We start from the raw sequence: 120,528 nt of genomic DNA, 5'->3' as shown, positions 1-120,528 counted from the left end.
CAGAATATTAGTCCTTTCACTAGCAGAGGTAATAAATTTCAAATAGCTGACAATCCACTTGCAGTAGTTACATAGTGCTTTACCTTAAATTACTATCTTTTGGAAGAAAGATACTCTGCAAAGCATAATTTAAAGATCACCTTTCAACAGCATGCCTACCTCAACTTAGTAACACTTATAATGTCTGTGTCAGGGGTGAGCTATGACCTCTCTCAGCGTCTCAGGCATCACTGTGGTGCTGGGTAACACCACAAAACAAGAGGTGGAGTTGCACTGGTCTGAGAGCTGCCACGATGGGAAGTGGTGAAATGTGCCCGCAGAGAGGTTGGGAAAACTCAGGGACCCACTTGCAGACCCTGCTGTCTTCTCCTCTGAGAGCAGAGTAGTGGCACTCCTGAGGAGCTACACTCATCTCTGCTCATCATCTTCTCAAGGCCTTTTTCTCCTGTCAGAGAGAGCATTTGGAGGCATGGGGGGGATCTAATGACTCTTTTCCTTACGTTGTCAGATGAGGCTGAAAAGAGGCAGGGAAGCTGACCACCCCTATCACAGCCAAAGCAAATCAAAGTGCTTCTAAGCAGCAGGATAAAACCAAATGCAGCACAGTTTGCTCTGTGGCAGTAGTGGCTTGAGGCAAAAAGGACTATATGTAGCCCTGCTCCCACTTTTACCTGGGACCATAACACCTCTCCAGGACATACCCTACCCACTTTTTACCAGGTTCTGAATCCCACCATAATCTGCTCTGAGGCACTAGAAACTTCTGGTAGAGGTTAAGTTATTACAATGGTCAATTTTTAATGACATTCAGAGCCAAAAATCACTTCAGTACCAGTGACCCTGGGGATGGAAATGGCTCTCTCTCTTATGCTGTCATCTCTTTTTGTTATTACTGCTATAAAAGCCATTTTGTAGTGCAGCTGTGGCCAATCCACACTTCATGGCTCATGCCTGACTCCTGGGCAGTTAAAACTTAGCTCCCATTCTCTGTCAGCACCTGAGCACTGGTAAAAACACTGACCCCAATGCTGCAAACAGAGAGGTTTTGAAATTTGTCTCTTTCAAATTAGTCAAAATTATTTTAATATGTTTTATAGTTTGAGTTGATCTTTAAGGATGTAAACTCAAACACCAGCTTTCTGCAACAAGGTTCATATACAGATCAGATCTGCCTCAGTCATATTCATGTCCAGTTGTTCAGTAATCTAATGATCACCCTCTTGTTTTACAGGTTACACAAGTTATTTTTAAATAGAAAAATATGACAGACAGGAGAAGAAATGAACCTATGAATTACCTAAGTTATTCTTTTCCTATCTTGACATTGTTTATTTTGTCAGAGATAACAGAGTTGCAGGAGTCATTCTTAATTACTTTTTGCTAGAAATATCAGGCTGCATAGCTGAGAAATGTGTGCAGTTTGAAGGAAGATTAAGAGAAGTAAGTAATACCTGGATACCATGGTGGTAAGAGAATGATGGTCTTACACTGCTCCTCACCAAAAGTATTGCCCCAGCTGCAACCAGGGCAGGATGCAAGGTTTTGTTTCCATAGTCACATAATTAAGTTTTAGATTAACAAGATGAAAAAATATCACTTTTTTCTAAAGTAAAAATAATTCTCTAAATTCTGGAGAGGCTCTACCGCTCTGTGCCTGTGTAAGTTTGCATATATTGGCCCTGGGTTTATGTCACTATAATGGTGATAAAATCCTGGTCCTTCCCAGAAGAAATGTAAATTTCATGTTAAAATGAGATGTGAAAGATTGAAACTCTCCTGATGATAAAAGATGCTTATAGCAGGATAAGTCTTACAAGGTTACCAAGGTATTAAGAGACCTCCGCAAAGGCTGCCCTTAGGCCTGGGGCTGCCTGCTTACTGCCTGCTACCCAAACTGCTTCCCTTGACTATAGGGCAGCCAAGAAGATGAGCCCCACAAGGGTAAAGTGAACCTTTTGTTTCTCAGACTGCCTCGCAATATGATATGTGCAGTAAGTGTGGGTACTTCTACAGCTGAAGAGGTAGAGCTCCTTTTCATGGATTTGCATTGAAATGAATACTGGTGTCAAAGATCAGACATACACAGACCAACTGATTATTGCTCCCTAGATCTCACATGAGCTTCAGCCATTCCCATTCTTGAACAGACCATATAGAAGCTCCTGTACCATCCCAATCCAAGCAGGAGCTTTAACCATGATCTGACAGCTCCAGCCCAGCCATAGTGAGATGAGTTGGGATGCACATTTCCAGACTCCCCTCTGGTGGTCCAGGAGACCCAAGGCAGAGCCAGGGGGTGGATTTGGAGGCACAAGAGCTGTACAGAGCACAGCAAAAGATTTTGCTGTCACAAATTGTCAGCAGTGCAGATTATCAGAATGCCTTTCATAAATATGTCTGTACTATTTTATATTCCATGCAGAAGCAAGATACTGTATCTTTAGTGCATTACTGCTCTACAGGCAGCTAACCAAAGCTTCATTTTCAAGCATAGCTAGTAGTGTGAAAGCAAAGCCTTTACTCCATTTTCCCCTTTGCAATTTACTTTAATTAGTACTTGTTTCATGGCTGGAGATGTTGCGCAAATGCTATTACTGCTATTCATAGCATACAACCAATTTACATACATGGTTTCTTCTGATAGTAATGTACAAATAGCACGTCTTATGTTTTGAAAATCACTTTACTTAATTTGCACAATGTTTGCAGATCCTTCCAGTCAGAAAAGATGGCATAAATATAAATTATTGTTTCCATGTGCTGTTTTCTTCAAATAAATATAGACTTTATCTAGACTTCAGTTCTTTTTCTTCCTGGATCTTTCTGTTGATTCTTCATCATAATCAATCTCTGTTGATTCTGTCAAAAGCAGACACTAAAGTGTAATGGTAATTATTGCAGTTGGAAGCACAGATAAGCAGTGAACAGGTTTTGTGCTTTTTAGATAAAAAATCACTCCTTCTACTTATGAAATCTATCTGAATGTGTTTTTGAAATAATTTGGCAATGGAATAATTAGTATTGTTTTTTCAGCTGGCAAGATCAATTTTCTGTTTATCACTGTGATTTTCAGTGAGCACCAACAAATAAGAATAAAAGAAGTAAAATATTTTAATGTGATGGGTTAGAATACCGGACATGCCTAGCTAACAGAGTGGAAATCTGTGGGACCAGGCCCTGGGAATCTTTGCACAATCCTTTTTCCTTCCCCCTTCTATCACCAGAAAATTAAGTTTTTTTTCTAATAATTTCTTCAAAGTTAAAAAAAATAATCTTTAATCTATTTTAAGATTATAAAACCAGAATAAAAGATAGTATCTTATTGTAGAAGTCATTGCAAAGCTGTCTTATTTGCAAATGCTGTCAGCTGTTGACCATGTCTTGGGCTTCAGCTGCAGAGGACCAGGTGCACTATTTGTAAATAGTTTATCTGGGAGAACAGGAGTGGCAGAAGCTGTTTGTTTTACTGGTATTCTTGGGAGTAAATCAGTTTACTTAATAGTCCTGTCCCCTATTTATATCCACGCACCACCACAGCAGACTCTGTGCCCCTGGTCCTGAATGTGCTCCTATGGTCGTGCAAAGCCAGCATTCAAGTATTGCAGAGCTAGAGCCTTTTTAAAAACTAAGGTATGCATTGGATTAATGTACACACAGGCTCTGAACCACCTGGAATAAACTGACATCTCTCCATTTCCCAGCTACTTCAGATGCAATAGCCAGGTATCTGGAACTGATTTAATCGTAACATTATGGCTGCCCGAGAAAAATGTATTTTTCTATCATTTTATAGCATGTAACCAGTGTGTATTAAGTTCCACAATTTCTTACCTACAAAGGCCTAAATTCAACTCCCAGAGCACACACTATTACTACATAATGTGGCACAAGTCATTTCTGGAATCATTCCCCTGTCCTTTATGATTAAATTCAATGTTAGTACATTCCCCACATGCTTCAAAACAAAAACTGTAAAAGATGGTAAATGCTCCAATTATGCCCAAGACTACTATAAAATAATAAACTAAAGCAAAATTTATGGTGTGTTGGAAACTACCTTTCAAATCACTCTAGAGAGGATATGAGTCTGTTGTGCCAGCAAAGGAGATAAATGTCTCCCTTACTGTATATCTCTCTTTTCACTCTAGCAGAGTAGCAGGTTATAGTTAAACTCTAGAGGACACCATCACCTTGCCCCTCTTTTTAGCCACTAAATTTACCCTTAAACAAGTCACTATTTATTAGGCTCTCGCCCTAAGCCTCACATCCATGAAGCCCTGCACGCAAGTTCTGTTTGACTCTATAATTTGCACCCTTATTGCAGAGCCAGAATTTGTACTTTAATTGAAATTCTAATAGGTGATGTTTGTACCAGCTGCCTAGTCTCCAGTGGAAACCTTTTCATCACAGCAAACTGGCAACTCCTCCGTATGGTTTCATATTATTGCTTCTGGTGAAACCAAGGAGCAACTATGTCAGCTCCCTCTGCCACTGCTGCCTGTATTCCTGGTCCGTGGTGGGGAAGCCACTAGCTGCACAGCCCGCAGGCACATATCATGGAGCAAACAGCCATGTGCTGCTGTCAAAGATGCTCCCCCTGCAAATCCCACATGGGTCAGGGGGCCAGAGGTGGCAACAGAGGAATTGGCACCTGTCTCCATGAGACCAGATCATCTGAAAAATAATAATAACTCCTTATGGCCTCTGGTGGTTAAATCTGAGCCTATAAATCAAAATGGAACATGCCTGGGCACTCTACCGTTACAGTTGCCTATTGCGCTAAATCACTATAGGGGTGCCTTGGCTCGGTTTTGTCCCATGCCAACTGGCAGCCTCCCAGAAACTTCCCAGGCAGAGTCTGGGATTTGGGACAAGCCAACTACTGCTCCTGAAGAGCAGTTTCTCATTCTCTGTCATTTCTTACTGCAGAGCACTGTGATAAGTTCATACATCTTGGTAATAGGTCAAATTCCCCCAGTTTTTGGAGACAGTGCTTTTGTGTGGCATCACTATCTCTCAGTAAAATTTTAAGCAAAACTTTCTGGTTACGGTGTTTTGACACAGGGAGTAGGGGAACAGAGGGAAAATAAGTTTCCGGTTCCCACTTGTCAATGTTTTCCCATTTGCTGGCCCCTAAAAGCTTTCCACTGGCTACACAGATTTCTGTGTGAGACAAAGCCCACTGACAATAAAATGACTTTTCTTAGACAATCCATATGTCTCGCAAAATCACAGACAATATCCCAGTGACCAGCCACAGGGCAAAGACATTTGTCCAAGCACAGTGCTGTGCTTTTATGCTGAGAAGAGCCCCCTTTGGTTCACCATGGTTTCATATTGTACTCCAGCTCCCTAAAAGAAAATAGCCACCTTAAATCTTCGTAATCATCAAATGGCAGCAGATGACTCATTTTGAACTAGCAAAAACCTATGAGGGAAAGAAAATGCCAAAGATCCTAAGTTCAGCACTCCAAAAATTACTTTCAATTTGATGAGCATGAGCAGATAGAGCTCTTCACCAGACTCTGAACTACAGCTCTATAGCTCAGGAGCTGCAAAGCACAGGTCAGGCCAGTGAGATATGTAATGAAGAGCAAAACAGAGAGCACCGAGAAAGCATTTGGCTTCACAGAAGAGAAGGAGACAAATCATTCTGACATCAGCCTAAAAAGCCTGATGAGTATTTTGATCTTAACTGGAATAGTAGAGGGGTGGATATAATTCTGAAAAAGGGTGTAAAGCCCTAGGAGGAACCTGGAAGACTCTCATAGGACCTGTACATGGAAACACAAAACACTAAAACAACTATAATATTATTGAAGAAGTTCCATAGGGATTTCACAGGTACATAATTCAGGAATAAAGCTGTTGCTGTTCTCCAGAGAATCTATAATGGGGCCCAAATCAAAAGCCTGAAAGCAAAAGGAGATGATTCATCTCTGAGACAGGCACCCATCTTGCTGAGAGCAAAAGAGAGGAACCAGTTTAACCACCAAAGAAGGTGACTGGAGGAAATGGATTGCTGAGTAACCTGTCACCAGCTAAAGATACTGTCTTATGACAATAAAGTTTTCTACAGCTTGTCAGATTGCTCAAGCCCTTAACCAAATTATTACATTCAGATATTTCTGAACGGCAGAATGACACAGACTCATCACGCTTCTCAGAACATTTTGATTTCAAGACCTTAGTAAAGAAAACACATCTTTTCTAGAAAGGTCATCTAGTTTGCAATGTTGGGGAGGGGCTGCATTACTGCTGTGTAGTAAGAAAAGCAGTCACATCAATTTTGGCAGAAGCAACCACAGCTTTAGAGCAGAAATGCAACGCAGCAGCATTCAGCTTAGCTGCATACAGCAGGCATGCACCTTCTGTACTACAAGAAGCTCAAAAGAACAAGATGTGGAAGAGTTTAGAGAGTTCTCTGTCATATCTTAAAAGAAGCTAACAGCATGCAGGCAAAAATCTGTAACTAGAATTATATCATAAATAGAGCTTACTTGCTCTGTGGGCATTTTCACCTTCACTTCCTAATCTATCTTCCAATGGGACCCTTACTAGCTTTCCAAATACGCCAGCAGCTTTCAAAGAACCATTGTGTCTTTTATAGTGAATAGCTTCAAAAACGAAATATATTCCCCAAAGGTCATTAGTAATGTTCTTCTCTTGCAGCAGCTCATCCTTCATACTGATAAGGTGGTGACTTTTTCAACTAGTGTATTGTAATTGCATTTTACATCAGAGGAACCCTCTCACAGAGGCTCACTGCATGTTAAGGGTGGCTGCCCAGGCTAGCAAAATCAAGCCGAGGGACTTCCTTTCCTGTTGCAGCTGCAGGGGTGAATAAGAGACTATGGCCAGAGAATCTGCAGAGCTAATGTCCATTAAAGTTAATGAAAGTTTTGCATGAATGAGAAAAAGCTCCAGAGGAAATGAATGAATGGCATGATGACAACTAGATACACAGATGTACTTTTTCCCCAAATACCATCAAATCCCTGTGATATAGGGAGGAGTAGCAAAACACACACGAGCAGGAATCTAGAGAGCTTTTCTTTTAGCTTCTACCACAGTCCCAAGCTCGGAATTCAAGCCAAGAGGTATTTTGCAAAACAGAGTGGAAAAAAGAGACCTATTAACCTCCCTGTGTCTATGGGGTCCACATTTCCAGCTGTTTGCCTGTTACAGAGCTGGTAAGGTAATGGAGCTGTGTTTTCCTAAGGCTTGATAGAGCATTCTGCACTGCAAGGTCACTAGCATGTTCTGTGGTAGCTTGAAAGAGAACATGGAAGATTTGACTGAGGAACATAAATGTGGGATGTTCCTTTCACCTCCCTGCCCTTTCCAAACAATGCAGGGCTCCAACTCAGCAGCATATTCCACGTCTCTCAGCCATGGTTTGCTTCATGCTAAGAACCAAAACTCCTAAACATAGCTGAAAAGATCTGCATCATACAAAGATTGTCCTAATGGCCAGCACTGGATATAAAATATCCAGGCCAGCCAGAAGTGAGCACCCATGCAAGAGAGCCACACCTGAGCTGCGGTAGTCTAAAGGCCACTGAAGGACCTCAGAGCCCACAGGTGAGGGGACACAGCCTGGCCTTCTTAAAGAAAAGTGTCCAGCTTCCATATTGTGCAAGGACTCCTCAGAAGGGCTACCCAAAAAGCCCCCAGCACACTGGAGACGGTTGTCTAGAGCCAGTGTCAAACACAAGGTCTTGGAGCAGAGCTTGGTTCTCAACTCAGGACTGTAAAATGGGTGGATGAGCTTTCAACCCTTGGGATCTAGAGACTGAGATCTGCTGGGAAGGTGTCAAAGAGCTCTGAATTTCGTTTCTTTCTCTATTGCTCACCTGACATGCAGTAACCTGGTGGTTAAGACACAGCAAGGAACAGAACTGGATTTATTGCTTCATTTTGTCTGGGATGAGATGTTCAAACTTCAGCTTCCTAGAACAAACTTAGACAGATCAGCTAAACTTTTCTACAGCATTGCTTAAGCTTCTGCAGACATGCCCCAGGTGTCTTTGTGATCTTTACCTCTTCAGATTAAAGGAAAAATTGTCTGTCTTTCTAGCTAGCCCTAACTAGGAATTGCTGTGTTGCCAGCTCTGCAGTTCAGATCATGACTCAAACCTGACAATCATGACACAGAGAAATCATCTCCTAGTCTAGGGGGAGCCAGGAGGGGAAAAAAAAGAAACCAAATTTAATCACTAGTCTTTATAGCTTCCTACTTCACCTCCCTTTCCAACACAACTGTGATAACTGTTAACATATTTCTTGCTAATTGCACTGAGGAAGAGTTTACTTTTATTCTTTTCAAAGGAAAATAATACTAATGTTTGATTTCTCACTTGGTTTGTTTCTTCCTTAGGTTCTTCCAATGCTCAAACATCCCCCCCAGATACCCCCTTTCTTCCTCCAGACTCTTCCTTGCCTGCAAGTGCCCTTCACTCAACATCAGTCCAATGGCAAATCCTACGGCTGGGCCTCTGCTCCTCTCCCACTCCTTTCTCCTGCTTCTGATGCTACTTCTCCAGTCCTCACTGTCTGTGGGTACGTCACTAGTTTACATTGAAAATACGTTAGGGAAGAAGAATCATACTGATCTCTCGAGCCACAGAGAGTCCTTTGCTGTCCCAAACAGCAGCTGTGCCTACAGCCACAGGACCAAGTTCAGTGTGATGGTCTTCATGTAAAGTGACCAAGTTCACAAGTGTTCGCAAACCTCAAGTTTAAGGCAATATCCTGCAATCACTTCAATTTTTAGAAGTTCCTGATATGTAACGTGGTCTTTTTGTTTTTTTCTGTAAAATCCTGAAAAAATCTATATAAATGAAAAACTGATGGGTTCTGCTTCTCAGTGCTTTGTTGAGAAATGGGGTGGGATTTACCAGATATATGTAGGGGACATGTAGGCTGCCCCCTGCTTGTACTTCACTGTGAAGATGAGTGATTGCATAGGATGCCCAACTCTGCTCACACCACGTCACTCTGCACCTGGTGCTGCTCTAAAACACATATGCTTTACCTCCTATATGGTTCTGTAAATCACCCACAGTGATAACTACAGAGTGACCAACAGGCAGGGGAGCAACACTGGTATCATCAGGGGACTGGTAAAAATAAAAAGACAAATATTACCTGGAAATTTGGATGCTCTTATCAGCTTGTGTCATTTTTAGCCGAATTGGATAGAAAATTGTGAACAGAGGTTTTAGCTTGGATTGAAAGTGGACATCTGAAAAATGGCTTCTAAATAAGAACAAATGTAGCTTAACAGAGTGGTGAGTCAAGTTTCTAGAAGAAAAAGAGAAAAGATTTCTTTTTCTAATGGTAATGATAATTCCACTGGTATAACTATCTCTGAATGCGTGATTGAAGGTAATACTCAGACAAATGTCCGCATCATTTTAGAGACATCATAATCAACCATGAATTTGGGGCATATTCAAAAAATTGCATTTCATCAGATCATCCATGCAAACAGCAAATTCTTCAAGTCAGACTACTTTAGTCTACCTTCACCTTTCTGTTTCCACCTACAGAAAGCACCAGGCAGCCATCAGCAACTCCCCTTCTTTTTTTCTGCTTTCTCTTTTTAAGGCAGGTCTGGCGGGTCACTGAGATAACATTTCATACACCATGGTATGAGCAGAAAAGTGGTGGAGGCCATTATTGCCCACAAATAACTCACAGGGAACAAGTCCCAGAAGCTCATGGTAAGAGACCCTGTGCCCTGCCTGCCCTCCCACCCGGCTGCCCGTGCCTGGGGGTTGGGATGGGAGGTCCTGAAAGCCTCACCGATATCACAGAGCTCCCTGGGCTTGGGACCATCCCACCCAGCTGCAATTGCACCTCAAATCCAGCCCTAATAGAGATCTTCAGCTCTCTCCCTTGATTTATAACAGACTGTCAGCAAAGATATGCTGTAACTGCCTTCTATCGCTGTTGCTTTCCTTGTAACTTTTTCCATTTTAAAAGCAAGAACTTCATATTTTCCTCTGCTAGGGTAATTTCCCCCTTGTACTTACAAACATCCATAGTAAAAGGTTATGCTAGCCAACACTGTGAAATAACAAGGTCTTTGAGCATGGTGTTGCTTTTGTTGACCTTATGCTGATGTGGATGAAGCACTAGGATGATTTTACACTGACAGGTCAGACACAGATCTAGAAGCAGAACTGTCCTCCAGTGGGATAGGGAAAGAGAAAAGGAAAAGCAACAGTGAGAATAGTTGTGGGTCAAGATATAAAATAGTTTAAAAATTGAAGAATGGAAGGGAAAAAATACAAAACAAGTGATGCAAAGACAACCACTCACCATCTCCTTTGTGTTGACTGATGTCCAGCCAGTTCCTGACCAAAGATGACTAACCTGCCTAACCTTACTCCTGCCTGCTTTATTACGGAGCATGACATTCTGTGGCGTGTAGTGCCATTATATGTCATTGTGCTGGTCACAAACCTGAAACACAGGACCTGTTTTTAGCAGCCCATAAGGGTTGCTGTGAAGAAAATTAACTCCATCTTAGTCAGACCCAATAGAGATGAGCTGATTTTCAGATGAGATGTGCAGCTCAGGCTGTAAATCACTACATTAATAATACAGAATTCAGAGCCTGAAGCAAATCATATTTTTGTTATAGTTATCAAAATTGCCTCTGCACCTTCAAAGACAGAATTAATGTGTTTGGATGAGCTGGCCACTGAAAATCTTATGCAAACAATACTAATTTCATGTCAGAATTGTTTATGTAGCACAATTTGCAGAGTTTTACTGTAGATGTGGATTTGTTTGCTTTCTACAGAGAACGCAATGATAATTCTTTTATATTGCACCTAGCAGCCTTGTCTTTAGCTTAGATGTGTTTTTTTCTGTGGGAGAGAAAAAGAGCTAGGGGGAATAAAATATTGCTGACAGATCTTGCTATAACAATTTGGCAATCAGTTGAAGAAATACATATTACTTTAGATGCATCTCAGTGAAATATTTTGACTCAAATCCACACATTTCAGACTCTCGTTTGTAGTCTGAATTACTATCTTCTAGGTTGAGAGGGGAGAGAATCAAACTTTGTGAATTTCTGGACTCATCAGATCTTGGCTGTCAGATGCATCTCAAAATCTGTCAATGCATGACAAGTCTTTCGTTATAGGTCATCAGCTTTAAAATCAGATTTGTCCTAAGAAGGATATAAAAAGGACAAACCCACTCAGTTACAAAACTACTCAGTTACTGCTATTAGTGCAGGATGCTGCAGTTACTCTTCTGCTGTGTACCTCCAAATTTTAACACTGAAATAAATAGGCTTCCACATTTTAATTCTGGGAAGGAAAACAACAGTTGGACTTTGCATGTAGCCCCTCTTCTTCGCTCTTGCCATACCCATATGGCTTCTGCCATTACTGCCACTCACACACCCACAAAGGCAGGACTGGGACTCCCGTACCACACTGTCTACAACATGTTCTGTCATTTAAAAGAAGTGACAGGATTTGCTTCCTCAATCTAATACTTTTTTTTCCTACTAAACCCCTCATATGAAAGTAGCTATAAACCTCCAGACAAGGAAAGAACACTGATTGAAGGTTTTTTTAATGCCATGTTATCTGCACAGCATTGACTCAAATGGTTAATGATGTATGGGAATATTAAGTAAAACTTGAGTCATTTTCTGTTATCAGGCCTGCTGCTTCTTAGATGTATAATCTAAAAAAATAACTTCAGTATCTTCCCAGATCTGCATAAGGGTAAGTAAGCTACTCTCAAAACTTGTCCATAAGATTGAAAATACATGGAATAAAAGACAATTATCTGTCAAATCATAGAATCATAGAATAGTTAGGGTTGGAAAGGACTTTAAGATCATCTTGTTCCAACCCCTCTGTCATGGGCAAGGACGCATCACATTAGACCATATAGCCCAAGGCTCTGTCCAACTTGGCCTTGAACACTACCAGGGTTGGAACATTACCATTTCTTTGGGCAACCTGTTCCAGTTCCTCACGACCCTCACAGTAAAGGATTTCTTCCTTATATCTAACCTGAACTTCCCCTGTTCCATTTAAAACCCATTACCCCTCATCCTATCACTACAGTCTCTGATGAAGAGTTCCTCTCCAGCATCTTTGTAGGCCCCCTTCAGATACTGGAAGGCTGCTATGAGGTCTCATTGAGTTGCACTAGTGAGTCAAACTCTTTATCTGAACCACACTCCCTGCTTCTATTTTTTTTGGCTTCTTCTTACAGCTGCTTTGTTATCAAATAATAATGATTCTTACCAATCTATTGCAAAATAAACCCATGCTGTTATGAAGACGACACACTAAGATGGTGTAAAAGTACCATAATTTATCTCTGGATCGGGCCTACTGTAGTTACAGGGTACTTAACCTAAACTAAGGAGGCTGAACTGCAGCAGGGCAGATGTTTTGTACAAGAACAGTAAGGGTCATAAACAAGTCCTCTTGTTTATGTCCTTCAGTAAAATGTAACTGAAAAATTTGGAACGTGTTACCTTAAAAGTATATGTGCTCACAAACAAACCAGACTGGGAGTTTTTGTTCTCTTTGCCATGCAACAGGAGAGCTAAGGAGGCATTAGATGAAAGAGAGAGACAGTAAATCAAAAGCTGATCATAGCAATCAATTTTTCAAGCAGTGTTCAACATCTGCAGATTTGAAAGTGAAACTGTAATGAACATCTAGGTCCGAATTGGAAATATGTAAAATTAGTCAAAATGGTAGAGGAATCACTGCTCATCAAGGCTGCAAGGACAGCACTCTTTTGTAGCAGATAGTAGTATCTGTTATTAGCCTTTATGGCAAAGAGGCTTCCAATCACATGCACTTTGCTTCATCAGATACAGAGGCAAAGTGTTGCAGACATGAAGAAGAGCTTTTGTTCCCAGAAATGTGACTGTTTATTGTGTTAGTTACATATAAGATATTATAGCCTCCTCAGAATTTATAATAGTCAATGACAACAAAAATCATGGGCATATAATATAAGACACCACACCTCAGACATCAGTATTTTAAGCACAATTTGAGCTACAGAATGGGAAATTACTTCTTTTTGAGCTGCAGTATTCAAAAGCGTTAGACAAACCACACACACATCTTACCAAGTGTGACTTCCTTTCTTCTGCAGTTTCAGTGCAAGATCTTCCTGAAGACCAGCAACCTCCTTCCCTGCTCCAGGAAACAGTTATTTGCTCATTTTCAAATACCTTCAATACCAGATCAATAAGTAAGACATAAACTTATAGAAGTATAAATAACACTTTGCCATACCCACATTAAGGCTTATTCAAAGTTTGACAAGAGACATTCAAGTCTTTTCGGTGCCTTTCCTCCACTACTTCCTGCGGGAAAAAATTCACCCTGGGGGACTACAATGGTTTATCTTGCACTCAATGGAATTCATTCATCCTATAATTACTAACCACATCTGGATTCCAACCAGAGCCTAAATACAGTGACACTTTGAGTAATCCATTTTCTAGGTCTCTTCTGCTGCTGTACAAAATATTTGCTGAAGTGGAAGTGAGAGGAAGCAACTGAGACTGCAATGAAGCCAGAAAGCAGTCCAAGTACTGTTTGTTAATCCTAGAAAGTTTCTTGGTTTTTTTTGTTTTTTTTTTTTAATTTAACTTCTCAAATGTAATTTTGTCAGGCTGAAATTCTCATCTATCCTTCTAATCAAATTCAGAGGTTTACCAGTGGGGAGCAAATTAAACCAGTGGTGTGGCACAATATGAGCTACAGAAGCCAAGGGTAGAAAAGCATTTCCAACTTCCTTTTAGCTCTCAGTTTTGGAAAATCTAAAATGAGTAAAAACTGTGAGATGGGAATACCAGCAATTTATTTTATCAAGGACTTTTGACCTGGACTGGGCTTTTGAACAGATGGGAACCATACCCAGGCTAAGTTTTCAAAGCACATTGCTTACATCAGGACCAGACCTTATGAGCTCTGCCAGCTGGGAGAAGAGAACTGAATGGAGAAATGGTGCCAATGTGAGCCTGGGTGTGAGCTGCCTCTAAATCTGTTCTTGCTGGCTGAAGGAGATATACAAGGGTAGTCAGTTCATGAAGACCCAGCCTTGGATGAGGTGCTGGGACCATGTAAATCTTTGTGTAGCTATTCACTTTTTTCTAATATCTGAGTCTTCTTTCCTGTATTATCTTCTTGTGTATGGATATTCTAACTCATAAAGATGGAGAATGGTCATAATATGTTGTTCATCCTGCAGACGAGGCAAGAAGACAGCACATAAGAAGACCATACACACCGTTCAAAGCCTCAATAGATGTGATATCAGTCCAAAGTGCTGGCAGCCAAGGTTTGTGCAGATCCCACCTCTTTCCACAAAGTCAGAGACATAACTGAATAGTTGAGAGTAGCAGAACTTCAAAACCTGACACAAGCAACAAATAAGACCTCCAAGAACTTAGGAAACTCTGCATCTCCTTTCTCAAGGAGAACAGGTTCTCAAGGGGAAATAGTTTGTCTTCAGTGCTGGACAAACCTGAAGTCAATACACCATGCTGGTGGACCTAGAATTGTTCACTCTCACTTCAGTCATAGGCCAGTTGCAAGTAAACTAGAAGCCCAATTCCAGTCTGCCCTGAGACCATCACTGCTTGCCAAGTAGGAAGAATACATAAAACCAAAGTGATATTATGATGTGACCTGAGGGCCATTGACTTGAACACAGATCTAGACATGAGTCTCTTCTGAATTAGAAATCCAGAATATGAATTTCACAGGGAAAAATAAAAGAGAGTTTGTGGAGGATAATTTCTATAATATAATCTTTCTAGCTTTTGTAGGTGAAAGAAAGACCTTAATGTGAACATTTACAGGCTGCAGATAACTGGTAGGGAAGAGCAGGATCTGAAATCAGAACTTCTGAACTCTCAAACAGAAGCCTCCTACTGCAACCAATACAGACTGGTAAATTTTGGTAAAACCTGAACTGAACTAAAATGACACATCCTGATTCCTCCAGTAATAAGGAGATGTCCGACAGTCATCAATTAGGAGGCTGATCATGCAAAGTGCTTCTGCACACAGACTGTGGTTCTTGGGGTCCTGGAAAGCAGAGGCGGTTCAGAAAAGCAGGGTTCCCAAAAAGAAGCAGTCATCTTGGAAAGAAGAAGGGAGCCTGGAAAGAAGAAAGTTGAGATCTTAGCTAGAGGGAAGATCTGAAAAGTAGGTTTCCTCCAGCTATTGATTAGCAGCTCCCTAAGGAGGCTTTAAGACACTTTTAGGACAATTTATGCTATCTAACAAAATAGAAAATAACTTTCTTCCTGCACCAAACAACTTTCTCTAGGGTTCCAACTAATATGCTAGGAAATTAAAGAGAGAAGAGGACAGATAACAAAAAGACAACTTTAGAATGGCAAAGTCATTTCTTTTAAACCATCTTCACCACTGAACAATCTGTCCTGTTAGATTAAAGCTATAAAGATTGTATTGCTGCCATCACTGAATTCATCACATTTGCTTGTATCACAAGGCACTGAAGCATACCAGCTTTTAAAAAAGCAACTGAAAGTTGGCTGTGCCTCTTTGAGCCACAAAATAAAGCTCTCAGCCCAGAAACATTAAATTAAGGACATGTTTTAGCCTCCTAAAGGAGGCTGCCTGAATGTGCAAAGAGGCACAGATGTAACACAAGCTATTCTCCAGCCAGCCCAAGCTGGTGCAAATGTCACATAGGATGGTCCTCATTTTACATCTATTGCTCCCAGTGCTGCAAAATCCTGCTCCAGGGTCTTTTAATAGCCCCTGTACATGAATGGAGGAAGTAGTATGTCTGTGTCAGTGATCTGCTTCAGTTCACAGTGAAAGAATACGAAGCAGACACTGAACCAAGTGACGCTTACAAGCGAGAAGGGATGATCCTGCTTAATCTGTGCTTGCAGAGCCATTCATTTTCCACACTTTCATGTTGCAAAATCTGTCCAGCTGGGATCCAGATTCACCTGCAACATGTACAGGCATGTTGCAAATGGACTGAGTAAATGCATCTGTAATCTGGAAGATATTAAAATGATCACATTTACACTTATGTGGAATTTAGGACAACAGTCTTGAAAAAAAATCCCACTTCCACACCCAGTAGATTTTCAAGGCAATATTGTCTCCAAGTGCCTAAAGCTATGCTATCACATGTACCACGCTGGTCTTCATTTTTGCTGAGAAACCTTCCCACCATCTATGGAGGGCTGGCACCTGAGGACTAGGTATTCCTGCATTGCTGGCACTTGCTTGATTTAGCAAACACACTCAGAGGCTGCTGTTTAGTGTGACTCAGAAATACAGCCAGTAAAGTCAGTATTTGCAATGTGTATTGTACTCTAGTGGCTAGAGACCCTGCTGAAAACAGGGATTCTGCCACCTCCGAGGACAGCTGCTGAGCTGCAGTGTGGTTAGGGGCCCTCTCTCCCTTTCTCAAGCCTGGGGCACTACTAGGCCACTACTGTGGTGTGCACAGATCCAGAGGGAGTACCAGTATGAGATGCTGAGACCTGGTGCAGGTCTTTGTGCTAACACAGTGAATACATGCAAGCATTGTTATTTTCACTTTTCATCAATAGTGTATCAGAAAAGCATTTAGATTTTGGAGTTTGCTCTGCCGGTCTCTGCAGGCTGTCACCATCATCTGGGTATCCTGAGAAATACCACTAAAAAGCTAAGAAAAAAAGACAGAAACATTCTTCAAAAATGTAAACCAGTGTGAGTCTTGTACAGTATGGAACTGAAAATATGACATGATATCTAAGTATTTATTTATGAAGTTAAGCTATCTCTTAAGTTCATTTCCAACCATCCCATCACTGTACAAAAGAATCTCTACTCAATAGGCAAACTGATAAGAGAAGTTGGTACCTTTGTATTTGAAAAAAAAAAAATAGCACTAATATTTGTATTTAGCAGAAAGCAGAACCCCCACATCTTTTGTACTTGCACATTGGCAGATTTGGTCTTGAGTCACTAAAAGTCAGTTTCGTAATGTAATTTACAAGGCACCACAGGAGATCAGCTTTTCACAATGAGTATGTCATAGCAGCAGATTTTTACTATTTTCAATACCTTATTTGAAGAGATGATTAAAAAAATCATAATACTGACACACTCAGCACCATTCTACCAGAGATTTCAAATGGGACTAAGCACCTTCAGAAAGTTTCCAGAAGACAGACTTGCTGCAGAACTAGGACAAACCTCTCAAATTCTCTACCATCAAGCAGTACAACCAGCACTATAAAGCACAGTGGGAAGATGATCTCAAAGCCCTCGTTGCTCTCCATACCTTGACTAAGTATTCCTTGCAGGATGATGTAAGGTGTCGCCGTGGAAGTTATTTTCCAAGCTTTAACACGATGGGATAAATATTACAGCTCTTCATCTGCTGTCCAGCAGGCTCACACTTGAGTTGTACCTGTTCAATGATAAAATGAAGTGTGAGGAGGGGATAGCACAGGGCAAGAGACTCTGTGAATCCTGGGAGGAGAACACATGGTTGTCTACTCTCAGTCTTCTGTCATCTTCCCCTCAGGAACCTCACCCACCTCTGTACAGCCTCCCAGAGCCCACAAGCCCTCAGGGGTGCTCACTGCCCAGACCCCATTCTGACCCCTTCCAGTTCATTTCACCCACTTGCCCCAAAACATACTGACCTCTGTTATCACCCCTGCCTCAGCCATCTGGAACAGTATCTGTTCCTCCTGGTCCCCTGCCTTCTTCAGCTGCCACCAAATTTCTAGCTTGCTGGACCCTCAGCTGATTTATCTCATTCCTCCATAAAATTGTCTCCTTACCTCTCACCAGGCTATTTTCTTCCCTGTGCTCAGACATGGATTTGCTGTTACCAGGATGTTCAGTCTTGCTTACTTTGGTCACTGCTGCTGAGCTGGTCCTCAAATTTGCGCTTTTCTATCCCATTTGACTTATGAAACCTTGATCCTTTGCAAATATTGTTTTTAAAAGAAAGGCATTGTTTGAATTATCAAAGTAGTTTTTTAATACCAAAAATGCTTCTACCTAAGATGCCAATTAAAATTCAGACATTGTGTTACCTAAACAGGATGTTTTGAAGGGTCATGCAATACATTTTATTCTATGAGGAGGCAGAAACTCTTTGCACACTGTCAAAAAGTTTGCACTTTTGTTTCACTGAATATTAAACAAAGCATTGTTTGATATCCATCGCTAAGAGAAATCTAAGAGGTACTTCTAAATCATCGCCTTTTCTTACTTTTCTCCAAATGCTTAGAGACAAAGATCAATTAGAAAATCATTATGAAACTGCTTTGAATATAAAACAGTTGAGAGAAAGAATTTTGTACACTCCCTCTCCCTGAACAATTCAAGTTTGGGTTGTCAAAGATTCTCAACTCTAAATATATGGGAGACTGCGTAATTGTATTTGATTGTTGTGATGAAAGAGTAGTAAAATGGTAAGATCTGACTTGCTTCCTTCTGGATGGTTTTGCACATTTTGTATTTAGAGTGAGAGAAACATTTAATTATCCTGTAAACATAATGAAATATGCTTTTGTCTACATATATATAAAAGAACATATGCATGCATGTAGGTGTATAATATCAAACGCATATACTCTTCACAATGAAAACATGCAGTCTTTATTTCTATAAAAAGCTAAAAATTCAACCTCTGTAGAAAAAACTTCTGTTCATCTCTATGCCTAGTACTGATTCATTCTCATTTTGTATTATCAAGCAAACTCCCTAAGAGCTTTAAAAAAAATTCTATTTACACTTGTCCAGTAAATTGTGTTTCTGTTGAATATTCTTGTGTTCAGGAGGGAAATGTTATTTGGGAAAAATACAACCAACCAAACAAACAACATTAAAAGATCTGAAAGATGCCCTTTGGGCTGGAGACATAACGTAATTTAAGTGTAGCTTGAGGTAGTTCCAGATTTGGTGACAATGAGGTACCCAAGCAGCTAACTCCATGCCAGGAGCTTCTGCTCACTGAAGGAGACTAATTATATGAAGAAAGCAAAAGGTCAAGGCCAAAGGCTAGAGATGTGGATTTTTAATCTTACTAAAAACCTTTCCGATTGGAAAAATGAGGCCAAAGGGTAAAAGAGGGCACACTGAACTTCCTGGTTAATATTTCACTCATGGGACATTTTCAAAAGTGCAGCAGGTCAGCTCCAGACAGGAGTTCTCCAATGTCCTCCAAAGCAACCAAGCTCACGCTGCAGCTCAGGCTCGTCTCTGCTCTGCAGCCACCAGACTCCTCAGCAGCTCTGGAAAAAATATAGGAATTTAGGATTTCTTCCACTCAGTATTAGGCCCCTAAACAATGGCATACGTGCAGTTCAGAAACCAAAACCCTGAGCAGCTATTGTAGCCACACACATTCAAGCACTAACCAGGAAGCAGATAAACCAGAGAGGTTACACCAACCAGACGTCATTTACAACTGCTTTTTTCAGGGTATAACCTCACAAAAGAAAAATGTGGTTTCTCTTTTATGTAGTAAATGCAGGTCAAAGCAGTTGTTGAAGAATTCAGATTTCCTATTACATGCAGATTTTGAGCATCGCCCTTGGAAGCAACAGGTTTACCATGCAGCCAAAGTCCAGGAAGCTGGCATTTGTGGTCAAGTCCAAGGTGCTTGCGTGTTAGGAATGACTCACTGCTGTGCAGCCCCCTGCACAGGCTGACTCTCACTGATCCCATTTCATGTGAACTGAACTTATCTGCACATGTTGCTGCTGTTTCCTTCCATATTTTTCGGATCTTCCTGCTAATGTGAATCAGCATATTAGTAGCAGGATCAGAGCATTCCAGCTTCTGGTAGCAATGAGTGCAGTACAAGATATGAACAAGTATTTCCTATTAACAGCAGGGAGTAATTCATGGGAAGAGTTCTTAATATTTTTTTATGATTACTGCAATGTATTTTTCAAACCCCACAAATGTGACTGTGATGTCTGTGATATAAATGATTAAGCCCATAAAAATGTTTATCCTCCTTAAACAGCTATCTGTCCATTATAAATACAATTGAAAGTTATCTCCACTCACAACTGAGAATGGATTTAGACAGAAAACAAGATAAAATCATCCTGTAAGTTTTCTATTAAGCTTAAGTTCCCTGTGGCTGCCCAGCAAGCTCCCCGAAAGAAACCAATCTATCACCCGCTTCAGATTACAATATTATTTCCACTCTTTATACCTTTAATCTCATTATTGTTCAATGCAATCTTACCACTGCTACAATAAACAAAAAGTTGAAGAAAGAGGCATATCTTTGGTGCCCTACTCCTAATGGAAATGTCCTCATCTATAGGTGTGTTTGTGCACATCAGTGCTTTTAGACCAAAAGTATACCCTTATCTTTGAAACATCAGCTCAAACTTAGGGACACATTGTTCTGTTCATAAAGCATAGTGCACTATACAGGTACCAGGGCACTAAAAATGCAACCAGTTGTGGCAGATCTCAGATATGATTAAAGTGGAGTTTCTCTATGTGAAATTTGTGAAGCTCCTGGAAAGACTGAAAAGTCTTCCAAAGTTTAAAAACAAATAAGTAAATCTGAATAAAAGAATTATTTCTCCATATCAGCTGCTCAGTGTGCCAACTTCTTTAACTTGTCATCACCCACTCACAGAGAATAACAATAGTAATGTTCTTAAGAAGTAACAGTAGTAATATTTATAAGAAGCCATGAGAAATAATTTAATTGCTCTGTGACCAAAGCCCACATCCATCACAGAGGTCTTCTAATGATTTAAATAGGCACTAAATAATTTTAAAGGTCTGATGAATCCAATTAAACAGTAGCAAAGGTGGCCTCAGAGGAGAAAAAGGAATCTCTGCATCATTATTAGCACCAACGTAGGTGCATATCCTGCCTTCTGTGTGACGGTGATAAAAATGCCCTCTCTTAGGAGTGGTGATTTTGGCACACACTAACAGCTGAGGGACTTGTGACCTCTCATGCCTCCCTGTCTGATGTATGTTCTGAACACTGCCTCCAGTCTTGTCAGTCTCTTCAAAGCCGAGTTTACACATGATTGGCTCCTAAGTAATGTAAGACTGCTTAGTGTTATTTCTACAAGAATCCTTCCTAATTCTGAAGCCTTTTTTTTTGTTACATGTTACAAAAATACAGGAGTTCTCAGTAGGGAGCCTCCCTGCAGGTACACACCAGATGTGGCTGGCAAAGGCAAAAAACTCAATGAAAACAAAGGGATGAAGTACCTAACTTACAAAAAATATTGCAGCAATTTCTCTCCCTGTGGAAAGTGTTTTGTTTGTGCTCATCTCTGAGAAGTTCATCTACATTTCTTTAGCTTAGGGAGAAATAACAAACACTGCACAACCCACCATCCCTTGTTAAAGCCAGAGCTTTAACAAGACCTGCTCTAGGGGGCTGAATAATGAAAGTCTTCATGATGTTTGCAGCATTTTACACAAAACACTCTTCTTTCATGTACTCCATGTCCCAGCTTCTTAAAAATGAACTGACATACCTTCATTTGTTCTGTTCTTTCACTGAAATGAACTCCTCTGTCATTAGTTAACTCAGGCAGAAAACATATGGGCTACTGATACACTGACTCTCCTTTGATGTGGAGTTATCCAGGAGTAACAAAGTAAGCTGTAAGTAAGCTGTAACACAAGATTTGGCTGGCCAAGAGGTAATTTAACAGTGACACATATTGCAAGGTAAGATTTCTAAACAGTAACATGAAATAGAAACTGGAAATAATCTGGGACCTTGAAGGTCAACCATCACTCAGGACTAGACTAAGTAATGATGACTCAAATCCAAACTGCACTGTACATTCAAATCATTAAAGTACAAAGGACAAAAAAGAAAACAAACCTAAAATAGAGCTAGCAAAAAGTGATCATGCTTAGTTAGGAAGTAAAATGCATGACAGGAGCAAGGTGACTTTAACAGAAGAAAACATGTTGATGGGAGGCACAAAACCATTGGCACAGATGAGTTCCAGAGTGACACCACAAGGATATGAGGATTATAAAAATCTGCTTGCACTTTCAGTGAACTCTGCTCTAAGGCTAGGCAGATGCATTAGTCCTTAAGAGAGAAACCATTAAAAAAGTAGGGCAGCAGTTTCATCTGAGAGAAACAAGTTAAAACAATCCTTTTGGGGGGTGTTTTCTTTAAAACTGTCAGCCCCTTTTCATAGTTCTTTTAAAAAGATTATTTTACTAATTCTGAATACTCTAGCTTTGCCAGTGGTAGGTAATTAGGACACATTAGAAAGCAACAAATTTTCTCTATGTTTTGAGTCAAGGAAATGGTTTTCTTTCAGCTACGTAAGGTCAAGCTGTGCTTCCAGCAACAAAAAGTACCTTCTGTCTATCTTTTGAAGCAGAAATGTTCCCTTTCAGATGCTCCTGGACTCCAAGGGATAAAACCCTGTGACAGGTACACTTTCCAAGGACAAAGTTTCTATGATAAAGCCACAACCAGAAATCATTTACCATCTGGAGTCATAAACTAAAAATTAGTAATACAGTTTTCTTTGTTGTCTTAATCATGCTCCCAAATTCTGGGGGCATGTTAACAATTGCCTTCTTTCAGATCTAAGATAATAGTGATTGTAATACTCTGCAAAGCTGTTACATAAACCCACTAATGGAGCTGTCATCTTCCTGCATCCCACCATTAGCCCACCCACTTATTCCAGACACCCAGGCAGGTAAAGCCTCAATGAGGAGAAAAACACCTGTCAGGGTAATGCACTGGCATCTTCTTGTACACATCTACCTCTCCACCACACCTGCAGGGAATGAGGTCCAAAGGAACTATCACACCACCAGCACAGGGATTATTCGAAAGACAAAAAGCTTCTTGTGGAGGTGGGGGGCCACCCTTTTCACTCTTACTAAGACTGAAACTGTTTGGCTGCTCTGTTCTGCTGCTGGAGCAAGATGTAACACGCACCATCAGACTGTGAAGCCTGTTAGCATGCAGATGCTCAGAAACAGATCATGTTTTTCCTTTCCCCACGTCCCTGGGCTGCTTCTCATTCAATACCAACAAAATTGGATGAAATACTGGTGTTGCCCTGGGAGCTGCAGTCAGTGCCAGGTGTCTGCATCTCTTGCACCTGGTTATGATAAGCTTTTTGCACAGATGCAGAAAGTTTAGCATGCTCTGCCAGCCTTAAAATGTGAGTAGTAACTAGAAAATGAAAAAAATATAAATTCTGTTTGGGATAATTCATCATGGCACCACAAGAAGCAGTTTCCTTCATTTTTATTTGGGAAAAATGATTTTATTCTATGCAAGTTTATCTAACCAGCACAGGTAGAACTATGGTTAACTTCTGGCAACATATGATTGCTTTAGTAGAGGAGCAGTAACATACTTCCCCTCAATGTCAAGCCATTAGTAGATTGAACCTGGTTATGAGCATTAGACTTGTTTTTCAAGCTTCCCTAAGCCACAGTCACAATACACTTTTCTGAGGTCAGCTGTAGAAAGGTATTACACCAAGATTTCATGTCAACAGCCAAAAAAACACTCAGGTAGATGTCAGTCTTCAGTGACAAGCAGTTGAAAAGATAATCCAAAACAATAATATAACCAGTTAATACCAAAGACTACACACAAAAAAGTGTTGCTTGCAGACAAAACCAGACCACAGCAGAGGAAACCACAACAGGATTTCAATCACGTGCTTTCTGAACTTCTCCCATCCCATACCCTAAGGGGAAGTAAGACAATCCCCAAACAAGCATTAAGAACTTGACTTCAAAGAGGCTCAATAGTAAGTCTGTAACATTCACAATTCCCAGCACCTGATTTAATGACTTCCCCTGAACTGAGCTGCCTAGTGCAGGTCCTACTTCTACACCCTACATTACATGGGGGCCTTCAGTTCCCAGTTAGGCAGGATGGGGGAAGCTCCAGGTCAGGGCTGGGAGTGCTACTGAAGCTGCATTTACAATCCAATTTAAATCTGCGCAGCTCATGGCACGAGTATTTTTAAAAGGTAAATGGATTCAAAAGTTGTTGACTTTGTGAGCCAGAGCTTGAAATAAATACAGGTAATACTATTACTACCTTCAATCATTTGTCTTGGAACTAAGATGACTTTTGATTTCTGAGCTGAAAGCTTACAAATGTTTCTAAATATTCCATTTGATGTAAATCATTCAATAAAAACAGATTTTAAAATACCCTTTTTCACTTTTTAAAGACTGCTTTAAAATGTTTGTAGAATCAAAGCACTTAAAGTATATTTGGGTTCTGGTTAATAAGTAAACGACTAAAAATAATACAACACCTGCATTTTTTTTCTTCTTGTGGTTCGAGTGATTGGTTTAAGTTCTCTAATGTATACACTGGAAAATTATTATTATATGATTATCAACATCATTTTCAAACATAATTGTTGGGTTTTGACACATTGAGCTCCTAATTCTGTCACCAAATTCTTCTCATTAATAGCATCTTTAAAAACGTTGAAGTATAGAATTAAGTGGAAAGTTTTCATAGCTTGTGGATATGTATAGTTGATATTCTTGGCTGCAGAGAGGGATAGCATCAGTTATAATACCAAGGAAAAACAAGCAATAAACTAGCTGTAAGTAGAGCCATATGAAAAAAGTTCATTTAAGTCAATCATTCCTGAGCCTTGCTTTTATTTCAAAACTGTATTTTCTATACAGACTATTTTGCTTTCCAAATAATAAAGTTTAGCTGTCAGTTATTCTAACCATCCAAATAGAAACATGGAAGTTTGAATACTTGTTGTAAACCTTTCCGAGTGAAAAATGAAAGATAATAACCCTTTGATCAATGTAGCTTTTATTTATTCATCTGGGAACACGACAAGGATATCATAGGCAACCACGCCGCCTAGGAGAACATGGATTTCACATAAACTGTTTTGGCAGAAACACGCATTTAAATAATCATCCTAATCACCACCTTATAGTTCTATCTTAAAAATAAAAAATAGAAAAATAAATAGAGGAAGAAAATCAAACCCAAACCAACAGAGAAAATAAACACAAGATCTAAACAAATGAACAGCCTAGAAGTTTTCTCTGTTTAACATCTCTGCCAGCCACATCTGTCCCTGACTTTAGAAGTTGCAATACTTAGCACTGACAATGGCATCTTTCATTTGCAAACATGTTATAAACAGGAACTGACTGTAATTATACCACAGTACCTCACCCCAGCAATCAATGTGACTGCATGGTCCTCTCTCAGCCTGGGGAAGTGCTGAATTAAGCCTGCGCTGCCAGCTCCCTGCATGACAGTGTCTACATCCTGCAAGTGCTACACGTAGAACTGAGTTTAGCATGAAGTGACTGACCAAACTATAGCGTAAAACCAAGCAGGTTTTTCCACTCAGTGCTAATATTTAGTTTTATAATCCAAGACGAACTGACCAGGGCAGGATGCAATTTAATGTAAACCATTTGAAGTGAAAGGTGTTATTTTGCCTAATGAAATCTCCCTCTCACAGTCCAGCTCACAGGCAGAGTCAGTGGCAGCCTCATGGTCAGGGGAGATCTGAGACATCCTATCAAAAGGGTCCTCACGATTTTCCTCACAGTCAACCACATTTGGGATCATGTTAACATAAGCTGTCACTATCTCCTTGTGGAAAAGGGTGTCCTGGTTGTAAGACATAAGCTCGTTGCTTATATTAACAGTTTCCACTGGAGTACCAGAGCAAAACTGACCGCATCCCAGGAGGTTGGAGAATACCTTTCTAAAGTCAGCATTAAAGGCATAGATGATGGGATTGAGGGAGGAGTTGGCCCAACCAAACCAGACAAAGATATTAAAGGTGGTCTCACTGACACAGGGAAGACCAGCATGGGGGTCACTGGGTGGGCTCTCACAGAAGGGAACCATGCAGTTCAAGATGAAGAACGGCAACCAGCAGCAGACAAAGACACCCATGATGACAGAGAGTGTCTTCAACACCTTGGTTTCTTTCCTGATGGAGGATTTGAGGCTCGTGTGATGGTGGCAGTCAAGGTGGCTGCTCCGGCAGCTCTGTGCATGCTCAACTGCCCTCTCTAGGGAAGAGATACGACGAATCTGCACCTGGGCAATGCGGTAGATTCGAGTGTAGGTAACTATCATGATAGCCACTGGGATATAAAAACTGATCAAGGAGGATGAAATAGCATAAGTCCTGTTGAGGCTGGAATCGCAGCTCTCTGTTGGTCCAGTGAGGGTATCATTGCCTCCAGAGGTCCCGTCAGAGGGTCTCATTGCTGCTAATGCCACCCATGTGGTGCTCATATCTTCTGCCCAGGTGGTAACAGCACCTGCTGCTGCCCAGCCAGTGCCAAACCCATCTCCAATATCACCAGCATCCACAAGATCCCCACCTTTGTGCCAGTTGAGCTGGACAGGGATGAAGGAGATGAGCACAGACAAAGCCCACGCCACACTGATCATCACCAGTGCCAACCGCTGGGTCATCTTCCTCTCATAGCGGAAAGGGCTGGAAATAGCCCAGTACCTGTCCAAGCTGATCACACACAGGTTCAGGATGGAGGCCGTGGAGCACATGATATCAAAAGCCACCCAGATGTTGCAGAAAGCCCCAAAGGGCCAGTACCCAGCCACCTCTGCCACCGCCTTCCAGGGCATGACTAGCACAGCAACCAGCAGGTCCGAGACAGCCAGGGACACGATGAAGATGTTGGTGACCTTGCTCCTCAGGTGCCGGTAGCGGACGATGGCCGCGCACACCAGCACGTTCCCGAAGAGGGTCCAGAGGATGAGCAGAGCCAGCAGGCTGCCCGCCGCCACCTGCGCCGCCCCGGGGGCGCCCACCGGCTCCCGCGCCCCGCCGGGGGGTCCCGTCGCCGGCGGCAGCGGGCTCCGGCCGCCCCGCAGCATGGCTGGCGGCTCCCGCCGGCGGCGAGGCGGCGGCGGCCGGGACGCGCCGAGCAGCCAGTGCCGCCCGGCCCCATGGGCCCACTGCCCCCCCGCCCCGGTGCCACCCCTGCCAGATGAGCTCTGATCGGCGGCTCAGCGCGTACCGGGCTCCGGACTCCGCCGCTCAGCGCGCCCCGCGCGCGGGGTCCCCGTCCCGCGGATCAGCGCGCCTCCCTGCGCGGGGTCTGCGCCCCGCGGCCCCTGATCGGCCTTCCCACCCAGCTGCTCGGCTCGGGTTCCCTTGTGCGGGGTCTCTGCTCCGCGATCCGCGGCTCCCGGCGGGGATCCCCGCTCCTCAGTTCGGTGCGTTCCCAGTGCGTTCCCTGTCCCCGCTGTGGGTACCCGCCTCTCGTCCTCCCGCTTGCGCTCCCCGCTGCGCGGCTCAACGCGCACCCTGCTCAGGGTACCCTCTCCGCGCCCGCTCCTCGAGGTGGCCGCTCCGCGCTGCGCGGCTCCTCGCCCCCGCGGCTCCCGGTGCCGCCCGCTCGGGCTGACAGCTCCGCCCGCTCGGCACCCGCTTGCGCTCCCAGCGCAGCAGAGCGGAACCCCCGTGGCAGCCTCCCCTTGCCTGCTCCCTGCTGCCCGACACCCGCTCCCCGGGCAGGCTCTTCCGCCCCCGCCGATCCTATGAGCATGCTCCTCTGCCGGGCGCCCCGTCCGGGCCGGCCGCCCTGCGGTGCTCCTCTCCTCCTGCCAGAAACCCTCGCAATTGTTTTGCAGCCGTTACCAGCTTTGCGCGGTGGTTTTGCGCCGCTGGAGGCAAGAGCACGGTCCCACAGCGGGGAATGGGGAATGCCCCTCCAGCATCTCAGAGGGAACGAGCGGGGCTGCCCAGGACAGGCACGGCTTCTCCCTGGGAACAATCGGGGCTGAAAGTTGTGTGGGGGGTGGAAAGTGCTAGGCTACTTCTATCGGGGAGGAGAAGGTAACCTACATTGGTAACTGTTTCAAAGAGTTCTGTTGGATGGAAGGAATGTGCTACAGGCAAGAAACCTGGCAAAGGAAATCCAGTTCCCTCTCTTCAGCTTTCATGGGATGAATCCATCTCCTTGGTAGGGCTCCAGCAAAGAGAGAAAACTAAGCAGTACAGATGTGAATGCTGCATGGTTGGACTCGCCATGCACTGATGTCATGCCTGTGTTTTAAAAAACATAGAATCACAGAGTGGTTTGGGTTGTAAGGGACCTTAAAGGCCAGATAGCTCCAAGCCCCCTGCCATGGGCAGGGACACCTTCCACTAGACCAGGTTGCTCAGAGTCCAATCCAGCCTGGCCTTGAACACTGCCAGGGATGGGGCAGCCACAGTTTCTCTGAGCACCCTGTGCCAGTGCCTCACCACCCTCATAGTAAAGAACTTCTTCCTTGAATCTAATCTAAATCAACACTTTTTCAGTTTTAAGTCATTCCCCCTTGTCCTACCACTACATGCCCTTGTAACAAGCTCCTCTCCAGATTTTTGTAGGCCCCCTTTAGGCACTGGCAGCTGCTTTAAGGTCTCCCCAGAGCCTTCTCTTCTTCAGCCTGAACAGCCCCAGCTCTTCCAGCCTGTCTCCATAGCAGAGTTGCTCCTTTAAACATGTTTCAGCTATTTTTATTAAAAATATTATAGATTTAGTTTCTCCAAAACTTAATTTTGTTTTAAAACTGTGGCGAGATCAAACCCATTCTTGACTCAACAGCCTGTTTTGTCACCACGAAGGCTGAGAAAGCCATTCTTCAGGAGCCTGCCAGCTATTTCTCCAGGCAGATGAAGGACAATACTCACTCTACCTTGCTGGATCTGCAGTGACACGAAGGAAGATTTAAATGTTAGAGTTACTAAATACAGAGTAAGAAAAATAAACTCTGCAACCTTTTAGGTAATTTTCTAAAATTCTCACAAGAAAAACTGGAGCTTCACTTTAGCTCTTGCTTAAGAAATTGGCACTTTTCCATGTTTAGGCAGAGTTATATATAATATTGGAGGGAGAATTTAGCTTTTGTCACCACTGAATTCTAAACAGCACGACTAAAGATGTGATGCTGAGGCAATGTGTTGCTTGCACAAACTCTGCTTTCCTAGGCAATGCCTCCTACAATTCCTATAAACGAAGAACCACATTGTACAGGTAGCTCTGCCCATGCCTTGTTGAAGCTGCTGGTCCAGAAATGTGGGTATTTTATGTGAAAAAGCAATGATCTGATTTGATTGTTTAGCTTATATTTATTGTTTCACCAATGTAAGGGTGTGTGCATATACATGTGAATCCATCAGCACAGATGATGTATGTAATATGGTACATGTAGTCAGTATGCAGTAGCTATTTAAATAACCATATGTGTAGGTATCTGTCTGCTTAGTAATAATAGCAGCCCAGTAATAAGATAGCCTGCCCACAGCTCAGCAGCACCACGCATGCTGGTGGCTCAGGACAACCCTGGTCTGGCAGTGAAGATGTTGGGCTGTGGTTGGGAGCAGCAGAAGCACAGGCACATGTTGTCTCCCAACAGCTCTGTGGTATGTGATGGAGTCGGGTGGAGAGGGGGTGCAAGCAGCTGGGAAAGACGCCTTAAGCCATTGAAACTAAAATTGTTAGGATTCACTTGCCAGACTTCTAAAGAATGAAGTTTTACTATGTTTCCTACAGAAGCATCTGCACTAGGCAGACCGAAAGTAGAGAGGAGTTTCCAAACTATTTTATCAGCTAAGCATTTCATTTGACTCTCTGGCTCCTGCATAACTCACAATTTAAAAGATATAATTCTTCTACCACCTATTTCATCTTCAGCAAATGTTCTGGAATTTCAGTTGGTGTGGACCGAAGTTACTCACCAGAGATCCCAATGGAAAAAGATCTATCATTTAGTTGGAGGGAGTTTTATCAGCTGAAGAGTCGCTTCTACCTATACATACACTGGTAGTACAGTCTTCAGTATTGATCCAACATTTCATGAACACTCAAAACTTCCTTTCAAATCAAAGATATGCACCAGGAAATCCTGAGTATTTTCAGTTGTAGCAGAAACAAATATTGGTATCTGATGGGGTGGCTCATGTTTGGTTCATATTTCATATAAGATTAAAACCCACAAGCTAATAGACTGTGATGAGCTGGGAAGAGGTGGAGTAGGAGTGGGCGACAGGACAGCTGCTTGTACCAGATCATTCACAGCAGCACTAGGTCAGAGCAGCAAATGTATAATGGGGATGTTTGTGGTGTGTTCTAATATTCCACCCATTGTCATCAACACTTTTGAGCTTGAGATAAAAAACCTTTAACAGTTATAGGTTATTAGTATCTTTTCTTTTTTTTTTCACTTTCCGTAGGCAGTTTGCTTATAAATCTTATTTTAAGAATGCTCCATTAAAACCGCAGCTGTCACTTGCTGAGAGATTTGAGGTGGGGTTTTTTTCCATCCTGAAATTATCTTTGCAGTGGCTTTTGTGCTTTTCCTTCAGAGCTTTGTCTCATTTTTTCCATTTTTTTATTCACCTGTTAAAATTACACTTTGCTCTCACAGCTGGCAGATTGGAAGTAATGGAATTTAACTGCTGCTGCAGTGGTTTTGAGCAGCAAAAAGAATCTTTGTAGTTCCTCATTTTAAAAACCTATGTATTGCTTGCTCTTTCCCTCCATTGCTACTCTATTTCCATTTCAAAATACACAGACCCACTGTTCTGCCAAATGATATTTATTTGAAAATAGACAACACTCAGAAATTCACACATTCTCTCAAGCTGAAAGATACTTGATGCAAAGAGAGAAAAAATAAGTAATGCCAAAAGGAAGTTAAAATATATCTACATAGATGTACCGCTGAGGTTTAGGTTGTAAAGGCATCCCATCAAAAACCTCCCATTAGTTAGGCTCTGTAACAGGCAAGAAGAGGTAAAAGTAGAGGTGGGGGAAGCTAGAAATCATAGGTTTGCTGTACATGAGGCCAATTTAACCAAGTAGCCAGACATACTCTTAACTGTAGAAGTATGCTGGAGAGAAGCTTTACTTAGGACCACAGTTGAATGTAGGCTTAAGGTCTATCAGTTTTACTCACTGAAACTGAAATGCTTTGCTGCACAGGGGTGAACAAAGGTGTGGGTGTATATATAACCATGCAAAAATATTGAGGAAGGAAGGGAAAGAACTAGTATCACCAATTTATTCAGCACAGAAAAATCCTCACAGACTAGGTCAGGTCCTGCTGTTCATGTTTCAATTAAAAATAAATATGTGCAATTGGAATATGGTCAGAAAGCCATAACAGGAATTATGTCTGGGAAACTTTCTTAGCTGAGCAGAGGGCACCAGGAGGGTTAGAAACAGTTGGTGATGCCTTATGGGGGAAATGTTTTCCGATAACAGATAACTTTTAATCCCTCAGGTACAGTTCTAAAAACTGCAGTGGCTACAAACTGAATCTGCGAGAAATCAGGGTGGAGGTGAGGTGCACGTTTTAACAGCGAGGATGTTTAATGGCAGATGTGATTTACTTTGGCTTGTAAAGGATTTGCCATCACTTGCAACTTGAAAGCTGAGGCAGAATGCATTTCTTCGAGGCTGCGACTCAGCTCATTCCCCAGCTCTGTCTTGACTCAAATGGTATCAAACAGCGTTATGTAGTCTGCGCTGTGGGAAAAGTAATTTTAGACAGTTACAGTTATCCCTGCTGGCCTTAAAACCCATTCAAGTTTTTGTTGACTTGGAACAGTGATGGATAGTATTAATTAACCACATGTAACAGAATAACAGTTCTCCCAGTATCTCTGTTGCTTTTTTCTCTGTAATGAGTGCAATGTGGTTCCTACATCAGCCATAGATCACTCTCTGGGTGAAATCATGAAGTAATTGGTGCTGCCAGAAGAGATTTCCACAAATTTGTCATTTCTTTTTTTTCTGACCCTGACTTCATTTAGAGCAGTGGTAAAAGATGAATGGTGGCCAAGACCAAAAGCAAAGGGAACAGAATTTTTGTAAATGTGATTTCCTGGTGGACTTAGTCACTTTTGTCTTATAAAAATGCTGTCCTGTATTTGTGGATATTTATAATTTTATAGTAAAAATTAACATTGTTATTTTTAACATAGCAAGAGCTTACCTGATGGAAAAGTACTGAAGATCAGTGATGTTTGAAGCAAGATAAAGATACAAACACCCTGATTTGTACAGTGGTACATTTTGGGTATATTATTTGCATTTTCTGGCTGTGCATGGCTATATCTGTCCTGAGAAAATGATCAAGATGAAAAAAGTTATTTTAATTTTTTAATATTGAACATTTCAAGAATTTTATTTTTTCTTTTGTCAACTATATTACCAAACTGCAAATAAAAGTCAGATGGGCTTAATTCCTAAAGAAGCCACTGTAATTTTGTCTCTGGTTTAAACACTACAACAGTTGGACTTACAGAGCTATTTCAAAACAAATGTCACAGTTCTGATTTCTCTGTTACTCTAACCTACTATATATTCACAGGACCTATGAATTTTATATTGAATGTGTAAATTAGAGGCTTTTTTAGCTAATAATTTTTATTGGAACATTTGCAATCAGCATAATTTATCTTAGGATTTTACCCTGCCCATTAACTTGGTGTGAGATTGTCTTCCACAGAATGAGTAGGAAAAGCTGATCCTTTATGGAATCAAACAATCAGTAATTTCCATAATGAAAACAGATGTTATTTTGAAGACTTTTAAGTCTGATAGAAAAAGGGAATCCAGAAGACAGAAGTCAGCAGCTGGGTTTTGTCCTCTTGAGGAACACAGATGATGTCTCGTAAGGCCAGACAGTATCTCATCACTGGGCTTCAAGGATGGAAAGGAATGAGGTTTGGAAGCAGGACCCCCAAACTTAGTCTGCTTTGCTGGCTCTGTGGGACAGCTGTGTCTCACAGAATAGCCTGTTGAGAGTGCTAAACAGAAAACTACAATGCAAGGTAATTTTACAAGTGTGTCAGCAGTTAGAGCTGATATAGGCTTTGATCTGTATGTTTAAGAGTTGTATAGGACCTGGGCTTGATTTTGTAGTTCAGGATTTATATGGGAAAAGAATTCAGTTTCAAATTTTAAATGGTAGTGGTAAGAACAAGCAACTTTGTCACTTTGAGATAAAGAGCATTAAATTACTGCCTTTACTTAGTTCTGCTCTTTTTTTTTTTTTTGCCTCAAGTAAGACTTAAAATAAAATACTTCTTTAGAATCAACAAGTCTAGTTCATCTCCGTAGCGGAATTTCAGCAGTAGGGGTCAGAAAGTTCTCTGTTAAACACCTATTGCAATAATGCTTAGGACTATTAGTGCTATTACGGAACACAGAAGAACATCTGGTAAAGACATCATTAGTCTGCTGACACAAGAGCTGTACTGGAATTGACAAAGAAAAAGTAAAGGGTATTCTTCTGTCTATCTGTGAGAGAGCAATAGCTATTTATTCTGAATTGTGAATAGCCTTCTGCATGCTGATCAGTGGCATTCTACAGTGTGTCTAGGTTTTTTTATCCTCGTGGTTTCTCCTCCAACACACATAAGAAAGGTTAAAGAAGAAATGCACACTTTTTCAGGTGCAGAGTATCCAGCACCCCTGTAATGGACCTTATGACTCCCATTTTTCTGTCTCACACACTGCACATCACAGGAGGGAATATACAGGCCAAAAAACATATGCTTTTTGCTCCAATAAATCAAGAAAAATATCCAAATTCCACAAAAAGGCACAGCCACAGGGAACTGGTGCAGCATGCAACCTTGGAACAAAAATCACCTTTGGAAAGGAAGGAGACAGGACTGTGGCAGCGCCCTGTGGGGCAGACCCAGGATATGATCAGTTGTGGTGAATTAGTCAGTCTCATGTTCATTTGGAAAATGGCATGTATCTGCACTCCTCTCAGGGAAGCCTTCTGTTAAAACTCACAGTGAGACCTAGGTGGTGGCTGTGACACTGGGAGCCAGCAGTTTGTCATCCTTGTGTTGGTAAACCAATAACTCTACCCAGTGAGATTTTCTATATTTTACCTTGGCATTGTTGGTCAATCAGAACATTTACATATACCAACTTTCAAGATACATTAAAAGACTGTGCCTTGGGGATTCAGCAGAGATAACTGTACACAGGCCAGTCTTCATGAGACATAAAATGTGCATTGATCTGTGATAAAAATTGTTGCCACAGGGAGCAGTGGATTCCTGAATGTCGGAGCAGAAAACAAAGCTGAAGACTGAAACCATCAATTGAAATACTGTCTAACCGCTTTCATCAAAGAAAATATTGCATATCAAATTATCATTTCCTTGTGAACTGTTTGTTGCACATAGGCTGTACTGATTGGTCTTGCTACCTGCAATAACAATACCTAGCTCTGGAGCTGAATTTTAGTCTTAGAACAATTTGCAACTACTTATTTTTGCTTTGGTGGCCTTTACAGTTAAAAAAACCCTGCTAGATAAGGCAATACCTTTAGTGCTATTGACTGAGATTTGTGGCCTGAAGAGGGATAGGCTATTTTGTTTTAGCTATATCTTCATCCTTTCTCTTATGTTTGCTCTCTTAATTGAGCTCCACTAATTTATGTTGTCCTAGTGTCAGGTCCCCACCTAGGAGTATGTGTGCTGGCTTGCCCCTGTCAGGTCTTACCCATACCTGATGGCCATATCTTGCTGTTTCAGTGTTGGTGTCACATTTACACACAGACCTGATGTCAAATGCAGGCACAGTCACGTCTCCTTGATACACTGAAGTTTGGGTTCTTGACTCTTACTGCACTGGGTTTTCCAAATTGGTGAGCAAAGAAAATTAAAGGTTTGGAGAGAAAAAAAAGACAGTCAGATGCTTCAAAACCAACTCAAGAATACTTTCAAAGGTACATTTGGCTAGTGTTCTGTCTTATTAAAGTATTTCTTTGTAAGGAACCAAACACCAAGTGTAGATTTTGCCCTGGGTATGTTAATTGTTTCCATGCATCTTTAAAAGCATTCTGATCTTCAGTGAAGCCTGGTAGATATTTTGTTGCAGAATAAATTAGAATAAAAAAGTTACTGTGTTCTTGATAATCCTGACTGTGTGTTGGTGTGGTTTAACCCCAGCTGACAACTCAGTCCCACACAGCCGCTAACTCACACACACTCCCCCAGGGGGATGAGGGGGAGAATCAGAAGGGTAAGAGTGAGAAAACTTATGAGTTGAGGTACAGACAGTGTAATAGGTAAAGCAAAAGTCACACATGTAAGCAGAGCAAACCAAAGAATTCATTCCCCACTTTCCACAGTCAGGTAGGGCTCCATCATGGGTAATTATTGCTTGGGAAGACAAATGTCATCTCTCCAAATGTCCTCCCTTTTCCTTCTTCTTCCTCCAGCTTTATATGCTGAGCATGGGATGGGATATCCCTTGGCTGAGTTGGGGTCAGCTGTCCCAGCTGTGTCCCCTCCCAATCTCTTGTGCCTCCCCAGCCTGCTCGCTAGTGGGGTGGTGTGAGGAGCTGACTCCGTGTAAGCACTGCTCAGCTGTAGCAAATACAGCACTGTGTTATCAACACTGTTTCCAGCACAAATCCAAAATCTTGTGTGAAGATAATAAATTGTGTTTTTCCAAGTGAAGGAGGAAGATGGCAACTGGCTTTCCTGACATCCCTGTTCTTTCACAAATTTCCACCTACTACATTCATCTTTATTTCATAGCATGTTCATAGGCCTGAATTGTGCTCCATTTTTTTCTGACGAGAACTAAAAAATGTGTTGGTAAAGATTTTACCAAAGGACATATTTAGAGGGTTGAAATTCAGGTCTCTTTTAGGTAAAAATAGCAGCAGAACTACAGAACTGCAAGTTTTGCTTTAAATCTCAGCCAAAAAAAACCCTAACAAACTTTAGTGATTGACTATTGACATCAAAGTGAAACTTCAAGATCAAATTCATCCTTCAAACCTAATAAAGCCAACCCTGTTTTTTACGGTTCCCATTACCAATTGAAGCTGCTTCTATTCTGTTTAAATACAGATTTCATTTTATTCATGTATGCACAGAATGAGGCCAAATCCCTGGGGACAAGAGCTCCCAAGGAATCCAATGAGCTATACATATATCATCTCTAATCAGAGCCAGGTAGAAAATTTTAAAAATGAGTATTCGTATTAAAATCATTAACTTTTTTGTTTCATAGGTTCTAGGTGAAATTTAATAAGTGCATGCTTGGTTTTCATAATATATCATATATAAGATGTGGTCAATGGTGTCCAGAAACTCACTTTGCAGGATGCAGAAATGAATCATTCAAGGGTATTTGCACATGACTGCACATAGACCATCAAATCTCCATTCAACTTGCGTTTTGCATACTGTCAGGTCACATAGAGAATAAATAATATTCCATTAGCATTCACTGATTTTGCCAGGCTGCCTTTTGTCCTGCCTTACTACAACTTCAACAGGGCAATGACAGGGCTACTCTGATACAAGTAAAGACATAGCATTACCTGTTAAAATGAAGCATCGTTTGTAAAAGCAGAGCCAAGTAGAGTCCAGAAATGTCACCTTAGAGAATGAACAAACCTTTTAAAAAGCCTTTTTCTCTTTATTCTTGCAGATGTGATTTATAAGCATTTCTCAATCTTATTAAGTCACAAATTACATTAAAACTCTTGTTGGCTACACAAAATATTATCTTCAAGGTGACAAGTAAATTACCCTTGTCACATCATTATGATTGAAATTTGCACTTCATTTTCAGCTAGAAACAAGTCCATCAAGCAACAAAGCCTTCACCTTAACTAAAATACTATATCTTTTATTTGCTTTTTAACCAAATCCTGATTCGTTCAGAGCTCTTGCAGGAAAAGGCAGAATAACACAAGCAAGATATAATACTGTGTGCTCCTACAGGGAAGAGCAGTTTAGATCTTGAGAGATGCTGCTCAATAGAAGAAACAGTCAGCTTTTTTCTTTTTTACTGCAGTAGTCTCACCAGGACCTTACATTCCCTAGTCAATGGAAAGAAGCATGTATTTAAATTACCTGGATAATTGCCCTCTTTGCTGTTCTCTGGAGCCATCTACTTCTTTGCACTAGTATAGTCCACTCAAAGTCTATGGACCACAAGTGGGCCATACAACAACACAGGAATATTTCCAAAATTATGAAAATGCTTGGAAATTTTTTGAAATTATTAAAACAGGAAATTCCAAGAAATGCCAGTGAAAGGAATTTGTTTCTTTTAGAAAAACTTGAGCATGGCCTTCTTCCACCTTACAATTAGTGTCACTGACACTAAAAAAAAATTGGAAAAATGTATGACTATGCAAATATGACTCTTTAGGCAAATGCTTGAGGACTGTAGGTATCTTTTTGCACCTTAACAGCCTTTATTCCTGCATATGCATGAATTTAAAAGCTACCGAAGAATATATTATTGAATAAATGAAATTATCTAGGGTTGAAGGGAGGGAGTGGAAGAGTCTAACCAAAGGATATGATGAACATCAGAGAACAGCTTTCTGATTAAGATTATGTAGCAAAAATTCAGGATTCTTTACATTCCAAGTGCACTTTGGAATTGACTAAAGAAATTACCTTAAAAATAAAAAATCTCTTTCTAAACAATATTAAATTGGTCTCAAAGGCATTCCCTAAAGGTCTCAAAGTAGACCAACTGTCCCCTAGAGGTACCTCAGGAACACAGCAAGGAGCAGCTGTTAACAGCTCTCTCCTGGGTAAGCCAGCCCTCCTGCCTTCTGTCACAAGCTTGAGCAGATAGGTAGGCAGAAATTGCGTATATCTTCGTGTTATTTCTTATATTTTAAAACCTGTGATAAATTAGTATTGTGATATATGCTAGAGAAAAACAAAACTGAGAAGTTTGAAAGCAGCTGTTTGAGCCAGTCAGGTCTAGCATTGATCAGCAAGCTAGAGCTCACGCTACAGCAATCTGATTACTGTTCTGGTCTGAAAATCTATGATTCTAAAATGTTCAGAGCTTCATACTCACAGTTGCTTCCAGAGGAGTTAAAATAAGACCCGATTCCAGAAAATATTCTGCATTCAGATTAAACAATATTTTTTTTAGAGAAATCCTGTTGTAGAAACCTCTGAAGTTTCTCAGGCTGTCATGGTTTAGACAAGTCTCTGGTCCTGAAACAGCACCATTTAAGTCAGCAGGGTTTCATCAATGCAGCTGGCAATAGCTGCCAAAATAGAATCTGACAATTTGGATGTTCAGAACATCTGTTTACTTCTAAGTAAACAGACCAGACTTCTGCCTTAATTCACTTTTCTGAATAAACTTCCATTTCGGCATTCAAAATTAATTTAATATTGCGGACAAATTAAAGTATTTTCATAGGAATGTTAAGAAACAGAAAGGGCTAAGGAACTGCAGATGAAATGTAACTAAATAAGCATGTTACTAATTTTTGAAACTTCAAAATGTGTGCTTATTGTTTGTAATAGAGCATAAGGCCCTTTCTTGCTACTAGGGATTAGGTAGCTCTGCTTTGGTTGAACACAAATGTTGGGAATCAGCTAAAGAGCACCAGTTCTAACTGAAGAATGACATGTGACCCATCCCACAGAAGCAGAGGAAGAAGATACAGACTTCCCCTAGCCATCTTCATCAGCACTTAAAAGATGAAGTGGAATTTATGAGCCGCCCTAATTAAACGATTTTTCTTTTTCTGATACCAGAATTAGTTGGAGTGTTGGTCCAACAGTTGATCTGGAAGGAAGATTAAAGCTTTATATAATTATCTGCGTGGCTCTATTTACTGTATTTAACGTGGAATCAAGCTGAGAGGCAACCAAGGGAATTGGCTAGAGCTGGTGTTTGCATGAACATAGGTGAGATCAAGCTACTGTGCTCAAGGGGAAAGAGAGAAAATACTACTGTCTCGAATGAATATATGAACCAATGGAGATGTGACAAATGAGCATGAAAAACAGCCCTAGAGAAAGGCAGAGTTTACAGCAATGTGATCAGGTAGTGACTCTTAAAAACTGCTTCAAATTGAACTGAAATTGCTTTGCTTAAGGAGTTCTCATGCTCAGGTTGATTCATTTAATTCAGGCTTCACCTGAGACTTCAGATTAAAGTTGCTTTACTTGATCTGGCTTTTGCAAAAGGTAAAGGTGGTAGCAAAAATTCCCGTGTGTACCACCAATCAGAAAGGAAGATTAATTACAATGTGAAGCGAGTCCTAGCGGCGATCAGGTAATTTATCGAATGGTCTGCGGTTGCCATCTAGTGGTACAAAGCCAAAGCTTTTGTTTTGCTGCTTAAGCGCAGACAAGGCTGCTGAAACCTATCTCAGAAGCAGACCTCTCCCATTCAGACATATGACTGCTGACAGGCAGATGGTGTGACAACTGTTTTACCATCCTTTTAGGAGCTAGGTGGGGGCAGAAATTTTGCAGCCTTTCACCCACCAGGCTTAGGACTAGATCATCAATGTGTTAGCAAGGGTTATCCAGGAACTGATCTACCTCTCCCTGTCAGTATTCTGATCGTTGTTCCAGTCTTTCAGTATCACAAGTACCTATTCTAAAATTATTCAGGCACCCAACTTTTCAATGCTTCCTGTGAGAAGTCAGGCAACTAAATATCCTAGGGATTTGAGGTTATGTTCTAACAGCTTGTAAACCACACTTGCAAGTCCCGCTTATAAAACCCTTGGCCAAGGGCCCTCCAAATTTCTAGAGGCATTAGCTATGTTTTACAGCATCCCTGTATGAAGATATATTATTATCTTCCAACCAGGACATTGAACTACAAAGCCATTAGCCACTCATAAAAAAATTGTAAAGGGCATATTACACCATTCCGGCAATGGAACATATATAACCAAACATAAACCTTAAGACTACTGTTTGTTCTCTCCTAAAGCATTTAAAAATGTGTGAATAAAGAATTGAAAGGATTAACTTTATTTCTCAGTTATGTTGCATAGTAAACACAAGACAAGGGAGATGCATTAATAGAAATATATTTTATCAGAAGAAATTATATACAGCATGATACGTAACCATATGTGTTACTTCACCTAGATTTCTTGCTTACAGTTAAGAAAATAGTAACTATATATTGATTTTTTTTTATCAGTATTCGGGAGGTTTAAACCAATTCCCACATCCCATCTAAACAGCAAATTTTTTCAGGTTTTACTATAAAAGCACTGCGAGGAATTAAGAGTTTTAGTTTTCATAATATCTCTGTGATCCAGGAGCAGCACTCAGTTTAGCTGTTCCTGGGACTTTTCCCTCCTAAATAATACAGACTTTTTTTTAAAGCCCTTTCACAAGCCACAGTGATTGAAAACAAAGCAATACAAATCATATAGAGGAGAAATCCCAGATGATTAAAACAAAGATTAATGAGACTGAATTAACTTTACTACATAGAGTTAACCATATTAACACTAATATGATTCTGAAAAGTGTACCTATACAATAACACCACATACATAACAAAATATATGGAAGGAAAAAATAATTACATGCTGTTAGCTACGGTCCCTTCTTTTGAAAGGAATTATTGAATCTTCCATGTGTTGAGCAGCTGTTGCTATGTTTACGCATTCATTCATCCACTCATTCAGCTGCTACTTATTTAATTAATTATTCAATCAATTGTTCACCAAGGGACCCTATATGATCTATGTCTTACAATTGACCTCAAAGAGTGAGGCAGCTGAATGCATCCGATAGAAAATAGAGAAAGGCATTGCAAGGTTCACAACAATTATCCAGGGTTCAAAGCCAAAAACTATTTCTTCTAGTCCATTGTCATATTCCGGGCGGCACCCAAAAGCCGGTGGTATCCACAGCTGCAAGGAAAGAACGCGAGGCCAATATTAATCACCAGCAATACAAATCAATAGCCCATAATGACTGTGACCCCATCGAACTGCAAATTGGTTTCAGAAATGCCTAAGAAAATCCTCCCTGTTGCTTTGGGGGTACACTGAAGAGGTTTCAGCCTCTGCTGCTGCTACAGTTTTTGTACTACAACTAGAGCAAGCCTAGGCTCCCAGATTCCATGTTTAAATAAACAGTTCCCCAAAGGCGAAGTCACTTATTCTTCCAGAAGAAGAAGTAAAATTTACTTGCTATGAACTATAGAGCTTCATAATCTTAATATACTTATCAGACTTGAAAGGTTGGGAAGCTTTTGGCTATTAACTTGTGAATGATGTTCAAAATGTCTTACCGAAAGGTTGCAGAGGAATAAAAATGCAGCAATGTTCTTCAGAATTCTCTTGTAGTTAGTAACTGAGTTTCTACTGCAAAATGAGAAATCTGAGCCTGAATGCATGACTGAAATATTTTCCTGACTTGCTTCTTCCTTGGCTCCACCACCACCAATTTCTCTCCCACAGATGCTGCTTTTAAACAAGCAGGGTACCTCTCCATCATCACGAGTGGCTCTGTCATTGTAAATCTCTTTGTATGAGGGGGTAAGCGATAAAGTGTTTCCCCTAGATATAGTCACTATTCGAAGAGTTTTAATATCATCATTCACCTTGTCCTGCTCACGATGTATGGATTCAATGATGAAGAGGTTCTGAATATATTTCTCAATAATAACCAGGATGGAGTAGGGCAGGTTATACCAAGTGTATTTTGGATGCGCTTGGGCACAGATAATGGCGAGGATCGAGCCCCAGGAGAGGAGCCAGGACCCCGCAGCTGTGCCCACCAGCAGCTCTGCATCAAGTTTTCGAGCAGGGTTTTTTGAATTATCCAGTGATCTGTCTTCCAGTCTGTAGATGAAAAGGGCGACAATTCCAGCTGTGCACATGAGAGCCAGCACAAAGATAGCATGCAAGTAAAACATAGTAAGTGCCAACTCACTTTTGATTTTCGAACGTCCAATTTGGATTAAATACACTACAACTACGGCTATCGTGCTAGTTAAGATGATTAGTCCAAAAATCATTCCAACAGTTATGCCATGGAATTTGAATAGAGTTTTGTGTTGCTGGTGGTGCTCGACTTTGCGGCCGATGTTCTTCCACAGGACATAGAGCATTGTGGATGCTAGGATGTGATACTCTATATTAAAGGGGTACAGGTAATATATTCCTTGAGAAAATATAGAGCAGAGAGTTGTTGTTGTGCAATTGCATTGAGGTGCATGATCATCTAAAACTAAAGGAGAGGAAGAGATTAGTTACATCCATTATAAAGATTTATCACTTGAAGTGAATAGATACAATATAAATAAAATAACAAAACATAAAAAGGTAAGATTTCAGTCAAACAACACATTAGATGACCAAGTTAGCTAGCTAAGAAAAGGTCTTGCCATTAAATTCATTAATCTAACAAAGCCTTTGCAAGTTCACTGTAGTTTTCTACTTCACTGCTCAGGCCCTGAGCAATAATCACATCATGAACAAATGCTGCATCAAAGTGCACCAAACTTCAGCAGGGTCTTGGTAAAAAAGCTTTTTTATGACACAAAAAAACAGACCCCAAGGGCTTTGAGTTCTCAGTCCTTCAGCTTAGAAGGCTTTTATAGAAGCCCAAAGATCTGCGGATCAGATCAAGGACAAACTCAACAAGGAAAGGGCTTGGTTCTACTCTGATTTTTTATCAGTTATTTACGTAGTGTGGTTTCTAATACCAAGCCCACTTTATTAAAATGTTGTTTCTGTCTAGAAAAGAGGTCAAGTAAGCCACAGATACTTTTAGTCCATGCCCCAGTATAGTTTTAAGGTTAAAAAAAACCCAAAAAATTAAAAATCAGCCTTCTCCTTTTGAGAAAAACTAGAGGAATTATGAAATCCTGATCTCTCTGCTGTGCAGTCACTCACATTGCGAACCCCTAAGGCATCTCAATGAGCAATTGCTCATATTTGCAAAATATATGTCTTTAATGTGCATTTTCACAATGTATGTATTTATAAATGTGTAAACATACATGCTGAAGAATATATTTTTAGGCACTGATCTCAGATGTGCACCTGGAAGTTTTTCATTTGTTTTCTATAATTTTAGAAGAGAAGAGGAAATTAGAAAGTTGGAATTGGTTTGTCTCAAGCACACAGTGTTAAGAGATGACAAAAACCTGCTTTTGCAGTGGATGGTATGTTAATGCCAGACTTGTCTTGAAGACCACTACTTTGCTCCCCCTTCTTTCAGATGCTATTTCTGAGAGTTCATAACTGTATAATGATTCTGGTAGCAGAATAATGAGATGTAATATAAGGAAACTGCTTCTATTTAACTAGTAGAAATATCAGTAAGAGCCGCTAACTTCTGATTTACCTGCTCTCACCTAATGCACCAAGATTATGGCCACAGACTTAAACACAAGAAGTTTCACCTCAGCATGAGGAAGAGCTTTACATTGAGGGTGAAGAGCACTGGAACAGGCTGACCAGAGGGGTTGTGGAGTCTCCCTCTGTGGAGACATTAGAAGCCCCCCCTGGACATGTTCCTGTGTAACCTGTTCTGGGTGACACTCCCCTGGCAAAGGGTTGGACTAGATTATCTCCAGAGGTCCCTTCCAACCTGGCATATACACCATTCCATATGGATCACATACATGATAATGATATTGATCATATAACATTTCATTATGATCTGAACTATCAGCACACTACCATTTGTCCAGGAATGACTATGCTGACATAGTCATGAATGACCCAGCTCCATCCTACAGTGACAAAGTATTTTGTACATGAGTGTGTTAGAGCAGGGATACCAAAATGTACCAACCTTTTCACTTACCTATTGTTATGTTCCCAAAACCAAGCGTGATTAGTCTTTCCTTATGTTCATTCAGTTGATGTTTTGACTCTGTTAACACTCCATTTGTCCACAGGAGCAAATTTGTGAACACAGAATGGATAACTCCAAACCTACAAAATAAGGTGATTACTGGAGGAATCTGCACAGAGTATATCTCCATATAGGTTAAATTAAATGGATTAACTTTCTGTAGACAAGCTACATGGCACTATTTATTTGTCAGTGCAGAAGAAAAAGAAATCATAACTGATTTCTAAACATGTTCTGTAATGGAGCACAATGTTAGACTTCCAAAATTTACAGAAATACAATGGCCTAATGTATTAAAACATTCATAGGATGCTGTTATTAATTGCTATGCTCTCTTATGTTATAGGTTTTACTCTTTGGGCTGGACAAGCTCATGTTAATGACAGGGATTGAACAGTCTAAACAGGGTTAATATTTTGCAAGCCATATCTCAAAGCCTTCTGCAGTGCTTCTTCATACTCACTGTGGCTGGTCTTTCTTCACAGATACCTCCTTCTCTAACTTCTGGGCTATGCATTTTTGCCTCCTGGAGAGAGTAAAAGCTGACAGAGGGCTTTATTCCATCCAAAGTATTGGTACAGTGAGGTAGGTCTCCATGCATTTTGGAGACTCTTGGTCTCTGACAAGCCATTTCAGGCTTTGTGAAACAAAATAGCATTGGTGAAAGAACTGGTTAATGGTTCTGAACTTCCTAACAAAATCCACACGATAGTTCTCTGTTGCCCAGCACTCATCACTCTACTTTTGTAGAAGGTCTTCGTACCTCTTTCCTAGGCACAATTCTATCACCCACCATTCTGCCAGGCATGGTTCTCCTGCACCTGAAGCTGATACTGTTTCTTCACCAAGAACAGTTCCTTATTACTGCACTGTTTTCAGTGATAAACTTGCAGTTAGGTATTTTTAAAACCTACTTATTAACCAAGCTGATTTCACCAGCTGACATTACGAAGCCTTCTGTGATCAGTCTCCTCTTTGGCATGGGGCTTGAACACTTACCCAGGAGAGCAGAACAAATGGAAAACCTTCACCACAGATGATATTTCTAAGTAAATTTATTTTACTTCCTATAGAAACTGGTCAGCTCATGGACAATTTGAGGTAAGTATGTTTAGTGACTGTGTTTGCTTATTTATGTTCTATGTACAGATAAACTACATTAATCCACCTTCTCACAAAACCAAAAAACACATCAGAGCTGGCTCTGCTGCCTCCAGCACTAGTCCTCAGTTCTATAAGAAATGTGTGTATTCAGCTGTTTCAGGTTTAAGCTGTATTAAGCTGTTTCTTACCCTGCAAGAACCAAATTCTGGTGTCAGAAACATGCACAACCCTTACTGATTTGGGTACATAAGATACCACCAGGGAAGTTGTGTTTCCCAGTGCATTTGCACAGTTGCATCTACCACAGCTGACTGGTGTGCTTGACATGCTTGAGGGATGGGATCCCATCCAGAGGGACCTGAGCTTGAGAAGCGGGCTCATGTGAACTTCATGAGGTTCAACAAGGCCAAGTGCAAGGTCCTGCACTGGGTCAGGTCAACCCCCAGTATCAATACAGGCTGAGGGATGAAGGGGTTGAAAGCAGCCCTATGGAGGAGGACTTGGGGATACTGGTGAATGAAAAGCTGAACATAAGACAACAATGTGCACTCATAGCCCAGAAAGCCAACTGTGTACTGGGCTGCATCTAGAAAAGGATGGCCAGCAGGTCAAGGGAGGTGATTCCGACCTTCTGTTCTGCTCTGGTGAAACCTCACCTGGAGCATCATGTCTATCTCTGGGGTTTTGAGCATAGGAAAGACATGGATGTGTTGGAGTGGGTCCACAGGAAGTGCACAAAAATAACCAAAGTAATCAAATACCTCTGCTAGGAGGAAAGGCAGACAGAGTTGGGCTTGCTGAGCATGGAGAAGGCTCCAGGGAGATCTTATAGAAGCCTTCCAGTATCTAAAGTGGGCTTAGAAGAAAGACAGGGACAAAGTTTTTAGCAGGCCATGCTGCAACAGGACAAGGGGCAATGGATTTAAACTAAAAGAAGGGAGATTTGGACTAGATACAAGGAATATTTTTTTTACAATGAGGGTGATGAAACACTGGCACATGTTGCCCAGAGAAGTGGTAGATGTCCCACCCCTGATAATATTCAAGGTCAGGTTGTATGGGACTCTGAGCAACCTGCTCTAGTTGAAGATTTTCCTGCTTATTGCAAGGAGGTTGCTCTACGTGACTTTTAAAGGTCCCTTCCAACCCAAACTTTTCTATGTTTCTTTGTTCTAGTTCCAAATAGCGATTTCCATAAAAATCAATAAAAATACTTCTGATATATTTTACTGACTGCAGGTTGCTGATGCAGATTCCCTTTCAGTAGCTAAATACAGAGCACATAATATAGAGCATTGTCTCAAGAGATATACATAATGCTTCCTTCCTTCAAAAAAATCCAAATGATACTGTGGTATCATACATTGCCCATTTCCCTCTCTCATGAGAAAAAAAATTTATTCTGTGACTATTTTATATTATAAGATATAAATACAGATTATAAGGGTAAATGGATTTGCTTTCTATTTAACTGCTCTATTACTTTCTAGTTAACACAGTCAAGAGGAGAATCAATCTCTGTAAACTTTTACTGTTCCTCATACCGTAAAACTGTAGGTGTTGAAGCACACCTACAACTATTAGCATTCCATGTACGGACTGGATCCCCTTTACCTTTCAAGTGTTTTGAAAGACTGGATAATATCCTTTGCATGGCACCACAGAAAGTAGACCTAAATGAAATGAATACAGAGAAATGTCATTACACCAATGAGCATGTGTGACACTCAAAAAGGCAAGTGCATCTGCAGACAGAAACGCTAATGTTTAAATCCTCTGATGACTTAAATTGAGGTAGCTCCATCACCTGGCATGTGAAATAACCCATATTTTCCTGTGACATTTACTCAGAACCTCTCTGGCATGAAGAGCCTGAGATTTCTTGTATGCAAAGTCAGTGGCTCAGTATGACTTCCCAAAACATATTTTGTTTCTGTATCTGGATAGGGTTTTGCTTCAATGACAAAGGAAATTAAGCTGCCAGAGGTGGACATCAATATGATTACTGCAGGGCAAGGCTTGAATAATTTATTGAATATATAAACTTTTATTGAGGGAGAGAGATAAGTGAAAGGATGCCAGACTCGATTAATAAAACAGTGGACACCCAAGAAGCAAGAGAAAAGTTTGTACTATCAGTCTGAGACAAACACATTAAGAACCCAGCAGCTGCACTCAAGGATAGTGCAGAAAACTCATCTGGGGAATAAAAAAGTGAGATAACAGTACTGAGTTAGCAAGTAAAGGAGAAAGAAGCATAAAACTGGGACAGTCTTTTTGTGGGAACATAATGGAGACCTCAGGATAGAGATTGTTGCTGACACAAACCCAGTCTCAAGTGCTGATAAATGCAAGGAGAATGATATCAATATTATTCAGGGATGTTAGGGCACAGTTGGGACTCCTATTTACTCAGAATAGCTCCTACGATACTGAGCTTGACAGTAGGTGAGCTACTGGGAGAGAAATGGTCCAAAAGGTTTCTCTTAGAAATCTGTCTGGTTTGGTTTTCCAGAAATGGTCTGGAAAGTGTGAAGAACTTTGGGTTCTTTTTCAGTAGTGAGAGTAACTGGAAGTCCATTTTATCACTAAATATGCCAATTAATGTAGGGTGCCTATGCCACCCAGCACTGAAATGTTCATTCACTCCCCTACTGATGTGTTTATCAAAAGGAGGTGTGAGGACTGTAAAACCCCAGATGTAAAGACTAGAAGATATAATGGAAAATTCAACTTAAACAAATTGAAATTAGCACCTTACTTTCATCTAATGCCGTGTTCAATTTCCTATTCTGGGATAGATGCAGTAAAATCTAACAGCAGAGGTGGAAGTATCCTTCAAAACTTAAAAAACAACAAAAGTTTTGAAGACCTGTTCAGTTGTTAGAGTCAAGAAGACAAAAGTCAGTAAGGTAAAGAAATAGCATAAAATCCAATATTTGTTCACAGAGTAGTCATTGCCCCAAAGGGACATCTGCCCAAAGGGACAAAGGCTGTGCATTATGTGAAAGAGCTTAATACACAGCATAAAGCACAGCCTGCCTTGGAAGGCCAGGTATGTTCATTGCTTGCACAGGTGCAGTATGTAAAACAGTCCCAGTTTTGTGCTTCTTTCTCCTTTACTTGCTAACTCAGTACTGTTATCTCTTTATTATTTTTTAATTTAACAGCAGGTATCAGGATGCCTCATTTAGTGTAAAACACAAACATATTCTGTAGAAAACACATCTTTCAGTGTTTAGATGACACATAATTAGGGATGTTCTTTGCTGTTATTTCATCCTGCATTTCAAAGACATGATTAGATCTGTCTGAGGTAAGAGGTAGCTGTTAAATCACTTTTTGACTTTTTCTTTGATTGCTCAGGCAAACATTCGAGCTTTCATTGTTTTAAGCTAAGCAGATGATAAATTCAACAACATTGGGTGATGTAAAATTTAAATTAGAATTCAATTTAAATTAGTTCCCTTTGTTCAGCATTGTTAATACACTGTTTCTTCTACACTCGAGTTCACAGTAGCTGGAAACCTTGTGAGCCCAGGGTCACTGAATGCAATGAAGAATGCTGCATGCAGATCAGCAGGGAAAAAAAGTCTTAATTTCTTTGGTTTGTTTTCATAGCTAAAGCAAAGAAAGTGCAATACACAGAGAACAGATATTACAAGAATGTGAAATTAAGATTATTTTAACCGAAACAGAATTTTACCCTCAGAGAAAAAAATACAAAAGATCATAGTTACTGCTTAAATTTCAATGCTTTTTTTTTTCTTAGAGAAAGCAGAAAAATTAAGGTTGTTCAAATGCTCTTTTCTGTGTAACTACAACTGCTCAGAAAAACTTTCTGTTCTTTCTGACTGACTTACTGATTGCGGAGAGTGCATTAAATGACCTGGCTACAAGCAAGTATCTTAGTTGAGTGGCTTTTTCTTTCTTTTTTTCCTACAAATCTACTGACAGGGACTCGAAGAAATTCAAGTCATAAGCAATCAGCTATGAAGTATACAATATAGACCTAAAACCTTACAACAAACAAGCAGCTAGAATATTTTACAGGAGTCATGTTTGCTACTGTATAGCCACACATAAGCATACCCGAATGCTTCTAGAAGGAAAATCCACATTTGTTTGTTATAGGAAAGGTGAGCAAGTATTTTATAACCAGCCAGGAAAGGTTTTTTTTCCTTTTGAACTATCAGGCCTCCCCCCCCTAAACCACAAAGGGGCATCAGGATAAATTGAACTGAACTTGTCTGGCAAGTCCTACCTATAGAAACAAGTGAATTGTCTTTAGCCAAGCTGGTCATTTCAGCCTGAAATTTCTGAAAGTTAAATATTTATTTGAACTGGAATTAAACCCATGTAACTTCAGTTCCAAAAGAGCATTTTTTTTATTATTTCTTTTTTGAACCCATGTGAATGGTACAGCTGAGCAATTTCAGGTTCTAAAGCCTGAATTTACACATAGAAAGGATATACGTGAACAAGAATTTAGCCCTCAGAAGTATCCTGTGATATGCTTAGAAATGAAATAAGCGTGAAATCCATTGATGACAAGAAGATAAAATACATTTTTGGTAAGAAATACATTTTTTGTAAGAAATAATATAAAACTGCAACCAGTAACTTTTACCTGTAAGATGGTGTGCACAGCATGTGTAACAGGAAAAATGCCCTCAGTTGGTGATAAACAGTTTGAAAAATCAATATAATATCCAATTTTAAAAGAGTCCAGAACTAAAGTAATCGCTGCAAATAGTGTAATCCCACCTGCAAATGAAAAAGATATTAGAAAACATTAATATACAGTTACAGTGTCTAGAGACAACTTGTACAATATACTAAAATCTGTTTAGGGAAATAAAAGTCAATCAATATCCGTGTTCTTGCTTAGGGAAATACAAGTAGACCAATGTTCATTCAGATAATTGTCTCAATGTAGAAAGTCCCTCTAATTTGTGAAAGCCTCTGCCCAATATGTTACAAAAGTACATCACAGTACACAACTTGCATAGTCAGTGTAGAGGAGCCAGCCCAGCAATGGCCAGGACCTGGAGACACTCAGCACCTCACAGATGGCTCCTGGCTCCCTGCAAGGTCAGCCTCTCAGGTAACGGTCGCATTGAAGCAACTATACAGCACATGAATTAATGCTCTATACAGCCCCATTGCAAACTAGACAGTTCCAGGGAGCTGAACAATCATGTTACAGTCTCCTGGCCCAAGAGCTCGACAGTAAGAAGTAACACAATCACTTGGTATGCCTTCCCCATGGTTCCGGAGGTTACGCTGTAAGTCAGAGACCAGAACTACAATGAGCTGTAGGGTTTGTTCTCCTAGAAAGGAACCAAAGATTTCATTTCACTATTTTTTCTACACATACACAAAAGAAACCCTAATAAGTTCCTCTATGTATTTTGTATCCTAAAGAACTTTCAGAATACATGTTTCCCTTTGTTTATTTTGTCTTTTTCTTTTCAGGAATGTAAATGTGACAAACTTATTCTAGGAAGCTATACGATAATACAACATATATTACTAAATTACTGGGTTTGTACCTGTATGGCCAAGCACTACTGGCAATAAAATTACTGAATCAAACTCCGGAGACTTCATCTGTTTTTTGCTTTTTTTTTTTCCCCTATTTAAGCTTTCGCTTGATTTAACTTGGGCTAATTTAAATTAAGACTATATAAAAATCTATCAACAGACCTTAAGTAGATCCTAAGATCTAGATCAGCATCATTGTCTTCGTATTTCTTTGTAATTCTGCATAGAATAAATAATATTACTTGTGTTGATTTTAATGAATATTTAGCATTTAAAAAGGACCATAACTTAATTTCCTTATATGCACCATGTTCCACCTGAGTTGTGTTAATAAAACATAACACCACTTTAATAATTTATTTAGTTAATAATACATTTATTGTTAAAGTGGCATTGATAAAAATTAAGCATAAATGTTAAAATATAATGTATTTTTTGTTAGTATTTCATTCAACCTTTAAAATTAAACAAAAATAAACTTCATTTATTTTAACCACAAGGTTATGAATTCCAGTAGGATTTTATGTTTCTGTTTTACAATTCCTTTATAATAAAAAGAATGTCAAATTACTGACAGTGTAATTTCTACCAAGAGATAGAAACCTTTGTTCTCATATTTCAAAATCTAAACCCCCTGCTCTGTACTTCAGGAATGTGTATAAGCCCATGCATATTGTTTATATATGCTTATTTTGTATTATGTCTAACACATGTAACAGGACCGGAGCCCACATGTAAATAGATGTGCCATTTTCATTATGTATATATAGCAAACGGCATTATAAAATGCAAAATTCTAGGCTACTCTTGAGATCAAATCATACATTCACTTTCTTATTTAAATAATTTTAATTATTCTAAAATAAATCAGAGTTGGTTCTTCTGAAAGAGCTTTACCTGAGGTTATTGGACCTGTTCTGGGCAAAATGTTGAACCAGATGACCTTAAGAAGCCCCTTCCTACTTAAATCTTTCTATGATTGATTCTATGAGCCATGGTTTGTGTAGAAAGTATGCAGGAAACAGATTGTTTTGTGGGAACTGCAAGCTGTCCTGTTCCCACTATGTAGATAATTAAAGAAGAAGAATTGCTGATAGTGCACCTTGGTCTTGAGTAAACCAAGGAGTGTCTGGGTGCAAGGTCGGGCTGGGAAACAGCCTGGGGAGTGATTGTTTATAGAATGGAATTTATAGTGACTGAAAATAGTCACTGGAAATGATGTAGTTGCTGTTTGGTTTTATGGCTCAGACCCATATCTATACGATATATATTACCATGCTTGAGTGAATAAAGTGGAACTAGTTGGGAAAGCAGTGTGTGTGTGTGTGTGTTTAGCATCTTTCTTTACAGATGCTGCACTGTTTCACTTTTCTCTGAAAGATGTGTGTAAGAGGGACTCAATTTGTATTATAATTGTTTCAATAAGAAGGTAAATGCTGTCATCTGAAGCAAAAAGATTATAAAAATCTTTCACAATTACTCTACAGGTAATTGTGCATATGTTGTCTTTACTGAGTATTTTAGAAAGGAATTTAATTCCTTAGTCACGACACTAGTAAGTTAATTTCCCAATGAATTCATGGTGTGGGATCAAGCCCTGATGAAGTGCTATACTGAAGTAGCAATGTCAGAGCAAAATGGGTGGAAAACGTGTTTTATAATGTAAAATTTCTGCATCCTTGCTTACATTACTCTTGAGAGAGGCTCAGCAGAATAGGATCACATGGGACTTGTTAACTAAAAGGAGCAGGAGGAGGGAAGGCAAGACAAGGTACACATTTGGGTTTAAATTCATAAAAATAAAGAGCAAACTCGTATTAGTGATGTCTCGTGCACTGTACACACATCTTGTCTTTACAAGGATGTCTTGTATTGTAGTTCTACTCTGTCTTGTTTCCTTTCCACAAGATCAGTATTTCAGTTGAATAGTTTTACACCCCTTTCCAGCAAACCATTGGGGGGTGGGAGAGGGGGGAAAGAAACCACCACACCAACAGCAATAGCAAAAAACAACAACAAAACAGCCCCATAGTTTCTTTCACATTGAGTACTTTGATTTATGTCTTAGTATCTCTCTTCATGTTTCCTTTACATCCATCAGAGATTAGTGGGGTTCAGTCAGTTCCCATTAAAATCTATAGCTTTGCCATTGTCCTCTAAGGATTAGAAGGCTTTATATGACTCATTTCTTTTAATATTTGTTTATTTCATTTATTCAAATGATATCTTGATGTTTCTGGCAATCACACAGGTGGTCACTCTGTAAGCATATGCTAAGTATCCAACATGAATATTTAAGGAGCTTCAATCATACTAATTTGCTTAGTCAAAAATCAAAGCATAACATATAATGACCATACATATGGTATGCTAATGGTTTCCTTGTTAACTTTGTCTGATGGGAACTTCAGGTTTATATACTAATATCAAATACTGGACAAATACGAGTATTTATAAATAAGGGAGTTAATTCCACTGGTTTGCTATTTCTATTTGAAAGTTAAAGAAACATGAAATGATTGCTATTGAGCACTGTATTATTAAAAAAAAAGAGCTATTTTTCAGAATATTCATTGAAACCTGTATATTTGAGGAGATAAAAGAATAGGATTTTCAGTATGGCTAAGTGCTGCTTAATTCTATTAACCGTCAAGACAAAAAAGAAAAAAGCCATAATGATACAGTTGCAAAAATGCCATTCTAAACTTGAAATATTGTTCAAAGAATGGATGATCCAATGCAAGCAGTAAATAGATACAAGTTGAAGTCTGCCAAAAGCTTTGTAATTTATTGTTGACTTGCTGCTTATGTGTTAAACAGATGCTGTGCTGCTGGAGAAAAAGTAAAGCCATTGGTGAAGCCAATTGATTTTCATTTTGCCCTCTTTGGCTCACTTGGCTGAACTTCCAAATAATGATCAGAGAGGTTTTCCTGACAGGGGATGAACTCAAGGGAGTAAGTCAAGGAAAGGACTTCCTAACCTTCCCTGTGATTATAGGATCAGGAAAATTGTACCTTGTTAAAGACAAAACTCACACTGAAACTTTTCCCGCACTCAGACTGTAAGAGTGGCTCCTGACTACCACACAAGCAGGAAGGCAACTGTGCTCTAGGGTTCACGCAGTTGATGTGTTGGTACAAAAGGCTCGAGGAAATCTTCCTGTGGGCAATTCTTGTAAATTGACCATCCATCCTTCTAGTGTTGTTAAGCATGTTGTTAACTCCTTTTTTTGTTAAATCATAGAATCATAGAATAGTTAGGGTTGGAAAGGACCATGCTATTTCAACATGTGTCATAGCAAACCGCTCTACTGCTACTGCTTTTACTAAAGTTATATTCACAGTTTGAATTGAATCATGGAAATACACTCATTTTAATCTGTTTAACACATTTGCCCTCAAAACTAGAGCAAGGAGATAGACACTTCAAATGGAGCTGATAGACCTAGTCAAAAAATGCAGCAAGCTTTCTGTGGAAAGACTTGAAGAAAATTTTCCCTGTCCTTCTCCAATTTGGAATTTTAGTCTTTCAGATAAAAGATCTCTATGACAAAACCATTGATATAGAGGAAAGTAAAGGAGATCTTGGCAGAGGAATTGCTACCTGAGTTTTTCCTTAGCTCAAATAAGTTTTCTTTTACCAACAGAGGATAAAGGAGTTGTACAGGCTTCTTGTAACTACAAGAAACTTCCAAGAATAGGAAAGTGTAGGTCTCTCCCTAAGGGCGAATTTGTTGAATTGCAGCCTAGACATCCAAGAGAAGCCATGGAAGCCGCACCACTTGAGAAGCTAGTACAAAGAGCCATCCTGTGCTGGGAAAAGAAATGGATAAGGTAACCTAGTAGTTCAATCCAGTATCTTATTTCTAAGTTTCTGTGACTCCTTATATCCTGTAGGACAAATGAAATGCTGTGAATGCCATGCCAAAAGAAAAAGGGCAGGGGTCCTGTTGTAGGAGAGGAAAGGCACCCTCTAAATAACAAAAGCATAGCTTGGTCCAAAATAGGATCAAGTTAAGCCTTACATTAATGAATTTCAGGAGGTTGTAAGCCACATGAGCCAATAAATGAAAAATGACTGAGAAGTAATTATTGTTTTGGAAAACAGTGAATAATCAAGGAGAACAATTTAGCAGCTGTTACATGAATTCCATACATCTCAGGAGAGAGTCTACAGACCATGGCTATATGCTAGACATTAAGAAAAGAAAGTAAGGTTTTCCCTGTGCAATTCATACAACACAATTGTTAACAGTTGCAAAAAAAATGAAAGACACACAAGCACTGAGACCAAGAACAAATGACATTTCTACAACACAATCTTACTTCTCAAAATATCCAGGTTTTAGACAATTCTGGGATTTTCATTTAGATACATCATTAGCTGTTGTGATAATTAACTTGTTTCATTGCTAGTAGGTAGGAAATATTTTGTGGAAAAGATGTCTTACACCACTCCACTTAAAATACCTATTTTCCAACCTAGCATTTAGAGTGCTGAGACTGGAAAAGAGATTGGTAAAACAGGTCTTGGCTATTACTCTACATGGTGCTGATGTAGGTTGTTTCTTTTTCTTGGGATCAAGAAACACATCATTGCTGTCACTATTACCCTGTAAGGTTTCCTCATCTACCTTCTCTCAATACACCTACATATCCTCACCTTAGTACACACCAGACTCTGCACAGAAGGGCCATTGCATCCCACCACTACCCTTGAGGACTTGTACACTTTCCCTACAAGCTAATGCTAGCTTTAGATTCCTTGTTTGGATGTTTTATGCATTAATCTACAAACTGATCTGGCTAGGAAATTTTGTCCTCTTCTAACTCTAGGTGTTTCCAAGGCATTGTTGTGCACATATAAATGGGAATCTCTATATACATTAGTATAGAGAGCACTTGAGGACTTTTCTGAATAAAGTAGCCTAAAGTAAGTTGGATTACATTGTCTGGAAAAGGTGATAATTCCAAAAGGATTGCATGACACCAATAAAACTGCCTCCTCCACTACTTGCGTTTTATTTTTCAAGTGTTGCCACACCAGCCTGGTAAGGAAAAAAAGGCACCAGAGCTTTCAGCACTGTAAATGGTAGGTTGGAAAGCAAGGATGTTTAGCAAACAACTCTCCCATACAATCTCCTAGTATGTTCAGCTTATGTATATATTTACTTTAGAGTGCACTGCATGTGCGTTAAATTCATGAATACCAGGATGCCTGCTGGTAGTAATGGAGAGGGTAACAAAGTGGTAGCAGACATAGGTGATGGCACGGATGTCCCCAGCTCGGTATCACCCTTTGTGCCACCAGCCAGTACTTACACTTCAGCCAGCGGGCTCCAGCGTGTGTGTCCTTGTCCCGGATCAGCCTCCTCTGTGTGCAGCTCCTGCAGAGGTACCACAGCATCCACAGGAGCTGGATGAGCATCAGCGTGATGAGGTAGGAGAGCAGGTGGCTCTTGCTGATGCCCACAGCGTGCACAGCCCAGGCGAATGTGAGCAGCAGCCCGGCCAGGAACAGGTTGATGCCGTACTGGCTACTGAGGATCTCGGCGTTTTTCTGTGGGTAGCTGCCGCCCAGGGAGTGGGAACCGACGGCTTTCTCCATCACCCCGCCGCCCTCCAGGTGCTGCAAGCAGGCGGCCCCGCTTCCCCCAGGGAGCTCCGAGGCTGGGGGCTGGCCCGTCCCCCACCGGCGGCTGGGGGCGGAGCGGGACCGCCGGCCCTCACCGTGCCGCCGGGCGTGGGCTGAGGGGGTCCCGGCTGCGGGGGAGCCTGGGCTACCCATGGAGAAGGCAGCCTGCCGTGGGAAAATGCTGCCGAGGTTTTGCGGAGCACGGGGGTCTTAGTGTAGGCTGAGCCAGCAGCTAGGGCAGAGAGGAGGGTAAGGGAGGTTATCCGGGAGGTGCCACTGCCCTGCGGAGGGGCAGGGAGCCCCGCAGGGCTGGCTGCAGTGAGGGACACGGAGCTGACGTTCGTGTTGATAGAGACAACTATCAACATGGAGCAGAACATGTTCCCTAGATAGGGAGGCGGGAAAGATAGCGAGCGGCAGACAAAACACCCCCGAAGGTTGGTGGCCGGCTGGAAAGCTGAGGAACTGCCAACGTGTGGGAAACTGTCGGAGAAAGGGAGAATGGGCGACGGATGGAGCCTGCCTCGAGGCCGGGAGCCAACAGCCAGCGATGCACACAGGCGGCAGTGGGATCACCCACCACACGTTCATGCTCTGGGCCTCACAGTCCACCTTCTTTTTGGCAATTGGTGCTTCCATTGGTAGGAAATAACCTTGATGTTCAGGAATTGCCTAAACCTTTCCAAGACAGAAATTTACCTTAATCTTTTCTTAGTAAGTCCTGTTCTGACAAGAGTATTACAGCAATTGCTAGCTGGAGTAGCATCTACTCGGCTTGAAGTAGCAACAACTTCAGTAAAGACTGCAGGGTTTAGTCTACTGTTTATTTATGCAGTCACTTTCCCAATTTTTATGCCCATTTTAAATATTTGCCATTTTTAATTTCAGTTGCTAGGTTGTAACTGTGACCCATATCATAAGCTACCAAGGTACACAAACCTCAAGACTTGGAGCACCAGTTGGTTGGCTACAGGGGTTGAGAGGAACTTAGCTCAGTGTAAAACACTAAATATTTCAAATGGTATTTTGTTTGCATACAATACAAATTCCCTTAATTCTAGGCATTCAGGTACCTAGCCGTAGCTTGGAGGTCAATACCAAGACAGACTAATCCTTGTTCTGGCCAGGCAGGTCTTACATTTTTACCCCATATCTGTTGGCAGCATATCAGATGTCCATAGCATTGTTTTTTACAGTGAGTGACCTATGTCTCACATGAAATTAAGCCACTGGTTCAGCTACATCAAAATAAATTAAATAAATGAAAAGACATCATCTATCTCACTCCACTTCCACTGACAAAACTTAGAAGAGCTTTTAAGGGTTTTTGTCTTCTGAAACCAAATATTATTAAAGTTTTTTTCCTGAAATAATAAAGGACAGTTCTGGACTTAATATGTACATTCCTGATGTTCACATTCCTCCTAAAGAACAGGGAAGAAATACAAAATAGCAGAAGGGTGGAATGAATGAATTCTAGACAGTTACCTACGTAAGTAAGTGTAAGGAAGCAGTAGCTCATGTCCTTTATTCATTTTGCCCTGTTCCCAAGAAACAGCTATTTTAAGCCATTTTGCTTTTGAAAAATGCACTTAACTGAAAGCTAGCTTTGTTTCAGTCAGGCCCATAACAGCAGTATAAACAGAAAGCATAACTAATCAAACAGTTAAGGCTTCAACCACCTCTAGGTCAGAGCTACATCCATCATTATTCAAAGCTTATGGAAGTGCCAACTTCTACTTCTAACTTATGTAATGTAACCTTTAAAGAATAACAAAGATGCTTTCATATTACAGAGCTTCAGGATAACTGTGATAAATTATTTTCACCGTGTGGACTATTTACTTCAAGATTATTCTAGAGCATCCCTTGTTACCTGCAAAGAGCTCTTTGGTGCCAATACTCATTCTCAACCTCAAATGAAATCAATGTAACTTGATACAGAAAATACCTACAGTGGTCTGCAGCCAGCTAATACATTTAAGCTTAGGGAGCGGTAGGGATTTTGATAGCCTAATAACTGTTTTCAGCGAACTATTAAGATACCTCTTTCTACTTTCTTGCCCCAAGTTCTTTATTTTATGGTAAGGAAAATAACAAAAGCAAGGAGTTCACAGAACTGTTAGTGGCAAAAGCATTTTGTCAGGTCACCTATTACAGTGAACACTGCAGTGCAGTCCCCAGGAACAGTCAAATTAGTTAAAACAAATAATGAACACTAATTGATCACTTTTGTACAAAGTTTATTATGTCCAGAAGAACAAATGTGAAAAAACATGTAGTAAACAGTAATTTTAATTCAAGAGTACAAGGCAATCTAAACCAGCTGGAGCATTATATAGCTGACAAAAATACAGTGATAATTTCCATCCCTGAGCAGCACTGCTTTTTAAATACCGTAATAAACAAGTTACTCAAATGTACCTGTGTATGCACATGTAAAATAGTTAAAAATTGTTAAAAGATGAAGATAAGCAACTCGCCTTTTAAAGATGAAGTACAACTGGGTTTGGAAAACTTAAATATTACATTTAAACAGATCAAGCTGTTAACTTACTCTATGAGCTACTTAACAGCAGTGCTAAATATATTTTAGTCTGGTTTGACTGATCCTTTGTATTGAATACCAGTAGCAACATTTTTCCACACTGAAACAGTAGCAGCCACAGACAATGTCTATTGTTTTCATTACTAAATACTTCATGTATTTTGTACTCAGCAAAATACATGTGTGTGAATGTGTGAATTTGGTGTGAAATTGAGAGTCAGAACGAAAAACACGGTCTCCTCTAACGGTCCAGTCTTCAAGCACCAGTCCCAAGGAGTAAATTTCAACACGTCAATATCCAGCTTCTACATTTTCCTCTCTTCCAAAAGGTGTGGGTGTGACAGTATCTAACACAAGGATCTATATAAAATGGTCAAGCAATTAGATGGTGCCCAGGTTTCCAGATGCTTAAGGACCTCAGCCAAGATGAACAGACAATGTTGTTTTATTTTCCCAACTGTGCATGACTTTTTGCATTTAAATTAGTATCAGCCTCTTTACTGCTGCAAATTGAAAGAATCTAGTATTAAGATCCCAAAAGATTTGAATTTTCAAATGAAACAACCTGCTTTGAGCAGGAAGTTGGACAAGGTGATCTCTGCAGTCCCCAGAGATAAGCTTTATAGGTTGCTTCTAACCCAAACTATTCTATGACTTATTACCCAGCTGTTTAAAAATGAAATATAAATAAAAGTTTTACAAAACAGTGAGGAAATGCTTTATGTCTCTAAGAGAGGTAAAACCTATGTATCCTTCACTTACTTACTAATCAGTTGCTTTCTCCAGCCACTGGCTGACCCATGGTTATGTCCATTTGATTTATAAATCAGGCAGTATAATAATTACAGTATCAGTTAGCACAAACAAGCAGTATTAGAAACAATAAAAGCATTGGAGTGTTACAAAAGTGACATTCAGTTGGCAGGATAACAGTTGCTCGAGTCCACATGAAGCTGAAAGAAAAAGCAAATCCAACTTTAACAAAAATACAGTAATGCTGTATATACTGCACAAGTTTGTCCTAATTTGATATTATTAGTTAATGATTTTGAATCACCAAGTAATAATTTGGTCCTTATTATTAGCCCAATAATTATCTGGCCTAATACAGAATTAACAAATTCTGTGTAACACAATTGACTTGGCTGTTCATATGGAAAACCAGAATGTTTTCGTAAGATTCAGCTGTTCAGGATATCTGTAGTTCACTTGTATTTCTTACTTTCTACATACAAACTAATACAGAATGGTCATTCTAGTCTGTTAATACAACCAGCTCTAATACACTGAAATGTGTCTTTCTCCCAAATCCTTCCAGTGCTCAAACAGAACATAGCTAATGGCAGAACAAACAAACATGGTTTGAAGAAGTTTGCATCAGCAAGTGTGACTGAAGCTCCATAATGCAGTAAAGAGGCTCTAATCAAATACTGTATTTTTCAGAAGTCTATAGGTGTTGTCAGAGTATGACTTAATTACCTCCTTAAAAAATTAGGCTTTGTGATGTCTAGAGAACAGGAAAAATGGCAACACTAGTTTCAGTTTGCTCATGCAAACAAAATCTGTGTTTCCCAGCCATTAAATATTTTTGCCTACAACTCTGACACTGTAAGAGGCTACACTCAAAATCCAGCACTGTCTCATTCTTCTTGATGTGCTCATAAAAGTGCTCAGAGACTTCCTTACTAAAAGGATTTATGATGGCAAGCAAAACTAAAGAGGCTTCCCCACATTCCCTTGAGAAGTATGGCAAAGAAGACCTGCCAAAAGGAGTCACTTCAATGGATGATGTAGACCCCTGTGATACAGGGGACATCCCTTACCCTACATACCGAGCCTTCTTTGATGCTTCCTTAAGCTTTTCCAGTTTCATTTGAACGGTATATTCCAACAAAAGATGAGAGAACCTGCTTTCAACATAGGAGTTTTTCAAGTCAACAAAATACCCAAGTTTGCCTTTAAAAGGTTGTGGGGTCATTTTGCTTTGTTTTTGAAAGAACAAAGAACTTCTGATACCTGGCAGTTTTCCAGGTAGCAGGTTGATCTGTACTGCTCAGTCTGGGAAAAGCTTCAGGTATTTGGGCTATATGCCCCCAAATCATCCATTCTCACTAATCACTTTTTTTAATCATCTAAAATGGAATCATAGAGAAGAAAAAAAAAAGTGTATTGTTCCCCTTAAGATACTTTCATGTTCTTCAGTCATTCTATATGCCACAAAATGTCAACATTCTAGAAGTGTACACAAAACAGAGAGGAAATTCTTACAATCCTTAAATGTCTAATAAAGCAGTTCATGCAGAAAGATACATATTTTTTGTGCTTAAACAATTAAATTATTTACCTGAAGGATTTATCCCAGGAGTGACACAAGCATCACAACACCCATAAACTGAATGAAGAGCAACAAAGGCGTCATAAACGACCAGACAGGCCACAAGGCAACATTGAAGCTGCAGATAAAAGCAGGAAGATTTTGGTAAATTCAACAGTAAATACACAGAAAACATAGTACCTGGAAAAATACTTGTTTCTTTATGAAAACAAAAAGGAACCAGCATCTACTTATTAAATTGATAGTTTATTTTACCGCTTATTTGCTGACAGCTCATCCTAAAACTTCAGTAGCTGCTGCAGATTTTACACTGAGCAAATCCAGTCAGTCCCACCAAGGGTAAAAGTATCTTCTACTTTCAGAATATCTGTATGGCTTGTATTAGCAATAGTACAGCCAGCAGGACTAGGGAAGCAATAATCCCCCTGAACTCAGCACTGGTGAGGCCACACCTCAAATACTGTGTTCAGTTCTGGGCCCCTCACTACAAGACAGACATTGAGGTGCTGGAGCAGGTCCAGAGAAGGGCAACAAAGCTGGTGAAGGGTCTGGAGCACAAATGTGAGGAGAAGCAGCTGAGGTAACTGGGGTTGTTTTGTTTGGAGAAGGGAAAGTTCAGGGGGGACCTTAACACTCTCTACCTGAAACAAGGATGGAGCAAGGTGGTGGCTGGTCTGGTCTCCCAGGCAACAAGTGATAGGACAAGAGGAAATGGCCTTAAACTGCAGCACAAGAGGTTTAGGTTGGATATTAGGAAAAAAATCTTTCAGTGGAAGGGTAGTCAGGCATTAGAATAGGCTGTGACATGGTTTAGTGGTGGACTTGGCAGTCATGTGGTAACAGCTGGGACTTTATCTTGAAGGTCTTTTCCAACCTAGTTGATAATATTATTTTATATGAAGCACCTGAAAATTAACTACTCTTGTTCTCCCATGAGCATACATGGCAGCTGAGAAAAGCCTTAATTTTTACTTCCAAACAAGCAGATTTAACTGAAGAGAAAGGAGGAAAACCAACTTATTTTACAATTGGATTACAAAGATTAGATTTGACTATAGGGAAGCTTTGTCTTTAGACGTCCTTTTTTCCCAGCATTGAAACAAATACTGACTGAAGTGATTCAGATACAACACCTAAACTAGAGAGAACAACCTTTCATGCAAAGAGTAAACAAATATACTGGCACATATGTATATAATTTTTTCATTCATGCGCACATTTGCTCAATTCTGATTCCTATAATCTCAGAAAGTAGCTCTTACCAAAAGTACCATTCTCTGACAAGATATAAACCTTAAAGCTCATATAATAGCCAGAAGTATAAATTTCATTATACATTTGCTACTTATGGATTGTTTGATAATGAAGACCTTTGTATTAGAAACTGATCAGGCATGATTTTTTCTCAGCTAAAAAATACTCATTGTCTTAACTGGGCCAGGGCAATTCAAGGCACAGCTACAGGTTGGGCAGAGAAGAGATTAGAAGCAACCCTGCAAGAAGGACTTGGGGGTGTTGGTCGATGAGAAAATGAACATGAGCCAGCTTCAGTGTGCACTTGCAGCCCATAAAGCCAACCGTATCCTGGGGTGCATCAAGAGGAGTGTGACCAGCAGGTCAAAGGAGGTGATCCTGCCCCTCTACTCTGCTCTTGTGAGACCTCACTTGGAGTATTGTGTGCAGTTCTGGTGTCCTCAACAAAAAAAGGACATGGAACTGCTGGAACAAGTCCAAAGGAGGGCCACGAGGATGAGGAGGGGACTGGAGCACCTCCTGTATGAAGACAGGCTGAGAAAGTTGGGGCTGTTCAAGCCTGGAGAAGGCTGCGTGGAGATCTCATAGCAGCCTTCCAGTATCTGAAGGGATATATGGATGCTGGGGAGGGACTCTTCATTAGGGACTGCAGTGACAGGACAAGGGGTAACAGGTTAAAACTTAAACGGGAAGTTTAGATTAGATATAAGGAAGAAATTCTTTACTGTTAGGGTGGTGAGGTACTGGAATGGGTTGCCCAAGGAAGTTGTGAATATTCCATCCCTGGTGGTGTTCAAGGCCAGGTTGGATAGAGCTTTGGGTGGCATGGTTTAGTGTGAGGTGTCCCTGCCCATGGCAGGGGGGACGGAACTAGATGATCTTAAGGTCCTTTCCAACCCTAACTATTCTATGATTCTACAACATGTAAACCTTACAAACAGCTATCAAAGGTGAGCAATTTACACTAACAGAGCTAAGAACTTCAGTTTTCCCCTAAATTTTCAAGGCAGAAAATAACCAGTACATCTACAAGTATGCTTCATATGCAGTTTCAACAGCTGCAAGTTTTGCTCTGTGGATGAATGTTGAAAGTGGAATAAATTATGCTACGTAGAACTGGTATTGTCATCAATGAAGTTATTAGAATTACAGCAATTACGCTTGTTATAAAATGATCCCACTAACACAGTTAGACTTGCTCAGTTTTAGCAGAAGTTTGTACAGTGTTTGAACTTACCAAATCGCTGCTGCAATAAAGGTAGCTGTTGTGATAGGTATTAGTGCTGGATACTGTGTATCGTAGTCCTCAATGCCACAATACCATTCAAGATACAGTATGCAGTAAAAGGCAACAGATAAACATGCAGCCAATAAACAACTGCCAGAGGCAAGCCACCAACTGTGGGGATGGAAGCATGGTAAAGCATGTTAAGCACAGGCACACTGCAGTTTGCACATTAATCTTCATTCTCGTCCAGCAACAGAACAGGCAATTATACAGGTTGGCCTAGAGTTCCTGCAGTTTTTTTCTTAAATTACTTTTACAAAATACTTTTTGCCCTTCTAAAGCTGTGTAATACACATCACTGAGTTTAATTTTCCAATGCAATGCTCCTGTCAATTATTATTCCCTCAAGTATTTTGGAAATACAATGAAACAGAACCTGTCAGTGATCTAATACACTACCACACCAAAAATGCTTCATCAGTAATTAAACAAAATAGGCTCCACTGCAACTGTGCTTCTCACTATAAATCAGGCTACTGGTTTTGCAACAGAAATGTTGCAGAAAGCTTTAGTAAGGTTTCAAGTTCATGAACATTCAAATTTAGCAGTAGAAGTTTCAGCAGTGAAAAAGTTTCTTCTTCAAAAAGAAGAAAGGTGGAGATGCTGTGACCTCGCTGGCCAACCTGTACCAGGTCGCAGTGAAAAGGTGTTTCCTGATGTTCAGAGGGTAGCTCCGATGTTTCAGTTTGTGCCCTTGGACCTGTCACTGGGCACCACTGAAAAAAGCCTGGCTGTCATCTATGTATCCTCCCATACTTATATGCACGCTAAAATCCCCATGAGCCTTCTCTTTTCCAGCTCTCTCTATTCCTACTGTATCTTTTGTTTATCCAAGACTTAAAACACAGTGTTCAGATTTAACAAACTGAGTAGGGCTGTAAGATTAAAACACAAATTCCTTTGTAAGAAAAAGTGCCTTACCTATCTGCTTGAATAGTTTCTTTAACAGTTTTAAAAAAATCAAAGTAGTATGTCACAGCAATTGATGCCAAAATCCAGAAAGCAGAATGAATATTCAGTCTGGCAAGAGGCTGCTTCTTCTTTTCTACAGCTGTAGACTCTTCTGTAAATAAGAGCATAATTACAGCACTAAGGCCAGTCATTAAATTGAGGAGGATTATAGTTACGTAAAATACAATGCTTTACCCTTTTAATTCATTTATCTTTGAAGACTTTCATATTTGGTATAATATGCTTTGTATTACAGAGGAAGTATTCTAAAAAGATCTGAACATTTCCTGAAATAAAGGACTAAGCAAGGTACCCTTAGGTAAAATATAAAGCACTAACAACCAGCACATTCTGTGTCTGTTGTATCCATTTAGGAAATTAACAGCTGACTAGATTTTGTAAGGGTTATTTAACTGATTAAAAACCTAATGGTGTTACTAAAGCATTTTTATCAATCTAGCATACAGACAGTCAGGTTGGTATTTCCACTTACTACTTATTTCTATCATTTTTTTTTATATAAAAAAAAAATCAGGCACAAATCATTTCCTTGTGCTCAACTGCAGCTCCTTCACAAACATGAGATGCTCAGTTTCATTTCAGGAGCTAGCCTGATGCCTGCCTTCAGCAGGTAAACTACAATTACCATTATGCAGAAAAATGTCTTTTTTTCCCTCACTAGGGAGGAAGACAACAGAGCAAGCAGATCAGAAAGCATCATTTTTGTGCATGACAGTAATCAACTAACACAATATTTATATGCAGGGTCAAAAAAGGTGTCTTTGATGTTTCCTACTTTGAACGCTATCATTAGAAGTTACTGGCGGGGCGGCCTCTGTGCCCCCAGCAGTGGAATGTATACCGACTCCTGCACATGCACCATCACCAGCCGAGCGCACTAACAGCTCTGATGGAGTTTACAGGCGGGTTTATATTTTATTTCCTAGATCCGTCCTCATCTCCTGCAGCTCAGGTCTGCAGCATTTAACCACTTCACCCCATCAGGAAATCCGCGGCTGCACGTCCCGACACGACTCACGTCTCTCTTGTCACATCGCACTGTCACGGCCAGGAACCCGGGGACAACCGAGCTGGCCGCAGCAGGCAGCACCCCTCCGGCGGAGCAGCGCACCCCGTTACCGAGGAGCCCCCTCGCTTCTACCGTGAGCAGGGCCGTCCCCTGTCCACCCTCCCTGCCCTGGCAGTGCTGTCACACGGCCCGCCCAGCAGAGCCTGGCTCCGCTCCGGCCCCCAACACCACGCACCGGCCGTCCCTCCGCCCCCGAAAGGCGGCTGCGGCAGCAGCGGGTCCCGGGGCTCTGCTCCTGGCCGTAAAGGGCGCCGGAGCCTCGGGAGCGGGCCCTCGCTGCTGCCGCCGGCTTCCATCTTGGGCCGCTCCGGCAGTGACGCGAGCGGGGCGGGGAGCGTGGCGGCCGTTGGCGTGAGGGGCGGTGACCCGGGGTGTAGGGGCAGGGGCGGGCAGGCGGAAGAGTGGCCATGTACAGGATAGAGCTTACCGACGTCTTCCCGAGTCCCAGCGGCGGGTAGGGAGCCGAGCGTTGCTGGAGCGCGGCTGTGGCAGGGGATGCCTCGGAGAAAGGCCCAGCGTGATAAACCGCACTAATCCCCACTGAAAATAGTGAACGGCGTGATGTAAATACAAGTGCTGGAGTGAGGGCTGTTATCAAGATAAGAGGAATAGGGGAAAGCTGGATGCATATATGAGAAAGTTGCAGAGCGACTTTTCACGGACAGGTAGACATAGGACAAGGGGGAATGGCATTAAAGTGGAAGAGGAGAGATTTCAATTAGATATTAGGAAGCATTTCTTCACTGCGAGGGAGGTGAGACACTGGCACAGGTTTCCCAGAGAAGCTGTGGATACCCCATCCCTGTGTTCATGGCCGGATTGGATGGGGCCTTCAGCAACCTGGTCTAGTGTAAGGTGTCCCTGACCGCGGCAGGGGTAACTGGGTATGAATTCTGTGCGTGTTGTTCAGCATTTATCAACATAAAAGCCTTGCAGATACTTTTCTGTAGTTTCACATTGAGAAAACAGGAAAAGAAGAATGGAATGTAGGCTTGGGATAAATAATTATGTATTTTATCAGTAAACCTTAAAAAATGTCAGGCCATCCTATGGGTACATACTAACTGGTAGAAACTAATTAGGGTACAAGCGAGACTTTCTCTGACCTGCACCGGTTTTAAGCAGTTTTAAACCTGTTGTGTACCTAATGCCCTTACCAAGTGCTCTTTGAAATAGGTGGGAAAAAAATAAAGTGTGAATAAAGTAACAGATATTACACATATATAAACTAGTTCTTACAGTGTTGCAGCAGGTTTAACTCAGTAGACTTACATCAGTTGAACTAGTGCAATGATAAACCCTAAAAGTACATAAGACTAAGCTTTTTCAATGTATTTAGTTATAATCTTATTTAATGTTTGGATTGAACTGTAGGTACAACTGCATTCTACAGTTACTGTAGAAACAGCACTGGTTCTTCATTTGTCGTGTAACCCGATCTGTAGATCCCCTGTGTTGTGTAATCCACCTGGAGATACCATCTTTTCAGCAAAAGGGATGCTAACAGTAATTTATCAGGAAAAAATCACTATCTTTTCCTAAATACCCAATTGTCTCCTCTTTTATAGATGAGTGAGGTTCTAGGGATAGGGGAAGTGGCGGTTCTGGTTGCTCTTTATTACTTTGCATTGAGTTTTTGTAAATTCAGCCAAAAAGATACATGAATGGAAAAGTTTTTTATGTGCTCTGCAGAAATTCAGGCCTTCATTTACATCTGAATTTCATGGGAGCCATTTTGTGGTGGGCAGAAATTGTTTTCCCAGCCTTAGAACACATTTTATATAAGGGTCAACCACATCATAGTCCTTACTGACTATAGTGATTATTTTTTATGTTGTTCAGTTGAATATTTTGAAGTTAACAGCTCGTGGGAGCCTCTGAGCTCTGCTTTCTTAGCAATGAAATAGAGGTTTCTTTGTTTTATTTCCTCTGAGTGAAATGATTACCTCAGCCTTCACTTTCATGCTAGTGATTCAAAGAAGAAACAAAGGAAATCTTCATGTACGTTCTTTGCAAAAGCTATTCATAGGAAATATCTTTGATTTAAACATAGCAATTAAATAAATATGTATGCTTGAAAAGGTTAAGATCTGTTAGTGTTGTTAAACTGAAGACTGTTTACGTACAGAGTAGGTATTGTGCAAAGAGCTGAAATAAGAGCTTCCTTTCTCTGGCTCAGTGTTGACCTTAACCTAACCACTTATGTTCAGTGTTTGTAGAGCTGAGATGTTCTCTGTGATCTTTTTCACAGAGCTTCTCTGATTCAGAAATTATTAATCTGTTAAAGAGTAGATAGCAATCAGGAGCTGAGCTGAGCCTGTTACAACATGAACAACCTAATTAACAAAGCAGCTAAACAGTGGGGCTGCTGGATAAGTAATTCTTGCAAGTTAAAGAATCCCTGCAGAAATGTTAGGAAGTATTTTAAAATGTGGTGCCTGAGCTGATAAATTTAGTTATCCATCTGTGAGAGGAATTTGTGAATTTGAAGATTGTGTGAAGGACATGTACAAAAGGTAGAGTTTGCAGCAAGTTTTTGTGTTAACTGAATTCCTGGTCTCTCATATAACATTAATTCTTCCTGCATTTTCAGAAATGGACTTCAACACCTTTGTGTCCTTTTCTTTTTAATAAGAATGCTTTGTAAGTTATTCAAGTGTTTTTAAATATTCAGGTTTTGCAGTTATAAGTGAGGGCTGAATTTTGCTGTCTGTTTGGACATTTTGAACTAAATTTCCTTGTTGCTTGATGAGTATTTGCTATTTACTGATTAGTTGTTTTTATGTTGAATTATAGGTAACTTAACAACACAGACAAGTGGTAGCTTTCTATGTTCCTTGATTGAGTACATATAAATTTTATAATTAGACTTCCCAGTTAAAATCTCATTTTTCTAGTATTCTAGCAAATATTCATAACTTTTTCCCTGTTACAGAAGTCAATGGCTAAATTGCCCCAGATGTTACCAGTTCACAAAAGACCTGATGAGAATTGTCTTCAGTTCTTATCTAAGTACTGCTGGCTTCTCTCTCCCTGTGTTAATTTTTAGCTGAAGTATGTTGGATGCAGTGTAGGCATATTCTTTATTTTGAGCAATGATTATGCAAAATACTCTGCTTTCTATCCATGAACTAAATAATAATATCTTCCGCTATCAGGAGTAAAAGGATTGGATGGGTAGAGATTCTCAATGCTTTCTGAAGATTATTCTTAAAGCATTGCATATCCTCTCTTACACTTGAGTGAAAATGTAAATACATTGTCTTAACACATCTAGGTAAGAAAAAAGCCTTCAAACAGTACTACAGTTCTCTTGCTTTCATCTAGCATCCTTTTAATTTTTTTTTAAATACCATACAATGGGAAAAAAGTCAGAGAATGACTTAAAAGCACTTGGTGTGAATAACTTCATGCAGATCTGAAAAACAACTGAAAGTTAAAACTCAGTCAACACTGAATGTGGTACATACACAAACTGTTGAACTCAAGTTGAATTCTCATGTGAGTATTAAATTACAGTGAAGCCCTGAATTGGCCCTTTAGGAAGGAAACAATACATATAATAGTGTGTTTGATACCAAGAATGCACTACATACAAGCATGCAAGCATTTGAACTTCATGAAGGGAAAGAAAACATAAAAGATGAAGGCAGTTGAAAAGGCAAAGGGGGCACCTAAGAAAATAGATAAAGAATGCACCACATAATGTATAACGTCATCTGATTCATCTGGGTATGTTATTCTTCATCTTGACACTTGTCTGCAAAATACAAAAAAGCAGTTGGTCCAGAACATTACTTTAATCTGAAGTATTGATTTGATGGAAGATCATTTCAACTCTCTCAATTGTCCCGATTAAAAAGGTTAGGTAACTTCAAGGTTTTGCCCTTGCTTTTTGCTATAATTGGCATTAAGAACATAACATAAGACTGTTCATTCCAGCTTGGATCTTCAAACGTGTAAACAAAAACCATGAAATAAATCTGGATAAACCATTCTCCTAGAAGCTGCTATGTAAATCTTCCTACTCTCTCTCCTAAATCGTTTTTTAAGGTTAGTTTCACTTTACTATGCTAACTTTCTTAGGGAGTACAATGGCTCTCAAAATGTTTTCCTAAGACTAGTTTAATGATACAAAGCATTTGGCAGCAATACTCCACCTATAATTGTTCTTGACTACTCAGTTGCCAGTAGTGATATCTAATACCTCTCAGTTTGAGGATTTGATCTGGTTTTAAAAGCCTGCAAAAATGTAGGGGATGGCAGAGAGGCAAAAACAAATGGCAACATGTGAGAGGGTGGGAAAGGAAACACTTGGGAATTACTGAAACTGATTTCCTCACTGAAGAAAAGGTTTGTGCAATCATGCATCTGTAATAATACAGGAATTTCATACTTTGGGCATTTATGAGCATCCTACAGTTTTGGAGTCTGTCATTTTCTTAATAATGAAGATCACAGATCTAATTCACACTATCAGGAAAGACTGTCAGTTGTGGTAATGGGCATTTAAGTTTATTGTTCATTGAACGTCTGCTCTGTAGGCGTATTGCTCTCCTTAGGCAAGACACTTTATTTCTGTATTCATAGAGTTTAGCATTTTTTTTCGGCTGTGGGAAGATGTTAATGATTGTTTTGGAGATGGTCTTGTGTCCCCACTGCCTGTGGTTTGACTGCTGTAGTGAAGTAGGGACGAAGTTTCTTTGGAGGGGACATGGACCTCACTGTTAACAAGATTGGAAAGTACAGATAATTTTCATAATGTGTTCAGCATGACAACACCTCACTGATGCGCACAGTGTGGAATTCAGCTCATGCTGTTTGCCTGCAGAATTTTTCTTGGAGTCCTGAAAAAATCAACACAATTAAGTGTGCTCTTACACACTTAATTCAGGTGTTTTAAAGCAGGTTTTGTAAGCATTTATAAGCAGGTTTTCTTTACAGTTGTCCTTACGATCCATTACTACTTATGTATCCTGTAGGGTAATTTTTTTGTGTATTTTGATCTGGTGGTGTAATTGAACAACAAGGTTAGAGGGAACACTGACAGAGTGCTGTACTGTCAGAGAGAGACAGGAAGAGAGGAAGATATTTGCTGTTCTGAAGACTAAATACCTCAATTTCAGATTTTACCTGGACAACAGTTGTATAATTCCTGTTGTTGCTCTGGCTAATCTGTTAATCTGAGCAGATCTTTAAGAACATAGGCTGAGTTCCTATTTTTCATTCCCACAGAAAATTTCTCCAGTGCTCTGAAAGCACTTAGGTTCTGAAAGTTCACCAAAAAGCTGAACTTTCAAAGGTAGAATAAGTAAGACAAAACTGTAGCAGCAAGCAAGGAAGAGGAAATGTATTTCATGGTACAAGACAAGGAAATTGTGGGAACAAACAGTCCATAAAATGTCTTGTATTAAATGGTAGAATGGATGGATGGGGAAAAAAAATCAATAAAATGCTTGAAGCATAAGAGATGTCTGTACAATTCAATAAAAGTTTTTATACTAGCAATTGATTTAGAAGTCCGAGGCAGAAAGACAGGCACAAAGTATTGGCTTCTAAGTGAAGCACTTACTTTAATGGTAAGAAAGAAAAGTCTAGGAGAAAATTCTGGTCCTGTCCAGCCCATGAAAACCTCAGCCTTTGTCACGTATGACAGCGTCAATAGCTGTGTATCCCTCCTTGAATTCCTTTTCATCAACATTTTAAAGGATAAAAGATAAGATGAAGATTTGTTTGAAAAAGGACTAAGCTCTGTGATCTGCAGTCTTGTAGAAAAAAAGGTCCAATCAAAGCAAAAAGCTTGAAGTCTTTTCCACCCTTACCCTGTGGGAGCATAAAAGCATGAGGATTCAGATGCAAAATGAATTCTATTGCAACAAGTGCAATAGTAAAGCAGTAGGTTGCAGGTGCAAAAGGAATGGTACTTTAAGAAGTACAAAGGAAAGTTACTACTAAACCTTCCTCTAGTCCAGGTGAAGTTTAGAATCCGATATAAAGTAACACTTCTTGTGAAAGTACTATGGGAAATATAATATGCTGCTTTTCTTGGCTGACAGAGCAGAAAACTTAGAGGACTTGCTCTTGTTTTTTCTTAAAGGCTAAATTGGGAGAAGAAAGGGGTAAATGTTGACTATACTGCCTGAGATAGCTTGTAACCTATGAATACAGCTCAATGTATAGAACAAAATGCCTTTTTTTACTTATCTCACAAGAAAAGTTTAATATTTGCTCTCTTATTTCCTTAAGAAGGGTAAGCTTTAAAAGTTTCTGAATGAAATCATGTATTGGGTGTCTGTATCCTGTGGTCACCAGCTCTAAGCTGCTGCTCCTGTTGGGAACTGACTGCATTGTACTGATGCAATCAGATTATAGCACCAGGTGGGAGGATCAGTTTTCACTAGGAGAAAGAAAAATGAACTACTGTAATGCACTGACACAGTGGAAGGCTGAACCCAAGGAATAGGTACCTTCCTTTGAAGCTTTTTTCTTTTAGTGATTAAACTCCCTGCTTAAATGTTTGTGCCTTCCTTCTAAAGAAAGCCACTAGCTTTAAACAGTTTTCTAACTTACTTGTTCCTTCCCACTCTGCAACCAAGACACTCCATTTCCAGCACACTATTTTAGAAAGGAAAATTGAATGAAAAGGTGTATTTTAGGATTTTCTAACCAGCATAATGAATCTCTAATAAAACCAAACATTCTGGAACGTTTTGTAATGCTATGTACCTATTATCTGATGGTTTCTCCTAAGTTCATTGTGATAGTTGACATCAACAATGACTACTAAGCATACAATTGGTGGAAAATAAAATAATAGTTAAAAAAAAACCCTACATGATTTTGGCAGTCAGCACACTCAAAGCACCCAGAACCACTGCAGTTACTGTGAGCTAGACCTTCCTTCAAAAGCAAGCATGCATAGAAGGATGTCAGTCCTGTAATTTGCCCTCAAAGGTGACAGGCTCCAAAGTCATTCAAGTGAGGACTTAAGAGCTGTTCAATCAAATTAATCATCTGATTTAGATGCTGGGATCAGATAATAATACTTAATGAGCACATTAATTAAACTGCAGGTGCTCGACACATTTTCACATCGCTGCTGTGGGTTGTGCCTTGCTGTTGTTCTCTTATGCTGTCTGGAATACTTATTTTTAAACATTACATGCTCTCTGAATGCAGTTGGATAAATCAGTGCTGTTGCCCTCTTGCATCTTGTAAATCTTAAGGACGTACAACCCCCCCCCACTTAAAACCAGAAGAGCTTCCAAGGTACATAACTTCACTGCAACAGATCCATGGGATTTAAAAACTGGAAATTTGCTGATTAATCACTGAATGAAAATTAGGCCTTAATGGTTACCTGTCACCATGAAATATTCTGAATGGTCAGCAAGGGATTATGCCCTCATCTGAAATGACTACCACTAAATTGGTAATTTTAAAGAACAGTGTAGCTTCAATCTGATCAACACATCAGTAGTTGCAAGGAGTAAATTAAAGGTCAAATCTGTTGTAAGTGGGAAAGCCAATTTCAGACCTCCAAGGAACCTGTCATCTAATGAAGAGAGGTATTTTTTTCCCTTTTACTGCAGAGCTGCATGCCAATAATGTGCCTATGCGTGGACTTCAGTAGCACTTGAAGTCATCTGTAATTAGAGGTACAGATGCATCTACTATATTACAGCGTTTCTAGGAATATTCATCAAGAAAAACATACCTATAAAGCACATTGCTCCCCCCACCCATTCTTTTTGCTAACAGACTAACTAGGAAAAGGTAATTGTAATGTAATGTAATTTGAGGTAATTGTAATATAATGTAAATGTAAATATAAATATAAATGTAATATAATGATGTATAATGAGGTAATACTACCCTAACAGGACTTGGACACAATAGACTCCCGCTAGTGACCATCACTTAGGCATTAATTTGATGTATGTCTGCCAAACCATTCAGCTGGTGCTGCTCTGCCTATTACGCAGAATGGGAAAGCATACGATGCAGAAGTCACATTTACACTTAGACACTATGAACACAATCATGGCAATGCACAGGGGAAGTTGGGCATCTGAGCTGTTACGAATCACAACAGCTACTGTGGGAAAAAAATGTTAAGGCCAAATCTTAGTCAGATAGCTTCTCTGTATTGTTGATCAATACTCCTCATTTTCAGCTTTAAGCTGATGTGTGGTGTTTTTAAACATTAGTCTGCTGCTTTGCTTCAGTCAGTGATCACTGAAGTAAACCCTGAGCATAAGACACCAGAACACTGCAGTGACAGGAACCAAGTATCTGATTGTGTGTTAGACTGAGCAGAGAACTGCTGCACAACTTCAGAGGTTCTTTTAGACCTTTGTTTCCATCTGATATAGATCAGCTGCTTTGTCTGGAGATTAGAAACTGATGGTGCTTTGCATGAGCAGAAACTGTCATTCTCCCAAGCTGTGAAAGACAATTTGCAACACTCCAAAGTAAGAATTTGCTGTGCGTATTTAATGCATGGCATAAACAATCCAATCTGCCTTTACCTGCCAGAAAAACGGAAAAAGATGCAGCTGATGACATCATGAGCATGCCAAGAAAATAGCAGGCCTTTATTGAAAAAACATGCAGGTGATATAGGCTGCTGCACACAGCAGAACAGCCAGCAGCACTACAGCACACCTCATGGGATGGCTGGAGCCAGCTGGCTGATGGGAGTAGTGCACTGAGCCGGAAGGCAGCCCTGGTATGTGGACATGGGACTGGTGCTTTGAAGTGTTGTGTAGGAGGCAAGATCCTAGGCTGAGGGTAAGGGAGAAGAGGATGGAGGCATGGCACAGAATTAGCTGCCACAACCATAGCAGCTGCCAAGAGCACCCATAATTGCTGCTGTGGTCAACAAGAACCGGTATGTATCATCAGCAAAGGTTCAGCACATGTTCAAATGTGTGCTGTGGTCAACAGCTATGGAAGACGACAAGCACAGAAGAACAGCAAAATTTGGAATGAATTCTAAACACAAAGTCCCCCCCCCCAAACCTGTAACAATTATTGCAGCAAAACTATTTAGGATCATAATAGTATTTGTTGTAAAGTGAGTGACAAGATTAACAGCACTGTATTATTTCAATTTCACTGACAAAGACTTGTTCTTTTATAGGTCCTTTCTAAATCAAAACCAAAGAAATCTAAGCTTTTGAAATGTGTTCATTCAAAGCTTCTCAGAGATTTTCCATGTCTATAAATGAATTTTATTCTATTTCTCTTCAAAGTCATTTTCATGAATTAACAACAAACACTTAAGGGATCTTAAATTTATTAGACATTTGATTGCAACTTTTATAAGACGACAAATATGTATTCATTAAAACTGGACCCAGTGTAACAGACAGTTAATTTCTTCATATTTCTATTTTTAATATATCCAAAATTCCTATAAATTCTGGTATTTTCACAATGGAGTTTCATAAAAGCGTATTTGCTGGAAACCACTGTGTACTTTTCCAAAACATATCTTTTACTGCAAGAGATCTTCCCTGGCTTTCTACCACTGTTTTTAACAGACTACTTCATGGTAGGAAACTTCCTATCTGGAACTGTTTTGCACATGATTAAACCTCTGTAAACTTCAAGTAACTTTTCCTGGACAACTCTGTCTCTTACGTATGTGTAGGATTTCTGGCCTGCCTAAATTATTCTGGTGACAGCAACGTAACAGCCTCTTCAAATTCTATGTCAGTTGTGGGTTTATTATATAATCATAAAGTGTCAAGATATATTATATTGAAGGTGATGTTTCGAAGTAATTTATTTCATCCATTTTTGGTGTAAGTGAGCCCTGGCACTGAAGTCAGCTGTGTCACTAATTAAAGACATTCAGTAGCAGTGTATATACAGGTAACAGTCTTCAGATTTTCACTGACTGTGCAATATTACATACACAAATGTGACAGACACTTTTATTATGCATGTTACAACAAAGAATTAATAGGTTATTACACAGAATTAACAGGTTATTAAAGCCCCGTATTAAGGGGGATATCAGTCATAGAATTTTAGCATAACAAAACATTATTCCACAGTGGGATTTTGAATATGAAAATGCTAGTTGCTCTTACAATAGTTTCTGCAGAAAGACACACAACCAAGGTCCCGATAAACATTCCTGCCTATAAATTATATCATAAGAAGAGTTTTAATACAATAGGCAACAATTATTTTCAATGTTCCTTTAAACTTGTACCAAAAAATATACATTTTCCATAAGATCAAAAAATAAAATATCTGAAAATGTTCTGTGATAAATCTAGAGAAAGAGGAGGAATCCAGTCTTAAAATTCTGCTCTCACATAAACAATTTGAGACCAGTGCAACATATTTGTACAGCTGACAGAAGAATTTGTCTCAGTCTGATTAAAATGCAATGTTATGAAATGTATGCAGACTCTTATTTCAGGAGTTTAACTTTGTCCTTTAAAACTTTAAACTTGGGATTGTTATTCACTTTCTTATTAAATATGACCAGAATATCCTCTTCTGATTTGTGATGTTCACCAGCTATGGCATAATACTGAGCTATAACCTGCATAAAGACAGAGGAATGGTTCCGAGTTAGTAAAGATGATTCCACTTTCAGCAATAATACATTCATGTTACTCTATTGAAAGTATCAGAGAATCTATTATGTTATTATTCCTTTGCAGAATTAGCGCTGAATTTCTCCTGTAGTCCAGTAAGCAATAAGGAACATGCCCCTCAGTTGATATTCTGCCAATTGTTAAATAATGTCAAACTTTTTTTGCTTATATGGAGCAGGAGTTCATGAACTTAAAACATTATGGAAAGGAATTCACAAGACCAAAGGAGATTAAAAAGGCCATGTTGCACAGTACCTTTTTTCTTAGTTTCTTAATTGAAATTTCATTGTCTGGAGCCTGTTTCAGGACAGCTTTGATGGTTCCTTTCCAGTTGAATTTACCTACAAAATGATTAGGTGTACAACATCATTAATAAAATTACAAGTCTTCTCTCATATGAACCAGCCTTCAATCACCTAATTTTGGAATTAGTTCATCTACCACAACAGCTGGTATCTTACTGACCCTACAGCAGCAGGATACCTAAGCATAAAGTCATGTGGGCTCTTTCTGAAGATTCTAATAGGACAGACATGAAGAACCAACACACTACTTCAAAGGCTGGGGTCAGGGCTATTTTAATTTCTGTGCTTTAGATATTAAGCAGCAATTTTTACATCACACAGGGACAGTTGGGAAGATCCCATCTCTCTGCCCTTAGAGCACAGGTAGTCAGTCCCACATGGTACACACCTGAGAGGTCATATTCACAAATAAACGATCTGTATGTTCAAGTACAGACAATTCCCCACCAGTAACAGTCTGTTGGAGGACAGGCATAAGTAGGTTTGTTCAAGTATCAACTAAGGTCCAGCACGGCTAAAGTCCAATTTATGATTCACTGAGCAAAAAAGGGGGATGTAAGAGCTACAAAGAGCTACAAGAGAGCTGTTACCCTTTTTCATGTTGGCTAATGTGCTTTTGCAGAATAGCTTTGTAACTATAAACTCCCCATTTAAGAATATGTTACCTCCCACGTTCTCTTCGTTGCCATTGTTGTTTTCTGTTTCCACATCTTCTGAAATGTTTTCAGTTTTCATTCTCTTCTTTGTGATAGGAGGTTCCTCTAGAGACAGAATTGGATAAACATACACAAAAATGTACAGAAGTAGAAACAAAGTTCTGAAGTGACTTAAAAGTTTCTGTTCTTGCAACATGAGTTTGTATTTGCTAAGAGGTTCAGACTTTATAAAGGACTGTGCAACCACAGTGTTAAAAAATAATCTGATGTAACTTACTATTTAAAAAATTCTACTTGGATAAATCACTTGAGCTTTAGGGCACAGAGAAAAAGCATCTTGAAAACAGGCAAGAATATAAAGTGCAGGATGGATACCTTCTGCATGTTTATGTTTGCGTTTCTTTACATTTGTTTCCTTTTCTACTTCACTCTGATGGCCATTTCCATTTATTTCAAATTCATTCTCCAAACTCCCCTTTTCTTTTTTGGACTTTTTACTCTTTTTTACTTCGGTCTGGTTTTCTAATTTCAAGTCCTTTTTCTCCTTCTTTTTGTTCTTTTGTCTCTCTTCTTTTCGTTCTCTCTTATTCTTTTTCCTCTCAGTTTTATCATCTGTAATTCCATTTTCTTCTGCCATTGCTTGTTCCCCAGTTTCTACAGAACGCACCTCTTCCTTCTGCTGTGGTTTGGCTTGTTCTTTTTCACTTGAGATCTTTTGTTGAAAGACAGGTTATTAAAATTTTTACATGCCTTTTTGACACTGCAACTTTACTACATAAAGAACATTTTATCTATTCATGAATAACACTAATATTCTGGATCAAATTGCTTGCAAGTGATAACACCAGTTACCTGAGAAACAGCACTGAATGGGGTGGCTGATTTTTCTTTTCACCCTAAATGCTAATTACCTTAACATCACAGAAGAAATATCAACTTACAACATATATAATTTCTATTTGAAATAATTGTCTATGTATTTGGGGCTTTATAATGCAGACAAAACCATGGTCTATTACAGCAATATACAGAACCTACTCCCAAATATGTGGCCCTTGAGTAATAATCTTAACTTTGCCATCCAGTTCCCTGACTTGGGTTTTGGCTGGGACAATGAACTATTTACTGCAAGATGTCAGCAAAGGCACTGCTGGTTATTTTAATTGTACTTTTTTCACCTTAACATATTTGGGTTTCTTTAAATGTTCCTGGGCTTATACTAATTTTCTTGTAGAATTAGTATGTCGAAGTTTTTTAATCACAACCTATGTAGTACACACAACTACTTCAGCAACAGTATGTTCCACAGAACATAACATTGTAACATAATCCATTGTAACAATGGGAAACAGTATTTATGCTAACATCTACAAGAGGAGCCTCAAAGGTTTTCCTTCCAGCATTTTTGACTGCGTTCCTGTTGTACATTTAACTTACATTTCTGGTTGCTTCAGAGAAAATATCCCACACCTGGTCTTGCAAAGTGATGTCAGTAATTCTCAAACTGTTCTTCATCCAATTCTGTGCCGGAAAAAAAAACCAACAATAACTGAAAAAGTGTATCTCTGGTATGTTTACTTTATGAATTTCTTAAACTTCATAATGCCTGTGTACTGTTACAAGGATATACCAATATAAGAACCTCTCAGTTGCCTCACTAATAGTAATCCAGAAGAGCTAAATATATAGAAAAGATAATCTTCAAGCTTTTGAACACAGCTGGTTGTGTTAATGTCCTGCTAAACCTTCTCACTCTTTCCATGAGGTAAAACATCTGATCTTAGTTATTTGTGTACTGGACAGATGGCCATGCTCCTAAATGGATAGCTTAGTTTATTACAGAGAAGTAAAACTTTAGCAAATATCTCAATGCAAGCATCTGAAAGTTTTTAGGGCTATTGCAGGAATTCCTGCTCAAAGTAAAACAAAGCAGTAAATTTCTACAATGAACTGCAAAAACTTTTAATCTTCCACTGCAGATCTTACCAAAAAGAAAGAGGCTTCTTGACAGTATCACTTTCCCTACTTAGAACATTCATTTTGTAGAAAAACATTCTAACCTTCAGCTTGCTAGGAGCAATTTCACTGCAGCTCTACTAAGTTCTATCCGAGTGCTTTGGAAGCAATCATGATCTTCTCTCAGCCTCACAATCTGAGGCACAGAACAGTGAGGAAAATAACTAAATAAATAACTAAGGCCAGCTTGTCAGTAATTCTTTACTGATACCACATGAAACATTTGGGACTTGCTTTGCCTGTGATGCAAATTTTAGTGCAGCATACAGTGTGGGGGATTCTGTTAGAATCTGAGCCACAAGAAAACTCTCAGTATCTTGCCTTTACCAGGAAAAAAACAAAAGCATAGAAATAAGAATCCTTTAGGAGTATGTCTAAGAACTTGGACACTCATTAAAAAAAGAAATTGCAAATATATAAAAAAAAGGAAAGGTGTCAAAAAAAGGAACAAGCCTATGTATGGAGATTAAGCTTTAATGGCAAGTCTCTGGCTTGCTACCGAATTAAAATGACACAGATTCTTTTTGAGCAAGGAGATATATTTTGCAAACGCTGCCTTATTTGAAACTCCACTATTACATCACTTATTTACTAATGCCCAAACAAGCAATTTGTCCCACCTTTATTAAAAGGGAGTGGCTCTCACTACAACAAATCTCTATTAAAGCATACCTGAAACTTTACTTTTTTTCTTGGAATATTATCAAAGACACGCATTTGCTCCAGAATGTTCCGCACTTTAGGGCTTATGTTTGGCTTCTTTATTACTTCATGAATTTTCTGAATGAAGAAAAACAGAACTAAATCAGCAAAGAATCACAGAATCCCAAGGGTTGGAAGGGACCTCGAAAGATCATCTAGTCCAACCCCCCTGCAAGAGCCGGGTAACCTAAGAGCACAAAGATCAAGTGATACATGCAAGGTATGTGTCCTGGTTTCAGCTGTATCAGTTAAGTTTCTTCCTAGTAGCTGGTGCAGTGCTGTATTTTGGTTTTAGTCTGAGAATAATGCTGATAACACACCAGTGTTTTAGCCTGTGTTTAGTTGTTAAGTAATGCCTACCCTGATCAAGAACTTTTCAGTCTCTCATGCTCTGCCGGTGAGGAGGGGCACATGAAGCCAGGATGGAGCAGAGACAGGACACCTGACCCAAACTAGCCAAAGGGGTATTCCATACCACAGCACATCTTAGCACAGGAGAGCAGAGGAGGTCAGGCCAGGACCTTGTGGCAGTTACTTGTAAGGGAAAAAGGCCCTGCTTCCCATTATTTAAAGATACTGGACACTGGAAAGCCTGCCTGTACTTCTGAAAATCTGTTTTCTAAAAGGTTTTGTGGATGTTTTAAGACTACCAGGAAAGGACGCTCTGTAATTATCCCTCACCTTTCTGTGTAGAAGGGACTTACTACTGAGGTAGGCTAACAATTTTCATAAGCAGCAGCATTCACATCATACTGCCTCTGAACAGTGTACTTAAACAATGTTCCGTCTCAACAATGGCACTGATCTGGTGACTTCGATGGTATTATTCATATGCCTTCAAACTGGTAAGAGATAGATTCAAAATAAACAAAAGATGCATTTCTTACCAGGATAAGCAACAGATCTACTAAAGAACTGCCAAAGAAAGCTGTGGATACTGGGAAAACAGATCCTTGGTTTGATCAAATATAGCTTATGCTGCTGCATCTTTAACAATTATAAACAACAGCTATTTATCATATCTATATATAGTACAAACCTTACCTGAATCCACTCTTGTTGTTTAGCATCTCCTTTGTTAGTTTTGGCTTCAAAATCTTTTCCACCATATTTCTGGTCTTCACTTACACACTTCACATGTTCTTTATAATCATCACCCCTGAACAAAGGAGATTTTCAATTGTAATTCACTGGAGTCCTTCGAACTACACAAGATTTACAAAACCAGCAAACTGAATTAAAAAATGATAGCACCTATTATTTAAATCCTAATACTGTCAATGCTTATATGAGTAAAGTATATCCTTGTAAGACGTCTCTGCCATGCTACAGCCTTCAGTGAAGATTTCTGACTTGCAAAACTAGAGAAGTCTTCAGTATAGTGCTGCTTTTCTTAATGACTCTCTAACTTAGGCACATTTGTATATGTAACACACACATGGCTATTAATACATATATCTGTGTTTTACTACTTATATTGACACAGTTTAACAATAGAAAAGCAGGTGAAAATGTTTGCAAAAAACTAATTCCTAAATATAGATATACTAGTGGGGTATTGTAGTTCTGACCAATGTGTAAATGTCCCCCAAAAGCAATGAATAACATAGAACTTCATCTTTGTCAGGAAAGTATTGAAAAATATAATAATTATTTGAGACCATTATTTTCTTATGCACACACATATATTTAGAAAGCAGACAGCAGCACTGCGTTCTTCTGAGGTCTGAGAAGTGACAACCCAATTCAGAAATTCACTCTCTCTGCAATAACTGAATAGTAGCAGTTGTGGATGTTCACAAGCTGAAAGCACTGCCACCTGAAACTATAAAATACTGCACCTCTGTTTACTGTGGTTTAGTTGCCCTGGTAGTTCAAACTTGGATGACTAAGCCTGAAGTTATATAAAAACGTATATAATTTTTAAATAAAATACACATTATTCAGAAATTGCCTAATTTTAATATGCCATAGGAAAGCTTTATATTGGTGACAAGCACTGCTGAGCGAGCAAGGCTACGTACCATCCTCTACCTACCAGAAATCCTTGCCACAATCCATACAAGAAAGACACTGACAGTTCCTACAGATGTTCACATGTTTTTCAACCTGTGCTTTCTTCACAGACTCTCCACATGCATTGCATGTAAAAACAACCATGCTGGCGAATGGTCAGCGGCTCCTAGGAACTGAGTACAATCTGTTTCCTCCCACACAAGCACAGCTCTAGAAATACAAGGAGGAGATATTAAGTTTACAGCTTGAAAGATGCACTTGACCGACTGCAAATGAATGCAGCTGTGCATCCTGCCGCAGAAAACCTAAGCTGTTTGATGTTGCATGTGCAGAAGTTCAGGAGAAGCTAATTTTGCCGGGTACCTGTGCACAAGGAAAACCAGTAACCCTGAAACCAGTACCCCACTATTCCCCCTACCCCATGCCGGTAAGTTTCTCAAGTTCATGGCTCCCCTCCGCTTCCCGGTGCGACCATCCCGCCCTTCCGTCCTGCAGCCCACCCATCTCCACCGTGTGCTGACGAGCGGCACCGCTACGTAGGAGCCGCCTTATGGGGGCCCAGCCACATGGGGCGGGAAGAAGGGAAGGAAGGAAGGCTGCTCGGCGACAGCAGACCGCGGCCATGCCCTCACCCCGCTCCGGATACCCACACACATCACCCCGCACCTCAACCCCCACCAACCAACGGCCCCCCACGGCACGTGTACCCACCGCCCTCCGTCCCGCCCCGGCGCCACGGCCCTGCGCCTGCGCGGCCCCCACCCCGCGGCGGAAGCGGAAGAAGCGGCGGCGGAAGCGGCGGGTGTAGCGGCTGCCGGGCTGCAGCGCGGGGATGGAGCTGGGAGGCGGCCGGAGCCGGTAAGCACTGGGCTGAGCAGAGCCGGCTCCTTCCCCTCCGTGCTTCTGCCAGGCCGGGATGTGTGGTGGCTGTGTCCGTGTGGTGCCGCCGCGGTGGGTAGCGCTCGGCCCTCAGCCCTGTCCTCCTCTGACCCCGTTACCCATCCCGCCCGCGGTGTGCCTTGCCCAGCCACGGTGCCGGCTTGTTGCCTGATCCCGGGCAGAGCCCCTCTTCCCTCGGTGCTCGGTCTTGTCCTCTGAAGCAGACGCTCCCGCTGTGCCCTGCTCCGTGCCGGGCATTGAGTCCGGCCTGGAGCCAGGCACGACAGCGTCAGCGTAAATATGAGTATGCTGTTGGGATTCCGCTTGCTCGGAAGCCGCTCACGGCGGCCACCTTATCTGCTGGGAGAGTCTGAATTCAGGGGTTGTTGAAGTGCTGCAAGATCCCGTGAAAGCTGTTATCTGGGAAACAGACATGGCTTCTTTATTTTAAAGCGTAGTAATGCTTTTTATATGAAGATATGACAAGAATAGTAAGAACTAGAGTGTAATAGCCCACTTTAATGCGGCAGGAGGAAGTGAATCACGGAATAACACAGTAAATGTGGAGCCCTTAGCACTCCTGAGAATTGGAAATGGGGGCAACAACTTTCTTGTCATGTTTAACCCAACGTGCTTTTTCTGCTTCATTCATTAGTTAAAACACTGTTATTAGTTCTAATTGTGCTAATAGTTGGAATGTGCCTTTCGTGTTTATAAATGTGCAGGGGAAGAGTTTAATCTTTTCCTTTTTGAAAAAAAAGGATTGAATGAAAATGTGTTTTGTGGGAATGTTACTTGTCTTCCCTTCAGCCTGTTCGAAGAAGTGACTTTTAAAAGAGACTTTGCATTGTATTAAAAACAAGAAAAAGTTGCCATTCTAACTTGTCTAATAAATGAGATTCATGTGGGAAATGTGCTTCTGTACAACAATAACAAATTTGGAATAAATAATGCTACTACAGTGCTCTTCCTTTTAGTTTAGAGGGTGCAGATGCAGGTTTTTTTCTGCAAATTCTATTGGTTTTGTAGATATGATACGATTTTGCCTTAAAATCTAATTTTTGTCAGAAGTTGTCTAAATTGGGGTTTTTTGTTGTGGAGTTCAGTTTATTGGCAGTCCCTTTAGCATGTTTTGGCAGAAGGTGTTTGTTGTAAGAAAATCTTAATTAAAATCAGTATTTCCTACCTGTATGTCTGCACATCTACTGGTGAGCATACTTGTGCCCCATCTTTAATCAGAAAAATGCCATTAGAGCTCACAATGTGGATGTAAACTGAAATCTGCTTCCTTGGGGACCTAAACAAAGTATAAAAATGTTCTTGATTTTCTAAGTTAATTTTTGCAATTTAATATGTAAGATTCATCTTAGCATTTTATTTCATTGTAGGTAATTTAAGTGATTTTCTAGCATGGACACTGTTGCTAGCCATAGTTGTCATCTTCTGCAGCAGCTACATGAACAGCGCATTCAGGGTCTTCTCTGTGACTGCATGCTGGTGGTGAAAGGTGTCTGCTTCAAAGCACACAAAAATGTATTAGCTGCTTTCAGTCAATATTTCAGGTATGTGATAGAAAATGCTTCATTTCAAAAAGTGAACTTAAATGCTGTTGGTTGAGGTTTTCTCTGAGAAGGGTATATTTTTTTTCAGTAGTTGCAGACTAGGTAACTGTTGGAGTATAAGGGAAAAGGTAAAGTTGTTTTTTTTTTTTTTTTGTCCAGAGAGATGTCTGTATTCAATCTAATTAAAAGCTGTGGCCATCGTAATTTATTTTCTAGGCATACATAGCTAACTCCTGCACTGGTTTAGTTTGGCATTTTCCTGATCCTTACTTACAGTGCCACATATAATAGACTCTGGTATTCGGTATTTCATTATGAAAAAAATGACTGTTTACAAGGAGCATAGTAGAGTACATGAACAGAACCAGATAAGGGATATAATTGATGAAACAATTCACGTTCTCTGTTTATAGATAATGTGAATTGTTTCATCAGTTATCTATTCAAAGTAAAATTTGACTGTACAGGTTATTGAATTTCTGTTTAGAACAGATTCTCAGAGACAACATTTGTGCTTTAAAGGTGGGCTGTGAAGCCATATCACTGATTTCTTTCCCCTCTGTATCGCCCTCATTGATCCTCCAAATTGTGAGGAATGCTGGATCTTCAAACTTAGTGTTTTATGTTAGCTATGAATAACCTATTAGATCTGGCAGTTTTTAGACATTGTTTCTTGAAATGTCTCTAAAACTTGACTACTAATCTTACACAAGAAAATTATTTTTATGTTATGACCAGGGAAAAAAGGTTGGTTTTCCTTTTTGTCTTCTAGTGTTGTAACCCTGATGATGTGAAATTATGCTTAAAGACTGAATTTTGAAAGTAGTTAAAAAGAACTAAACTCACAATATAAGGATATAAGTGACTAATTAATTTAAACTCTCTACCCAGATCATGATCCCAGTTCATTATAGTTCCGGTTTTAATTTAGCTCATGTGGGCTGGATTTATGAAAGAATTTGAATGTGGGCATTGGCTTCAGAATAGCTTCTGCATTTCTAAAGTTTAAGCCTAGTTTAAGCCTCTGAGTTGAAGCCTCTTATTTTCTTAAGATTCAAAGCTCATTGATACTATGTCCACCTTTAAATAAAACCTAATTTGAGAGTAATCAAGTTCAGGGCATTTCCTAGTGTAGGAAAATAACTACGTAAGAGTAACCTGACCCCATATATTTATATATATCATTATTTACTGTGAGCGTGTCAGGTTGGAGACTAGGGGTTTTAATGGAATCACAGAATCATAGAATAGTTAGGATTGGAAAGTACCTCAAGATCATCTAGTTCCAAGCCCCCTGCCATGGGCAGGGACACCTCACACTAAACTATATCACCCAAGGCTTCATCCAACCTGGTCTTGAACACTGCCAGGGATGGAACATTCACAGCCTCCCTGGGCAACCCATTCCAGTACCTCACCACCCTAACAGTAAAGAATTTCCTCCTTATATCCAGTCTAAACAACTGCTGTTTAAACTGGAAGGGTGTGAGGTTCCTAAGGCAGCGTGCAAATCCGCTTAATCTAGGACTGGTTATGCATGTGAAGAACTACAGCTCTTATGCTAAGAATACATCAAATAGTCTCGTGAAGGTCTTGTGAATTTAGACACTGGATTCAATGGTGATTCTATGGGTATTGGTTGGGTGGCTGTTACAGACTAATGTACCTGTACTCTATTATTCTTTTATTTGGTTCTCATCCAGTACCAGTAAAAAAGTGTGTTCTTTGCATGAGAGCGAACAGACTGAATATAATGACATTCTCTTACTATTCTCTCATCTTCCTGTGGAGAAAGAATTAGTAATCAGAAATTTAACAAGATTTATTGATAAAGTTTGATGGACAAGCTCAGTTACCAGAAGAGAATAATTACACTAAATTTGAGGTCTGTCTTCTGCGTTTTACTAGAAAGCTTTTAATGCCCCTTTTCATTTGCCGTGATGGAAGTGGAAACACCATTCTGAGTCAACCAACTTTTGCAAATAGTCCGTAAATACACCACTGCACCTAGTATGTAAACATTGAATAGGAAACCACTTGTATAGGGTCTGATTTCGAGATATTAAAAAATGGAAAATTAAAGTTACATAAAGGATCACTTGCTTTGATATATACTAGTGTACTTGTGTAGGACTAATATATAAGTCTTTGAACAGTTTTGGAATGTTCATCTGCAAAAACACAACAATATAGATAAGACCATGTAGAGTAAATTGTTGTTTCATGCCAGGCAGTCTGAGGTATATGTGTGTTTTTTTTTATAAAAGTGTTTGTGAATTATTTGTGTTTGTGATTGAATATTTGCATTATTTTGTCAGGACCCTTTTTCAGAATTCTTCAGGCCAGAAGAATGATGTCTTTCACTTGGACATTAAAAATGTAGGTGGCATAGGCCAGATCTTGGACTTCATGTACACCTCTCACCTGGACCTTAGCCAGGACAATGTGCAAGCTATGTTGGATATTGCACAATGTCTCCAAGTGCAGAATGTGCTGAACATTTGCCACACCTTTTTGAAGTCATCTACAGCTGTAGAGCAGACAGCCAGCATGCCTTGTAATAGTGTATTTTCACTGCAGAATACTTTGACTGCAGATACTAGCTGTGCTAGTGACAGTTACGGAACAAACCTGTTGCATGAATGCTCATCTGACACACAAGCTAATAAAGTCTTGACTGACCACCGTTCACAAGCATCACAGTCTGTTAATCTTCACACACCCTCAGGTGATGGGCAGAAACAACCACAAGACTCCTTAGATGGCAACTGCACAGAGCTTCCATTTAAACAACCAAATCACTATTATAAACTACGTAACTTTTACAGTAAACAGTTCTATAAGCAAAAGGCTTCCTCTAATCATGAGAGAGGAACAGAACAACCCTTTTCTTACAACCCATCTACAGAAATAAACGCAGTAGAGAATAGTTCTTGTACTGTCAACCACTCTGAGTGTATTCTGGAGACCTCAGATCATTTACCATCAAACTTTCTGGCTCAGTCCTTGAATGAAGCTGTTCCAGAGCAAGATGCAGAAAGCACACTTGTGCAGCAGCCCACCAAACAGATGCAATTGAAAAAGGCAATACACCTCAAAAAGTTAAATTTTCTAAGGTCTCAGAAATCTGCAGAGCAGCCGCCTGAGCCTAAAAGAGATGACAGTAGAGTAACAGGAGTAATTGAATCTGTAAATGAAAGTACCATGGACATGACGAGTATAAGAGTTACTGATGAAAAAGAAGCTGAAGATTTAGTAAGTTCTGAGAATTTTGACCAAACTGTTGAAGCTGAAAGATCTCAAGGTCTTTTGGAACCAGAAGGACAATCACAGACTCTTCAGTCGCAAAGGCAATATACTTGTGAATTATGTGGGAAGGCTTTCAAACACCCAAGCAATTTGGAGCTCCATAAAAGGTCTCATACAGGTACAGTTATTGATAACTTGGTCTACAGACCAAATATTTCAATAGAAGAGGATGTCTTGCAGTATCTGTTGATTCAGAGATGCTGGTGAAGGTTTTACTTTCAAAATGTGTGCTTTTAAAAAATGATTAATTATCCAGGAATAAAGTCTGAAAGAGTTCTCCTTCATATTTGTTTTTAGTGTTCTTTTTTGAAGTACTTTGCATGATATTTCAACAAAAACTTTTTGTCTTGCATTTAGAAGAGGTGTTTCTAGTCAGTTTGTCAGATGGCCCAGAAGTTTTGAGTCAGATAATGGTAAGTGTAAGTGGGTAGGAGATAATACAAGAAGTGCTCTAGATGACCTTGGTTCTCTCTGATCATATATTTGCTGTGAGATAAAAGTGATTAGGGTTTGATGGTCATTTCTTTTTAAACTGTAGAAATATGCTCTGTAATAACTTTATATTTTTTTCCTAGTATAATTAACTTTCATTGTGTTTACCCAGGGCATAATGCTCTCTTACAGATAAGTAGGTTGCAGAGTGAATGGGAATTTTTAATTACTTTGTCTTAAAAACTCACAAATAGTATTATTTTTAAACCTATCATAGATTTCTTTCTAAGGATCTTTTTATTTTAGTGAAAAGACTTAGTTTTACATGGAAGTGACTAATTTGTCTGTTCAGTTTAACCAGCATGTTGCATTATATTTCTACAACTTTAGATATGCTTTTTAAGTGTTTAAGAATTACCTTAGCTTGTGACACTGTTGATTCCAAATCCTTGAGATAGCTGATTAATCTGTTGAATGTTTTTTGCCTTTCTTTTTCCTTGTATTAAATATGTAAACACATCTCTCTGGCTTATAAAATAAACATCCCTTTGCATAGGTACCTTGAAAGCAAATATGAGTTGCTCTTAGCAGACACTATTTTCTTTGATTAATCAATCATTAGTATTAAGAATTTTTTTTTCCATTTTATTAGGAGAAAAATCTTTCTAGAATGTGAAAATAGGAACATTTTGTATTAGTTCCCTGAAGTTTTGGCTTGGTGCCTTAGACTGCTTCTGTATGTTCACATTACTAATACTATTTTATTATTTTTAATTTGATCTCCTATGAAAGAGTTGCATATGTTTCTTACAGAGATCCTCTTTGCTTTGTGTTTTTTTAATCTTTTATCAGATTTGAGCTGACATAAGGTATATTTTAATATCTTAAAAATGTCAGGAAAATAGGTAATCAGGTAGAAGATCGAGCATCTAGAGAAGTCCTACCTGAGGGAGAGGCTCTAAAGTCAGTAACAAGTAAGTTTGTGCTAGAGAATCTATGTGAAAGAGAGACCCCCAACTGTGAGAAACCTGTTAGAATTTTCCCTTCCTTAGACATCTAAATCACGGGAAGAAATCTGTGTTTTGTAAGTCTGCCCATTAAACTACTTGGGTTTTTAAGAGTGTGCTGCCTGAGTGATAGACTTTATTTTGTATGGTTTTGAATATGTTAAACCATTTAAAACATGAGGTTCAGGGTATAGTTTACCTTTTTTAATGTATTTTAACTTAAGGATCAGGGGAGTACTGGGTTATAGAAGAGACTATAGCCTAGACTATAGGCTATACAAGTGGTTTACAAATTACTTTTTTTCCCTTAGACACAGCATGGCCAGCAGATGCTTACGAGAGTAGGAAGTGGAAAAAGAAGAAAAGGGTTGCAGTAGCTGTGCAAGGTTATTTATGTGTGTTGCAATCAATTTCTTTGTTCTTATTTGAGGTCTATGTACTTACACATGCTTCCACTCTACTTAAGCTCTAGATGTTGGTTCACATTCCACAGTGCTGCCAGATACTAACTAGATTTATACATTGTGTTAAATAATGTGATCCTACACTTGGTTTTGTTGTTGTTGCAGTCTTTCTCTACTAGTAAGAGTAAGCCTGAGTATACACTGGATTCAGGAATTCCTTGTTGCTTTTCATACATTATGTACTTCCAATAGTGTTCAAAAAATTCCAGACTTGAAGGCTACTTAATGTGCCATTAATGATGTTCTAACAGCATGTCAGTGTTAAATTGACAAAATTTAAGAACGTAAGTTCAACAAATAATGAGCACATATAAAATGGATGGAGAGTTGATGCAGGAATATGACTAGATAGGCCTGTTTGCTTGCCTGTTATTTTGGGATCATGTTAACTTTTTTTCAATATCCAATTAGTGCAAAAAGAGTATTTGGAAAATTCCAATGGATAGTAAGTAGGATGTTAATATAGGAAGGATCTGTAGCTGAAGGTATATGGCACATCTGTATCATTAGTATTAGGTATAATGGTAGTTAAGTAATGTGTGTGCTAAAAGACATTTCTGTGCATTTGCCCCTTCAGAAAGGATAGCAAATTGCTGGCTAATCAATTTGATTTAAAACATTAACTTTCTAGAACTAAGCAAGAGTTAGCAAGTATTTAAGTATTACAGTGCTTACTGAAAGTCCTCCAAATCTGGCTTTGCTGGAGAGGTAAAGGAAGCAAGTTACTAGAATCAACCTTTCACAGTGGTAAGCCAGTGTTTAGCCTAGAAATTACAAGTCTTTCAGCACAAGTGCTGTGGTGGCCTGCTTGTCAAGAAAAAGCATGTGTGAAGTTCTCTGAACACTAGGAACCACTAAAGAATTTACAGGCTAGCATGGTTATGTTGGTGAGTTTTTAATGTGAAGAACAGGCATATTGTGTTCAACACAAGGCATTGTATTGGGTTATCTAGCTATTCTAATTGTATTGCTAGTGGATAGTTAAAGGAATCTCTAAACAGAGCTTATTGCATTGACTTTAAGGTTGATTTTGACTTGACTGAATGTTATAATTTGTTTTTTATTAGATTGACCTGTATAAAAAAAAGGAAGCAAGCATCTCAGTTATACAGTCCTTACCTGCCCAGGAGCATCCAGGGTTTTGTGGGTTTTTGGTGGTTTTTTTTTTTGCCTGTGGTTTTTTTTTTCCCCCCTCTTTCTCTGTCTGGGTTTGGGTTTTTTTGTTTGTTTGATTGATTTTTTTTTTTTTTAATTTTTTTTTAAGTTTCAGGAAACATCCTCTCAAAAAAAAAAAATCCAAACTCCAACCCTGTGAAAAGGACTTTTTTTATTCTGAGCTTTGCTTGAGCATGTTGACAGCATTCCATGCTGTAGAGGATTGTGCTCCTCACCACTGTGAACTCTTCAGGAACACTGCTTCTGCCTTCATGCCTTTCTCCTCTGGAGCTGACACACCTGCTTTGATTCTATGACTGTGTACTTCATCTCTTCTTGTGTAGTGTTGAGCGAGAAGGATGCAACAGAAGATAAAAAACACAAACAGTCCAAGGGTTCAAAAGTCAAGTCCCCTGGATATTTATTTAAGCATTGTCTTAATTGTAGTTCAGTTACTACTTTTCCCCAAATTTTCTCTATTGCTGTTGATCCAACTATGGTCTTTGAGAGGATTAGTTGGTTTGTGATTTAATGCTGGTAATAGAATCATAGAATAATTTGGATTAGAATAGATCTCTGGAAATCATTCTCTGCTCAAGCTGGGTCAAATTAGATTGTGTTGTTTTGCTCATGGCTTTGTGTAGTGTAGTCAAATTCTGGATATCTCTAGAAATAGAGAGATTCCACAACCTCTGCAGCAACTAGTTCCAGTGTTTGACCACCCTCAGGGATAAAAAGTTCTTTTCCTATACCTAATTGCAGTTTCTGACCATCTAACTTGTGTCTATTGCCTCTTGTCCTGTCACTACATACCTTCAAGAGCAACCTGGTTACATGTGTCTTCCCATTGCATGTGGAGAGCAGTAAGATTTCCTGTTGGCCTTCTCTTCTTAAGGCTCCAGATATGGTCTCACCAGTGATAGGGGGAGAAGAATGACCTTCAGCTCACTAGCTGCACTCTGACAAATATGCTGTAGGAAGCACATAGCCACATTTTACTTGAGGAATGCTACACCACTAGGAGTAACACCCTAGTGTTTCTGCTAGAATTCATTCTTGGAATAGGCTACTTCATGTGTCTGATGGTTTGGCATTTTATACAGGTGCAAAATTGAAGTTGCACACAGCCTACACACTAGTTTTGAGAAATTAGAGCCTCCCATTCCCCTCCTCCTTTTTAGTTATTTCAGAGTGGGTTTCTGTTCAGATACTAGTCCTTGTGTCAACAGGAACTTGGGTGTGGGTCTTTTTTTGGTATAGGTAATTTCTGCAGTAATTGCTACTTGTGTGTTTTATCCTTCATTTCAAATTGACTTAATGCTTTAACACTTGTCAGAAGCCTTCCCAGTTGCCACAAATCTTGCTCCCTGTTGGTTTCATTTATGTTTGTGTTGTCAGTACCAGAATTTTTAGTGGTTTGCAAATTTAGAGCCCTAAAGAAATTAAGCCTCAGTGCTCTTTATAGTTGAGTTACTGATTTCTTAGTTTTTTTCTTTTAATTGAATAAAAGCTTTCTCTAAACTTCTTGTAAGATTTCCATTCTTCATCAAGTAGAAAAAGTAGATGCAGCCTCAGGTTGTCAGACTAACTGCAAGATTGTTATCTGTGAAACCATGTAACTGTGTATGTTTATTCTGTGCTTTAAAATCTGAGAGTTGCATTTAATCCTTGATCCTGAAATATGTTGAAAGAACGTCACCTGTATGTGGCAGCAGGGAAGGAAAACAATGGATATTGTATGTATTGTTCATAACACTTCCAAGGATGAAGGAAGGAAACTGATGTAGAGACTACTTGCTGGAAGAGTTGGCTGCAAATGCCAGAAGGTGTTCTGTAAAATCAGGAAAACTATAATTTAAGGAGTAGTCAGGGTTTTGATTCAGCATCAAGATAAAACACAGTGTAAGATCTATTTGTTTTTTCTTTTTGGAAATACCTGCACTCAGAATCACAAGGGTTTACACTAATTTTGCTTCTCTGTACCTGTGGGTCAGATTGTGTCTGTTATCTTAACATAGACTCATGGAAAATATCCTTAGAAGTCTCTGTCATTGAGTTCAGTGGTATTTGAGCAGTCACTGTTTTAAAAATTCTACAAGATGCATAGAGATTTTTATCAACATGTGTAAAAACCTGGGAACCAAGAATGAACAGGGAAAAAAAACTTACCTTTATTGTCCTGGGTTCAGCAGTAGCAGTCATTTTTTCTCATTCTTAGTAGCTGGTGCAGCTCTGTGTTTTTGACTTTCGGCCTGGGCACAGCGCTGATAACACCGATGGTTTTAGTTACTGCTCAAATGTTTAGTCTGACCAAGGACTTTCTGAGTCTCATACTCTGCCAGGGAGGAGGGGAAGCTGGGAGGAAGGAGAGACAGGACACCTGACCCAAACTAGTCAAAGAGGTATTCCATACCATAGTACGTCATGCTCAGGATGTAACTGAGTTACCTGGAAGGGCTTGTTCACTGCTGGGTGGTGTGAGGTATCGGTCGGCAGGTGGTGAGGTGTTGTATTCTCTTCCCTTGTTATTTTTTATCATTATTATTATTGTTGGTAGCAGTAGTGATTTGTGTTATACCTTAGTTACTGGACTGTTCTTATCTCAACCTGTGGGAGTTATATTCTTTTCACTTCACCTTCCCGTCCCTCTGGGAGTGGGGGGAAGAAAGGGCAGGGTGGGAGGGAGCAGACTGAGTGGTTCTGATTTATACCCTGGGCTTAAACCACGACACTTTATGAAACAGTGAAGAGAAGAAAAAGTGATTTAAAAAAGACACTTGTCTTAAACTGGCAGCTGTCAGAGAACTGAAGTATTGTGTAGTCACATTCTGGATTGAGAATTGAGTTATTTTCAAAAGCTAAAACGGGCAGTGCTAATTTTTTACTAAAGCTGCTTGTGTGGTTTTGGAGATTCAAGACTACCGGTATAAATTCAAAATTATGGAGCAAAATACTTGGGTTAATTATTGGATACTCGCATAGGATGAGAATTTGAAGACAAATACATACTTGCTGGGAGGAATGGCTACATGCTATCAGAGATGTATGGTACACATTGAACAGAGGAAATGGAATCCTTCCAAATTAATATTTCTGCATTCCTCTTTCTTTCTAAGAGTGAGCCATTGTGTAGACAAGTGGGAAAACTGGTGGACTTCCCATAGCTTTTGTTGTTGCAGGACCTCATCACCTATTCTGTTCTTCCAGGAGCCTGGGTACCCCTTTCATTTGGGGAAAAAAATAAAAAGGATACAAAACATTTTCATTCATATTAAAACTCTTCTACCTAGTTTTTTTGAAAGATAAATTCTGTTTCTGAGCAAATCTGCCTCACAAGCTTAATGGTAAATACTTTCCCTTGTACTTCTTCCCTTGAATTTCCCTTAATATACTGTACTTCCCCTTGAATTTCCCCGTAAATATATGGTAAGTGTTCCTTGGGGGATATTTTTGCTCTTACATTACATGTTGTAAAAGGAAGTCAATTTAGAACATTTCTATTCTATTGCAACTATTAGAAGTTCTATGTTCTGTTTCTTCTCCTTTTAGGTGAGAAACCTTTTGAATGTAACATTTGTGGGAAACACTTCTCACAGGTGGGAATATTTTATATTATGGTATTTACACTTGAAAATAAAATGCATCTGTTTGTTGATTCTAAAACACTTGGGTTTATGCTTATAGTTAAGATATTTTTTCTTCAGACTTCACTTTAGTGATAAAATATTAAAGCCTTATTTGAAAATAAGATGTTACATGTTTTAGATTTTTTTTGTTACATTTTGTACCTTTGATTCTGTCTGCTCTCAGTAGATGTTATGTATTTTACCTTCAAATGAATACTTAACTATAAAGAGCCACAACTATATTTCAAATGCAGAGAGCAGTCTTTGTTCTTTTGCCTTATGCTTACGGATATGTTTTTAATAGCATTTTTGCAGTGTCTGAAAAAATACAGGTTGGAATTTTATGTAATGTATTCACAAGAGTTCTATCTTCGTAAATGGCATGAATTATTAAGCAGATTTTTTTTTTGAGTCAGATAAATGTATGTCTATATAAATCCATATAATTTGGCTGCTTCTGTGAAGAACAGCAGCCTGTCTGAAGTGACAAAATTCAGCTACGATTTTAAAAAAAGTCTTGTGAAATTCCCTACTTACACATGGGGCCCAAACTTTATCTGTCTTAATTTGCCCTCCAATGCTTGCTTCCTGTTCTGGGTACAGCAATGATTTTGTATTTCTACAGATTTGGTGCCTATTTGTCTTATGTTTCCAAGATGTCTATTTTTTTCTATTTTCTTGGCTGGAATATGTGTACCTAAGTACAGCAGACAATAGAGAGATGCATATTTTTATAATGAGACTAAATCATAATTACCATTGAATAACTTTGGTCTTTCTTGATGGTCCTGGTTTAAGAATTAGAAGTATGTGGTCTTTGTCTACCCACACACCAGTGTTTGCACATCTCTTGCTCCAGTTTTGTAGTCCACCAGTGGGACAACTCTGACCCATGATCTGATGCAGTTGCATCCTCCACTCTGTTACTGAATATGAACATAACACTATGTCCAGTGAGCAGTACCGTTTCACCATGCTTATGAAGCCATTTTGAGCAAAAATGGATCTGCTTATTTGGTAAAGCAGGTGCATTTTCATTCATTTTGGTGGCTGACTTTCTAGTTATTAAAAGAAAAAAGTGAGTATATCTGAATTCCATTAAAAGTAAATTCCATTCCACTTTTGGCAAATGGAGTGGTGTTCTGTACCAGTTCCATGGGGAAGGAGGGAATAAAAAAAGCTGCACACACTCTAGAGTGTATGACAGGCTTGACAGAGACCCCTCATGCAACATGCATAGCTCCTCTTCGATTAAAAGGAAATCCCAGTAAAACTGGAAATTTCTACCTTTTAATTAAACACTCTTAAACAGTTTCCCTCCCCTTCCCATTACCTCACTTGCCCAAAGATATAGGTAGATACACACCGATGGACAGTACCTACAGGTCCAGAATAAGAGCTACAGCATTCAGCTTATGTGCTGCAGTTCTTTCTGGTCATAACAAAGAACTTGAATGCTTCTAAGGTACATGCATTTGAATCACGCAAGTAAGATGCAAGGATAATTGCTGTCTATTTTTTGTTCAAAAGACCATCTCTGATCTTGTGCTTGATCTCAGCTTGCAGGCAAAGAAATAGTCATACTTTTCTTATTTGAGCCTTTGTGTTCTGTGCTTTTGAGACAGTGCAGTTGTGCCTGATGGTATGTCTCTGCCTGCTGAATGTAACTGGTGTTCTGTGTGTTGGAATGTGAAATAGAAAATGAAAAAAGTAGGGAAAATTGACATAGGAACTCATAGCCTGGAACAAATAACCATAAATGTCTTTGACTTTTGGACAAAAAAGTTCCTTTTGTATTTCCAAGCCGGCATCTTCCAGTACAGCTGCAAAGCCATTGCTATGTGGTGCTTCTCTGGCTGGTGATCCAGGATATCATGGGTGACTACATGCATTAGTTCCTTCAGTTTAAAAGCATGCCAGTTACAAATGGACCAAGCCTAGCATTTCTCTCTAGTCTCCAAATTTGTGAGCAGTGGTATACCACCAGTATTAGTAAAAGGATTTTTCCGAGCACTTGTTAATGTCCTCATTATGAGGAAGTGACAGTCTTATAAGGAAGAAATGGATCTACTTGCTACTCTGTAAAATGTTTTTATTCTGGCTAAAAATCCCTGTTGAGAACTATTTCAGAATAATTGTTGCACTTGAAATTCACCCTCTGTCTTTATCCAGAATAACTTTCAAATGCCTGTGATATGGTTTGTTTTGTGACATGGATAAAGGTAAAGGTTCTGTCTTTCTTACGTTTCTCTCAAATGCATCTCTGCGTAAAATCCCTTGTCTTTGCAAAGCACAGATTGTTCTGCGGTTAGTATTTTCCTTCCTCAGAAACAGGTGCCTAATACCTCTCTTTATCTAGGGTTCAGTATTACAAATTTTGGCCTGAGAGACCAATGGTTCAGTCATACCATTGTCTGAAAAACATTACAGGGGTTAAAGAAAGTTCTCTCAAATGGTGATCCCTTTAGTATTGTTCTCTGTGTCTGTGTCTGCAGTGCCCTAGTTCTGGTATATTACAACCTCTGATTACAGTAATTGTTACAGGACTGGGAGAGGAAAGATACATAATAAAAATGAGTTATTAGTAATCCCATTTGTTCATTTCAGTACTTCCTGTTCTGTTTTCTTTTGGTATGAGTAAATATTTGTAGGTTTGGAGCCCTTGGCTTGGAGTATTTTGTGGATTGAAAAATGTTTACCCTGTTCTTTCTTTTTATCCTCCTGGTAGGTGAATTCAGAGGTCCTAATGTAACAACATTTTATTTGTATGACAGGGAAAGTAAGACTAACATGAACCATATTAGTAGGAAGTTTTCTTTTTCACTGCAATCTGCGTAGTGTAATTTTCATTTATAATTTGATCTGGTTTCAACTGTAGGGATTTCTTTTTCCTTAGCATTTGATTCTAAGCTTTTTTCTTATTTTCTGTTCTTGTATGTGTATAATGGCATACACAAGCAATTTGATCTGAAATGTATGGTAGTCTTTCTTTACTGGATAAGAATGCTTGAGTTCATACATGCTTTTTATCATCACTGCCTTAGAATTAGAAATAAAAAGGCAGTCTCATAGTTCCCATCATTGTCTTTTTGTCTGTATCCAACAACAGGCTAGCTGAATTTAAAGTGTTTAAATTGCTGTCCCTTCAGGCAGGTAATCTCCAGACACATTTGCGTCGACATTCTGGTGAAAAGCCATACATTTGTGAAATCTGTGGGAAAAGGTGAGTAGAGCTGTACGTCTCAGTAAAGTTAACATAGTAAAACTGGGAGCCAAGTAGCACACTGCTCAGTTTTGTTTAAAAGACATTGACTTTCAAGGAGTACTGATGGGATTAAAATACATAAATGTCTCTAAGTATCTTGTTGCAAGTCTCAATAATAACATGTCACCACATATATAGCCTATGGTCTTTACTGAATTTCTTGTATATTGGTGTCTTTATTGAAGGGCATATTGTTGTGTGTATTTTGAGCAGTGTGAGTGGCAGTAAATCATGTGGGTTTGTACCTTTCTGTTATTTGGTCATATATTTTTTGTTACATTTCATGGAAATTATGATGTATGGGAAACCTGATAAATTTAAGCAAAGCATTAAATGTTTCTGTCTTTGGCTTACAGGGGATAGAAAATATACTAATGTAGAAGTAGCATTAAATGCAGAATAAATTAGTGAAATTAATAGTGAAAAGGGTTTTTTGGTTGATTGGTTTTTTCCCTAGCATAAATTTAACTGAACATTACCAGATTAATTTTTTTTCTTAAATGCAGCCTTTCATCTGTGGATCTTAATCTTTGTTCATTACATCAGGCATTCATTATAGTTGTTTTCCATAAGATAATCAGTATAGGAGAGTAAGGGTCTTACAAAGACCATAATCGGATTTCCATATTCTATTACAGATTTGCTGCCTCTGGTGATGTTCAGCGTCATATCATTATTCATTCTGGAGAAAAGCCTCATCTGTGTGATATCTGTGGCAGAGGTATGTAAGAACCAAGGTTTCTGCCTCTGAGGATTTTTGATTGAAATGTGAGGAGTCATTTTAATCTTCAGTTTCTGTTGTATTTTTGTAGGATTCAGTAACTTCAGTAATTTAAAGGAGCACAAAAAGACTCATACAGCAGATAAAGTGTTCACCTGTGATGAATGTGGGAAGTCATTCAACATGCAACGAAAATTAGTAAAGCACAGAATTAGGCATACTGGAGAAAGACCATACAGCTGTTCAGCATGTGGTAAGATTTAATGTGCATGGCTTGGTTGTGTCTGCTTATTAAATAGGTAAAAGCTCCTATGTCAGCAGAGTAGCAATTAACCAAAATGGTTTTAAATTGAAATACCATGTTGTGAAAGCTTGTCAGAAAATCTGTATTGAATGCTTCATAGTCTTTCATTTGGTGGATTAAACTCCTTTAGCTGTTGTAAATAAATTCGAAAGTGAATTTCAGTTGAAGAATACAGAAAGGAAATAAGAGGAATCAACACTGTACATGTACGTGCTGCTGCAAAAATGATTTCTTTTCAGTATAGTCACTTGTGATTGAAATTCAGGTTTGGCATCACTGGGTTTTGGTGCTGGGTTTTTTTTTTTTTCTTTTTTTCCCCCAGTTGATTTAACTGCATTCAACCATAGAGTTTGATAACAACCTTTTGCTTCAACATCTGGAATAAAATCAAAACTTGACCAATGTTTCATACCAAAGAACACCCATGTTCAAAACTTGCTAGATACATCATACTTCCAGGTGGTTTGAAAATGCCTCTTTGATCGGTGACTCATCCTTGTAATAACAGCTCTCAGAAGTTGCATTGTCTATCCTTACCTCATACCTTACTGAGCATCCTACTTGCTTTTCTGCCCTTAAGCTATTTTGGTATAATTTCACTTATGTTCTGAGGAATCTGCTTTGGCAGAGGGTAGCTCTTTCACATAATGTCCAGTTCAATATGTCTTATTTGTAATGTCTTGAGGCACAACAAAAGCTAATATTACCGGAAGGTCTGGCAGAAGGAGACATAGAGACATGCAGGATATAAAAGTATAAACAGACAGTTGTGTTGCTGACATTAAAATAGGCCTTTTTTGATCTTGTTTTGCAGTGCTTTTTGATTATTATTTTCATTTTAGCCAGGTCATCTTGCACTGAGAAGGCAAAAATTGTGCAAAAAGGGTCTGATCAAGCCTTAAGAATTTTGCATTCACATTATGCAGAAAACTGACTAAAACAGTAATTTGTAATATTACTGTTACAGAATCACAGAATCCCAAGGGTTGGAAGGGACCTCAAAAGATCATCTAGTCCAGCCCCCCTGCAAGAGCAGGGAAACCTAGAGTACATCACACAGGAACTTGTCCAGGCAGGCCTTGAATATCTCCAACATAGGAGACTCCACAAGCCCCCTGGGCAGCCTGTTCCAGTGCTTTGTCACTCTCACAGTAAAGAAGTTCTTCCTGATGTTCACATGGAACCTCCTATGCTCCAGTTTACACCCATTGTCCCTTGTCCTACCACTGGATATCACTGAGAAAAGCCTAGCTCCATCATCCTGACACCCACCCTTTACATATTTGTAAACATTGATGAGGTCACCCCTCAGTCTCCTCTTCTCCAAGCTAAAGAGACCCAGCTCCCTCAGCCTCTCCTCATAAGGGAGGTGTTCCACTCCCTTCATCATCTTTGTGGCTCTGCGCTGGACTCTTTCAAGCAATTCCCTGTCCTTCTTGAACTGGGGGGCCCAGAACTGGACACAATATTCCAGATGCGGCCTCACCAAGGCAGAGTAGAGGGGGAGGAGAACCTCTCTTGCCCTACTAACCACACCCTTTCTAATGCACCCTAGGATGCCATTTGCCTTCTTGGCCACAAGGGCACATTACTGGCTCATGGTCATCCTCCTATCCACCAGGACCCTCAGGTCCCTTTCCCCTTCACTCCTTTCCAGCAGGTCAACCCTCAACCTGTACTGGTACATGGGGTTGTTCTTCCCCAGATGCAAGACTCTACACTTGCCCTTGTTGAATTTCATCAAGTTTCTCCCCAACCAACTCTCCAGCCTGTCCAGGTCTCACTGAATGGCAACACAGCCTTCTGGTGTGTCAGCCACTCCTCCCAGTTTAGTGTCATCAGCGAACTTGCTGAGGGTACACTCAGTTCCCTCATCCAGGTCGTTGATGAAAATATTAAACAGCACTGGTCCCAGCACCGACCCCTGAGGGACTCCCCTAGTCACAGACCTCCAGCCAGATTCTGCCATATTGACCACAACTCTCTGCCTTCTTCCTTTCAAACAGTTCTTGATCCACCTCATTACCTGATCATCAAGCCCACACTTCCTTAGCTTATCTATGAGGATGCTGTGGGAGATAGTATCAAATGCCTTACTGAAATCAAGAAAACCCACATCTACTGCTCTACCATCATCCCTCCACCTAGTCACTTCCTCATAGAAGGCTGTAAGGTTGATCAAACATGACTTCCCCCTGGTAAAGCCATTTTGGCTGTTCTTAATGACCCCCTCATCCTTGATATGCCTAGAGATGGCGTCAAGAATAAGTTGTTCCATCACCTTTCCAGGGACGGAGGTAAGGCTGACCGGTCTATAATTACCTGGGTCCTCCTTCTTGCCTTTCTTATGGACTGGTGTGACATTTGCCATCCTCCAATCCTCAGGCACCTCTCCCGTTTCCCACGACTTACCAAAGATGATGGAGAGTGGTCTAGCAATGACCTCCACCAGCTCCCTCAGCACCTGTGGGTGCATTCCATCCGGACCCATCGATTTATAGATGTCCAGATTGCTCAGCTGATCCCTAACCCAATCCTCATCTACCAAAGCAAACTCCTCCTTTGTCCTGACTCCTTCTGGGGCTATAGGAATCTAGGCCCCTGGGAAGAGTCTGCAGGAGTAAAGACAGAGGCAAAGAAGGCATTCAGCACCTCTGCCTTCTTTATATCCTCTATCTCCAGGGCACCCACCTTCTGGGACTGGTATATCCTACCTGCCACCAGCAAACCAGGTGTCTCATATAGCAGCCCATGATTGAAAACCCCAAAACCCTGCCTTTGGCACCAGTCACATAGCCATACATTAATCTGCAGGCTCTTCTTATTTATCTCTTCACCCTTGCTTTTAACAGGTATGGAAGCAAACACCACTGGCACTCCAGACCCGTTAACCAGCCATCCCAGGGCCCTGAAGTCTCTCTTCATTGCCCTTGCCCTCCTTGTAATAATTTCATCACTGCCAACCTGAAAAACCAGCAGCAGATAGTAGTCAGAGGGCTGCACCAGATCAGAGAGTTTCTTTTTAACATCTCTAATCTGAGCCCCAGGTAGGCAGCAGACTTCCCTGTGGGATGGATCCCATCAACAAATGGGTCCTTCTGTTCCCCTCAGAAGGGAGTCACCCACCATAATTATTCCTCTTTTCTTCTTGGTTGGGGAAGTTCTAAGGCATGGGGGTGAGTGACAAGCCCTAGGTGACTCACTACATAGATTTACCTCTCCATCTCCATTTACCTGGCCCTCTAGTTCCAAGACCTCATACCTGTTATTCAAGGGCAACTGGGAGGGAGGAAGGGATTGCGAGGGTTTTTGCTTACCTCTCTGAGGAGGGACCTCCCTCCATACATCCTTGTGCCTTAAGTTCTCTCCTTCTGTCTGATGGTAGGAGGGAAGGGGATCCATCCAAGGTTCAACCACTTCCCTCTGCCCCTGCCTTAGGGTGTGGCTCCACCAATCCATTTCACTTTCGCATTCTCTGATGGCTCTCAACCTTTCTACCTCCTCCCTCAGTTCAACCACCTGCCTGAGCAGATCATTTATTTGCTCACAGCGAACACAAGCAGTGTCACTGGCTCCTTCCAATACAAGTGCCGGGCTCAGGCATTCACTGCAGCCAGAGACCTGCATGGCTGCATGTCTGCAGGAAGGCTCAGTCTGGATATCCACATTATTACTCACTACCGCTTTTGATCGTGTTGTGACCACGATCTGTCTGGTCGATCGATCTGTTTACGCTCTGCACGCAAACAAGCACTCCTTCCCCTCCTGCGCTCTTGATGAGGTGGTTAGCCCACTCGCCTGCCTGCGTGAGCTGCCTCGACCCGCTCTGTTTGCCTGCTCTGTTTGCCGTGCTCCTGGTCGCCGCGCTCCCTGGGCAGGTTTTTAACCCCTCACAGTTGGTGCCGCTCCTCCTGTCTCCACCCCTGGTGAGTCACCTCCTCGCGGTAGCTGAGCTCTTTGCAAGTCTTGTCAAGGACTCGAGGCTCCCTCCTCAGTGGCTCTTGTCGCTCTGAGGTGAGGCTCCTGGATGCTGATCTCTCCCCGCTACGCACCGGTGTTGCAGGTGTTCTCTCTCAAGCTACTCACCTCAGCAACTGTTACTGCTTAATGGCTTTTCTGAAGAGAAATCTTGGGAGTAGAATAAAAAGTATGATTCCGAAAATTGAGATTGCCGTTTTACTGAGCATTCAGATTCAAGTTCCTTTTAGTTGGTATCTGTTCACAAAAAATAAAATAACCTTTAGCCTAGGTAAAATGAGATAAAACCACAAATAGGAACCACTTTATTTCCACTGCCCTAAAGAATGTGAGGTAGCAGTTCTGGAAATCAATGCTCTCTGATTCTGATTGCTCTACACTTTGACTTGCTTAAGCCTCAGTTTTCTTTGCATTGTGGTAATTGAGCTTGTTTGAGCCTGTGGTTCTGAAAACAGGCAAGCAGTTGAATATTTTATTGTATTCCAGTATTTACAGCAATAAAAAATTAGATTTGACCTGTTCTCTGGCTAGAATATAAAAGAAATGGACTGCTGCATTACGTTAGCTCAGAGTTAAAAAAAAAGCTAACTTTGTCAGCACTTTAAGAATAGTTCCTTAGTAATGAACAAGCCATTACTTTCTGTGATGCAATTCTTGCTGGAAGAATATATTTAGAAGCTTATTGAGGGTACTGGTTTTCCCGACAGACAAATTAAATTGCTTATTTTCATTTTTTCCTCCACGAAGATTGATACAAACTGAGGGCTCTCACAGCTTTCAGATACTAATGGATTTTCCCATCTCTGGAGACTGAAACTAAAGCACTGGTAAACACAAGTTAGAAAATCAGATCAAGAAGAAGAAACAAGTTATTGTAAAAATAGAACTTGTTTGAACCAGCTCTAGATAGACAAAGTGCCATGAGTGGGACATGACATAAAGTGATATCTTCTCTAATTAAAACATGTTTATGCCCTGGTACTAAGAACAAAATCTTAATCTGTCACTTCTGTCTTGTAGGGAAATGTTTTGCAGGCTCTGGTGACCTGCGTAGACACGTGAGGACTCACACAGGAGAAAAACCCTATACCTGTGAGACCTGTAACAAGTGCTTCACCCGCTCTGCTGTTCTGCGGCGGCACAAGAAAATGCATTGTAAAGCCACTGACGAGGGTCCAAATGCACTAGATGAGTTTACTCAAGGGATCGAAACGTCTGACCTTGACAAGTCTCAGAGTTCTGACTCTTTTGGCCAAGAAATGTCCGTTACCTTGTTACCAGTGTCTGTTAAATTTCCCGTTCGTCCAGCTGAATTTGATAGTTCTGTGGATTCTTACTGTAAGCTGCGATCAATGATTCAACACCATGACTCAGCAAACCAGCAGAAACTGAATGTGGATTCTGCTAAACTCCCAAAGGCTCAGCCCCAGCAAACTCCACCACCACCATATAGTTACGCAGATGTAGATGTATCTTCTGCAGAAGAACCCTTACAGTCTGATAATATTCCCATGATTCGTTCCTCTATGGTCAGCTTGGACAGTCATTGTAATGACCCACTAGGTAGTCGAACACCGTCTGCTGTGTACAAGAATAATGAAGGACCATTCTTCTCTAGCATGACTCTCTGGGGTTTAGCTATGAAGACTTTGCAGAATGAAAGTGAACTGGAACAATGAGGGCTCAGGTGACTGCATCAAAACTTCTTAGAGGCATTTCATGCTAAAATGATTGTGATCGCGTTGCAGCAGTGAGAGGCCAGAGCTAGTTTTTAAGCCAACTGGTTTGGATACTGGTAATCATATACACATACCCAAAACCCAGCGTTGGCTGCCTTTACACTGCTTCTCAGCACTGCTTGGGGGACCTTTGTTCTGTGACTGCACTGTGTAGCTCATGTGTTGCCATGATTTACTAAAATTAGCTATTTGATAAATTTACCATTTGACTTGGTATTTTTCACTTGATAATGAAGGAAAGGATAGCCCAAGGCCTGATTTCATGAAATGGGTGCAATTGCAAACATGGTCATCAGAGTTGTGTAAGGGTATAGATATGAAAAGAGGAAAGTACTTAACACATCCCTAGTGAACCTGAGTTTCAGTAGTAGCTTTCTGATTGGTAGGATCATTGGTTTACATGACTTGAGTATTGTGATATTAAATGTAAATGTTAAATACCTGACAATATTTGTGATAGTGCAAAGTAACTGTATATCTAGAAAACTTTATTTTTTTACAATAAAAGCTTTTTTTTAGTATTTTATAAACTATTTTGCACAGCAGATTATTTGTACAAGGATCATCTGACCAAGATCAGGAAATGCAAATAAAGGGAAGTTGTTTTACATCGTCTCTTAACTGCTCGATGTGTTTCATCTTTTTGTGGAAGATTCCATCAGTTCCAGGTATCTTTACAATGCTAATGGGGGTACAACTGCAAGAAGAGCTGCGCTATAAGTTCACTCAATACACCAGTATGTTTCATTTCAATGAATTGCTGTAAAGCAATGGCTAATTAATGGAATCAATAGACTGCTACATGATGAGAAAGGGCTACAGGCCTTTTTCTGCTTTGGTGCTTTGAATGCTTACATTTCATTTTCGTATAGATCTGTTGCTACATTTCAAACTGCTTGCTACAGTCACTTGGGTTTTACTGGCGTAACTTTTTTGCATCCATCAACAAGTTTTAATGTGTTGTCAGGCCTTATGCTAAATCATTCCTTACATACTGTAGTTTGTGACACAAAAATATCCTTGTACTTAACCTTTTTTCTGAACTTCATTCACAGACTGCAAAGTCTGAAGTATACTGCCTGCTTCCTGTAAGGAGTATGTAGGCTGAGAAGTAGATTCCAGTGCTTTACATCAGCTAACAAGATCTGCTATCACCACTGTTTAATAACACTGCAGTTCCTCTGCTGAAAAATCAGGTTTGTATAAATTTAATAGCTGGAACTGTCCGTTAATTAACATGTGATGTCACATTGTCCCAGTATTAGAAAATATATTGACACTTCTATCTAACTAAAGTACAAACATTCAAATCTATTATGATTGTCTGGCTCTTGGTAGAACAGACCATGGGTGACTTACAGTTCAATGCTTGCATTCTGTGGAAGTTCAGAGCCTGGAAAATACAGTGCTTTCATATTTGTAGAGTGTTCATCACTTCTTTCCCCCTCCCTGGAATTCAAGAGTAGCTGTTCAGTTTCTTACTGTGTTAACACCATGCATTGCAATTTGTGGCTTCCATTCCTTCATTTGGCCTCTTACCTCCCTGTTTTTAACTGCTTTAACCCTGAGTTGAAATGAGAAAAACAGTGTGGCAGGCCAGAGCATAGCACCCCTTAAAACAAAAGGGGCAGAACATTACACTGTGTACAAAGTCTTGAAAGATACAGATTTCTCTCAGTCATCATTTAATGTTATGAACAACTTTTTCACTACATTAACAGATGAGTTAAAAACCCCAGATGCACTGGAGTGCAAATGGGGATTTTTTTCCACCTTTCTTTTCTTGTAGTGCACATATATTGGGAAACTCTAAAGCACCTGTATTTTCCCAGCCAGTGAAGTCAAAGAAGCTTTTGCAGTGCCTAATTTTAAAAACAGCATGTAGGCCAGCAGAACACAACCCCATTTAGGCTTAATCAGGGAACACTTTGTGTATTTGAATCCCTAGCTCTTCCCTCATTCATTTTCTTTTACATTATTTATTGGTGAACGCTGCAGACCTTCATGGAAATCATCCACGTGATATTCAACAAGCCATGTATTATGGTTCTGACCCTGACCATATGTGCTCATGCTCTCCTTTGCTCTGCTTTCCTTGCACTAGTGCCTAAGGCAGAATGTGGGTATCTGCCAGTCACTGGCTCTGCAGCTTTCCTCTTGTCAGAAACTGCTTTTACACTTACTTATCCCAATAGAAAATAGAAATTTGATGCTGTTCCCACAAGGATTCTGTTGCTTGGAGAGGACAAATCTGCAATTTGTAAACCTCTTAACTTTGGAGGCGCCTCTGGTTCTGCAGTGGTTCTGCTTTCTCTGTTGTGTTTTGGTGGAGGCAGTACAGGATAGGTTTAAAACAGATCATGTTGCAAGCTTTGTGCTTGTCTGTTAACAAGAATACTGGAGGTCTGTACACTTTGCTTTGAAGGAATGTGTTATTGCTGAAGACTCTTAAGGTGAAAATGGCGTCTTGAGATGCTTGTGAGCACATGGATTAGCTTGCTCAGTATCAAGTGTTTTGTGCCAAGAGGACAGCCATGTTGTGCTAAGGATAACTTCTCTTGCTTGGCAGTATTTCTTTCTGTGAGATGGTTTCACACCAAAACCAATGAAGGTTCTCAAATGTGCTACCAGATTGTGACTATTGTTTGCAGTTTTGAAGGGTTTGAGAAAACACCATATTGCAAGGTGCCATCTTTTAGGAAGGAAGCAGAGAAAACACGGGTAGGAGAAAGCAGTCCCATCTGAGTTTGTACAGCTGGAATTAGAAAAGGCAGGAGTTGCAGCACTGGGCAGGAGTGCTAAGAAACTTATTTCAGGCTGGCTTGAAGCTGAGCAAGAGAGAGAATTCAAAAGGTGGGTAGATAGATGGAGTCAGATGGGAGAGAATGCATTATGAATTTTTATGTATGGAGTAAGATGTTTTGGATTAAGAAGCCCCACCGCTGCAGCCACTTTGCAGTGAGAATATCACTGCCTGGCCGCAAGAAAATACTTTTCTGCCTTTGAGTTTCCAAAATCAAATATAATAGGTCAATTTAGTATGTCTGAGCTCTTCTTAGTGAGACCTCTGTAGAAAATTTCCTTGAAAGGATCTTTTTCTGCATCCTGATAATTTCTGTAGGTCCATAATGAAGAGGATGTTTGGAAATAGCAAATATGGTCCAATAGTCCTAATGCTGGCACAGCAGCTACCCTATGACTTTGAAGAACAGGTGGAAACTGTGACAGAACTCTTGAACCAATAGTATTTCCAAGCCAAGCTATTGCTTGTAAATACCCATAGCCAGCATGCTGAGTGAGGGCTATGAATAAGCATCAGTCAGTGACTAGGAGGAGCAGGCACTGCTGAAGTGCCATTATAATTGGTGTAAATGGCATACTATTTAAAGAAAATGTTTTGGGAAGAGGATGTTAGCCAGCTTAGGATAGTAAAATCAATTAACAGCTGTTAGTTACTAGGCTAACTCCTGCAATTCAGAGCTGATATTGCTTCATCTTGCAAACTTGAATCACTTTTGTTTCCAGAAGATGGAAGTGACTGCTCAGGGCTTAGTTAGGGTTCAGTGCAGAGATATCTCTGTCACTTGACTCCTGCACAACATAAAACAATTAAACAAGAGTAGTGGCTAAACTTTTGAAGGCATTACTGAAGGGTTTGGATGATTTAAGTTCATTAATCCTATTCAAAATGTAACCTGCCATTTTTATGTGGGTATGTTTTCTATGTGTACATAAGAAAATGGCACATCATAGAATTTAGTTCAAATAACTCCCCCTCAAAACAAACAAACAAACCTGAACAACAAAATCCTCTGCTTAAGACTTACAATTTAGTTTAGTTGGAACTGAAAATAAAAAGCCATATAAGGAAGGATAACTTCATCAGGAAGGACTTGCCATTTTATTACCTGTTGCCATTGAGCACGTACAATGTTTGTGGTCTGAGGCTTCATCTGCTTTGATTCTGTTTTTAAATCTGGCCTACCAGATGTTACACAGTTTCTTGAATTCAGAGATTGAGCTTCTGAGCAGAGCGCTTGTTCTATGTTTCCATGACTGCTTAACCAAGTCCAAATAGGCTTAAACTCATGTTGATAATTTTATAGGTAAGTAATTGCTACACATGAAGTCTTCCCAAAACATCCAAGTGCCATATACAAGAGCAAGCCAAATTTAAGACAAAATCAGTGTGAAGCAAGTGGAACTGGCCCTATAGGCCATTTGCTTCTGGAATCCACTTTTTTCTTTCCTTTCATTGTCTTCCCCACTGTGGGTAGCTCCATTCATATGTGGACAGCTGCATTCAATTCTTGCTGCTCACTTCATGCCACTTACCCGCCCCTCATAATCCAGACCAGAGGTTAACATATTCAAGCTCAGTGAGGAAAACTGTAGAGGTAAATGGAGTCCCACATAGTCGTAAAGTGCTTTAAAAGTCTCCAGGCTCCGTGTTTTGGGTTGTGTGCTGTAATTTTGGATATTTAGCTTTCTTACTAAAGCACCTGTTTGAGAAATAATCCATAAACGTGACAAGAAACAAGAATGGTGCTGCTTGTACAGAAGACTTAATAGAAATCAAGTAACCATGAGCTTTACAGACAGATTTGAAGGAGGAAAATGTGATAGCTTGGAAAATGTGTTCCAATGAAAACTGAACTGCTTTAAATGAAGCTATATTGGCATTAGCATTCAGTATGCTAATGACTTCAAAGTGACCTGGGCTCCACTGTGCTGCAAATAGATTTCTTTGTATTGGTACACACAGCCTTGTGCTTTCTGGTCCATAGCCTTATTCATTAATCCTTACTGACAACTATTATTGAATTTGCCTTCTCTAAACAGTTGGTTTCCACCTCTGTTATTAAATCTCCATCCTAGCAAATAGATTAAAAATCACCTCTAAAACACAGACTAGTGAGGACACAAGCTAGTGGCTTGGACATTGTTTTTTCTAAAGACAGTAGTCCTACTGTTTCAATGTGTATTTATTTTTGTTGGTAGTTGATATTCACATGTGTGTTCAGATCTGACAACAGTTTTGTTCTCTTGGTGAGGGAATTTTTCCTGGAAGGTTACAAAAGCCCATTAATACAGCTGCACAATGCGGTGCTGAGGAGCGTGCATGCATGAACTACAAGTCTGCCAGCTTTTTGTGAAGCTCTGCAGGGGACAGTATACTGAAATAAAGCCTTTCAGGCCCTTTTAATGTAGTTCTGACCTTCCACTCTATATTAAACAGATGACTGGAACCAGAAAGATAGGTCATTGTGATTGCAGTTAATATTTGTAAGGACCAAAGCAGCTCTCAGCCTTTGAGGTAGAAGGGAATCATCTTAAGTGTGAAAATGTATCATCACAAGAATGGAGAGGATCAAAGGAAGGCCAGCTGGTGCTCGGACATCTTTTCATAACCTTTATTACAATGCTAGAATACACTAACCTCAATGGGAAGTCCATTCAGTTGATGTATTTCAAATAGATAATCTGTATTCTGGAGAAACAAAGAAAGCTAAAAAAGCCCCTTCTCAAAAGGGGGTGGTCGACACAAATTTGCCTATGATTTAATCATATTGGTTTTCTAAAATCAGCTTAGCTTTTTCAATGCAAATAGATGAATGTATGACATGCTTATTTTAGAAGTGGCTGAAAATTTGTATATTTAAGTACAGAGAGTTCTGGCTGTTTTTACTGTGGTTTATTTCCACTTCAGAATAAAGGCCCTCTGCATTTTCAATGCCATGCACAAAAAGTAAGGCACGGTATTTCGGGGAAAAAAATATACAAGGGAACCATAAGCATTAAATCATCCAGGAGGCGTGTATATTTGGAGTCATGAAAAGGCCAGGGTTAAGTCTGTCTAGTCTGAACAAACACCGAAATTGAAGTCTGGGTTTCCAGGAAACATCATACCACTGTAAATATATATCACAGTAGCAATATCAAAGCAGACAGTCAATGAAGATTGCTGTTTGGTGGTAGACTGTTGCAGTATAAAGTCCTGTGTCTATAGGCTGAGGGCTGTGCTACTGGATCTGTGCTAAATGGATAGGCAAAAGCAGTGGGAGTGCAGGTAGAGACCAGAGGTGAGCACCTCTGCCAGGATATTTTTCAGATGGGGAACACCAGAGATCATTAGAACATCAAACTCAAGTGTTAAATGGTTTAGTTGTTACTTTTAGCTTTTGGATTTCTATCAATTGCATTTTGAATTTGTTCCATGGATCAAGAATAGGGAAAGTATTCCTTCTACTTGTTGAGCAGAGACTTCCAACCAACTTTATGGTGTTTCTGTCTGAAGTTGGCACCTGTGTAAGAACTGCATTATTTATGACATTAAGCCTTGACAAGATATTCAATAGTCAGTCTCTTAATATTGCAAAACACCAAAATGCACAAAAGAACGTTGCCTTTTCCTACCCAGAAAGCGACAGCAGACAGTCATCACATCAGCGGAGCAACAACTGCCACCTGTGGAACAGGTCTGTGGGGCACTGAAGTTCTGACAGCTTCAAGGAGATGCAACAACTTTGTTTCCATACAAAAGTCATTAAAATAATTCCTAAATTCTAAAGCTCAGAAGAAAAGGTATTTAATTTCTTTTTCTCCAAGTAATTTGCATGTCAAATCTCTCTCCCTCTCTCTCCTTGTTGGTGATGTCTCTCTCAGCAACTGTCTAGTCATGAATCACTCCTGTCATCTGAAGCATATTTTTAACACTTCTGGACGTGCTCTAGAAGCAAATGCTGTTAAGCAAACGGTTTGTGCTGGTTTTCCATGCACTCTCTTCATTTCCCAAAACCTTTCATAATCATGATTTTACAAGTTGGGTCACAGGGGAATCAGGCACTGGAAAATACAACCTTTTGTATTTGTGAGCGTATCACAATGTTACATCAAGTTCTCATGTCATGCAGATCTTCTGTGTGACTGGCAGAAGATGTGAAGTTGCCTGAAGCTTGAGAATTTTACTTCATTAAGATTCACATAAATGTTGCCTTTGGTTTTGCTCATTGTAGTCTGCACCCTCTCAAACTCAAACCTCACTTTGAGTTTAGGGATTCAGCATACAAAAAGAAAATCACTGCCAAAGCTTGGTTCAGGTACTGTTACAGTGGATTCAGATTACGCCATGTTTGCTTTAGAGCAGTTATTTTACAGCCTAGAATAGAAAACATAATCATGGAGCCTGATAAATTATTTGTCTTGTAATCATGAGTTTCAAATCTACCAGAAAAAGGATGCTGACCAAAAAGGTTTTGATCTTAATAGCTTTTCTGCTTTTCTCATCTCTTCATTTGGCAGAGGGATGCCTGCTGGGGCCTTAGGGCACCAAGGATCTTTACTAAGTGCCTAGGAGGCCTTTGGAACAATCCAGTAACAAGCCAAATAGGAAGAAAAGTGTATTTTGTTCCTCTGCTGGCTAGTAAGTGACTCTTCTGGTAATTTGAGTATTTGTCAGGAATATAAGTTGTTGAGCTCTGGATCCAAATTATTACATTGGCACATGGGGAAAACAGGAATCCTGATTGTGTCCAGCTGGGAATAACTTCTAAGGCTTTTAAATACTTAGGACTGAGTTTTGATATTTCCAAAGCCTAGAAGCCATAACCCTAAAGGATGCTTTTTAGTGTGACAAAATGTTAAATAATAATCAAAGACTAGGACATAAAATGATACTGTGCAATGTATTTCTGATGAGTCCTCTCATGTGTGGACTGCAATATGGATGAGCATCTCAAGTGCTCCGAGAGTCCTGAATATGTCATTTTGTCCTTGTTAGTAACCTGGCAATAGTGGAATCATCAAAGAGTTACCACTTTGGAAAGCTTTGCTATAAACAATGAAGCTTTGTCAACCCCCATTAACATTACCACTGTTCAGCAGCTTAGCTGTGCCATTTATTCAACTTGCTGTTCTCAAAAGTTCTTTCCTCTGAAGATGTGATTAGGTAAAACCTACCATTAAGAGGGCTTAGCCCTCGGTATTGCAAGAAAAGCCTGATATATTGTAAGTGCCTAGAAATCAGAAGACAAAAAGCATTTCAAAATTCCTGTAAATTCCTGATGCATTAGGATATATCCACGTGATTTCTGACTGTGTGGTTTGTATGGAGTAATAGGTTTCTTCATGTCTCCCTTATTCTTCCATTAATTTAAGCAATTTATTTTGTCCCATAAATTCACTGGGCCAAATTTCTCTCTGAAGCATCATCACTACTAAATCGGATTGAGTAACTCGGCGGTGTAAACCCATTTGTCCACCTGGTGGCAGTGAAAGCCCGAGTTACGAAGGGGATGGCTCCTGTGGCTGAACTGCTCCACTGCGTCTCGCTAGAGCCTGTTCTTGCACCCCGAGTACCTTCTTACTGCACATCCCAAGCAATCAGACTGTGGCTCTATCAACAGTGATAAACCTCACTCCTTTATGTTAGGAGCGATAACGTGTTACCCGGTTTGCTATCTACATCTCTAACAAACTGTAACAAAATTATGTCTTACCCTTAGGCGTTCACTTCCAAAGCTGGAGATGGCATTGCCAGCAACAGCCAGAGTATCTGTGATCCAGTCCTGTGGATATTGCTATATGTGATAGAAATATAATTAGTTTTATAAGGCGCTTTGCCATGAACACGTGCTCCTGCCTTATGCCTTAATGCTCCACAACTTTTCCCTTTGCTGCAGGTTGTTGCACAAAGTGAGCCAGCTCCCTAGCACTCTCACAGTGGGTCCCTTGGCAGCATTCCATTGGCTCTGGGGAACTCTTACTGTTTCCTGATACTGTCTTCTAAAGAAACACTAAATTACTCCTTTTACTTAATGAGAAAGGATGCTCAGCACACTAAATAGCCTTAATACTGCTCTATTTTGAACTTCCTGGTAACCACCTTTTGCCATTCATTGATCGTATGATGCTTACCTGCCAACTCACCTCCTAACCTAGGAAGTAATTCCTCACTAATTCTCCCTGAAGACCAAATGTCTTGACTTCTACTTCTGGCAAGGACCTGAAAGCATTATAGTGAAACTGAAAGGGCAGGGATCAGAGGAACCACATAAACAGTAAGAAATCCGTGTTCGGAATAACTGTTTGGAAATGGTAGGATTGACATTGCTTAGCTATACCCTCCCCAGCATGGGAGGAGAGTAGTTTGAAAATCAATAAAAAAGAATCTGAAAGTGTACATATTAGTAATAGATGCAGGTCAAACACTACCATTGGTTTTAAACCTACTTACAGGTCTGCCAGCAGTAAAGGAAGTGTTATGAGTCAAATAGTACAACTTTGTTAGTCCTTAAGCTTTACAACCCAACTACATTTCATCACTTTCCCATTTGTGGTGAGGGTTGTTATCACTACAACTGGTATTGCTGTATCTCTCAAAAAGACACCCGTCCTGTACCTACTGACATACAGGTACCCACAGACATGTAAAAATGTCTTTAAAAGTTGGCCTGCAGTTTCCAGCAGAGCTGAACACTGGTATTCTTAAGAGTTTGTGTATAAAATGTATATTGCGTTGGTTAGACTACTCAGGAACACATGAGCCATATTTGCTATCCGTTTGCAGTCAGTATCATTATTTATGCTTGACGTAAGTGTAATTTTCCCCAAATGTGAGAAAGAATTTTAATATGGATTAAATGCTATTCCCATGCAGTGGGGAGAAGCAGCCAGCCCCTGCTGCTGCTGCTTCTAGAATGTTTTATAACATCCATAGCTGCACAGTAGAACTAGATTTGCAGCACAGATAGGATAGTTCTTGAATGGCTGATGTCCTCCTTTAGTAGAAATGATAGATTCTTCCTTGTCTTTGATGAATATTTCCTTATGCAGCAGTCCTTTTTGACATTCTAGTAGTTGTCATCTATGTACAATGATTTGAGATAGACGGAAGCGAGAACAGACTACTGGGAAACAACAGAAATATCCACTTGCTCCACTGTGTCTGGTGAGCTGTTGCTTTATGATCTTACGACTATCTGCAAATTCTTTTTCTTTTTTGTCATAAACCAGTTGGATAGAGTTCAGCTGAGCAAAATGTGGTCAGGCAGTTGGGAAGGTATTAAAATACAGCTCTTTGGACACCTTTGTAGGGATTATAGCCTGGAGATTGCCACCAAACTTACACTGTGAATTAGCTTGGCCATCCCAATGCTTCTGAAAACATTGATCTTTTCTGTCTCTCAAGCCTTGGGCCTAATTTGCTTTTCTTTTGGAATTCAGATTTTTCTATAATGGGAAATGGAGCAAGGAATTGTTAGCTCATCATGGTCCAGTGCTTTGAAGACATAAAGTGTTTCTGGAAGCTGCTTGGTACAGTTACTCATACTCTCCTTAGGCAAAGGAATCTCACATTTGCTGTCCACATCCTGCCCTTAGCCAAGCATTCAAGGAGATCTCACTCCCCTTCTGTTCCCACAGGGCAACTGGATGTCTTTACTTCCAGTTCTGATTGAAGACATTGATTCAAGAACCCGATTTAGGGAGAGTCCTGAATGTGTTTGGCAGATTTCCTCAGCTGCTGTACTTCAGCACTCAGTGGGAAGCCTGTCTTTCTGGAATTGTTCCTTGCTTGTAATTTGTATTTTCTATTTTTCACTGCATTTTCATTTTGACTGATTCTGTTGCAAATGTGCACCACATTTAGAGATGTGATTGATTTAGAATTCATAAGTACTGGGTTTAGATTTCTTAGCATCTAGGGTGCTTAATGCCCTCAGCCGCAGCTTCCTGAAGCACATAAGTAATTCAAATATAGTGGTGGCAATGCTGCATAATTTACAGAATAAAAATAGTTTTTAAGTTCTTAGATCTCTTGCTGTGGAGTGCCAGCAATCCTGTTCTAGTCAACATCTGTGCTGGCTGGAAGTAGCTGGTCTTGGTTTCGCTTTGTTCAGCTAGCAGAAAAGGAATTATTCCTGTGGCAACCAGATCCTGTAGGGTTAATGCTACTGCTTTGAAGTTACTACTGATACTGCTTGCTACATCTTTTTGTCATCGTTTTTTCAAAGTATCTTCTCTTGCACAGATTGTCAGTTTAAAGGAATGCAAAATGGGTTACAGGATAGGAAAAACTCTGCTGTTTTAAAGCCATGATAAAGCTCTAATCTTACAAAAGAGTGTGTGATACGCAGTGCACATAAGCTATGAATGAGGTTTTGCTTTTATGGTTCTTTGTAGAAGGCAGGAGTTTCTATCCTTTCTATCCAGAATATAAAACTAATAATATTTTATGCCAAAAGCAATACATTTGTAAGTCAAGAGTACCCTTCTGATACCAGTTATACAGTTCTACTTCATTCATTGAGTTACTCTATTTTATGTGGAAATGGCTCAGAGCTGTGCTATGGAGGTTCAGACAGGACTTTCGGAAGCACTTCTTTATTGAGAGGATGGTCAAACACTGGAACAGGCTTCCTAGAGAGGTGGTCAATGCCCCAAGCCTGTCAGTGTTGAAGAGGCACTTGGACAATAGCCTTAATAACATGCTTTAACTTTTGGTAAGCACTTAAGTGGTCACGCAGTTGGACATGATGATCACTGTAGGTTCCTTCCAAATGAAATTACTCAATTCATTTCCATTCCATTCTATTCACTTTATTGCCTTGCTCCAGCTACCCTGAAAAATATAATAGTAAGCACTGAACCTTGCTGTTCAGTAACATCTCTGTTTGCAGTTCTGTTTTTCAGTGTAATATATTCAAAGCTTTATTAAAAAATACATGGAAAACCTGTTGCAGTCTAAGCACCTAATTCTAATAATTCATTACTCCCTAAAAGGCATAATTCATCCTTTCTGTAAAGGTAACTGGCTCGTTCATGACTTGCTTTGCAGGCTTCCTCTTATTTTCACTTATTAGTCATCTGGAGTGAGCAGATGTTTGTACATCCCCCCTTGTATTTGTCTTTTGACATTTAGATATCTTTGTAAATAAAAAGAATATTTAAGAGCCACAAAACAACATGTATGAGAACTGCCATAGCCAATAAATGAAATCCCTACAGATTAAGCTTCCTTTGTCACTCAGCTGTTTTGGAAAAAAAATCCCATTTTCCTGCATCTCTTTCCATTCATTTCAGCATTTCTTCTCATCATATATTTAAATATTGAACAATTATCAAAAGTGATCATTCATTTCCCTTGCCTCAGATTTTAAGTGCTCTGATTAAGAGTGGGCCTTGACTAGCTGGCTCCCTTCCTTTAGCTTTCTTGACGCCTTTCCATTTCCCTGCTAAAGACTAAGAAACCCCAAACTCACTTGGTTACTTTTAGCAATCTCAGTCACTGGATATTGAAGTGAAAGTGAAATCTTCTTACAATCCTATTACAAGTACAAATTGAATGAAAAAGCACAGCCACAAAGATAGAGAGCTTTGAATTTACATGTACATTAGAAACAGCCTGATTGCTTTTTTTCCCCCTCGACAAGTTCTATTTGCAAACTGAAATACATCAAGATCAATGACATGTGCAAAAACTTAAATGGCAGCTTTTGAAAAATTGCCCCATTAACTTGATGAGTTTCTAATTACAGTAAGATGCAAAAGCTTTTCTTCCCCGTGCTATGTAGGATTTTGTCCTAACAGTTTTTTTAAAGCCACCCTGCTGTTAAAATAATTTAACTGCAGTGTTTGAGTATAATTTGTCCTATATTTCTTTTGCTTTCTCTGAGGAGTTACATAACTTTTTCATTTCTAATGAGTTTTCCTAAATATAAATTGTGATGTTATACTACGCACCTCCTTTGGCTCCAAACCAATTAATCAGAGGTGGTTCAAGGCCAAAGAGAAGTCTAGGATCCCATTCTGCATTCCTGGTGAAAGGTTTGTTTATGTACTTTTTGGTTTAAATAAATGGTTCAGTGGTTAAATCAATCTTCTGCTGGAATTGATCTTATCCTTTCAATTTAACACTAATACTCTAAATTAATAGAGGATCTTTTGGATATCTGCATGACCTTGCGTTACTTAGATGCTGATTAAAACCCATGTGTATAATAGCCCAAACACTACTGTGCTTTCCTAAATCAGATAACTTCAGCCATTTAGATGACTGTTTAAATCATAAGCAGGATTAACCTGCGAAGAGATCAGTAAAAGATCAACCTCACTTCACCCCTAAAGCAGTGCTTCCTTGCCTTCTTTCCTTTATCCCATCACTGCTGACTCTCCAGATCCCTCTGCCAGAGCTCTGCCTCCTCATCATGATGACTGTCACCCTTCCACTCTAACTTAGCAAAGTGTCAGGTTGGTAGCTGGAATAGAAAGAGGCACAGAGAACAACTCATTTGTCAGTACTGCCTCTCCCTTTCTCCCTCAGACCCAGAACACTCATCTCCCCTGCTGTGTTTTGGCACCTTCTCTTCACCAAGAGATGAATCTGCAGGTGTACAGACGGTGTGAGGAGGTATGGCACATGATCTGCCTTGCAGCAGAATTTCTCCTTTCTGCTGCATCTGCAGGCTCAGAGTAATGACTCTCAGAGCAATCCTTCTGGCTTCTATGTAGCTGTATCTCATGTGGGTATGTCATTGATGTTTGTTTCACCGTTTGAGAAGTGCTGCTCTTGAGAATCTGAGTGCTTAGAACCTCCTCTGTCGCAGTGTTACTCCAATGTGTGGAGTATTTTCTTCCTGGAAAAAAAAATCTTGTTTGGATGTCTACATATATATTCAGGATAATTAACATTAGAAAACCAGGCTAGAAGAATTGGTTGACATTTTAATGTCTTTCACAGCTTTCCAGTGACCATTTCTCAATTTTCCCCAAAGAATTCAATCTCCTCCTTTTCAGTGATTTTGGAAGTAACAGGTATACATTCTTCAACATCAATACCTTTATTTCCATCCAGCAATTCTACAAATTTGGCAGTATATGTAAATCACATTTTTTAATATTGCTGTCTTCTATCATCAACAGGGTATCACTTTTGTTCATGCACAGGTTCACTATCCATTTATCCATTATCCATTTTGGCATGAATGCAGTAATTCTGGAGCTGCTCACACATAAGCCTAGCAAATATGGAAATCAGAAAATGAAATCCTAAAGAGGAAGTTCAGTTGTAGCTTTGTTGTTGTACCACTGTGGATCTGCTGGGCAGAAGGATGGACTAAAGGGGCTTAGTACCCTTAGTACCGTAGTACCTTCTGGTGAGGTGAGCTCAGGGCAGTATCATGTGCTAGTAGCCATGGAGCTGGCCCTACCTGTCTGACATTGCCATGCATTTCTTGCATCTCCTTTGATGCATCACTTGCCCTGTTTCCCTATTGTTGACTAACAATATAATTTCTGAAGATTATTGGTTTATGAGCATTTATATAGGAATGCTTTTTTTCCTTTGGTTGTTGTAAGTAACCTCAGATACTGAAGGGATAGACCATTTGATGTGTTAGGGTAAATAAGCTGCTGGGACACCTGGCAAACAACAATAGGTAATGCTTCTTTACTTCAGCAGCATTTGTCCCTTTTCATGAATGCTTATGTTGCACAAGCAATTGCTGCATTGCACTGCATCAGCACTGTTCCTAATCCTGATTTGGAAACATCAACTGTTAACTTGACAAAGCGTGACACATGGTATGTTGAAGTGTTTTCAGCTGCACTAATATAACGAATTGTAATGGCTCCAGAAGAGCCATTTCAGTTGATTGTGCCAATAAACTACAACCCACAAAGAAAAAGACACGTGGCCAACCTGGATAAAGCATCATCAAATCACAGCTAATAGATTTATGGTCACAGCTAATAGATTTATGGTCACAAATTTTGTCTTCATTTCTAGAAAAAGTATTTTGAAGGAAAAAAAAAAAAAACCCAACTGTAATTTCTAAAGCTTTTGCCTGTGCTTAAACAGAAGTCCAGCCCTATGGCACTTCCCATTTTACAGTATTTCCTTTATTGCCATATGGAGAGAGTGTGTGACTTTATTCTTCATACTTCTGCTACAAAATGAGACCTTGGCATGCATTGACAAGTCAGATCAAAACACTGTGCCATGCAATTCATCTTTCTCCAGCTTTTGTAAGCTACAGACCTACCATTATTTAAGGAAGACTTCTGCACCATTTCCTGGACCAAGTGCTGGCAGACAGAAGCTTAGCACTACTTCCTTTTTTTCTTTTTCCTCCAGCAGTTCATTAGGAAGAACTGCACCTGCTTGACGGTAGTGCAAATTTTCTGCTTTCATAGTTAGGCTGATGGTACACACAGTTGAGTTCTAACCTCACTGGGACCATTAAGGTTTCAGAGTAAGTAAATCAGGGTACAATCTGACTTAATGAGACTGGCCGTTAGGTCATCAGTTCCATGCTTTGGCTGCTTTTTCTGCTGCCTGTGTACCAGTCAAAACCCACATGGAGCTATTGTGTTTCCTTAGAGATCACTAACATTAGATAAAGATTGCTGGCCATGACACTTAAGTGCCTCAGCAAGGATGTGTGCTATTTGTTAAGCACCTTGAACCTGAGTTCTGCATGAACTCTGTAGAAGGTAGAGAGGAGCACAGCCTTTTCCCCATATTTACAATCCCCTGTATAACCATGGCAAAATGACCTACAGCACAAACCCTGGAGGAAGGAGGTGTGCTAGTTTTGAAGACACATTTATTTTCAAGTATTCTTTACATTAATATATATATATATTGCATCTTTAAGGCAGGAGCTTTTCACCAGGAAGCATGCCAGTTTCCTTACCAAGTTACCTCATTCTTTCCTCTAAAATTATCAGTAGCAAACTTCAGTTGCTTATTTGATACCAGAAATTAAATTCTCTTAGCTGCCCATTTCACTTGACTGGCAAATAAGGACACTTTTTAGTCCCAGATATTGTGTGCATGTATATGCAAACGCACACACAAACATCTGTCTTTTCCTCTGCTACCTCATAGTATATGGGGTGGAATGCACTTCAGATTAAAAATGTTAAGCCACATATTTGTAGTAGTAGAGTGGCAACTCAGTGCAGTGTCTATCTGCTTAACAAACATGCTAGGTACGGATTTTTCCATAAATCTAGAGAAATGGGCAAGACTACGCCTAGTTAGTGCAAGTTCATAAAAGGCAGATTACCATTAAAGAAATGCATGGTGCCAAAGACAAGAATAACTTACACTGTGGATAGGCTATCCAAAATTCTCCTTTTCTCTACAAGAGACACTAAAACAGAGTACCCCTGAATATGCTCAAATAACTAAAAAAAGGGCCACAGCCATCAACTGGGGAATTTACGTCCATTCATCTTAATCTGATACTTCCTCAGGCACACTCTTAATACACAATCATCCTTTGCTTTTGACTATTTTCAGC

General features: G+C 39.9%; 5 protein-coding genes across 6 annotated transcripts; 1 reads left to right on the top strand and 4 right to left on the bottom strand.

Moving 5' to 3' along the window:
• Positions 1-25,465: 25,465 nt before the first annotated feature.
• On the bottom strand, positions 25,466-26,943 carry DRD5 (dopamine receptor D5). Its single transcript, XM_031048384.2, has one exon. The coding sequence runs from the start codon at positions 26,926-26,928 to the stop codon at positions 25,471-25,473; it is 1,458 nt and encodes a 485-aa protein (XP_030904244.2). The 5' UTR covers positions 26,929-26,943; the 3' UTR covers positions 25,466-25,470.
• A 13,635-nt stretch (positions 26,944-40,578) lies between these two features.
• Positions 40,579-55,970, bottom strand: OTOP1 (otopetrin 1). Its single transcript, XM_005148560.1, has 6 exons — positions 55,685-55,970; positions 49,446-49,582; positions 46,430-46,488; positions 43,661-43,791; positions 41,133-42,073; positions 40,579-40,749 (listed from the first exon to the last, which is right to left on the bottom strand). The coding sequence occupies exons 1-6, from the start codon at positions 55,968-55,970 to the stop codon at positions 40,579-40,581; spliced, it is 1,725 nt and encodes a 574-aa protein (XP_005148617.1).
• Positions 55,971-58,219: 2,249 nt separating this feature from the next.
• TMEM128 (transmembrane protein 128) lies at positions 58,220-65,775 on the bottom strand. Its single transcript, XM_005148491.2, has 5 exons — positions 65,639-65,775; positions 64,344-64,485; positions 63,372-63,533; positions 60,890-60,998; positions 58,220-59,498 (listed from the first exon to the last, which is right to left on the bottom strand). Exons 1-4 carry the CDS (start codon positions 65,757-65,759, stop codon positions 60,899-60,901), a joined length of 525 nt encoding a protein of 174 aa, XP_005148548.1. The 5' UTR covers positions 65,760-65,775; the 3' UTR covers positions 58,220-59,498; positions 60,890-60,898.
• Positions 65,776-74,747: 8,972 nt separating this feature from the next.
• LYAR (Ly1 antibody reactive) lies at positions 74,748-82,542 on the bottom strand. 2 transcript variants are annotated; one of them, XM_005148492.4, is made up of 9 exons: positions 82,492-82,542; positions 81,803-81,990; positions 80,809-80,923; positions 79,735-79,842; positions 78,484-78,567; positions 77,422-77,758; positions 77,056-77,151; positions 76,341-76,426; positions 74,748-76,030 (listed from the first exon to the last, which is right to left on the bottom strand). In XM_005148492.4, the coding sequence occupies exons 2-9, from the start codon at positions 81,922-81,924 to the stop codon at positions 75,896-75,898; spliced, it is 1,083 nt and encodes a 360-aa protein (XP_005148549.1). In that variant the 5' UTR covers positions 81,925-81,990; positions 82,492-82,542; the 3' UTR covers positions 74,748-75,895. The 2 variants fall into 2 exon arrangements, with proteins under 2 accessions (XP_005148549.1, XP_030904328.1); XM_031048468.2 differs by lacking the exon at positions 82,492-82,542 and adding an exon at positions 82,199-82,249 and having other exon boundaries at positions 76,341-76,428; positions 77,055-77,151.
• Positions 82,543-82,577: 35 nt separating this feature from the next.
• Positions 82,578-104,842, top strand: ZBTB49 (zinc finger and BTB domain containing 49). Its single transcript, XM_013128911.2, has 8 exons — positions 82,578-82,638; positions 84,048-84,221; positions 86,540-87,648; positions 94,138-94,184; positions 97,364-97,437; positions 98,118-98,200; positions 98,292-98,453; positions 103,503-104,842. Exons 2-8 carry the CDS (start codon positions 84,070-84,072, stop codon positions 104,159-104,161), a joined length of 2,286 nt encoding a protein of 761 aa, XP_012984365.1. The 5' UTR covers positions 82,578-82,638; positions 84,048-84,069; the 3' UTR covers positions 104,162-104,842.
• Positions 104,843-120,528: the final 15,686 nt, after the last annotated feature.

This window comes from Melopsittacus undulatus, chromosome 7 (assembly GCF_012275295.1).
Source record: "Melopsittacus undulatus isolate bMelUnd1 chromosome 7, bMelUnd1.mat.Z, whole genome shotgun sequence".
Taxonomy (NCBI): Eukaryota; Metazoa; Chordata; class Aves; order Psittaciformes; family Psittaculidae; genus Melopsittacus; species Melopsittacus undulatus.
Note: the sequence above shows the minus strand (reverse complement) of the source record. Positions and strands in the feature narration are given on the sequence as shown.

Coding starts and splice junctions, on each gene's coding strand:
- DRD5 (XM_031048384.2), bottom strand. CDS start 26,928: ATGCTGCGGGGCGGCCGGAGCCCGCTGCCGCCGGCGACGGGACCCCCC.
- LYAR (XM_031048468.2), bottom strand. CDS start 81,924: ATGGTTGTTTTTACATGCAATGCATGTGGAGAGTCTGTGAAGAAAGCA. Junction 80,924..81,802: donor GATTGTGGCAAGGATTTCTG/GTAGGTAGAGGA, acceptor TCCTTTGTTCAG/GGGTGATGATTATAAAGAAC. Junction 76,429..77,054: donor AACGAAGAGAACGTGGGAGG/TAACATATTCTT, acceptor TAATCATTTTGT/AGGTAAATTCAACTGGAAAG.
- OTOP1 (XM_005148560.1), bottom strand. CDS start 55,970: ATGGAGAAAGCCGTCGGTTCCCACTCCCTGGGCGGCAGCTACCCACAG. Junction 49,583..55,684: donor TGGAGCCCGCTGGCTGAAGT/GTAAGTACTGGC, acceptor TTTCATTTGCAG/GTGGGATTACACTATTTGCA. Junction 42,074..43,660: donor TTTTGGGAACATAACAATAG/GTAAGTGAAAAG, acceptor CCTCTCCTTTAG/TTTTAGATGATCATGCACCT.
- ZBTB49 (XM_013128911.2), top strand. CDS start 84,070: ATGGACACTGTTGCTAGCCATAGTTGTCATCTTCTGCAGCAGCTACAT. Junction 87,649..94,137: donor CCATAAAAGGTCTCATACAG/GTACAGTTATTG, acceptor TTCTCCTTTTAG/GTGAGAAACCTTTTGAATGT. Junction 94,185..97,363: donor GTGGGAAACACTTCTCACAG/GTGGGAATATTT, acceptor CTGTCCCTTCAG/GCAGGTAATCTCCAGACACA.
- TMEM128 (XM_005148491.2), bottom strand. CDS start 65,759: ATGGAAGCCGGCGGCAGCAGCGAGGGCCCGCTCCCGAGGCTCCGGCGC. Junction 64,486..65,638: donor CGGGGGCGGAGGGACGGCCG/GTGCGTGGTGTT, acceptor TCTTATTTACAG/AAGAGTCTACAGCTGTAGAA. Junction 63,534..64,343: donor GAAACTATTCAAGCAGATAG/GTAAGGCACTTT, acceptor CCATCCCCACAG/TTGGTGGCTTGCCTCTGGCA.